At 39.3% G+C, this 144,179-nt stretch overlaps 2 protein-coding genes across 2 annotated transcripts; both read right to left on the bottom strand.

Annotated features, from left to right (window-relative positions):
• Positions 1 to 11,843: 11,843 nt before the first annotated feature.
• Positions 11,844 to 37,659, bottom strand: Ebpl (EBP like). The gene is made up of 4 exons (XM_063232807.1): positions 37,474 to 37,659; positions 18,630 to 18,699; positions 14,268 to 14,406; positions 11,844 to 12,489 (listed from the first exon to the last, which is right to left on the bottom strand). Exons 1-4 carry the CDS (start codon positions 37,642 to 37,644, stop codon positions 12,249 to 12,251), a joined length of 621 nt encoding a protein of 206 aa, XP_063088877.1. The 5' UTR covers positions 37,645 to 37,659; the 3' UTR covers positions 11,844 to 12,248.
• A 5,701-nt stretch (positions 37,660 to 43,360) lies between these two features.
• Kpna3 (karyopherin subunit alpha 3) lies at positions 43,361 to 111,177 on the bottom strand. Its single transcript, XM_063232808.1, has 17 exons — positions 110,627 to 111,177; positions 72,476 to 72,520; positions 64,387 to 64,476; positions 64,148 to 64,177; positions 64,008 to 64,060; positions 63,360 to 63,455; positions 60,070 to 60,155; positions 57,714 to 57,800; positions 57,185 to 57,354; positions 55,667 to 55,711; positions 51,525 to 51,656; positions 50,485 to 50,613; positions 48,037 to 48,141; positions 47,873 to 47,944; positions 47,560 to 47,722; positions 46,379 to 46,473; positions 43,361 to 45,918 (listed from the first exon to the last, which is right to left on the bottom strand). Exons 1-17 carry the CDS (start codon positions 110,693 to 110,695, stop codon positions 45,820 to 45,822), a joined length of 1,566 nt encoding a protein of 521 aa, XP_063088878.1. The 5' UTR covers positions 110,696 to 111,177; the 3' UTR covers positions 43,361 to 45,819.
• Between the last annotated feature and the right edge of the window lie 33,002 nt (positions 111,178 to 144,179).

Genomic DNA, 144,179 nt, shown 5'->3' on the forward strand with positions numbered 1-144,179 from the left:
CCTGTGGTGTTAGACAGGCTGCTCACCTTTCATTGCCAGATTCTTCTGCAGTAGAAGGAAGATAATAATCCTGGGCCACAGGGATTGTGGGATTAATGTGAGGGTTCAATAATAAACTAAACAGAAAAGTGCTTTAAAGCAGGATAGATTTGCATTCAGGCCACTAACAACTCAGCCCTTTTCCTAAATGCCTGACAACTTGGCACCCCACCGTATTCACCTTCTCTAGGTTCTTTAAAAAACTGCTTGAGAACAGGAGAAAGCAGGTATGAGAAGCTGAGTGGGCAGCTGTGCACCGAGCTGCAGAGCCCAAGTCAGGTCAGGGACGGCCAGTATGTGAGGACTTGGAACTGAGAGCTGGAGGTCCGGTGCCCTCAAATCTCACCCCCTGCCCCGACACTAAAAATACCCTGGCCACCTGCTGCCCAGGGAGGTAATAAATCTCTGGCCTTCCAGGACCTCGGCCAAGCCGGTCTAACATGGTAGCAAGCACAGACCTGTTGGGTTAAATTCTCTTCTCACCCAGGTGGCTCTGCACAGCCTGCCTATTCCTGGGTGCTGCAGGGGCCAGGAGACAGTGCCTGCGAAAGTGGCCCTACATTGCAGATTCTGAGGCCAACTGGGTGCTCGAGTGGTGTGATCAGAGATGGTGTCCGTGACTCCAGAAAAGGATAGCGGCTCTCAAGGCTAAACAGGCAGCTGCCTTCAGATCAGCAGCCCAGGCGCAGTCCTCCTACCTCAGTGCCACTAGATGTCACTGTTACAAGGAGTATGAACGTCTGTGGTCCAATGTACTGTTTCTAGTTCTTACTAATTAGATCACACAAGCTGGGCATGTGTGATCCCAGCACTTGAGTAGCCAAGGCAGGTGGATCACTGTGAGTTCAGGGCCAACCTGGGCTACAAAATGAGTTCAAGGCCAGCTTGAACTGCATAGCAAAACTCTGTCTCAAAAAGACAAGTTAATAATAATAGATAAATCAATTAGATCACTCTTCTGCAACCAAAATCAGACTCCCAAAATATATCGTAAAAAATGCCAACAATCTGTGTATCTTCACATCTAACACAATTACCTTGAGTCACAAATGAGAAGCAGGAGCAGTGGGCGAGCCAGGGAGAGAGAACCAGGCGGCCAGCACCTCCTGAGATCCACGCCATCTTGGAATTTAGGCGCTGGGCAACAAAGCAACCCCCTTGCCTCCCTGGTAGGCAACTGTGAGCCTACCGGGGTGTGGACTGAGAATCAAAGATCCCATCCCCGCCCCCCGTTAGCAAATGGGAGCCAGAGTTCTGAGCATCACTTGGAGGATGACTACACGCAATACGGCAAATATGGGGGATTTCCTTCTACCGTCTCTTTAAGGGCAAATATTTTTATTACTGTTTTGCTTTGCTCTGAGTAGTTATATTGCTCTATTGAATACTCTGTTCTGATAGGTTTTATGATGTTCTGTATTTGGTATGATTGTGCAATACCTGATTGAAAGAACAACTATTGTGAAGATGATGCGATATACTATGTACCTGTTACTGTTATCCGGTACCCTGCTGTGAAGTTCTGTACCAATTTCATTGCATTGTCTCAATTGGCTTTATTTTGTTTTGTTTTGTTGTATTTCACTACCTTCAAAATAATAAAAAAAATTATTATAGATGATTAAAAAATGAGAAGCAAAGGCAGAATTTTTAACTTACTTTTTGTTAAAACACATAAATACTCGTTTGTAGGGAGCATGAGGCAGCATTATATAGTGTTGCTCACCTCTGGGAAAATGGGGATCCCTGAGAATGTCCTTGAAAAACTGCCAGTGGCTGCTGTCATTCAGTCACTTGGTCCAACCAGTGAAAAATACAAACAGGATCCTACACACATGCAAAACCAAACAATGACATTGAGTGGATAGTCTGAATGGTCAAAAATGTACTTAGTTTAATTTTTAAAGCATAAACCCCCCATAAAATTAAATAATTTTCAGTTTATAGGCCTCTGGCAACATGTCTAATGGCACAGAAGGAGCATTTGTAAGCAGTCAGGACCTACCTCATTGAAAATCCAGGCAGCTTTGGGCAGGTGATGTAACACAGGTGCCTCAGTTTCCCTGTCTATAAGCTGGACTTTATAAGTCCCTTCTAAGCAACCTCAGGGCCTAGGGTTCCAAAGTGTGGCCATAACAGGCTCCCATGAAGCTGGGAAGGTAAATGTACAAAAATTTAATGGAATATAAACTTTTAATGAAATTTAATCAGACCACTTAAGTGACACAGAGAGATTCTTTCTTTCTTTCTTTCTTTCTTTCTTTCTTTCTTTCTTTCTTTCTTTCTTTCAGAGGAACTGAGGACTAAACTCAGAGTCTGGGTCTTCAGACTGAGCCATACCCCCAGCAATTTTTTTGGCAACAAATTGCTTAGGTTGAACTTGAACTTTGAATCTTCGAACCTCAGCCTCCTGAAGAGTTGAGATCACAGGTGTGCATCGCCATGCCCAGCTTCAGACAAGGACTTTGAGAGTTCAACCCCTCCCTCCCTGACTCCCAGGCAACAGAGAGACGGCTTCTGGGAGAGGGAGCATTAGATCCCTACAGCATCAGACACTACGTTGGACATAATGATGTAGCAAGATGGGCAGGCTCGGTCTTCTCTTTAAGAGTTTGTAGGTGTCAACCAAATCTTTCTCCTTCTCTTTCTTTACTTTCTTTCATTTTAAAGGCAGTATCTCTGTCTTCTAGGCTGGCCTTGAATTGACTATGTAGCATAGCCTGGCCTCGAATTTGTCGTGATTCTTTTGCCTCAGCCTCCCAAGTGCTGGAATTAGAGGCATGTACCGCTATGCCTGGTAACCAAATATTTAAAATATCAACTTGATCTATATCAACGTAAGCTTCTAAGGAAACTGGTTTCAAAAAGAAATGATAACTGCTAACAACTGAGCTCTGTTAAGTGTATGAATCCTCAAGGATAAAGGCATTTTCTGGAATACTACTCATAGTTGGTTTTAAGGGGCATATAGAGCCACAAATGATAAGGTGGGACAGGGGACAAGCCAGAAAGGAATGCCGGGAGGAAGGGGAGAGGATCAAAGTCTTCATCATGAGCCTCCTCCAAATGTTAATGCATGTGCAGGAAACTGTTCAGAAAGTGGAAACTAAGTTCCCAATAGTGATTCTTTATGGTGATGTAGGGGCTAATCTTATTAAAATTTTTTTATTCATTTATTATTTATTACTTTTCCACCTCTCTGTCTCTGTCTCTGTCTCTGTCTCTGTCTCTGTCTCTGTCTCTGTCTCTCTCTCTCTCTCTCTCGCTCTCGCGCGCTCTCTCTCTCTCTCCTGAGACAGGATCTCATCTCTCTATGCTGCTGAGTTGCCCTCAGAATTTGTGGGCTTGAATGTTACTCACCAGTGTCCTGAGTAGCTGGGACTTTAGGCGTGCACCAGCTTTCTTTCTTTCTCTTTACTGATTGAAGTTTTCCATTTTCAGCAATGAATGTGTATCAATCACATAGTAACTTTTTTGTGTGTGTGCTGGAGATCTAACCTGCGGGTTCAAGCATGCTAGGCAAGAACTCCACCACTGGGCAACACACAGCTTCTGTAATAAAACTTTTTTTGAGAAAGAGAGAGAGTCTCTCTCTCTGTATGCTATGTAGTTCAGTTGTGATTGCCTCAGACTCACAGTGATCCTCCTGCCTTAGCCTCCAGTGCTAGGATTACAGGCATGTGCCACCTCAGCTAAATTTTCAAAATATAGATGTGTTCAGAAAGGGTAATGTATCAAGCCAGCCAATATTGGCTGTTAAGCCCTTAGGGTTAATCTGTTAGGATGTGGTTTGTCTCCTACAGCGAAGTGCTGGGAGGGGTTGCTATTAGGTCTAGGGTCTGCAGGGATGTATGTCCCTCTGCTCGAGGCCATGGAAATGGAACAAGGTATAAGTCTCCTTGGGGAAGTGAGTGGAGGTTGCCTCACATGTCTGCCGAAGCCTGCCAGGTACTATATATACTGTACCTTGAGTCCATTTAGTTAAAATTAAGGATCAAAATGTAACTTTTTTTCAAAGTTTTGCCCAAGGAGAGCCAGCAGATCTGCCTCTGCCTGCTGGGTGCCGCCACTAGGTGGCCCTTTCCACGGGTGAACAGTGGGGGCAGAGAGCCAGCAGTCCTGCCAGGTGCCACCACTGGAAAGCCCTTTCCTATTGGCTCCCAGTGTGGCCAGAGAGAGTCAGCCCTTTCCTGTGGTGTCCAGCACAGGCAGAGAGAACCGCAGACCCACCTCCAACTGCAGGGCCAGCCGGAGCAGGGACACACAGCCAGGTAAGCCCTGTGTACCTGTAGGCCATCATTGGAGCCCTTGGCTCCTTTGGGCAGCCTAATAGTGGAATCAGAAAATATACCCCTGTGTGTCTGCCACCATCACAGGAGTTTAGTGTGGACACAAAGGCTGAGAGAAGAAGCCTTCCATGCACCCCTGATCGTCAGGGAAGCCCCAGTGTAGCTGCAGGTCTGGAGAAGCCCGCTCCATGCCCTGCTACCTCCTTGTAAAACTGGGGTTAGAGGAACACAGGTGCCTGTGCCATCCTCCCCCACCACGGAGGGGCAGCCAATGTGGGAAGTGCCTGGAACTAAACAACCAGATTGTTGGGAGGAGCCCAGGAGAATGTCAAGAGGAAGGAGAAAAGGCAAACTCAGACCTCTGGCCCACACAGAACAAGTCTGGGAGATACAGTCGTGGAAGAAAACGGAAGTCACACACCTGACATCTCTGAGAGGACAGCAGCTGAAACAAGGAAACAACTTCATGAGACTGTAAAAGCAGGCAAATCAGAAATAATGCCTCAGGTAAAAGAAGAGATCACAAACATACTGAAAGAATTACTCAGCAGGTCTAAAGAAGACACAGACAAAAAAACGGGAAAATAATGGAAACCTTGAATCAATATAGAAAGGAATTACAATGCATGAAACAGATTCAAAGAGAGATCCAGGAAATTAGAAATTCAGTGGAAACCTGGCAAAACTACTTGAAACAGACTGAAGATAAACTTTCAAACCTTGAAGATAGGATTACAGCTAATGATCACGAAAGGAAAGATCTCTTAAAAACCAACATGGAATCATGAAGTAACAACTCAATGGCTGCAAGATGATGCAAAAAAGCATAATTCAAGAGTGATAGGTGTTGGAAGCAGAGGTCAACACAAATGAAATTAAAAGGCTATTTACAAAAGTAATAGAAGAAAACTTCCCAAACATGGGAAATGGATCTGGCATGCAGGTAAGTAAGGCATATAGCACTCCAACTAGCCATAACCGAAGTAAATATACACCCAGACATATAATAAAGATCCCAGAAATTCAGCAGAGGTACAGAATGTTAAAGGCTGTTAGAGAAAAAAGACAGATCACCTATAAAGGAAAACCAATCAGAATCACAACAGACTTCTCAACACAAACCATCAAGTCAAGAGTTTTGAGTCATGTTTCAAATCCTGAAAGAAAACAACTTCCAACCCAGGTGGATGTACCCTGAAAAACTCTTTCATAATTGACTGAAAAATAAGGTAGTTCCATGATAAAGAACAACTGAAGGAATTCATGACTACTAAGCCAACCCTATAGAGAGTGCTAAAGAATACTCTAGAGAGAGATAGAGATGACCGTGGTTCTAGGAACAGCAGCACAGGAGGATCACCAAACAGGACAGGCAATGGAATGAAGGAGAAAAGTGGAGAGCCAGCAGCAGGAGGACAGCAGCACAGGGACAAACCAGTGTGTGTGGCTGTAACCATCAATGCAGATGGCCTCAGTCAGCAATAAAATGAAACACAGGGAGAGTGGATCAAGAAACAAGATCCACCAATATACTATGTACAAGAAACACATTTAACTGGAAAGCAAATTCATGGGCTGAAAATCAAAAGAGAAAAAACAATTGTTCCATGTGATGGGAGACCAGAAAAAAGTTAGGGTAACTTGCTCATCAACCACAGAATGGATAAGAAAGATACCGTATTTTCATGCAGTGGAAAGTTACCCACTATCAAGTATAGTATAGTGTGTAAAGTAACATATATAAAGCTATAAAGTATAAAGCTATAAAGTAAGATAATCTCAAGGCTCTTGTAGGGAAATGGACCCAACTGGAGATCATGTTCATGGCTGAAACAGTTCAAACTCATACACATGAACCCTGACATTAAGAAACAGAAGGAGTTAGTGGGATCCAAAAGCAAAGATGGCTATTGTAAGAGCAAGGGGAGGGAACACCTACAAGGAAAAGGTGGTAACTACTGGTAATTCCCTTTTGTCTCCTCTTGAACTTTTGTATTGCTTTCACACTTCTGTTATGTCTGCCTTTGTTCTGCCTTGTTGTCAGATTTTACTCTGTCAGATGGTAGGGGCAGCTATTTTGAATATAATGGGTAATAATGGTTTCCTATTATATTGCTTTGAAGTCATAGTGCTTTCATTCGTTTAATTGGTTTTTTTGTTTTGTTTAATTTTATCATGTGTGATGGTATGAACAGCTATTTTGAAGAAAATGAGACGCTGTGTTAGCCATTGCTGATTTCCTATCATCTTGCCTTGAAGTCGTATTGTGCTTTTGTTCTTCTGTCTTGATTGGTTCTATCCTGTTGTGTTTTATTTGATTTTATCATGTGTGATGGTATGGACAACTTTTTTGAGAAAAATGAGATATTATAGTAGCCATTGTTCATTTCCTGTTATCTGGTTTTGAAATCCTGTAATGCTTTCATTCTTTTGAATGGTTTCATACTATTTTGTTATGTTTGATGTTATTGTGTGTGAAGTCATGGTCAACTATTTCGAAGAAAACAAGAGACAACATGGTAGCCACTGTTGATGTTTTGTCTTATTGTGAAGTGCTATGTTGCTTGCATTGTTCTGTTCTGATTTGCTTTGTTCTGTTTTTATTCTTTTAAATAAAAAAATTTAAAAACCCAATGTTTTGCCCAATTATTCTCTTTACATAGTCTTTTTTCTTTTTTTAAACAGGGCCTCATTCTGTAGTTCAGGCTGGCCTTGCACTCACTATGAGCCCAGGCTGGCTTTGATCTTGTGGTGATTCCTGCCTCAGCTTCCCGAGTGCTGGGATTGCAAGTGTGCACAACCATACGCAGGTTTCTTTGTATACCTTTTTCTCTGTGATGTCTCTGGAGTCAAACTGCCTTCATAACAGACAAAAATGAGAGCATGTGGATTTTAATCACATTTTTCAAAATAAAGAAAAACAAAAGATTCCTCTCCAAATCGTTAAGGCTTCTTTGACAAAGCTTTCTTTTAAAGTTTTCACATTGCGACTTATAGTCTTCTCTTCGGGTCCCTGTATTAGTAAGCAGGAGTGGTAGAGCGGATTCAATGAAATACAAGGAAATGTCATGATTTAGACTCTCTTTAGGTGGGTAATGGTGACATCTGCCTCAGTACTACCTGGAAAGGAAGAATTTGTGAGGGAAATGTACAGTCTCAGTACCACTGGGGCCGGGTGGACGGCTGGCAGGACTCACCGCCCAGGCTGCAGCCATCATACCCACTGCCCGGCTGTCCGGTGGGGGAGTGAAGGGAGGAACACGCTTCCAAGAGAAATTTATTCTTTAAAATAAACTGAAGCGTGTGCTTGCTTCGTCGGCACATATACTAAAATAAACTGAAACTATCGATCACATCCAAGTGGTTGGAAACACACTGAACGGAGAGCCGTGGTTCAGTGACTCTTCAAGCTCCCTCAAAAGAAGACACCAAGGTTTTGAAAGACAAAATCACTAACTAAATTATGACACATCAACTGTAAAATGCATCCAAATTTTTTAAATGTTAAAATGTGTGGAGAAAGATCCGTCTTAGAATCAATGACATATGGCGTTATCTCTCTCTGCTTGTTCCCACTTCCCTGTGATGGGGACATCGGCTTCTACTTACGGTGACCTATTAGGTGCCTCAGCTGTCATTTGGGACACCTGCCCTCCTCCTAATTGGGGAAGCATTAGATCTGCCCAACTTGGCAGGAGAGTGGATCTGGACTCCAAGTTCCTGTCAGTCTGTAGTCCCCTTCCTCGCTCACTCAGTACTCAGCAAAAGCCCAGCTGAGAGAAATCCTGTTTGCAGGGCTGCCTGCGGGGTCTGTGGCCCACGTGCTCTGCTCTGCTCTGCTCTGTTGCCCCCTGTGAGGACAAGGTCAGCAGACAGCAAAGGAGAGGAAACGGGCGATCACTCGGTCAGGCGCTCCCACTGTTTCCCCGTCAGCCCACACCAGGACATTCTGAGAAACAGTCCGGGCTGTACTGAATCTGTTGTCCAGGGCACAGCTCTTCATGAGGGCCCACAGCAGACAATTGTGGGGTCTAAATACCAGAAAGCTTTTTAAAATAAACTCTTCAAATTGAAGTGCAATATATACCTTTATATATAGAGAGACAATTTGTAAAAGTACATGTTATGGCTTGCGTCTAGATGTCCCCCCACAGCTATGGGCCGTGGGTGGTGCTTTATTACGGTGCTGCTGGATCTAGCATGTGATCCTGGGATTAAGGGGGTCCACTGGTGGAAATAGCATAGTTCTGGGCGTAGCTAATGGGAAGGCCACCCTGTGCATGGGTGGCACCACCAGAAGGGTTGCAGCCCGGATGGATTAAAGGCCAAGGGAGGCTTGCAACCTGCTTGTTGCTGCTGCTGTTCACTCTGCCGTCTCCTGCCTGCCATGCCCCGTGTCTCCTCTGCGAGGCCCTTCTGCACGCCACCCTGTCTTGAAGCCAGCTGACTACGAACTGAAACTTCCACAGACTGTGACATAACTTTGAGTGCTGAATATTCTGTCTTAGCCACAAAAACGTAGGTAAGATGGTACAACGGAATGGATTTTCACAATTATAATCAGCACCCAAACGAGAAACAGAACACTACTGGCACCTCAACACCTCCTTCATGACTTTCTCCCATCACTAACTCCACCCCTTCTACAAAGGTAACCTCTATCCTAGTATCTGACATCATCTATTAGTCCTACAGGTTGAGTATCCTTAACCTAAAAGTCCAAAATCTGTTAGGCGCAGGCGCTCAACATACCATACCCCACCCGGGACTAAGGACCACGCCAGCTTCCGCAATGCGCTACGTCCCTCTTTAAATTAGCCAACCCGTGCGCACCCCGCGCTCTACTCCGTACTCTGTGGCAACTCCTGATTGGCCACAGCTGGATATAGTAGCCAGAGCCTGCATCCCATTCCCGCCCTGCTTCCTTGTGGCAGCCTGTGATTGGTCACAGCCAAATATATAAACCAGAGCCCGCGTAAATAAACTAGCAGTTAACTGTCGTCCACAAAAGCGTTTCCTGTCTTCTGTTTCGTTGGAGCTGCGCCGGTCAAAAATCTGAGAAGATTTTCGTGTATTTTGGATTAGGATGGCTCACCCAGAAGTCTATGCAAACAACCCCAAACCTGAAAACCTCTGATATCTGATGTCTGAGATGATTACCAAACAGTCTGGATTAGAGATTTTCAACCTGTATCTGTTTTTAAATTTATATAAATTGAATCACAGAATATGCATTTTTTGGTCTGGCCTCTTTTACCTATGATGTCTGTGAAATTCATCCATGTTGTTATGATAGCAAGTTAATTTTTTTTGCTGGTTTGCAATCCAGGATGTGCACACACTGGTGTGTGTGTGTGTGTGTCTGTGTGTGTCTGTCTGTGTGTCTCTGTGTGTGTGTCTGTGTGTGTGTCTGTGTGTGTCTGTGTGTGTGTCTGTGTGTCTGTCTGTGTGTGTGTCTGTGTGTCTGTGTGTGTGTCTGTGTGTGTCTGTGTGTGCGTGTGTGTGCGTGTGTGTGTCTGTGTGTGTCTGTGTGTCTGTGTGTGTGTCTGTGTGTGTCTGTGTGTGTGTGTGTGTCTGTGTGTCTGTCTGTGTGTGTCTGTGTGTGCGTGTGTGTGTCTGTGTGTGTGTCTGTCTGTGTGTGTGTCTGTGTGTGTGTGTGTCTGTGTGTCTGTCTGTGTGTGTCTGTGTGTGTGTCTGTGTGTGCGTGTGTGTGTCTGTGTGTGTGTCTGTGTGTGTGTGTCTGTGTGTGTGTGTCTGTGTGTGTCTGTGTGTGCGTGTGTGTGTCTGTGTGTGTGTCTGTGTCTGTGTGTGTGTGTCTGTGTGTGTGTGTCTGTGTCTGTCTGTGTGTGTCTGTGTCTGTCTGTGTGTGTGTCTGTGTGTGTGTCTGTGTGTGTCTGTGTGTGTGTCTGTGTGTGTGTCTGTGTGTGTGTCTGTGTCTGTGTGTGTGTCTGTGTGTGTGTGTGTGTGTGTGTGTGTGTGTGTGTGTGTGTGTGTGTTGTGCGCATTCATTCAAGTTGTTCCCAGTTTTGGGTTACTGTAAGCAAGGCTGCCATTTTAGCACACGATTGTTGGAGTCACAAGGTACAGATCAGATACTTGGTTAAGCTTCTAGGGTGACATCTGGTGACCACAGACCCTGTATTCTGGCCGCTCCACTCCCTTCTTAGTAGCCAGGAAGTTGAACGTAATACACAAACTCACATTTTCATGACCTTACATTTGAGCACAGGACAGAGGGGAGAGAGCTGGCCTCCGTGTTCTAAATTGCTCGAGTCCACTGACAAGTGAAACCAATCTGGCATCCAGGTTCAGGGCCCAAGGTTTCTGCAGGTGTGTAGCTTTTTGTTCATGTGACAAATACCTGAGATAAGCAATCTAAAAGGAGGACAGGCTTATTTTCATTTATTTCAGGGGTTTCAGTCCGTGAAACCTGTTACTTTGGGCCTGTGGTAGCACAGCACATCGTGGCAGGAGGGTGTGGTGAGCAAAGCTGTTCATAGAAGCCAGGAAACAAAAGAGAGGAGGAGCCGGGGTCCCAATAGTCCAGGGGTGCAAAGCTATGGCACACTTCCCAGAGCAGGCTGTTGTATCACTGAAAGCTCTAAAAGGTTTGCCATCACTGCAACGCCCCTTGAAGGGCACATCGCGGGTGACCTAACTTCTGCCCCCACCTCTTAAAGGCGCCATTACTTTCCAATAGTGTTGCAGGCTGGTGACTAAGCTTGGGATACATGGCCTTTGGGGGACATGCAGATCCAAGCTACAGCGGCCGGTAGAGGAGGTGGGATGTAGACCAAGCTTTCTGAGCTACATCATCCACTACTACCCGCCAAATGACTGTTCTCAGGCCAGACTCTTTTCTGGGTGAAGGATACTGTTGTGAGTTTAAGATCTAGTAAGAAAGGCAGGTGTTAAAGGAGTATATATATGATTTTTCTTTCTGGTACCAGGAATTGAACTCAGGACCTCATGCTTGAAGTCAGGCGCTGTGCCACTGAGATATATCCCTGGCCCCTAAACAAGTTAATATGAATACCTGCTCCCCACCCCGGAGGGAACTACTGTAATAATCTCCTGGGATTCGAGTTTTCTGAAACACAATATGGTTGTGTTTCTCTCCAGGTCCCGAAGGTAAGTGCCAAAACTATTGCTAAAATACTGACATTTTGCATGTTAACTTTATGCTCCTCTCATTACTTTTTACTCTCATTTTCCTGCATGCCATTCTTGATTTTTTTATCATAACATAGATTTCTGTAAGGTATCTCAAATCTTTCATCTTGAAAAAGGACAGACAACCACTCATCTGTCTGTGGGGCCCCCGCACTTACCCAGCCTACTCATAAGTTTCTACTATTATGGTTCTGTTGGGTTCACAAATATGGAAAAGTACCAATGTAAAACAGAAGGATCATTTCATTTTGGTTTTACAAAGGTGACCAAAAGAGACTACTGAAAGATTACAGGAGGAAGCAACTGTTCTTTGGAATAAAAAAATTAACGCTCTCAACAATGTTCTATTATAATTGGCTTTATTAATGTGGAACAATTAATGCCAGCTGCAAAAATGTACAATTAAGTGTGACATTATTGCAACTTAAAAGTTGAAATTAATTCTCTCCCCCTTTTTTTATAGTTGTGAGAATGGAACCCAAAGCCTTGCAGATGCTAATCAAGATCCCTGCCACTGAGTTACACACCCAGACCCTCTTTTCCTTATACTGCCATTTAATTAAGAAGAAGGAGGAGGAAGAGGAGGAGGAGCAGAAGGAGACGGAGAAGGAGAAGGAGAAGAAGAAACTTGCCACCTTACAAGCAATTTGAAATAGGTTGCTCAGAATAATACACAAAGTACAGATTGAACTGTTTGGTCCCTCCTGGCTCTTAAAGCAAGACAGTAGTGTTTATGATTTTGAAAATTTACCAAGACTTTTTCCCTACATAGGTTCCTTTGTGATGCATCTTCTTGAGCTCCAGCCATGACTGCCACAGCAGCAGTCCTGGAATTAGAACCCACACACCATTAAAAAATACCAGGTAGACCCAGAAGTACATCCAGCTGTTGGTGTTGAGGTTAGGGCTTCCGACAAGCCACTCTGGGCAGAAGGTCATCCAGCAACCATACAGCTCACACACGCACAGGCTGATTTGGATGAAATGCCTGTTGGAGAGAAAGAGCAAAGAATGAAAGGGCCAGCTCGGCACAGTTCAGCACGCTGAATCAGGACGTCTTTTCTAAGAGCAGCCTTCCCTACGGTCTTCACCACAAGGCAGTCTTACAAAAACCTCTCTGAAGTGGAACCTCAGGTTTTGTGTAATGCAAGGTAACCTAATTAATGAGAACTCATTCTTTCCTTGGAGAAGCAATATTCCCCTTTCTAGCATATTCTCTGCATTAAATAAGGACTCTGGGGGTATCCTCAGTTATTGTGAGGAAGATTTAGTGGGGTCACACGGAGCCCAGGGAGGGGAAGACCTGGGTATGTACCTCTCCATGAGCCCCAGTATAATATACAAGGACAGCTCTTCCTCAAACAGCGTTGCAAACACTTAATGAGGTAAAGGGCCAAACACTGAGCCTGCCCACAGTGAATATTCCATGATGCAAATATAAATACTTGAGATCACAGGTACAGGTAGCAAATCTGCGGTCTGGACATAGAGCCAAAACTGTGAAGCCACCAAGCATAAGTTTAATTTCTACTATTTGAAAACTGAGTGGGCAAAAAAGTGGATTAAATGGCCGTGAAGGCCCCTTTCAATATGAGATTTTACGATGAAGCTTTACATAAAGCTTCTTCAATGTAAGAAAGTAGAAAATGGAATGCAGCTATGCTTCCAGATGTTGTTTTAGTGAAGCATGCCCGGGATTGCCACACCGAGCCACCCTGTCCCGCAGAAGGACAACGGGAAGACAAATTTAGAGCCTTGGATCTGACTCAGCACATGCTTAGTTTTTCAGCTTCCTCCTCTCCAGCCTTTGCCTTCTTATGCCCTCCACAATCTGCTTCTGAAACGGTCTCTCATTTATCATGCACAAGTATTTTAGAAGTATGTAACAGAAGCTATTCTTATGTCAAGTGGGATAGCTTTTTCCTAAAGAGATTTTGGGAAAGAAGATGGAAATATTATGCTTTTTTTTCCTCTGAAATATGGCTGTTTGTTTAGGTCAAAACAATGTCCCCTAAAAGTCTCGTGGGTTCTGAGGCGGGCTTTTGAATTGGATCATGGGGCATTAATCCACCGGTGAGTTCACACCTGAACATGCTGGTAGGCGGTGGAGCCAGCCCGGTGGAAGTGGGTCACCAGCGACATGATTTGGAAGGGTGTATTTTGTTTTGTAGTTCGGGCTGGTCCTGAATGTACTACATAGTCTTGGCTGGCCTTGAACTTGCTTCGATCCTCCTGCCTCAGCCTCCTAAGTGCTGGGATTACAGGACCTTGCAGCACCATGCCCAGCCTGGAAGGAAGGGGGTGCTCTTGTCCTCCGTTCCCCTCTTTTTCACTCTGTGCTTCCTGGCTACCATGCGTTGGAGCACCTTTCCTGCATCACCCTTTTCCACCCTGCCATTCCTGCCCTGGAGACTACTGAACATGCAGGGCCAAATTCTCTGAAACCATGAGCCAAATAAACCTCTTCTCTTTAAAGTTTTGGGTACCAGGTGTGTTGTCCCTGAGAAATGAAAGGGACTAATACAGTGGCCAATCATCTTGCCTGTAGAAATGACAGTGGTGTTACAGAATCTTATTTCTCATATTTTTAAATTTCAAGTGATACAAAATTATCCTAGTGACATCATGACCCTTATCTAATATTAAACATTTTTCATTTCTATTCTCCACAAATAAGGGAGGTCATAACTTTCTCTAAACGTCAGTTAGCCTTTGGGACAGCTAATGTTCCTCCTCTTTTCAGCCTGACAGAAGAAAAGCACTTACCGATAGTATTTCTCCTTGACTATGGCATAAATGAGGAGCAATGCCAGAAGCCCATCCAGGACGACAGTCAAAAGTTCCACAGACACAATGGTTGGGTCAAGATAAAGCCACCTTGTATCAGCTTTGCCGTATTCTTTCCCTGAGGACAAAATATCTCTTACTCAAAAAATACTCTTACTTAACCAGCAAACAGGTTTTTTGAGTTAATGAAATAACTTTTTCCTCTAACGAAGGTGAACTTTGTCTCACTACGCTGCATTTTTCACAATGCCTTTGTAGAAGGCAGGGGACGCCCTCGGGCTAACATGCATTTGCCCCCAACATAAGCAGGAATAACAATAGCATGCTGTCTTTATAAAACAATACACAGTTCCTCAGTGCTTGCACATATGCACTCTCTCTACCCCTCACCTTTCCTTGTAAGCTGCACAATTCTAAATTCAACACAGTGAGATTTCACACACACACAAATCTCTAGTAACAATCCTGATAGATATATTATAAATGCTTAGAAGGTGGCTTGGTTTAAAATTTCAATTTAAAGGATAATTTAGATGTGAGTAGCTGTCATTAAGGACATGTTTATTTAAAAATAATTTGTTACTGTAAATGAAGAGAAACTAAGCCCTGATGTAGAATGACTCTGACGTAGATGAGGGGGTGTTGTAGCTTGCCCTGCGGAGGCAGCGTTTGCCTGCAGTGGCCTTAATTGTGCCCTAAGAATTTTTCCAGACCTGAGATCAGAATGTGTCTTCTAGATCGCACCATTAGTCAGCACGTCTTCTCACTGGGTGGCCAATGCTGGATCTAAGACCTCCAATGATGAGAGTGGGAAGTGGATGGCCTCAGCTCCCCTCTGCCTTCGAAGACTGCTCTCACATTACCATGAAAAGGCAAAAATGAGCCCCTTGTATCTTACTGATCTGAGCATTGAAAAACTCTGAGCATTGAAAGCCTCATAATGGCCAGAGGATTGATCCCTCAGGAGCACGAAAAAGTTTCTCATGAAAGGCTGTCCTGACAGAAAGGACAATAAACAAGGCTCGCTATTTAATGAGATAACACACCAGGCACAGGCTGCAGGGAGGTCTTGCCGGAGGCCACCAGAGCCATCAGCCTGTCCTTAGCTGACTGTCTACCATGCTCCGAAGTGACTGCACTAACAGGAAAACAACAGAATACTGAAACATTTCCTCCATAAACCTAAACCTTCACACAACCGGTAAACTGTGCCAGCTAGAGCACCCAAATCATTACTTATATCAAATGTCAGTGTTTTAGGAAACAGAATAATTGGAGTTTAGATGTTAAGAAAAAAACCTTTCCATTCTTTTTTTTTTTTTTTAAATATTGGGGACTGAACTCGGGGTACTCTACCACTAAGCTGCATCCCCGTTTTTTTATTCCTTTTAATTTTGAGACAGAATCTTGCTATGTTGCCCAAGGCTGGCCTGGAGCTGGCTATCCTTGCCTCAGCCTCCAGGGTAGCCAGGGTGACATGAATGTGTGCCACCACGTCCGGCTCATTCATTCATTCTTTAATTCAACAAATCTTTTTGAGCATGTGGGAGGCTCTCCGCCAGGCCTGGAGAATGCAGTAGCAAGCATGTCATGAGGCCAGCTGGGTAGCTCACTGTAGGGAGGCGAGATCTGTACTAAACGGAGAACATGGGGACACGGAGGAGGAGGCTCTCAAGCCCGAAGAGGGAGATGGAGGGAGGTTCTCTGGAGGGGTGTCTTGGGTAAGGGAGGGGAGGGATCCCACGAGGATCACAGAGATGGCTGCACATGTAACAGCTGTCACTGGACAGGTGAAAGACATGGTGGTTGATCAGTCACACACACAGGCTGAGGAGGGGGCACCGTGCTGCACAGGGCCATGCAGGGGTGCAGCAGGGCCAAGGTGGGCTGCCAGGAACAGGAGGAGGGGCTGCACCCTGGGTGCTGTGAGAGGCTGTGCTGGCCTGTTTGAATAAGCGCACAGGTTGGCAGGGACCTGGAGGCCACTCAGTGAGGACAAGTAGGCACTGAAGAATCAGGAGGGGACTCCTAGCTTGGTGATGGCAACCCTTTCAGAGCTTTCAATGATACAAACAGCCCACTGTGGCACATGTGCCAGAGGTTTGCCATCACTCCTCTGTATTTTCCAGACGTCAAGGCACACAGGAGACTGAAGCTTGACGTCAGGTCTTATATCACAAATCAGGACTCTGGTTAGAGAGCAATCTGGGTGTCCCGAGAAGGTGCTTGTGCAAAGGTCTGGCACTGACAGAATAGTGCATCTGGGGCTACAGCTATGCTGCCAGGGCTGAAAACAGCATGTGGCACGGCGAGAAAGGCAGGAAGAGTGAAGGCCCTGCCCTGCACAGTGCTGCCTGCGAAGCCTCTGACATCTCCTCTGCTGCTGAACTCTGACCCCCTCCCTGGCTAGTTACACAATTTGTTTACAGCTAAAGGACAAATAAGAGCATTAGAAAGTGTGATGGTGTGAGTGTTTCCATTTATATTAGGATTGGTAACTGGGGATAAGCTGAGGTTTAGTAGGAAAACATAAAACTGATGGCCGGAGGTTTCCACCACTAACCCACTGCTGTGAGGGTCACCCTGCTTACAGCCCGGCTGCAGCCGGGAGCCAGGGACAGCACACAGGGCCACGGCTAGGCTGTCCTGGCCCACACTCTCTGATCAGAACCTATTTGAGGAATTTGGTAATTTTGTCCATTTTGGGGTCTGGGAAGTACTTACTTACTTTTTCTATTGGGGTTTTGCTTTTATGTTAAAAAAAAAAAAAAAAAGGCATCTTCATTAAAGGAGTTTTCACTTCTCTTAGGTGAAGATGATCCAAAAAGAACATATTAGACATCAACATTCACAGAATTGGGCTAAATCTGGGCTATTCATTTTCTTTAATGCTAGGCAAGGCAGCCAGGGTGAAAGGTAGCAGCTTCTTCTGTGACAGTGGCCCAGAGGGACACTCATCAGGGAGGGATGCTCACTCAGGCTGGGTCCTTCAGGCTCTGGGATTCAGCAGCCATTCGCTGGCAACGTTTAACCTAAACACTGACTAGCACAGGTGCACTGAGCTTAGCCCAGGAACTGAAGCAGCAGTTCTTCTCCCAAGAAGACTCAGAGTCCCCAAATGTTTTCAGAAGCACAGCTGTAGTTTGTACACATTTTGAAGTTACACACCGAGCACATTCCTTCAGGGCCACCTATCTCTACAACCTAAGGCACACAGTATTCCCCAGTGCATGGCCTATACCCAATGATACCAGAACTCCTTGGGCTGAAACTTGATTTAGATTCTTATATGACTAAGGCCCCTCCGACCACCCAAAAACAATTAGGAAAATAGTTCTGAGCTATCAACACTCCAAAGTAACCTCTAAGAGAAAGAGCGACAAGCACAGTCACCATAGGTCCCTGGCCCCACGGGCAACTTCTGCGTGCACAAACAAGGTATCGGTGCAGGTGTTTTTGTGCAGCTTCCTGTCTTCTTGCTTGAAGCTGTAACTTTTTATCTACTTAACATCACATTCTGCCTATCCTTCTGCATGGCTGCATATGTGTCTTGAATGAATTCTTTCATCCAGGGCTCAAAGAACTGAGGACCAAGAAGTGAGAAGCTGGCTCTCACTGTGTCAAGACCCAGCTTCCTGGTGACATACGCATGGGCCCGGGGTGTAATCCCCACTACCATGGGGTCGGTGGCAGTGGTGTGGTGATGTAGAATTACATCCCAGAATCTGAATGCAGTTATCCCGAGCAAGGCAGCTTTACAAAAACAGCAAAGATGCTGCTTGCCAGGTGGCTCATTTCTTGTCAGTATTGACACTGGCATGGTGGGAAGTCGATATTAACTGATTGGCTGATTTTTCTCAGGCAGGAAGAAGCAGGGAAAGTAGGTAATAACCACAGGGCAGGAGGAGTTTGGGGATTTACAAGAATATAAATATTGATGTACAACAAAAAGAAAGTTGATACTAAAAGTATGAAAAAAAATCCACCCAATTTAAATGCCACAAACTCTTTGAACTGCACTCACATAAATGATTTTAATACACAGTTTTACTGAGGTGTAATTCTGGGCTTTAAGACACCCACAGGTCTGAACCACCACAGTTGAATTTAGATCACTGCATTACCCCGCTCCAAAGAAACTCTGACCCATTCAAGGTTCCTCCCCTCACCCCCAGCCGTAGGCAATAACTAATCTTTTATCTGTGCCCATCGAATTATTTGATTCTGGACATTTCTTAGACATAGAATCATACAGTATATGATACAGGTATTCATTTAATTGACAGTCACATTTAGAATTAATCTCCAACATTTGAAATACAAATGTTTTAAATTACTTACATAAAGATGCAATCAAGCCATCAGAATTGGCAACGTTTCCTACTAAGGACAAGTAGACAAAAGGGCCTTCCTAGAGAGAAGAGAATAAAGACATGCTCTAGTTTAGAGTCACAACCTCAGGATGGTACCAGGGACCGCCCTGTAGACACAGCACCTGATACAGGAGCATCAGCCAGGTCCCACATGCTGGGCAGCGGCCAGGGAGTCAACACCAACACAGACCTGCAGGCGCAATGTCGGAGTCTGGCAACCTGGAACTCAGCAAGGGCTATGTCCCAGGCTAAGTTACAGTGAATGTCATTTTTCAGTGATTGGCATCATAAAGTCAGAACCATCTTCACACATGGAAAAAAAAGTGAAACTCTCACATTAGTGAACAGCTTAACTGTTTCAGTAAATAGAACAAGATCTAGATAATTCCAGAGACCTTAGATCTTTCGAAGAATCTCATAGCAGTTCATTTTGTTTATCTCAGGACAGAAAATAAACCAAAAAATCCCTCTAAAACCTAAATTCTCTATGTAACAAAAATGGCAAATTTCTATACCACAGTTGAGGGGTTCCCTGCACCCACATAAGGGTGAGTTTATGAAAATTTCAAGTGCATGCGTACTGGTTTTCTCTTGATGTTAGATAATGAAGTACTTGTTACACTTTGTAATTCCCCATCACAGAAGTGCTTCTTTGACTAACTTTTTTTTTCTTTGTCTTTTTGAGATAGAGTTTCACTGTGCAATTCAGGCTGGCCTTAAACTCACTTTGTAGCCTACGCTGGCCTCCAACTCACAGCAATCCTGCCTCAGCCACCCGAGTGCTGGCACTGCAGGCGTGAGCCACCACACTCAGCTCTGCCTAATTTTTATAAAGCAGAAAAACTCAAATTTCCTGGGGCATCTGCTCCTTTGAATAAATTTGCTTGCTAGTCAATACAATAGTTTTTTCTCATTTCTTTTCACCAAAGCGACTGCTTACCTGGCCGTGAAACTCTCTCAGCTTCCCAGAGCCGGCACTTTAACCAGCTCTGGTGATTATTCCTAACGCAAAATATGCTGTTATTTCTTGAGGCTGCTCAACCTGAAAAGCCATTATTTAATTGACATACAGTACTTCTCTCCTTCCCAGTCCTTCCGGGTTTTGACAAGTATGCCATTCTCCTATCAGTCACCCAGATGTGTAACTTACTAATAAACTGAAACCCTGGCTTGCTCATTCCGCAGTGTGGCGCGGTATCCAGATTTCCAGCTGCGTGAGGAGAGCATGGGAGCCCCAGCTCTCACCTGCTGTCCACCTCGCAGGCACAGACACTGGGGAGACGGACTGTGCTCCCACGCTTGTTCTGTAAACATGCTTGTTTTCTCCAAATGGATCCTAAAGAGCACTTACAATGCCGTGATTACCTAAGTATTATTCACTGCAGTGTCACCTTCTTTCTCTACAAATCAGTATCTTGACTCCTGTATCACTTAAGGAAAATGTGAGACATGGAATATCCTTTCTTTATGTCTCAAAGTCATGCTATAGTATAATCTGCTTCACATCTGAGCCATGACTTACCTATAAAATATTTTGCTTATTCTACAGCTTTTAATTGCCTTTTTTTCTGATTGAAAGAAATATGATTTTTCCCCCACCTCATAATTATCATCTAGCTTCCAACCATTCTAATTTCTGTGTGGTTTTTTTTTTGAGCAATTCAGGCTTCTCCTGCCTCAGCCTCCTGCGTGCTTCCCAGCACGACAGGCATACACCACCATGCCCAGCTCGAACAGCTTGAAGCTTGTTTATTCAGTGTTGACACATTTTTTTTTTCTGGTCCTGGAGACTGAAACCAGGGACTTTACAGCAAGCCACTTCCTTTGCTTCTTTTTTGAGACATGGTCTCTAAGTGACTAACTTGGGCTGGGCTTGAATTTGTGACGCTCCCACATCGGCCTCCCGGAGTGCTGACCAGTGCACCACCATGCTCAGCCTTTTTTCCTGACACTCTTTAAAAGTCACCTAAGTGATAAATGTGCCTTATTCAAGTATATGATAAAAATTACATCCTTTGAAGGAGACTTGTATAAAAATACTGGTACTTATGAAATCAATTCTCCCCAGTCCACTTACTTCACAACAGTTAATTTTTAAATGTTTTAGTGAGAAACCCCATCACTGCCTTGTTATGACTTGGGAACTTTCTAGACAGAGGAAAGGCGATGGGGCAGGACCGAATTCGAGTCTCTCTGGCCTCACATTGTCCATCTATAGGATGAAAGACTTTCTAAAATTAGATTGTAGAACTCATCCAAAAACTAGATGCACCTTCCCCAGTACCTCTCTAATTGAACTCATGAACAAAATATTCTGCCACTAGAGTGAAGACCTTTCCTCAGGAGCAACTCTGGATAGGAGCAAGAAGTGGACCTGGAAACTAACTACAGGCAGGGATCTGAGTGTCAGACCAATCTGTTCCCTTTCGGCGGAGTGCAGTGGCAGACTCAGGAGACCGAGGCAGGAGGACTGTAAGTTTAAGGCAGCCTAAGTCACTCAGCAAGAACTTGTCTCAAAATGAAAAATACAAAGGGCTGGAACACAGCTCAGTGGAAGTGCTCACCCGGGTTTGAGCACCAACTCTGAAAAAGATTTCTTTTGTGAAATTTGTTCCATTTTGACCCACCTCTTAAACTTCTACTCATTTGTAAAATTTCAGTTTAAATGCCCCTTCTTCCAAAAATTCTTCTCTTAATGTCCTAGTGAGGATTAATTTCTCACTCTCCTCTAACTTTCGTTACTAAATTTATGTTCCCATCAGCTTGTTATGGATTATCTGCTTCCATTGAATCATCTACCTTTGGGGCTGGAATAGTCATCTCCATCTTAGAATCCTCAGGAACCTAGGAAGATGTTTTGTGTTTAGTGTTTGCTAACCTTTAATTAACAAAAACTTTGCATAATGAATTACTTAAAATGAAGACTGCCCTGTAGAGGCTTTTAGAATGTACTGTATAGTTCTTACTATATTAATATCCTGTTTTAGTTACTTGTTTCTTGTTGCTGAGATAAAATACACAAAATCTAGAGTTAAAGGAGGGAAAAGGTTTATTGACCTAGCCAGACCTGTCTCTAAATTAAAATATTATAGACCAGGCGTGGTGGTGCACACATATAATCTCAGCACTCAGGAGGCTGAGGCAGAAGGACTGCTGCAAGTTCAAGGCCAGCCTGGGCTACAAAGTGAGTTTAAGGTCAGACTGAACCGTGTAGTGAAACTCTGCCTGAAAAAACCCCCCAAAATAAATAAATAAATTATAAAGAACCAAGAATGTAGAGCAGTACCACAAAGAATGGGGACAGAGAGATAAAAAAATAAGATAGCTTTAAAAAGAAGCAGAGGCTGGGGATTTAGCTCAGCGGCACAGGTGCCTGCTTGGCAAATGCAAGATCGTGAGTTCGATCCCTGGCACTCCCCCCACCCCCGAAGAAACAGAGCAGAGATTTCACCAAAGAGAATATAGCGATGGTGAATAAACACATGAAAAAAATGTTTGACACTAGGAAAATACAAATAAAGACCATATCTCCACACAGCTATCAGAATGGCTCATATAAAAAACGGCTACCCCAAATGCTAGTGAGGATGTGATCATGCAGTCCAGCAACTTCATACTTGGGTATTGACGCCAAAGATATTAAGCCTTAGGCTTACACAAAAATATGGACACAGCTGTTCAAAGCAGCTTTATTTGTGCAAGCTAAAACCTGAATGTCCTTCTGCGGTGAATGGTTACACAAAGTACATTCAAATCATTGGCTACTCACAATAAGAGGAAACCAATGAGTGATACTCTCAGTGATTTAGATAGCTCTCCAGGAAACGATGCTGAGTAAAAAGATTAATATATTATGATTCCACTGAATGTAACTCTTTTTGTTGTTTTGTGGTGCTGGGAATCAAAGCCGGGCCTTCTGTGTAGCAGGCAGACACTTTACCACTGAGCCACATCCCTACTTACTATAACATTTTTTGAAAAGATAGATTTGATTTGATTTTGGGTTTTTTGAGATAGGGTCTAGGCTGGCCTTGAATTTGTGGCCTCAGTCTCCTGGGTGCTGGATTTATTGGTGTGTACCACCCTCCCTGGCTCAAAATGACACATTTTAGAGAAAATATTAATGGTTGCTAGGAGTTAGGGGCTCTCTCTCTCTCTCTCTCTGTGTATAGTTTAAAAAGAAACACTAGGATTCTCGTGGTGTTGGAACTGCTCTGTGTCCTGACTAATGCAATGGATACATAGGCCTATCCAACTGATAAAATCATACACAATTTAACACGCACACGTGTGTTTGTGTGAGTACAAGTCTGAATCAGGTGGCTGTATTAATGTCCATAACCTGGTTGGGACATTATACTATTTTGCAAAATGATACAGGTGGGGAACCTAGGAAAAGTGCCCACAGCAGCTGCTACCAATTTATGCTCTCACCAGCCGTGTCCCACAGTTCCAGCTTCTCTGCATCCTTCCCCAGTGCTTCTGTTTTCTTTATTGTTATTGTTTTCAATAGTCAGCCTACTAGATTGAAAGTGTTATCTTATGATTTTAATCTGCAGCTCCCTAATAGGATATTGAGAATCTTTTCATGTGTTTATTGACTCTCTGTGTGTCTTTGGTGAAATGCCTATTCAAATTCTTTGTCCATCTTTGAGTTGTTCATTTGTCTAGCCAAGAATGTAAAGGCTTTAAAATGGAGCTACGAGTCCATTTTCCCTTGCTCCGTGGGAGGCTGGGTACTATACACAGGAGAGCTTTACTGAGCTCACAGCTCCAGAAGGGCATCTGCTTGGCTCTGGTGAGGGCCTTCTGGCAACACTACAACATGGCAGATGGCAGGAGCCTGTGGGAGAGGGAGAGATCACACAGCCAAATGGGAAGCAAGCAGGATTCAGGAGCCAGGCTTGCTCTCCCAGGAACTAAATCACTCCTCAAGATCAGCATTCAGTGACTTCCTAGGTGGCATCCCTGACCCAATTACCGTGCAGTAGACTACACTTTGTTAAGGTTCTACCAGCTTTGAGGGCCATATCCTACCATATCCAAACCACAGTAGTACCTGACTAGACTGTCTCATGGGCAAGATTAACCAATAATTCTGCCGAAGTCAAAGGTCTGGGCAAAGCAGGGCAAAGAACACCACGACAAGAATCTGAGAACAGATCCGTCAACCTATCACGGGAGCAAGGGGTCTATTCTGCAGTGAGTCTCAAGTGCCTGCCCCCTTGTTGCTCAGTAACCTTCGCTTGGGTCAGTAAGCCCCCAGCGACTCCTCACACTTTAAGGCCAACTACAGACCCGAACAGAGTCCTTTCACGCACTCTCTAGACTGCAGGACAAAGTTTCCTCTGTCTACCTGCCTCACTACAAAGCTCCTTGAGTGCGGGCCTGTGTGTTGATTACATGCAACGAACACCAAACACACAAATAGCGTACAGTGAGCTTCCAGACAAGGCTGTGCTGATTCTCCTGACCTCGCACAGCTATCCTTGGACCAGGAGGGATTAGCTGAGTCATCTAATTTTCTTTGCTCCCAAATTTTTCTTAGCCATAGCAGGGAGGAAATGGGTCCTTACATAAGAACATTTGGAGAAAATGTTCTTAAGTAATAGGGAAAAGAGAACCATCACAGACATGGGGCAATGTGGCACTGTTTAAGTGGCAGGTCATATTTTTCCTGGCTGGTACAGTGGCCTTTCACAGGGACACAGCTCTTATGTGTCCTATAAAAAGGAAGCCAAACAGATCCACAAATATTTGGCTTTTCTCTGGGTCAAGTAAGTAACTAATCATAAGATATAGTTTTATGACTTATTCATAAGATACAGTCAAGACCCAGCTGTCTGGACTAAAGCCACTGGTCAGCGAGGAAAGGCAGGAGGTGAAGAGCACCCATGGCGGGCTGCTGCCGTACCAGGGTTTGAAAGAGACTCCAGACATGGTAAAGATTGAACACTACAAAACCAAGCACAATTGGCCCACTGTATCCGTGCGTTCCCTACCCCTGGATTAACCATAGCTGAAAATTCTAGTTAGGCCAGTGAAGGTTGCATCTGACTTGCTTTCCTTGTTATGACTTCCTAAACAGTACAGTATAACATCTATTGTGTTGGGTAGTGTACCTCACCCAGAGGTGATTTAAGCATACAAGAGAATGTATGTATTTTATATGCAGTTACTATGCCATTTTATAACATAGGAATTTAAGCATTCGTGGATTTTGGTTTCAGGTAGTCCTGAACTAATTCCCTTTGTATATTAGGAGTGAATTATAAAAGATTGCTGTTTTATATTTCCAGCTACAGTACTTCTGTTTCTCTTAGTGTTATGTTTATGTCTAGATGTCACCCCAAAGCATCATGTGCTCATAGGTAGGGCTTTTGAGAGGTGTCTGGAGTTTGGGTGTGTGATACTGAAAACAGTCTGATGAGTGGTTTAGTACTGTATCTTATGATTAAAGACTTTTACATCTAATAACTTTCCACTATTGAGTCTTCCAGTTAACACAAACTTCCTAGTCCAGAATCTAGAAATAACATTAATACAAAAAAAGCACTTTATAGCTTATTTACTATAAAGTATGAATTCATGGAAGGAAGGTATGGGTGATAGGTTCATTGAAAAGATGATCCATCAGCGTGTGACTAGTTAACAACCAATCAACTTGTAGTCTGGATGGCACAAAAAGGGAAAGAGGGAAGTCAGCTGCTTCCTGCCCGCCGTGCTATGAATTATTTCTCTTCTGCCAGGCTCCTCTGCCAGACTTCCCTGCATGGCAGCCAGCAGACTATGAATTAAACCTTTACAAACTGTGAGCCAAAAGCTTTTCTCCTTTAACTTGTGGGTGCCATGTACTTTGTCCAAGCAACAAGAAATAACTAGGACGTGGAGTTGCAGTTCTATAATCGATAAAATAGCAGAGTAAAGCTCTCAGTAGCTGCCTAGGCAGTCAGTGAATGCCTCAATGAGTGAATAACAAGCAGAGTTAGACGTGCATTTTTGTCTTCTGCTAGTTTCTCCCTCATCTGAAGCCTTCAGTCTGGCACTTAGAAGACTTATAGTTGCTTGACTGAAGGGTGGGTGAGCACCTTGTGCAGTGGCCAAGGAGAGTATCTATCAGCAGAGGGTCAGGTGTGACAGGAAGGGCCAACGGGAAGGTCGTGGGGTCCAGCACTCTCAGTGCCAATGACCACGGGAAGGGAAGCCCACAGTGATCCCAGGTGTACCTGACCAACTGCACACGCTGCTGCCGCATGGAGTCCCGGCTGCCACTGTGACACCAATCAGAGAGGCAGGTGTTTATCCTGAAGAAGCACAGGCGGACTTTTTAGAGAGACTTACTCTTGATTCCTAAGGATAAAGTGCCACGAGGTCTAGACTGGCTTTCCAATATTTCAGCAATAACAAAAGAAAAAGGAAGGACAGAGGGAGAAAAAAAGGAGAAAAGGGAACGAGAGAGGAAATACGCCACTGAGGAAGCCAGGGCACAAAATCTAAAAATGATGTCTCTGTTCCCTGTACCAGGCTCTACATTTAGGAATATTTGAAATTGTTCAACAATTAAAAATATATGTATATATACATATGTAGAGAGAGAGACAGAAAGAGAGAGAGGGGAAGATAGAGTCAGAGAAAGACAGAGACAGAGACAGAGATACAGAGAGCGAGCAACTTGTCCTAATTAGGTTTCCACTGCCAGTGAGAGCCCAGGGAGAGGCGCCCGATCCTTCTGGACTCTAGACCTGTCCTGCAGTCCCAGAGGCCCTGTGCCTTCATGCGGCAACAGGTAAGCCAGAGGCTCAGATCACTGAGGTGTGAAGGAAGTTCCACACTGTCCAAGCTTTGTTCCTTCCAGAACCTTTCCCGACACTAAGCACTAACCCACATATCTGTCTGTACCCGTCAGATCGAGTGGGGAGCAGAGGCTCTTGCAGCACGCAGCAGGCAGAGTGCACTCAAGAGCTTGCATGCCTTTCACTATCCGTCTTCCCTGCAGATGTAACTTCCTATCAAAGTGGTGCTTCTGTGGTCCTTCTCAGAACTGTGAGCCCGTTACCCAGGCCTAGCGAACCACAGGGAAAACTAGCTTACCTGCAGGCTCTTGGGCCAGGGGACGACGGCTGAGTGAAACTGCCTTCTAGCATCGAGCGCACTCATGAGTGTGCACACACACACCCACACCCACACCCACACCCACCCCTAGCATGGTGGGATTCATCTTGGTGGTGGGGGAGAATGACATCCTGGAATTGCTAGGCGCCAACAGGAACTGTCATATTTGGGTTTAGCAGCACACTGAGGGTTAACATAGACATCTGGATAAAAGTAAGGAGAGCCAAAGACTTGTTTTGAGACAGGGTCTTGCTATGTATTTCAGGCTGCAGCCCAGATCTGAATTCAAGGCAGTTCTCCTTCTGCAGCCTCCGAGTACTGGGATTACAGGCATGTTCCATCACACCTGCTAACGGCCATGTTTTAGATGAAAGGAAACAGTACTTCCTTCTCTGTTTAAAGGACCTGAGCCCTTTTGGCAAAGGACTAGCAAAACGCTAGCCCGGATGCCCTCCTGGCTCTGGGAGACATGCAGAAAGCGCTCTCTTGCCTCCATGGGCGCTGCAGGGGGCTGCAAGGATTGTTCTTTACTCCTCTGATGTTTCTGCCGGTGGTACAGCTTTAATATTCTAACTTAAAAAATTATGAAAGTGATACCTGCTGAACGTGTTTTCTAAACTGTAAAAAGGTGCAAAGTAAAAGGTAAATCAAGGTCTCTCTCCCTTTTGACCTCCAGTCTCATTCCCTAGAAACAAAGCCTGTTAAGTTCCATGGCACCTTTAAGAAATTTTTCATGTTTATGTTACATAGTTATATTTTAAATATTTCCTTCCTTCTAGTTCTTCCTAATAGCTTTTTTCTACTATTAACCCAGAGGGTGATAAGGAATATTCCATGTTTACTTATTTTAAAAAGTTTAAAGCTCTATATATCAAGATATTTGGCTTAAAAAATTTGGTTTAAAAAATATAGGAAACCTTTTCCTGGACACTTAACACACATTTGAACTATAATTATTTAATTGAATTACTAACAAAAATCAGCTTGAAAACTAAAATATAGCAAATAAATCTACAATAGCAAAGGCCAGTCTAAAGTTTCTCTTATGATATTCCAGATAGTAATTTTTTTAAATTTAAGTTTACTAGTACGATTTAGGCAAACAGAATGACCACATCATTATAGAGAATTTGTGTCTGTATGTGGCATATCTTCATTCTCCTGTATGCTTTTTTCCAACGCTCTTCCCCTCCCATTCACAAAGCTCAGTTTTCATTTTTCCCTTCCTTCCTTTCCTCTCCCTCCTCCTATTCCTTTCCCTTTTGAACAGATTCTTCCTATTTCACGATATCTACTGCACTTTACATTCCTATTTATATATTTAGTTTCTCATACCAGAGAGAGAATGTGATATTGACATGTGTGTTTAATTTATTTCACCTATGATTATGGTCTCAAAGTCCAACCATTCAGATATAAATCAGACCTGAAATTTTGATATATTTAATAGCTTTCAAGATGGTTATGAGTCAAAAGTTCAGAGAAAACAAACACTGGAGCTGTGTAAGCTGCTGTAATCTCTAATTAAATGACCGATTTACAAAGAATGCTCAATTCATTCATTTCTATCCTCAAACAAAAAATTTAGCAGAAAGATGTTTTTATAGAAATTTTAAAAAGAACACAAAATGAGGTCAAGTTTGTTTTTGTGAAGTTCTTCCTTTTCTCAGTGTGTTTGAATGAAGACTCAGAGAAACAGTGCAGCATTCATTATTGAAACTGGGATAATACAGTCGAGAGAAAACAGAACCAGTGCATAAACCCTGTCAACATTTATTAGCATTTTCAAAGCTGACTCACAAAATCTCAGCCTAATCACACTGGATTGTTCCATGTCAGGGCAACAGCACACATCAGTGCTTCTGGAGGGATTGGCTGCTGCAGACTCACCACAGCAAGGATACAGGGATGCAGATACGTCCTCCACGTAGACCCCAACCGCCTAAAGAAATGGTAATTTCCATTTGATGTCCCAGCAGACAGCTGTCACTGAGCATTCAAAACTATCCTCGCTCTTTCTGTGTCTTAAACAGAGAAGTTCTATCCTTCCTACAACACAGAGGCTTAGTGCTGGATTTAGGACTTAGAAAGCATCTCCCTGTTAGGAATATACTCATCTCTGCTGAGACAGTTGTTCTCAGATTAAGGATTAGATGGCTGGGGAGGAGGGTGTCGGTCATGCCTGCAAATCCCAGCTCTTCAGGAGACTGAAGCACAATGATGGTAAGTTTTGAGGCCAGCAGCTTGGATAACTTATTGAGAAACTGTATCAAATCAAATAAAAAAAGCTAGGGATGTAGCTCAGGGGTAAAGCGTTTTCCCAGCAGGTGTAAAGCCTGGGTTAAATCCCCAGCACTACACACACAGGCACACACATAAACAACACACCCAGGCGAGTGCAGGCAGACACAAAAGATGAGACAGGACACCTGCCAGGGTTCATCTTAATTACTGGGCATACACATATCACTTTGGTACAAAAGAGTAGGAGGAAAATTAACAGATCACCTAAGTATGGAATCTGCTGAAGAGGAGTCACTAAGAGACAAAGAAAGACAGAACTTGAGGGAGATGGGAGGGAAGAGAACATGAAAAGAACTGAGATGTGTTACGTACATGTACTGACTCCCCACGGTGAATGTAGTCATTGGGTACTACAAACATATACTAATGAAAATTTAAAAAAAAATTTTTTTTTAAAAAAGGAACTGCATTCACTGAACTTTGGTAAGTGCCAGCATCCTGTATCCTTGGGGTTCAAACGTGACCCATGAACCACAACCTACGATTGTCTAGGGTGATTCATGCAAGTTCAAGTTCGAGAAGCATCACACTAAATTACAAAGGTTTATTTGGTCCTCGTTTTAACCCTTCGTGGTTTACAGATAAGAAAACCTCTGTTCCTCATTGTGGAAAGGATTTGCCATGGGGAAGGGGTACAGCCGAAGACTTCCCAGCTAGCAAACAGCAGAGCTGGTGCTCAAGGTCTTATGTATTGCACCCCAAAGACCATACTGTGCCCCCACCACGTTGTCCCAGAGTTTCTGGAAGGATGGTGAGGCCCCCTCTGGGACAGTGTGTTATAACCGGCACTGCACTGAAAAGGGAACCTACAGAAAGTGGGAAGGTGATGACAAGGACAGAAACCACGTCATGAGAAGCGGTATTGAGAAAAACGGTGCCGTGTGGACGGAGACTTCATTTCCCAGAGGGCAGAGATAAGCCCAATGAGTTGAAATTATTCAAAGATGAATTTCAACTCCACATCAGGGAGCTCTCTTATAATCAGAGCTTTCCACCTTGGGCAAGTGACACTGGATTAAAGGGTAGATGACCCCTTGTCTGCCTGGTATCAGAAGGAAGATCCCAGAACCCAGTGGAGAGGGCTACCTGTTACCTGAGATCCCTTTCTAGACCACACATGACTTCTGTGGCATAGACTGGGCCTGACAGATCACAACCTACGTTTAATGGCCACACCCTTAGCAGCTAGTGACTGGACCACAGACAAGGAGGGAAGCATTAACTCAAGCACACCTAATTCCTCGAGAAGGCACTGGCCTACAAAGAGGCTACTCTCTACAGACAAGCGGACCAGTGACATCTAAGCCCTGCAGCACACTGATTGAAAAACAGCGAGTGAATTGGGATTGATCCTAAGAACTAATAGGTATTAGAAGTCATAAGAGGCCAAGAACTAATCAATATTATAAATAACTCAAGAAACAGGAAGTGTGATGTGTATTTTCTAGGGCTTAATACTGCAACAGAGTGCCACAAACTGAGAGGCTCAGCCAACATAACACATTGCCTCACAGTTGTGGTGCTCAAACGCCTGAAATCAAGGTGTCGGAAGAACTTCTCAGGGCTGTGAGGCAGAATCTGTCCCGCCCCTCTCCGCTGGCTTCTGACGGGTACAGGATCCTCAGCTTTTGGATGCACTGGCCCAGTTTCTGCCTTCACGTTTACAAGGGTCTCTCCTTGTGCCTTGGTCTCTCTTGTTGTTGGGACAAAATACTCAACACCCAAAGTTAAGGGGGATAGGTTAGCTCACAGTTTGCAGAGGTTTCAGTCTGTAATCAGCTGGCTCCAAGGCAGGGTGGCAGGGCAGAGGGGCAATAGTTCATCGCAGTGGGAGACAGCAAAAGGCAACCAAAGCAAGAAGGGGAGGAGCAAGCCTCTTTTCCAACCTTGGTGTTGTATGCAGGCTGCCCACCTAGGGTGAGTTACAGCACTCATACCCTGAATCCTGGCACTAGACAATGAATCAATTATAAACTGGAGATTTGCCAACTCTGGAAAGCCACCCTCACACAAACCATAACACCCTGTGTGTTAGGGGTAGAGTGGAATGTGTGCCCCAAATTGTCTTTTTCTAGAAGGACATCATTTGTACTGGATGAAGACCTCATCTTAATAATCACCTCTATAAGGACTCTATCTCCAAGTAAGGTCACATTCTGGGATATTGGAGGAATTAGAACTCTGACTTATCGTTTTAGAGGGGACAAAACTCAGCACATTAACATGTGAAATGTGTAGATGTGACAGGATACAGCAAAATAAAGAGCGAAAAAGCCAGCTGCTAGCAGCAGAAAGAGATGCAGATATGTGAGAGGAACAGAGTCGTTCTAACAGAAAGCTGCCTTGGATTTAGCACCAAACTCCAGCTCCAGACTTTGTGAGGCTCAGCTGCACCTCAGCCTCTTTTCAGGATTCCACAGGCTGCTGTTCCCAGCTACCGTGACAGTTCTACAATAAACCCATACGACACTGGATCTAGCTCTACTAAATGAACTCAGGGGTTTCTGCAGCCAAACAGCCAAATGTGAGCAGGAACGACATGGACCACTGTTAAGTATCTTACAGATAAAACCAGCAGCCTGCACCACCTTTTCCTTCCACTCCAAAAATAATAAACAATGAGGTCATACTGGATAATGACTTAAAATATGTGTACCATGCGGGCAAAATCTCAAGTAATACACAGATTCTGCAATCTTTTCCTCAACATGGTTGTGATGTGGGACTACCATTTGGAATAGACAGAAACCAGTCACCCATGGAGGAGTGACAAGCCCCACTCATCCGGCTTGCTTTGTACATCTGCTGATGGAGCTGATGGTCATAAATGATCTTGAGGCTTTCAGGATGGAATCAAGCTAAGGAGCACAAGACAGAAGAGATAAAAATGGGAAAATAACAGTCCTTGTTCCCAAGCCTTAAAGGAGAGTTATGCCTCCCCTATCCATCTCAAAATCCCCTTGTAACACAGTTTGATAGAGGCTTTGCTGAGTTATGGGAATATTGGAGACAGTGAATACACCCTGCTTTGGGCATCAGACATGGGGCTGTTTGAGCTATGCTTTGGGGAGCAAGCACAGCTCCAGAATGCACATAAAGTCCTCCTCCCACTTTTTAAACTTGGGATAAGCCTGTTGTATTGGAGCAGGCTTGTAATTCCAGTACCTAAGGAGGTTGAGGCACAAGGATTGCAAGTTTGAGCCAACCCCAGGCAACTTAGTGACTTAGGCAGAACTTGTCTCAGAATAAAAAGGATTGGGGATATAGCTCAATATGAAGGTCTTGAGTTCAAGTCCCAGTATGGGAAACCTAAAACAAAAACAAAAAATTGGGATATACAAGCACACTTATTTGCCTAATTCCCTTAGTTCACATATAAGTAGAGTTCTCTTTCGGTCTCTTCAGATTGCTGGTTCTTCACTTTTGGTGGCAGAAAGAGAGATGAGCTTAACTTTTCAGAATGGGATTTTTCTGGAAGACAGGAGATGAGAAAAAAGGGAAGGTAAAGCCGGTAGAGACAGAGGACAGGGTAACAGGAAAGATTTAGTCGTACAAAGTGAAAGAAGAGGTGCGGGTCAGAGGACCAGCTCAACAGGGAGCGGAGCGTCTTCAGACCCTGGGAACCAAGAGAGGCAGAGTAGACTGAGAAGCACCCTCAGCCTGTGAGCAGGCCGTGCCACTAGAGGGCGGGCCTGTGGGTGGGGCCCCTGCTGAGGCTGCCCAAAGTGCTGGGAATGCCACAGCTCTTCCCACCACGGGACCGAAGCCAGGGCTGGCACAATGAAGTTTCTGCAAGAAGTTCTCTGGGACTTTGACCATAACCAGCAGGCTGAGTCTAAGTTGCAGAGTTCTGGCCATAAATGTTACTCATTTTTACATCGAACACTGAAATGTGTAACTTGCAGGCATTTTGTGTAATATGAACTTTGGTATTTTGGAACTTTGATATCTTAGATGTGAACAATTTTTTGATGTTGTTTTTTGAAACAGGGTCTTGCTGTGGGGTTCAGGCTGATATTGAACTCACTTTGTAGCCAGGCTGGCCTTGAACTCATGGCAATCCTCCTGCCTTAGCTTCAGAGTGCTGGGATTACAAGTATGAACAATTTGAGGCTTGAAAATATAAATTGTATGGGACTGGGGATTTAGCTCAGCGGCATAGGTGCCTGCCTTGCAAGCGCAGGGTTGTGAGTTCGATCCCCAGTACCGATAAAAAAACAAAACAAAACAAAACAAAACAAAAAACCATATATATATATATATATATATATATATATATATATATAGTTAAAATGGTAAAATTATTCTCCCATTCATTCAATATCAATAAATATATGAACAGCTCCTACACACCCAGCACATGCCACAAAAACAGAAGATTAGAAATTTTGTTTAGTATTAGGAAGAAAAAATTAAATGGAGACTGAGATATTTCCCCTAGAATATTATTCCCATTTCAAAGAAAATAAAATTATTTTGCAGCATTGAAAGTTTTCGAAGTACCTACACTTCTTCCATATACAAAATATTTTACATCAAGTACAATGAAAACATTCAATATAATGGTAAGAAGGAATAAGAATCCAGATCAGAGATCAGTATGATGATTTGGATAAAAACCACCTTTCCTTGTTATTATAGAACTTTAATGTGGTTCTCAGTTTTCAGATAGCCAGAATTAAAGAGAAACACAGTGATACCTTGTTCATGAACTGAATTCTTCCCACAGAAAATCAAATCAAATTTCCCCATAATGTCAACATTAAACCTAATCATTGAATTAGACTCGGTTCTTGTCCAGCTCAGTCTGGGATCAGAAATGTGGAAAGCACTAAAGTCTGTGAACTGAGAACTGTTGTATTTACCTTGTTGTTGTCAGAGAGAAATGAGTCAATTTCCTAGCATAAACTTCTAGCATTTATCTGCATACGGGTTTCACACTGATAGGGACATTAGGAACGACTTTCTTCACATGAAAGAGGACAAAATTCTGCTATCCCACAAGCTCTAAGAGGATGATGGCCATCCACTACCCACGCCCAGGACACTACCTGGCACCCAAGCAGGCATTCAGGTGTTTGTGGAACTGAGGAACAGCCAATGAGAACAGGATTTCATTCTGAGCCTGGGCTGCAGACTTCCCTCCCTACTGTTAAGTGACAGTGTCAACAGCCTGACGTTTGGTGTGCAGACGTGCCAGCGCTGCCTACCTAGACTGTTAAGGAAAATGGACAGAAGGTCCCCACGAACGCTTTCAATCCGACGGCATTTCTAAGCTGACCCAGCTGCGATTCCCCAGGTCTGGCAGACAACACGAGGACTTTATAGAAAGGATGTCTTGAGGGAACCCACAAAGATGGCAATGCCAGAAAAGGCAAGGGAAAACAAGCACAGGAGGAGACTGAGTGAAAAGGCCACTCAGACCTCGTGATGGAGCAAATGGTAGAGGGAAGGGACTGACCTTGCGGTCATGGGAGGTGAACAGACAGTGATACGAACTGGAGAAGGCAAAGTCCAAAATACACGGGTTAATCTGGAGTTAAGCAGTCAGGGGGCCTGAGGGTTTCCGAGGCTAAAGCTACCCATAGGTTAAGGCAGAACGGGGAGGGAATGAAGCCTCAGTCTTCTATAAACCTAACAAACAAGCCTAGGCAGAACTCTGGGGCAACGGAAGTGTGGGAGTGACTTAGCAGAGATCAAGTTGTCAGAAGATTCCGACTATCTCTCAGAGGCACACTCCAACCTGACAGCCAGGGCTACGTGTCTCCTCTGCACTGTGTGACGTGGAAAGAAGGGATGGTGCGTTAATCAGCTTTCTATAGCTGACACAAAATACCCGAGAAACTCAACTTAAAGGAAAAATGGTTCACTGTAGCTCAAAGATTTTCATAGTTGGCAGGCTCCCCTGCTTTTTGCCCTGAGGGCAGGCAAAAATATCACAGCAGTGCTGGGCACGGGGGCACACGCTTGTGATCCCAGCACTCAAGGCTGAGGCAGGAGGATCACTGTGAGTTCAAGGCCAGCCTGGACCACACAGGAGACCCCGTCTCAAAAACAAACAAACAAACAAACAAACAAACAAAGCATGGCATGAGGGCACAGCAGGGGAAAGCTACACATTTCTTTACAGCCAGGAAGTAGAGAGAAGAGAAGGATCCTGAGAGAAAAGGGCAGGAACAAGGTACAGTCCCAAGGCTCATGCTCCCATGATCCCCTCTTCAGCCCCCACCTCCTGTTTCCAGCATCTCCTCATAATGCCCTCAAATTATGATCTCACCAGCGGGTTAATCTACTGATAAACTTGGAGCCCTCGTGATTCAGCCACTTCCCCAAAGCCTATCAGCAATCAAGCCTTCAACACAGCAAGCCTATATTGTGTTGTGGCAGGGGGAGGGGATATTTTCTGTATTACAACCATAACAAACGACAGCAATCTGAATGAGGAACCCAGCTAGGCCCATCTGTGGATTTTTTTTAGTCTCTCTATGCATCATTTCTTTCTTCCTCCTTTATTTATTTTATCAGTACCGGGGATCGAACTCACGACCCTGAGCTTGCAAAGTAGGTGCTTATCCTGCTGAGCTAAATCCCCAGCCCCTCTTCCTCCTTTATTAAATAGGGTTTTCATCATCTATAAGATGAGGGAGGTCGGCGAACTTCCTTATGGCCAGCTCCAAGACAGAAAGCCAAGGGAAGATTATACTTTTAGTTTCTAGGATCCACAAGAGAGAAGTGAAATTCTAGTTTCTCTGTTGCCCATGGAGAGACTTGCTTTTTGAGGCCTAAACATTGCCGAGGCCCCAACATCACTGTCTGTCACCTTTATTGCTCTGAAGCTGCTCCAAAGCTGCTGTTTCAGGAAGGATAAAAGCCAATATTTTCACTGGTTTTTCAAGTCTTGGGAAATAAGAACTGTGGGAGTTATGAACTGCCACCTGTGGGCAAAACCCAACAATATATATCCTAAAATCATACCACGCTACTTCTTTGCAATGGCTCTTGTTTACATATCTTGTCTCATGCTCATGCATGTCTAGAATGCGATGCTTAGACTGCAGAGGAGGGAAAAGCCAATGCCTGACTTGCTTTGAGAAAGGGTGAGCCAAATTCACCCTTTCTCCCAACCAAAGAGAATACACCCATGCCTTTTTCTTGTAGGTCTTAGCGGTTTAATTTGAGTCTAAAGTACACCTTAGACTTGAAGAGCTAAGGTACGGTGTATTCACACAGTGCAAAACTTTGCACCATGGACAGATATATGACTCAAGGAGGGGCCATGTCGGGGGCATTTCACGGGTACAGGACAGCAATTCCACACATACTTCAAAGTGCCACAATCAGGATACCTATTATGATCTGCACTTAAAAAGCAGACTTAAACTAGGTGGTGGAATATGAGTATATATTTTAGTATTTTCACACCTTTTTTGTGTGTTTGAAATACATTACAATAATAAATTTTTCTTGAAATGGACCTAGCAATTTGTACCACTCCTGTTCTTTGGGAAAGCTTGTATTCAAGTGACAGTTTAAAAATTAATTTTATACACATTAAACTGAAGAAAATATTCATGATTTCCTATCTCCATGTATTGATTATTAGGAAGAAAGGAATTTCATCAGTCCAGCAGCACCTTCTATGGGAATGTATTTAACTGGTTAATATACAGAAATCGAGACGATTATCAATTTTGTTTTTTTTTTTTTCTTTCTCAATATGTACTTTGGATTTTGGCTACACCAAAATGTTTGGCTTGCCAAGATTTAAGCTAACTGAAATTGAAAAAAAGAAAGAAAGAAAGAAAAAAGATGGGGGTGGTTAGCTTAATTTTCAAAAAAAGCTTTAAAAAGTGTTTGGGGTAAATTTCAATAGAATTCCCTTAAATGTACTGGCTAGTCATGAAGTATGGTGGCTTTTTAAGGACATGTTTCCTAAAGCGTGGAGTGATAGTGCAAGCTTTGGAATCAAGAGGCTAAACTAATGCAGAATCATGACAACTATGTGGCACGGAAAGCTACCTAACCTCGCAGGGGCTGCTTTTACCTCTGTAAAACGGGGACAATAATATCTAGCTTACGAGATGTGGTGAAGATCAGAAATTTTAAATACAACGCTGTGCCTAGCTCACAGTAAGTGCTAAACAAATGGTGGTGACTTATTTAAAGCACTGAGTCTCTTACTTGTCTTGATGCAGGTCCAGATTTTGTTATCATTTTTTTAAGTTCAACATTGTGCAAGTTACAAAAACAAGAAAGCCCAGGTTCCGGCCTCGCAGCAGCTCACAGTAACCCCGTAGCGGGTCCGCGCGCCTGCACCGGCCGGCGGCGCCCCCCCACGGCCGCGCCCCCTGCCCCGGGAAGGGCGGCCTCCCGCCCGCCGCGCGCCCCGCACTCACCAGCGCCCCGTGCACCAGGGCGTCGCAGCACAGCCAGGCGAGCGCCGCGCGGTCCGTCGCGCCCCGCCCGCGGCCCAGGCGCAGGCCCAGCGCGCAGCCGGCCGCCAGCAGCGCGGAGCACAGCAGCAGCGGGCGGCCCGCGGCGGGCGGCGGCTCCCCGGCGGCGGCCATGCGTGCGCGGCCCCGGGCGGGCGCGAGCCGGAGGGCGGGCCGAGGGGCGGAGTCCTCCGCCTGGCGGGCTGCGGAGGCGGGAGCTCGCGGTCTGCCTGCGGGGCCCGCTCCGGCTCACAGATGCCGCGCCAAGCCGTCCGGTCCGAGCCCGCGGGGATCCACGGCGCACATTTTAATGCGGTTTCAAGTTCAGTAACTTTGTGCCACAAAGTGCAGTCCAGATGGTGGAAAGTTTGCTAACAGAGTGGGTAAAATTTTGGGACAAAAGTAGACCTTGCAAATCTCGCTGGAAAGGTTCAAGGCAAAGGTGTATCATGCTTTTTAAAACCCTGTGGCTGATTGATCATATTTCCGTGCTTAAAAATCCAAGCCTGTAGCTGTGGAGCACACCTGTAATCGCAGCATTCTGGGAGGCTGAGGCTATATATATATATATATATATATATAAAAAATTTAATTTGATTTTTTTTCTTTTTGAGGTCTAAAGGTCTGGAGATGCTGCTCAGTGGAAAGCCCTCAGTTCAGTTCCTTACACCGGGGAGGGAAAAAAAAATCCACAGAAACAGTAAAGGCTTGTGGTTTGTGGTAGAGGAGCAAGCAGTTGTACTGGCCTGTTGCTAAGTACTTTTATCTATGTTGTTTTAATTTCGAGGTCAGTGAAATAAGGCAGTCACAAGACAGTATTATATGATTCCATTTATATGCGGCATCTAAAGTAAATTGACACACTGATGGGTAGCAGAGGTTTGGGGGAGGAGAAGGGTTGTTTAATGGACAATTTCAACTTTGCAAGATGCAAAAGTTCTGGAGATCTGAATATAGTCAATGTGAATGTACTTAAATATACAATATTAAATAATGTGAGTATATTTAATATACTGAACTATGACTTAAAATGGTTAAGGTGATAAAATTTTGTTATGTTTATTTTACCACAACTTTAAAAAGTTATTGGAGACACAAGTTCAAAACCCTTTCCCCACCAGGTGTAGTGGTGCATTGTAATCCCAGCACCTGGGAGGCTGTGGCAGGACTCTGCCATGAGTTCGAGGCCCTGGGCTACATAGTGAGTTCAAAGCCAGCCTGGATTACACAGCAAGTCCTTGTCTCAAAAACAAACAAACGCAAAAACAAAGTAAAACCCTTTCCCCTAGTCAGTTCCTATAAATATTTTTAAAAATTTTATTTAAAAGGAAAAAGAAAATATTTTATGTAGCAGACACCATCAGATGAAATATTTTTGTTTTACCTCTAGTCTCTTACCAATAGAAAGCTTCCCAAATCCAGGGGTTGTGACTAGCTTGTAACCCTTTCATCTATGAGAGCTGCTACTAATTGTAGCAGGTTAAGTGTCTAACCGACAGAAGGCATACGGCTAATCCTGCTGCAGATGCTGTGCAGCGTAGACCAGTGATCACTCTTCTTTGTGTAATTACTGTATTTCTCAATTTCATTTCCCAACCAATTTTCTCACATTCTCACCCTGCCCTCAGAGCAAAGCAGAAACCAAAATAAATGATTTGATTCATTGTCTTCATGTTCCGTCCTTTCTACTCATTTTTGTCTTCACCTGAGTTGATCAGTGATCTCTGGATCACTAAATGCAAAGTAAAGCTCATGTCCAAACTTTGGGTGACCGCTTAGCAGTATGGGCACTGAAACATCAGCTGAGAAAGCACAGAGGTCTTTCTTTCTGTATCCCTGACCCATCACTTCAGTTTCTGCTGAAGGCTTGTCCACCACAAGCCCAATAAACGTTGGAACTCTGCAACTCACCCCAAACTTGGTGAGTCTCATCTTCACCCCCTACTTTAACAGCCATCCAAATAGGCAGAGACTCTCTCTGGACCCGTCCCTAGCTCAGGACTCCCCTTCCAACTCCAGACATTCCCAAGTGCCCTGCGCCATTTGGATTCACCACACAAGCCCGTGCTCATCACCCATCCACTTGGTGTCAAGTCTCTTCCCATCTCGTGTTGCTTCCATCGACTCAGGAGATGTAATCCAGAAACCTAGAACCCTCCTGACACTTCCGTGCCCTGCTGCCAACAGCTCAGCACCATCAACTCGTGTTAGTGGCTAAACATCTCTCATCAACGCACTTCACGGACCAAGTGCTTCGGTGGCAGACACCAACAGTACACTCACGATGTGACCAGTGACCTCTCGCTAAGCCCAAAGGGCATTTCCTGTCCTTTCTTTCCTTACTGATGATCCTTACTTAAAAAGTATTCTGTCACTACTCATTTAGCAATTCTGCCTTACTCTTAGAATGCAGAAATCCTCTGCATGACTCATCAGGCTGTGGGCTCTCCTTTCTGGGTCCCTCCCTGCCCCTCTCGACCCTCCCATTACAAAGTTGACTTGCTTTTGCTCCTTGCAGTGCCTGCCACGGTGCTTCCCACATGGCCTTTGAACACTCTTTACCACCGCCAGAAAGCTTTCCCAGTCAGTCTATCCAAGTAAACTGTGGCTTTTTCTTATTTGGGCAATTTTAGCTTCTCTGCCTGTGAATAAGACCTTCACTTGAGCTGCTGGGACTCAGTCTGCATTTGTGTGATGCTCCTAACAGGGCTGACACTTAAGGGTTCCCCATCAGCCTGATGACCACTTTCCTCATCAAGTTAACTCCTTCTATTGTGTGTCACTGTACACTGTTTTCTTACTATTTACCATAAACTTTCACTCTTCCTACAACCTTTAAGAGTATTCTGTGCCCTCACAGTATCTGGCATGGGATAGGGAGTTCAATAAATATGTATTTGCATGTTTCTAAAGGCTCAAAGTGTTTATTCATAAACGTCTGAAAAGACCGAAGATACTGAAAAGGTCTGTACAGCTAACGGCCAGGAATGGTGGAGCAGGCCTGTGATACCAGCTGAGAGGACGACCACAGGTTCAAGTCCATTCCCGGGAATTTAGCAAGTGAGATCCTATCTCAAAAAAACAAAACAAAACAAGCCTTGGATTCAATCCTCACTACCAAAAACAAACAAAAAATGAGTAAGCCGGGGCTGTTGCTTTATCACAAATTAATCATGAAGCTGATAAAGTAACTCAAAGCTTTCCACATTAGGATTCAATGTCCAGATAACTACCCAGGAACTATTTGCACCACTCTTTTCTTGCTGGGAGATGTGGAGTGCATGTGCTGACAGAACTAGATTTTGTAATGAAGAGGCAATACACTGGGCATTGCTCTGGCTGAAGGAGGGAGCCTGTAACTGACCAGTTTTTTTTCTATCTGGACATACAAAAAATCTTGTCCCAATCAAAAGGATTAATTTATGATGGACATTTAAACAGTGATTTTTATTCAGGATTAAAACACAACATTAAAACTAAAGCTAGTGAATAAAGCAGAACAAGCTTCCTTGAGATATTTCATTTGCCTAAGTTTTTCTAATCTCTAGTTAATAAAATGGCTTGCCTCAAAAATCTGACTTTATTTTTAAAATATTATATAAAATGTATACCTTCCTTTATACCACTTAGGTTGTTACCATAAAAATGACCATCTAGTAAAATTGCTGGCCATGAACATGTTTCATGCTTATTTTATGGCTTAATATATTTCTTAGCGTAAGACCCAATATATCTTTGGTAAAATTTGAGGAAAAGAGTACTCAAAGAGTGGGTGGCAATTTGTTAGCGTGGGGAAGGGGCCAATGTGGAAGAAATCTCCTGCTGGGAACACTTCCTGCAGGTATGGCTCAGCAACAGCTCCCCTGCCCTTTCCCCACTTTTTCTTCTTTGTGGGGTGCAGGGGATGCATTCCAGGACCTTGCCCACACTAGCAAGTGCTCTACCACTGAGCTGTGCCCTCCAACCCAATTCTCCTTATCAATTAGTAACAGACGTATAAATTTCTTATGGTAGCCAGACTCTCACAAGGCTTGAAGAAGTGATAGTTCAATGCTAGAATTTCCTAGTACAGTCCCGGCTTTCCTGTTAGCACTTAAGGATCTTCAAGCAAGTATTTGAAAACATTGCTACAGGTTAGTACTGAAAAGATTTGGGCAATGGATACATGTAACTGTTTCATACCTTGTTTTTAGCCACAGTATACATTTAATAGAGTGATTAGCTACTCCCCATTCCTATTTGTAGCCACTGAACTGCAACAGACACAGTTTCCACTGATGAACTGTGATTTTTCCTTAGAATAAAGAAAAGGTACATTTTTGTTTCCTCTTTATGTTATGACTCTGAGGTAAGTCTGTCAGTATGTAACAACCAAGTCATGACTTAGGCTACCTTATTTGAGCAGTCTTCTACAGGACTGGATTTACACTAACCTGGTTCATAACCAAGTTTCAGCTCCCAGAGGACATCTGAAAAGTTTAAAGGCGTTGTTCATTGTGTTCATGAGGGGAGGAGCGCGGGGTGCTTGCTAGTCACAGGGATGTTGCTTAAATATTCCACAATGCACAGGATAAACACCACCCAAGAATTATCCAGACTAAAATGTCCATACTGAGTTTGAGAAGCCTAGCATGAGTCAAAGTTAGTTGAGATAAGCAAATACATTGTAGGAATAAATTTCATCCCCACATTTACACCAAGTACTTTCTCTTGACATACGGGTATGAGAGGAAGGGAGGCAAAAAGGGGAACAGGGTGAGGGAGATCTTTTTAAGCTTCAGACAAATAAGTGGTAGGTATATACCATCTTTGGATCATGTAATTTAAGATTCAGCTTAATGTACAGAATTTATATTAATTCTATTCATTCCACAAAGAGATTTAAATTCCCCAGAGTTCAATAAGGTTAAAAAACTTCATTTATGAATGCTAGTTGTCTAATTTACCTACAATGATAAAGTAACTCCCTGAAAAAGGATGTCCCTTCTGAAGGAAATGATAGAAAGATTATATAAATACTATCACATTTATTTACTTATGTACTGATTTCTTTCAAAAATAATTTGAAGTGGCACTATACAAAAATATTTCTATACTTAAAAGTTTGGCTTTTTAAAAATTAATCCAAGATTTCATTTAAAGCCACAACTTCTATCTAACAGGTTAAAACTTTCAGGTTTACTTCAATTACTATTTTCTGTTACAAGTTACATGGTTTTAAGGGTTACATGGATCTTTTAAGTTTGCTTTGTTTCATGAAAACCATAATCATAACATCTTAAATAAATGGCCTTTTTCTAAGTTACAGTATTTAAATCTGTGATACATAAGGGGAGAGGCCTTGTGATGACACAGGGAGAGAATGGAATGATGCAGATGCAAACCGAGTAACACCAAAGATTGCTGGCCATCTCCAGAAGCTAGGAGGTGGTAACAACGATCTTTTCCAGCCCCAGTGAGCATGGTCCAGTTGTTCAAGATACCAGCCAGCACTGTATGGTTAGAAATCACTTAGTTTCTTTTCTTTTCTTTTTTGGTCTTTTTCCTTTTTATCGGTACCAGGGATCAAACTCACAACTGCCTGCTTGAAGGCAGGCACTTATGCCACTGAGCTAAATCCCCAGCCCCAATCACTTGGTTTTTAATGCTTTGTTATGCCAATATTTATCACAAAATGCTCTCTGGTAGTTACTGGTCATTGCTGTTTGTTAGAGCTAGAAAGGGATATCAAAACACAAGAGAATTCATGATTTTTGTGGTTGGTATGTGGAAAATAATTCCAAATCTAAAGCAATGCACAGAAAACAAAGCTAAACAACTATTTTCAGAAAAAAGTGGCTGTTTTACCATATTTGATAGCAGCTTTTTTTTATTGGTTACAAAACCTAAGCCCATATACAAAATTAGGAACACGTTTAGATGCCTCTTTTGAAAGAAGGTTTTAGTCTTTTTCAAATGAGTTTAAAAAAAATAAAAACAATGCAGTTTTTAAACACTGTTTTTAAAAACTTAAAAGTGCAGCAATATACTTTAGTTTCAATTACCTATGAAATGGTGCAATCCCAATTAAAAACTGGTAAGGTCACAACAGATTGAATCAAGCAAATGCATACATACGTCTGCACTACTTGATGCTAATGTTCACTTAAATGTTAGTTTGCACTTAAAACACAAGAGGAAATAGGAATCATCACAGTTGAGGCCCAATTTTAATCTGGACGTGTGCAAAAGTTTTAAAAGGTAACTGTCAGTTATGTATGGAGAGCCTGGAAGAAATTAAACTGAAAGGGGGACAATTTACAATTTCAAGAAGATCTGGACTTGAAGGGTTTCACCGAAGTTTGTGACCTTAATTTGCTTTGTTATTCTTTTAGTGAACACCACACAGTTGCAAAAATCTAGACAGTAGTGCCTGAACAGGATGCAGTTACCATATGAAGCTTTAACACAAATTTGGATAAAGAAAAAAAGGCACAATGAACTTCAACTCAATTTTATGTGCACAAGAGTTGAAAAATCTGAGCCACCTTAAAGAGAAATTGATTCTAAAATTTATAAAACCTATAAATAATCAGAGGCCAAACCACTATATTAAAACAGATTCTCTAGCAAGTAAAAATCTTGCAGTTTAAACATACGCTTGTATCCACTTTGGATACAAGACAAAACTCACTCTTTAAAGTGGCTCCACCTTGGCAGATACATATATTTGTAAATGATGCACACCTGCTATGTGTTGTTTATCAGTGAAAACACCCCAGCTGATTTGTAAAGCTTTGATGGAATCTGTCTCATCTTCATCACAGTAAATACACCCCCATCAGATAACTAAATTAGTTTAGATTTTCTATCCCTTCACATCAATACATTGGGAAATTATACCCAGTAAACAAGAGCAACAAAACTATTTCTGCAACAGCACAAATTATTTAGTTTAAAAAATTTTAAAACCATATTTGTTCATTAATACCTGGGTCAGATATTTTGCCAAAAGCATTGACTTTCATAGTAATGCCAGATTTTGTAGAATTACTTAAAAGATTACTGCAAATTAAGCTTATAAATTACCACAGATTATTCTTCTATACAGATCCCTGTTTGAATTTTTTAATATGTGCCAATGCTTTTAGAGTAGGATCTAAAGTAACTTCCCCAATACTCAATGAAGTCTTATAACACTAATTGCTGGTTTGTTGCCAACCACATTATCAAAAGCACTGGTTACTAGTAAAAAATGTTTTAAGACTAAATTACAGTAAACATGAAAGCTCCACAGTTTAAACCCATTATAAATCAACCATATCCAATTATCAAATTAAAACAAAAAATATTAACTCCTGAAAGCTGAAAGCAAGACTTTTTTTCTTTTAACATCACCAATGAGTCTTTTAGATCTTTGCAGTTTTTGTTTGCTTTTAAATTTCTTTTTGCTTTTTAGTTTTTGTGTCTCTTTTGTAGTCAGGGACTCTTGCTTTCAACTGAAACAGAAGTTCAAGTCTGTAACAGGTTGCAGCTCAGGTAAAATACCATGCACAGCATTTGATTAATTCAAAACAGCAGGAACACACAGGCTGAAGTGAGTGGTCAAATAGGGCTTGCTGTTCTTAAAAATTAGGTATAACGGCGAAAGCATCACCATCCGTATCTAAAGTTCTTCCTCCAACCCTGGCTTCTGAGGCAGATAATAAACACATCAATTACTGGTATATGAAGTACAGGTTTTTTTGTTTTTTGTTTTTTTTAAAACTTATCTGTTTAATCAATAACCAAGTTTCTGTTTTTAAGTTACTTTGTGTCAGTTCCACCAATGAAAATCATTTGGCTTGTACTTTAAAATCTAGTCTTCCAAATAAAGAATATGAAAATATGTTTGTGGAGGATAATGATGGAGGCTCAGATCATACTGCACCTCTTTAGTCTTCCATGTGAAGATGCAACATACCAAAGTGTCTTGATCCACAGCGCACCATTTTCCAAAGGAATATCAGTGGGCAGCTGACATGCCACCACTATCCTAACCTAGAGACTGCAGTTGTCAGCATGTGGCACCAGGGAATGGAAAACAGGGTAGTTGAGACTGTTATGGAGAATTCTAAAACAGTTTAGGAAATCATGCATATGCATTTACAGTCCATGTGAGAGTGACTTTTGGCAACTGCAAAGTGACTGAGACATGGCTTGCTTAGAAGCATCAAAACGAAGAGGCATGTATGTTTTGGAGCCTTTTGTTGCTGTTGTTTTCTTATCATTTGGGAGCCATCTGGTGGTGCTTCATGTTGAACGTGAGCAAGATGCTGCACTCAATTAACCTTAAAAATTAAATTCTTTTGTTTGAAGGTTGGCTGTTGGGTCAAAATTGTAAGTACCACCTTGTGTTGCTTCAGGAATGAGGCTAGGATCTTCATCAATCTATTAAAAAAGAAAGGAAAAGCTCTTATGTGGAATTCTGTAATTATGGTATAAGCTAAATTAATTTTCTTATTCTTAGAATTCTGTATGAACAATCACTTGAAAATACTTAGGTAAATCAGTAATAATTTTATTAAGAAATTTAGTAAGTTAAAATTAAACACACATTTAAAAACATTCCTTTAAGTTCCTGTACCTACAGATTTATTTAACCTATCTAAACATACATTATTTCTATAATTACTGTTAATTCCCAGTTAACAGATTACAAACACAAGAACTGTTTTTATAATTTAAAACCATACCTTGTAATTAAGTCTTGGACAAAGTATTTTAGAAAAATGACTGATGGAGTAGCTAATAGAAATATAATATAAACTTTAAGAAATATTAATGATAAAAGAATTAGTAAATTTATGTTTTAATTTGTATGCACACACCATATTTAAAATATACTTACATCTTCACCAGAGAAATACTGATCTATGATTTCAAATGCTAATTTATATATGTCTTCATTTTCATGTTGCTGCAAAACTTCAATTTTCTCCAAACCTGATAAAAAATTAAAATAATAATCATCAAAAGTATGTCCACTTTTTAAAAAAGGTTTAAGCTCACAGTTTGTAGAGGTTTCAGTTCATAGTGGGCTGGGTAAAAACTGGGCACCTTCCAATTGTGGGAAAATCTTAGGAATTTCAGAACAGCTCCCCACTCCCCGCCTATTAAGTCAGCATTCTACTAATTTCTTTTTCCTTAAAACTTTCAAAGTATGCTGATCTCTGAAGCCAGCAGACTAAAACACACCTCAGTACTCCATTAGACAGATTTTAAAAACTGTGGCAGAGAGATAGCAAGGGATTTATTTCAGGCTACATGGCAACTTAGTAGCAGTACTACATCTGTGATCTCCCCAGACTGATTTAATATACTCAGACAAACTCATATAGTGGTTTAAAAAAAAAATCTTTCTCTTTGTTTTGTTATTATTTTATATATAACAATGAAAATAAGTTTTTAGAAAATAGTTGATATAAACAGAAGATGAAGTTTTAAATTTGAAAAACTTTCAAAGAAGTAAAATAGAATTCTTAGGTCCATAATCATAATAAACCAGAGGAATTAATTTTTCAGAGCAATAATCAGAGAATGCCTTCATCTGTATTTCCAACCTATTCACTCCAAGCAACAGCTACTTGAAGTTACAAATTGACTCTTATGGTGAAACAACTGCATGCGTTCCACCATGATGACATTTCCATGAGGTTGAAAAAATGGGGTCACCCTGTCTGGGACTTTCAGCTTCTAAAATTGTTAGCTAAATAAATCTCTTTCTTTTAAGAACTTAGACTCAGGCATTTTGTTGTAGCACTGGAAAATGAACCCAATACATATCAGTGTTTCCTAAAACATAATGCCAATCTCCAGGGAAGGTGACTATGACCACCAGTTTGTATATACTGGGAAATAACAGTCCTGGAGAATCCCTCTGGAACGCTAGTACAGCAAATAAACAACAGCATATACTTTAATCACTCAATAACACTCTGTAACCTAGTGATTTTCTAATAAACTAAATTCAAAGGAATCAGTATTTTAGAGCTGCAGCGCTCCAATTACTTGTCTTCAATCCATTCTTACCTCCACATTCTTCTATTATTTCAGCTATTGTGCTTGCTTCATCACCAGCCATTATCAGAATGTTTTTTAAACCATCTAGAACCACCTGAACCACTTGGGAATCTTTAACTGACAGTAAATTACAAAATGGTGGTATTACATTCTGTTGGACGAGATATTCAACCTAGACAAAGAAGAAATACTTTATTTCTGTGACTATCTTTTACCCACAAAGAATACAGTAACAATGAAAAACAATTAGTGGTTCCTAAACATAAGAAGCTAGCATGCTTTCCAAAAACAACAGTGACTATTGCTTTTTTTCCAGACTTACCTGATCTTTTCTGCCACTTATTGTTAAATTACTAATTGCCCAAGCAGCTTCTTTTTGTGTTCCAAAGTCCCCCTGAAGGTTAAAAGGCATAAAATACATTCTTTATTAAGAGTTTCTTAGTTATAACAGATTAGAATAAATGATGAGTATATAACATGACTGACCTTAGCGAGCTGATGAATAATCATAGGGATTAATCCAGCATCTATCACAGCCTGAACTTGTTGCTGATTGCCTGCTGTTATGTTGGAAAGGAACCATACTGCTTCCTATAATTGGACATAACACATGGCACGGTTTTATTTGATTACATTTAAAACTGATTAAGTTGTCTAAGATGGCCCATTTAAATAAATTATGCAGTAACTTCCATCCCTAATATTGTGTGCCATAAATATTTACCCATTCACACAAGCCAACTGTAAAGTACATACTATTCTAGGCTAGTGATGGTGAACCTTTTAGAGTTTGCAAGGATATAAACAGTTTGCTGTGGCATGCATGCCATAGGTTTGCCACCACTGTTGCAGGCAATGGTGATATGACAGTGAATAAAACAGACCAAAATTTCCATTCATATAGCTTACATTTCTGCCCATTAGTTGTCTCTAAAAGGCAGAAGTATAGGACTGAGTTTTGGAGTATATTATTAAAACTACTATGGTAATAAGGATAAACTGTTTTATTCCAAAAACAGCTATCCATAAAACATAATCATCAAACATTCTAATAAAATTAAGCATCTAACTAGTTTAGGATGGGCCCATATAACAAATGCTGAATTAATATAACATTAAAGGATTTACAAAGCACAAACAGGTTTTTTATTATTATTGTCAAATGTATATCTTCTTTGTCCTGCACAACTGAAAGAATGAACTGTAAATTTATTCTACTATCCAACTGTGGTAAGATGTTAACAACAGGTGAATTTGTGTTTAAAGCATGTAAGTATGTCCTTTCTTCTCTTCCCTTTTTTTGGTAAAGGGAACTGAAACCAGACCTTCACACTGAATTCTATCTCCCTATTTTTTTAATTTTGAGACAGGATCCCATTAGGTTGCTAAGCTGCTCTGGGTAGGCTTGCACTTGCAATCCTCCTGCCTTAGTTTCCTGGACTGGTGGAATTACAGGTATACACCACCACTCATGGCTACTTTTCTTGTAAATTTTGTAGGTTTGAATGTGTAAAATGCTAAGGGGAAAAAAATCAAGTTAGTAAATTCTACCTGCAGGATCTTGTAATGGTGTAAGTAACATAAATTCTTAAAGTGAAAAATTTTTCAAGCAACTATCTGCTTGTTGACCCCGAGTATTTAACTGTATGAACCTTTTTCTTCCGGTGATGCCTTCTCTGGAGGCTCGTACGTCTTTACATGTTTATCTGTCTGGCCTTTTTATTTCTCAGTTTTTTCCAATTATAGAATATAATACTCAGTCATAAAAATCATCAATATTATTAAAATTTCTTTAGTAAAAATAACTGGTCCAGAGCCTGAGTGTCTCTGGCTTCTCTGCATTCATTGGAACAGATTTATTCATAAAAATCAATTTTTGATAATACACTTCTCTGTAAGAATCCAAATCAAATTATACTCAAGCCATTATATAAACATTACAACACAGAAAAAAATGATCAATTCTGATAGGTTTGAGGAAGGAGCATTTTAAGGTAGATAAAACTGCATTAGAAGTATAAATTAAAAACATAATGAGATGCTACGTCACACCTACTAGAATGTCTATAATTTTTTTTAAAAATAGAAAACAAATGCTGGTAAAATATGGAGAAAATGGAAATCTAATATACTGCTGATAGAAATCTAAAATGGTACAACCATCTTGGAAACTATTTTGGTGGTTCCTCAAAAAGCTACCACAGGATTACCATGCCTCAGAAATTTCTAGCTATCTATTCAAAGAAATGAAAGCCAAGATTCATACAGCTATTTATCTGGCTTTATACATAATAATAACCAAAGACTAAAAATAATCCAAGTGTCAATCATTGAGTGGATAAACAAAATGTGAAACACACATCCGACACAATATTCGGCCATAAGGAATGAACTTCTGATGAATATTACTAAATAGACAAACCTTGAAAGCTTGTTATGTGAAATATACCAGCTTTAAAAAGATTTAAGTACTTAATTACAGACTACACAACTATTAATAAATTTGTTTTAAGCCTGAAACCTTACAAAGAGGAACTTTTTATAATTCTGGAACTTTGGTACTTCATCTTAGAGTCTACTCTATTTCTGTGCCATATTAAATGATTTGTCTGACTAAAGAGATACTAGCTACTTGAGTGGAAAGCTTGAATGTCCTTCACTAGTGGCTACTAACTTAATAAGTGTTGATACTGTTCAATTCATAAAAATGTATTTCATCTAAAAATGTATTTTAAAATCCTATGATGAGACTAGCATTACAGGAAGCAAAAAAAAGTTAAAACAAAAAACTATAGATTACCTTAAGACAATTCTCATCTTAATTGCAATGTTTTTGAAGAAAAAAATGTTTGAATATTATATACCAATAAAATAAAAAAAATCAGATATTCAAGAGAAAGAAATGTAATGGGTAGGATATTACACATTCCTTACCTTATTGATCTTCTCTTTCGGGTGTGATAAAAGGTTTGGGAAGTGTGACAGGACATCACAATTGAGAACAACCTGGGTCTGCTCATCAGTGCCAGTCACTATGTTGCCAACTGCTCTGAGTGCTGCAGTCTGGGTTAGGGATTAAAAACAGTATTTTAGAAGTTACTCGATTGTCACAAAATTGATTCTCTGTTTTTCATAATCCTGAGAAAATGTAAAAAATGTAAGGAGCAAGTGATTAATATTTATTTCATCCTTATGCAAAGCAATAACCATAATGAATGATTCTGAAACAAGTAATAGTCTATAAAAAAATGAAAATTGGTGGAAAATCTGCCCAGAAAACTGTTTTAAAAAAAGATTTTTTTAAAAAAGAAAAGTGAAATGAAAAAAATCTAAGGTCCCAGTTTAAAAACAACTATTCATCCCCATTACCAATGAGCACATATTCCCATCTAAAAAGTAACTTTCCCAGAAGTGGGGTTAACAGACCTAACAGTCACCTACCCCTAATCATAGTTGGACAGAGACAGGATGTATAGTTAGGAAGCTGTTACAAATTACTGGGAAACAGAAAAATCTTAAACTAAATCAGTGGCTCTAGACAGACAAGAACAGATCTGAAAGCTAAATGAAAAGAACTGAAAACACTTGGTAAAAAGAATGTAAAATGAAAGGAATCAAAGAATCTAATCTAGAACAGGCTGTCCATTGAAAGGTGATACTGCAAGCAAGTTTTATGGAAGATGATGATCATTTTATTTCTATCTAGTTGAAGTGACAGCAGAATACTTGAAGGAGTTCTTAGAAGGTATGTTTAAGGAGTCAAAAACAATCAGTTATATGGTTCTGAAACTGATTAGTAAATAATCTAGGCATGAGAAACATTTGGAAATCCACAAAATCACACTCAGGAGACTGACCAGAGCAAGCCTGAGGATCAGTGCTAATTGACTTAATTGAAGCCTGGCTATACTGTATAAAAACACCAGTTATAGCAAACAATCTATGTAGGTAAGAAACAATTAAAAGCTACTTACTTGAACTTTCACTTCCTGGTGGCTCAGAAGGGGTACTAGAAATGGCACAACCCCTGAATCAATAACCATCTGTATCTGCTCATTCCCTCCATCTGTCAAGTATGACAGAGCCCAAACAGTGTCTACAAGAATCTACAGAAAGTGAAAAAAGAGTAACTCACTGGTGTACTTATTTAAATGCTTCAAATACATATGTCAGGAGTGATAACACAAAAAGGAACTATATTTTATGTGTTAACTTAGCACTAAAGATATCGATTTACATGCTGACCCCAGTAAGTGGCAGTTATCTTACCTTTCTCACTTATCAGACTAGCAAAAATTTTAGATGTAACACTCTTAGGAAAGAGTTATGTATGTAGAATGTCACTTTTGTATGCTGCTTGTTACTAGGAAGGTGAAGTGGCACGACTCCTAAATCAGGGAATTTGGTAGTATAGCATTCACTCTCTAACAATCCTGCTTTTACGAATTTACCATGAAAATAACACAGCAATGCACAAGCATGTATATACAAAACGAGAATCCTGCAATGTGGAACTCCACTTTGCCCTGTGATATTTTAGACTACTAAATGAAAACTTTTTTTTCATTAAATAGCCCCTTTTATTGACACAGAGTCTCTTCTTAAATAATATACAGAGTTTCAATAATGATATATTCAAAGCTTCTAGACTGAGGTCATTAATGATGCTGGTGGGCTCTCCATGACAGTGTCTCAGATTGGTTGAAGATGTTAAGGTACAGCAGGTCTTGGACCTCTACAATAGCAAGTGCATACTCCTGCCTCTTTAATTCTGTTTCTAATATATTGGGTCTTTATGAAAAATGTTCCTAAAGATCTTTTTTAAAATTTAAATTCACAGCACAAGACTACTGGGGCCATCCTAGTTTCTTCTGTTTTAACAATCTTCTTGAAAACTTATACCATTTGAGCCACAGGAAAATCTCTTGCAGTAAGGACTGCTCAGCTAAAGGACTTGCCTGAACTACAAAGCAATAGCCTGCCTCAAAACAACAAAGACAGGACTCGCCCTTGACCAACTCCTGTGAGGCAGGCTGAGCCTGACACTTGCTTTGTGGACCAGACACTATGGGTTGCACGAGATAATTTACGCCAACAATTCAGTTTATATAGAAAACACTTCTTTTTGACTCCTGCTCTGTGGGCCATACTGTACTTGTCTAACTCTCCTGCGTAACTAAGGTCAGTCACGTGGATTGTCCATGCCATGTGGTTGATGCTCAACAAAAGCCCAGGATGCAAGCCTCAGGAGCTGCTCTGGCTGGCAGTGCTTCTTACTGCTGTTGCGCATCACTGCTGAGAGAATCCAGTGCTGTCTGTACGACTTCACTGGAAGAGAATAACTGGAAGCTTGTATCTGGTTTTTCCTGAAACCCACTCATTCTGCCTTTTGTCTTTGTTGACTTTAGTTTGTAGCTTTTTGCTGGGATAAACTGTAAGTATAACAGCTTTCCTGATTTTTGTGAGTCCTTCCAATGAATCATCACACCTACAGGTGGACTTGGGGATTCATAACAGACTTATCACCAATAATCAAGTCTTATCAAACATGTAATCTGCCACAGTTGGTTAATTTCATTTGTAACAGCAGCAAAATAAACTTAATTTATATCAGATTTTGGATGACACAGAAAATTGTGTCATCACAGGCAATGAATGAATAACATCAAAAGGGCAAGAGTACCAGATGCTCCATCCTTATCAAATCTAGCAAATTTACCATTTAAGCATTTTTCAAGTCTCTCTTGGCCTTCCTATTGCTAATTCCTCAGCTCTATCACTGGTCTTTTCTTGTCCCTACCACAAAATTACTACTTATTCGCCTTACCAACTCTAATCTCTCCTAAAACCTGTTTTATCCTTAACTAGTGTAACTTGCCAAAATACAAATGTGAGCATTTATTTTTTAGTGCTATATGACTTAGAAAAAAGACATATAATGCAAAGTAGTACCCAAGAAACTGTATGATCTAGAACCTGATAAATTTCTGCCTTACATCTTCCCCCTATGTTTCATAGTCTATGTTTCCATCAGTCTACGTTTATAAACTCCTTTGCTCATTCTTCCTGGCTCCCTCTGTTCAACTGAAAGCAATTCCTTAGAGTTCTATTTTCAGTCCTTTCTGAAGTACAGAATTATCTTTCTCAATGTTGTATTTTAATCAATCCCTTAGATTCTGATAAACTCTACATCTGTACTGTCTTTTGCTTCCTGGTAATATTGTCACAGAGGAGTAACAAGTTCCATGTTATATTATATCTCAAAATACTCTTGTTTTTTTTCCTTTTTTGGTCTTTCTGAGACAGGGTTTCACTATACATTTCAGGTTGGCCTTGAACTCCCAGCAATCCTCCAGGTCAGTATCCCAAATGTTGGGATGACAGGCGTGTGCCACCACACCCAGGCTAACACTCCTCTTTGTGGGGACGGGGTGTGGGTTGGAACTAGGAATCCAACTCAGGACCTTGCGCTTGCCCGGCAGGCATTATGTTGCTGAGCTCTATCTAGCTCTTAACACTCCTCTCTTAACTACTCTGCTACAAATAACTACACCTGTGTGCTGTTCTACAAAAACTATTCTATGATCCTACATTCATAAGACAAAATCACTGTTCATTAAGTTTATTGGTACATTTTAGGTATACATAATAACTGCATTCATCACAGGGAATTTGTGGCTGTACATGATACAGCTTGACTCTTCTTTTCCCTTACTCCCCTACCCTTCCTTTAACCCCACTTTCCCCCATAAAACCAAAATTCTTCAACACAGGATTCGAAGTTCTGTAAACTAATTCTGTATCAAATGTACTGAGTTATTATCTACATGTCATATTCTCTATAATCTCTGTGGTCCTTACCATCTTTCATTGAGTTCCTGAAATCATTTTCTCAACTTAAAATTCTACTTGTGCCAGCTGCATGACTTTAGACAAGTCATTTGACTCCCTCAGTACTTAAATACATGTTAATAAGAATGGTAACAGAGAAATGACAGCACCAATTCCATAGGATTTTTGTTAAGAATTAGGAGTTAACACATGCAAAGTGCTTAAAGCACAGCCGGCACAGTTTAAACTCAATAAACACTATGTATATTATCTTAGACATCTCTGTCAACAGCTCCTTAAATGCTCATCTCAAATGTGACTTCCTCAGTGAAATTTTCTGGTTTACTAGGAAAAATCATCTCTGCTTTCATACTCTAGAATTTTGGTCATTCCTCTGCTATGCTTTACATCATGTGGCATGCTCATGTAACCATGGTCTGAAAGAGCACAGGCCTTGTTTCAGTTCACAGCTATGGATCTTATTTACGGTATACTTACTGCTTTATAAACTGGTACCACTTTATAAATATTAGCTTTTTAAAAACACTCTAATCTGGGAGTGGGGCCAGGGACTTAGCTCAGCAGCAGAGCACCTGCCTGGCAAATGTGAGGTCCTGAGTTCGATTCCTGGTGGAAGGAAGGAAGGAAAGAAACTGGGCATGGTGGCACAAACCTGTAATCCTAGCACCCAGGAGGCTGAGGCAGGAGGATCACAATACATCTGAGGCCAGTCCAGGCCACACAGTGAGTTCAAGACGAGAGTGCACTACATGGCAAGACCCTACCTCAAAAAACAAAACACTGTAGCTGGTTCCCCTCTGTCTGTGAGGGATACATTCTGAGACTCTGAGAAGATGACTGCAACTGAGGACAGTACTAAACCTGCATATACTGTGTTTTATTTTTCCCTATACGTATTTACCTGCATAGTTTAACTCACATTTAGGTACAAGAAGAGATCAATTAACTAATGATGAAACAGAACAGTAACAATAAAAAAATAAAAATTATTTTCTGACCACAGGTAAATTAAACTGTACAAAGTAAAAATGTGGGTAAGAGGGAACTACGCCCTACACAAATTTAACTACATATGTGATAGTATCTCTAAAGTTAGCATTTTTGCTGATTTAAGTTATTATCTTATTTAACCTTAACTCCATTTCCAAAAACTATTCATATGCTGTGGAAGCTTGACAAGTTGATAAAATAACAGTCTGACAACTTAAAAGCCATTCGGTTCAATAAAGAGCAAATTACACACGTCAACTTCCACTATACTTACATTTATGTCTGTATGGTATATGAGGATACATAAAGCTGGCAAAATCTGAGGAAAGAAGATAAGCAATGAATGACACACGAGTTGACTGACATTATCTTTGTAAAAAATACTGACACAAAGTGATAAATATGTTTGTAGGACAAGGAAAACAATGTTAAATCTGTTTCAATGTCTACTAGGAAAATGAAAATACGATAAATTCAATCTGAAAAACTCCAAGCATATTTTCAAATGTCCAATTAAAACATCCAAATAAATCTGACAGAGATTAATGTACCTTAAAGAAAAAAAAGTTATTTAAAAAAAAAAAAAGAAAAAAAGTTAACTATAAGACATAAAACATTAAGTGAAAAAGAATGGCAATTTAAATATATAACTGTAACTCTATAAGAAAAGTTGCTCTTAAAACTGTTATCACTGTCTCACTTACCTCATTAAAGTAAAAAAAACTTTATTTAATAAACTACTCGGGCAAATACTAAAGTTTTGAACTCAGCTTTACTTAAGAAAATTACAAAATACAATGGTTGGTTTGCTGAATTCAGGCCTTACAAAACTCTTTTTTAAAATGTGGAAGAGATTTAAAATCACTCTGAGGGTATCATGCTAAGTACCCTCGTATAACAAAAGGTAGTAGATGCTGGCTAAAGATGTGGATTACTATCAATAACTCTCTACACAGTCAAGTGAATAAAGGCTTTTAAAGACTGAAACCCCGTGCCATGTTGGGGATTGAACGCAAGGCATCTCACATGCCGGGCAAGAAGTATCACTGAGCTGTATTCCCAAACCTCGTAATAGTTTTATAAACTCAAAATACTCAGCTCCGTTTACATATTAGCTGTAAATCGAAAAACTTCACTTTATTAGTAGATTTAACATGAAGTATATTACACTTTTAAGAACACTAATTTTGTCAGAAATTAACTGGACTTAATGCAGTTAAGAATAATGCAAATATTCTTAACGCAAGAATATTTGTATTTACATATACTATTTGTAGCAACCTCACCCTTTAGTACTACACCAACAATGAAATGAGGTAAAAAAACTTTTGAAATTTTTTCCATCTTCTTATATTTATTTATTTTTTCTTTTTTATAATCAGGCTGTAGTTCTCACTCTGTAGTTCAGGCTGGCCTTCACTATGTGGCTCAGGCCAGCCTTAAACCTGCAGCATCCCTCTTCCCTCAGCCTCCTGAGTGCAGGATTACAAGCATACACCACCACACCTGGCCTGTATTTCTTTTCCTGTGTTGTATTTCCTATTTTAATTTCTAATTAAGTTTTCTTCTTGTAATAGTCAGTTAAAAAAATAAACATTAAGATGAACGTAATTTGTTCACAAATTACCAAGACACTCAACTTTTATTTCACAGGCATGTATACACAGTACATTATTTAAAGAGTCATACCTGCAATGAAATCAGCATACGCATTATTTCACTCCCTGTGAATGAACACCTAAAGCACAAACATAGGGAAATGTAGCACCCGGCCGTGCGATTCTCCATTTACCTCCTGAACTGTCTCCATAGGCGGCGGGGGGTCCTTATTCCTGCAGAGATTTACAATGACCCATGTGACGTTCCGAAGGAAGGTGATGGGGATGGAGGGGTTGATGAAGGACAGAAGAGGTTTGACAACTCCCAGTGATATGACATAATCTCTACACTGAGGACCATCACCTACAGAAATGAAAATTTTATTTAAAAAAAAAATTACATTCAGGATGAGAAAGTCTGAAATGTATGCAATGGCTCATGTTGGGACACTGATGCTCTATGTTTCCTCAACACTACTCAAAGACATCCAGTGCTGTTTCTCCGGCTTTTAATTTGAGGAACACAGATTTAACCTGTCACTCCTGATACAAATGCTACATCCTTTCACACTCATGAGATACCACTGTAAGTTAGTATTTATGAGAATACACTCAACCTGCATTAAATTCAGAGGAAACATAGTATGCAATGGCTATGCCAATGTAGAAAAAAGTATTAATTAAGATTCTTAATTGGTCTTTCTAAATCTAACAGCAACTTACCTATAATGTTTCCCAAAGCCCATACTGCTTGTTCACAAACATTTTGATGTGGTGAATGGAGAAGTCTCAAAAAAAGAGGTACTGCATCTGTAATAAAGAAAACATAATATTTATACAAGCAAAATGCTAGAGTTCATAGCTTTCAACCTACATAAGTTGATTACAGAGTCTGGTACACTGCTGCTGCCTCCATCATAGTTCACTAGATAAATAAATATCGCAAGAGTATCTTTACCTTAAAAATTATTATAAGTATTTGCCCCTAATAGTATGAGAATCCGAAAGATTATTATATCATTACTTACAAAAATAAAAAAAAGCAAAAAGGCAGCAAGAAATCTGTCTTATAATTCACACACACACACACACACACACACACACACACACACACACACACACACAGAGTTTCCACTCCCAATCTGTAACCTTACAAGTGTAATTGTTTGGGCTGGGAAAATAGCTTAGCACACAGTACTTGCTTAGCATGTGTGAGGCTGTTGGGTCAATCTTGTAAAAAAAATATCTCATGTCAAGCCTATTTTATATCTTTAAAAATATATGTATTTGTATATATAAAATATATAAAAACATATAAGTTTTTTGGGTGGTACTGGGGATTGAATCCAGAGCATCTGCATTGAACTCAGCCCTTTTAAAACTCTATTTTGAAAGTCTTGCTAAACTGCCCGTGCTGACCTGAACTTGCAATCCTCTTGCCTCAGCTTCCTAAACTCTGGAATTAATAGTGTATAATCCTTATTCTTTATATGACTTTATACTCATTTCCAAGATAAGCTAAATTCCTTCTTAAATTTCAAATCTGAGTTATCCTTAGGGTATTGCTGGTATAACTGTGTACTATTTATATTATTTACTTGACATTATTAAAATCCATACTTTAAACAAACAGAGCTCATCTGTTCAAGTGTACGACACAGTAGTTCTTAGGGTTTATACAGTCCCGGCAATCACTGCCACAATCCAATTTTACATTGCTAACATCCCTCTAAAACTTCAAACCCACAGCAATCACTCATTTGCTCTTCTGCTACCTACTCTCCCAGCTCTCAGCAACCATTAATGATTTCTGTCTTTTTGGTTTTACCTATTTTACATATTTCAGACAAATGAAATCATACCACATTACGGGAAAAACATGTAGTATCCCCTAAACTCATGTATTGAGGGCTTGATCTCCAATGAAGCAATGTTCAAAAGTGGGGCAAAGAGAGACAATTAGGTCATGAATGCACCAACCTCATGAATGGATGAACCCACCAATGAGTTCCTAGTTCATGTGGTATTAGAAGGTGGGCACCCATTGGAGCAATTAGGTCAGCAGGGGCATGCCTTTGAAGAGTGTCTCTCTTCTCTGGCTCTTTCTCGTCTGTGTTTCCTGGATGCTCTGAGGTGAGCAACTTTCTTCTACCACATCCTCCAGTCATGAGGTTGCTGCTTTGTAGCCAGTTAACCACAGACTGAAACTTTTGAAACTGCAAGTCAAAATAAATCTTCACTCTCTGAAGTTGTGCATATCAGGTATTTGTCCCAGCAATGGAAACAGACCAATACACACTGAATGTAGTTTTTCTGTTAGGTTTCTTTCATTTAGTATACTGTTTTTCATCAATGGTATACAATGATGTAGTAGGCATTGGTGCTTCGTTTTTGACCTCTGAATAGTATTCCATTGAACATACATTTTGTTTATCCATTCATGAGTTAATGGATCTTTGGGGTTATTCATAAATAGTGCTGCTGTGAACAGGTATATGTAATTCTTTGTGTGGACATACTTCATCTCTCTTGGTTTCTCCTAGGAAAAGTGCTAGGTCACCTGGTGACTATGTTTAACCTAAAAATTGTTTTCCAAAGTAGCAATACCACTTTACATTCCCACCAGCAACATGTGGAAGTTTCAACTGAACCATTTTTAATTTAACTAATTTCATATCATTTCTGTAAAACAGAAGACCAGCATCTTTTATCAGAAACAGAAAACAGTAAAGAAATAATAAAAACAAAGGATTTAACTAAATTTTACCTAATTTCTATTAAAGCTGTATTCTAAAATCTGTTCCCATTCTGTTACAACTAAAATCAAACTAGAATTTTATTACAGGGCTATGTCAGTTCCTGTTACCACATCAAATAATTGTAAGTCCTTATTAAGGTAAACGTAATTTAAACTGTCCAATGATAGATTAATGATAGTTATGGAAAAGATATCAATCATCATAGTAACATAAAATTTACCAGTTTAAAAGTTTTATAAGATAAAATTCAATGTGTAACAAAGCACTTCCTTGCCATCATTTTTTAACAATTCACAAAGTAAGGAATTTAACTGGCTTACTAGACTGTACAACAGCTTGAGTCTGTGCAGAAGTTCCTGATGCTATATTGGTTAGTGCCCAAGCAGCTTCAAACTGTAATGAAGGACTGTAAAAAACAAAAATAATAATAATAAATTATATTAAAATTTTTTATTGGTAGTGCTGAGACAGGGTCTTGCTTTGCAGTTTAGCATGACCTTAAAGTCACTATGTAGCCCAGATTGGCATTGAAAATACAGCTATCTTCTTGCCTCAGCCCCCAAAGCGCTGGGATTACAGGCTTGTGAATCATGCCCAGCTAAATTCTTACTTAGATATATTAACTACCTCCAAATTTTATAAACCTCACATCTATATGACCACTTTTTACTGTCTTGAATTTTACCTCATTATAGCCAACTGCTTGCTACATTTCTCTCCTTGCACATTTCACTGCCTTCTAAAGTATATCACCATAAACCTCTTTATGTCCACTGGTAGCTGAAACATTTAGCCAGTCTACATCCCTTGTCTCTCCCAGACAAAACACCCAATCAGAATCATGACAATTTAACCTCCTGAATATTTCTTACACTTTCAGAATCATCCTTAATACCGTTGTACTAGCTGAGGCCTGTGTCATCACTTGAATGAAACACCAGGCTGATCTCAAATGGATGCCATCAGACTCCACTACACCATCCATCTATATTACATACTAAGGTTATTGTAAAGCTGCATAATAAGTTTTCAAACATGGATTTTAAAAGGCAGGGATGTAGCAGCACAGGCCTGTAACATTTTGGGAGACTGAGGCAGAATGATCACAAGTTCCAGACTTGTCTGAGTAACTTAGTGACTAAGCAAAATCCTGCCTCAAAATAAAAAGGGCTGGACTCAATCTGTGTGTGTATACTCACACTAGGCCCTGGGTTCAATCTGTGTGTGTATAGGTGGGGAGAGAGAGCATGACAGCCTTAAGTATTTTTTTTTTAAAAAGTATCACAAGTAGAATGATTTTAATGTACACTGTTAAGAAGGAATAGATCAATAGATCTACAGTTGGGAAGACTTACAAAAATATAGGCTCTGTGTGTCTGTGTGCGTGTTCTGGGACTGAGAGTAGGCAATAGGAATGTGCCTCAAATCTTAGGCTCTGTAAGTCATAATTTATTAAGGACAAATTTCTAAGCAAAGGGGAAATAATGAGAATGATCAGAATGAAGTTTTAAAAAGTTAAAACTTGACATAGGAGAGACCTAAAGGAAATTATAGTTATATATGTTGTTAAGAAAAACAGATGAAAGAATACAAATACCAAATAAGGCAGGCACATGGCTAGCAAAAGGGGCAAATGGACAATCAAAGCAAAGAGGATAGAATGAATGGTATATGCTGCTACAGATTGGAGAGAGTTATTAAGTTGGTTAAATATTCTATCAAAATACTGGAAACAGGGGCCACAAACAAGAAAATGGAAAAATATGAAAAATAAAATTAAAAAGCTAGGGAAAGTCCTTTCAGATGTCATGTCAAGACAATATAAAAAATATAAATGAACATTTATTGTGAACTTTAAATTGTACAGATTTTTCCCATTACTCACAACCACCCAATTTTACAGGTAAGGTATCTGCAGCTCAAAAACCACACGTTTTGGTCAACAGCAACACTTGGATTTTTGTTGTAGTTGTTTTGTTTCTTTGAGACAAGCTCTTGCTATGTAGTTAAGACTGGTTGTGAACTATATAACCCAAACTGGCCTTGAACTCATAATGATCCTTTTGCCTCAGCCTCCCAAGTACAGAGATTATAGGCATGTGCCACCACCTAATGTGACCCCTGGATTTAAACCAGGATCTAACATCTGTGGTCTTTTACACTTTAATACAACTTTCCATGAGAAATTCGTAACATTCTATTTAACGACTGGCAATTTTCTATTCTTTCTTTGGGTAGCAGTTATACTAGTCTGTGTTTTATAATTATTCATTAAGCTATACATATTTTATGTCATACATAAATGAGTCTATGTAAAAGCCTAAAAACAAATGAAAAAATTTTTACGAGGGAGAAAAAAAGGAAAGGGGACCAACAATAGGGATCTAAAGGTAGAGATAGAATTTATTTTTAAATAGCTGAAATAAAACTTAACTTTTACTGAAAAACACCTTGTTATGAAAAACTCAGTGGTATTGAAAAGCATTAAGGGTGTATGGGCAGGCAATGGGAGGGATGTGACTACAATGGAAACAAAGTATTTTCAAATACTAACAACTCCAGTGGTAGAAGTTATACAGTACAGTTTTTATGTAGTCTAGTAAAAATTCCTTGGATGACATTTAGCAAAACATACAAATTTCAGTGAAATGCTCTAAAATGAAAAACCAGCATTTATCTTAAAGCATTTTTGAGTTCAAGTTTACACAGTAGTACATCAGTTCACAAATTTAATTCTTTCCCTGATTCTGGTCACAAACCAAACTGGAAAAACCGAATCAAATTCAGCGTTTTGGTTGACCACCTTATGGGGAAATTTGATTTGGTTCTTGTCCAGTTTGGTTTGTGACCAGAATCGCAGCAAGAACTTTTGTTAACCAAGGTACCACTGTGGTTTCCTCAGTTAATTCAAATTGATGAAGTTTGAGACATATCCCTGAGATGTCTCTAAAAACAAATGGAAATGAAGCAGTACTGTAAAAGATACCAAGTGGCAATCTCCCCTTCTCATAAATGCAGTCTGCCTGCTTACTCTTAATGTATCTCAAACAAAAAGAAGATGTTAGACAACTAGTCATGGTCAGATTCTAGTAAAGACTTCACAGAGTACCAATGATCAGCTGGAATAGCCCCAGGGTATGAAAGAATCACTTACTTGTGGAACCCACTTATACTGATTAGCCATGAGGTTAATCTATATTGGGACTCACAAGTGAAGGATGACTCAAATACTATATGGGTTGTTTCAAAATATTACTTTAAAAAAATCCTTAATAAATAGAGACTTAGTATTTGAGATAAACTAAATATTTCCTGTAAAATATACAGACTTCAGAAATTAAAGAGTAGCACTTTAAGTCTATTGAATATGATCATAAAGTCAGAAAATTACACAAAAGGGGCTGGGAATTTAGCTCAGCAGAATAAGCACCTGTTTGGCAAGCTCGAGGTCATGAGCTCAATCCCCAATACCAAGAAAAAAAGAAAATTACACAAAAGTACATGACAATTATAAAAGTAAACTAAAAATCAAATTGAATTCTTGGTTAAAAAAAACCATAAATTTTAACTGAAAAAAAAAAAGTGAATAGGGAATTAAATCCATACTTACTTATCATCCCTTTCTAAACATTTGACTAGAATAGGTAAAATCCCAGATTTTATTAGATCATCAATTGGTGGGTTTCTGTCGCTGGATAGCAGTTTTCTGTAAAATGAAGAAATAAGAAATTAACTGTTACATATTTTCAAACTGTAAGTAGAAATAATAATGTACTCCTAGACCATGGTGTCAAACCTAGATGGGCATGCATGCCGCAGTGGGACTGCAGAGAGCCCTTTCTGTTGTCATGTGAGCCATGAGCCAACTTGCTCCAATAGTTGAGCATCGGATAACAGTTGTTTTCTTCTAAACTAAAAACTTCAATATTCAGATATAACTGCAGTGTTAGCATTTTGTGTAATAAATTTGTGTAATAAATAAGTGGGTCTGCAGTTGCAGTCTCTAAGGTTCGCCATAACAGTCCTGTACTATCAGCTAAGACACTTAAAATATAACATAATGATGGGCCTGGTGTGGTGGTGCAAACCTGTAATACCAGCACTTTCGAGGCTGAGGAAGAAGAATCCCTGCAAGTTCCAGGTCAAAGTCAGCCTAAACTACATAGCAAGACCTTATCTTGAAAAACAAAAACAAAATAAAACAAAAAAAAGCAAATAAACAAAACGTAATTCTTCTTCTGGACAAACTAGTATTTACCTTGCTGCCTGGACAGCACTCAACTGGACCACTGGATTATCACTTGTGGCATTCTGCAACACCAAATATAAATTTCAGAAATTAAAACAAAAACAAAAACCTTTCAAAATGTTTCAAATTGAGATGAATTAATAACATACCTGCAATATAGCTTCTAGTGTTACATTTTGCTTTAAAAAAAAGAAGATAGTTTAGTACAGTTTATTAGCAAAACCATTCATTAATTCTGTATGTTAAAGTTGACATGTCTTAATTATCATTATACAATATACAATATACAAATATCATTATACAATATACAACTTATATTAAAAATGAAGCTTTCATGGTTACTATCAAAATTATTTTAAAAATACTTTATAAAAATAAAGTCACTTACTGCTTTAAAATCTGCATCAACATCAGAATCTTCTAAACTTTCTTCTTGTGGAACATTTCTCTTTTTCAGTAAGTGTTCATCTCTTTTGTTCTGAAAGGCAACCAATAAGTGCTTAAAAATCTGTAGAGGCTGTTGTTAGTGAGGAATCTATTAAAATTATTTCATTCTTATTCAGCAATGGTCAAACAAACACTGAATAGAGAAACATAGTATTAGTTAAATGTATATACACTGCAAACCAACCTAGTGGTCAAATTCTGGCTTTGGTAAATGGTTAACAGTGTAGCTTTTTCACACATAAACACTTCACTAAGCATCAACGTTTTCAAATCTTTAGGTAGAGCTTAAAATTTAGAGATGCAGCATTATTATTAGCATATAGCAAATACATTTCAACTAGTATGCTATCTTAATCTACTTATGGCTAATAGTTGTCTGAAGCAATTTATTAAGAAGCCAAATTAACTGGAAAAGTTCAAGGGTTATATATTACACATATTACATTGTGTACAGGTGTACTTGCTGGGGGTATGGGAATTCATTACATAAATGTCACTTGGTTGCCATCGTCTCAGACTTAACACATTCACCACATTCACCCAGTAATGCAATTGGTTTACTTTATGGTTGGGAGGTTTGTCTTTTTTTTTTCCTTTTTATCGGTACTGGGGATCGAACTCAGGACTGCCTGCTTGCAAGGTAGGCACTTATGCCGCTGAGCTAAATCCCCAGCCCCATGGTTCTTTTTGTCTTTTTTTTTTTTTTTTTTTGGGTGGTTGGGAGGCTTGAACCACAGATGGTACATGAACAACTGTTTTACTGGGTAGTTTGTGCCACTGCTGGTACAAATGGATCTAACTACTTTTTTTTTTTTGTACTGGGGATTGAACTCATGACCTTGCGTTTGCCAGGAAGTCCCTGGCTCCAAATCTAATCACTCTTGTTGATCTTTTTACTGAACACTTAATAAAAAGCCACTTGATGGTACAATCATGCATTTACCACTAGTGGCTCAAGTGGAGGGAAGGTATAACTTGTTTTCTGGCTTTTTTTTTTTTTTTTTCTTTTTCATTTTTATCGGTACTAGGGATCGAACTCACGACCGCCTGCTTGCAAGGCAGGTGCTTATGCCGCTGTGCTAAATCCCCAGCCCCTTGTTTTCTGGCTTTTATAAATAAGAATTCTCTGCTAGTAAATCAATTTTAACAATTTTTTTTGTACCGGGAATTGAACTCAGGACCTTGCACTTGCCAGGCAGGCACTTAAGCAGCACTTAAGTTTAACATTTTATAGGATTCTAATTATTTGCAATAGCAACTTGTGCTGTTTCTTGTATTATATAATTCTAGACAAGTCATAAATTTTCTCTAAGTTTTTAGTTTTGGTTGCTATAAAATAGAAATTACATCAAAAGATTAAATGATTTGATAGCCTTTTAAAATTAAAATTTCAAAATACATAATTCTAATATTTTACAAACATATACGATTATGGGCAGGGTAATGGGAACTGAATCCAGGGAGCACTGAGCTGCATATTGAACCCTTTAAAAATTTTTTTAAACAGGGTCTTACTAGCTAGTTGTTCAGGCAGGCTTTAAATTTGAAATCCCCTGCTTCAACCTTTCAAGTAGCTGAAATTATAAATGCCCATCATCACATAGCTTTTGTTCAAAGTCACATTTGTTAAAGTATTTGAATATAACAAGTGTTTGAATATAACACTATTAAAGAGGAATTAATATTCCTGACAAAATTCAGGTCAAACAGAAAATTTAAACTAGAAATATATATCTAAGTCTCACTGGCTTGTATGTACAATACCAATTTTGGTGCTATGTATAACCATGAATATTTAAACAAATGCCTGTATATGATTTTCATTAGTTTACTAACTTCTACTTGTATCACAGAATACTTCTTTAGTACCTACTCAAATAGCCAATTCTAAATTATTTTTAAATTAGAAGCATTTCACAAATATTCAAATTCATGCATTGATATTTTACATAGTAGCTTCCCACATAATACTTTTTAAAGTATCAAAAACCTGGCAGATGGCATTCTTTTTTTTTAAATATAAAACTTTATTTTTGTTTTTTTCAAATCCATTTTATTCCAGCAAGGAAGGAAGGAAGGAAGGAAGGAAGGAAGGAAGGAAGGAAGGAAGGAAGAAAAAGAGAGGAAGGGAGGGAGTGGAGGGAGAAGCAACTACAACAATTTTTCAGCCTTTTAGCTTCTTTTTTGCCCCTGGTACCAAGAATCGAACTCAGGACTTTGCACCTGCCAGACAGGTGCTGCATTACTGAGCTATTTCCCCTTTTAGTTCAATCAGGGGGAAACAACGGTACACAGATTGCGCACTGTCAGCCCCAAATCTTTCACCCAGAGCAAAACACAGCAGATGGCATTCTTGACCAAGTGATAAAACATCACCAGCAGTTAAGACAAATCAGCATTGTATGCTACCTGGTGTTCTGCACTTAGAAAACTAACATCACTTTGGTGATATTCCTGACCTAAATAAACAAACTGGGAAATTTCAGACAAACTCAAACTTGCCACTCTACAAAAAAAAGCAAGCCTGTACTCTTCAAAAATGTAGTTGTGAACGAAAGAGGAACCATTCCAGTTTGAAGGAAACTGAATAAACATGACATGCAATGCAGTGTCTGAGCTTGGGCTTGATGTTTGATTTACAAAAGATACAGTTGGGAATGATATGTAAAACCAGAGTTGTATCAATTACAGATGAGATAATAGAACATTACCTATATTAATTTGATAGGTGCACCATGGTTATGTGGGAAAGCATGTCTGTGTTCTCTTTTTGCAAAATATGAACTCATGTATTAAGGGTACTGGGACACCATACTTGCAAATTAACCAATTCAAGGTGTACACACATACACATGCACTCACAAAAATCAAAGAAAAAATAAGGCAGATATGGAAAAAATCAGTTATTTAAGTCAGTTTCATTAGATGCATAACCACAATTTAATAAAACGAAACACTTATTCATGGCTGAAAAGATAAATAATCTTAGACTACTAAGTTTGAGGCCACTGTGAATAATGCTGCAATAAACATGGAAGTGCAGATAATCTCTGAATACTGATTTAATTTCCTTTTTTGTTTCTCAGTTATGAGCTTTTTTGATCATAACTATATTTTAAATTTTCTAAGGAACCTCCACACCTTTTTCCATAATAGCCATGCTAATTTACATTCTTAGCAATCATATATAAGAGTTTCCTTTTCTACATATCCCTGCCAACACTTGTTATCTTTTTAACATAGTAATTCTAACAGGCCCGAGTTTCAATTTCCCCCAGGTATTAGTGAAGCTGAAAATGTTTTCAGGTACCTGTTAGCCATTTCTGCATTTTTCTTATTGTTTAAAAGAACTATTTATTTGGGACCTTTACCTTTTTTGTTTTTTCATCAGGTTGTCCTCCTGATTTATGTTATTTCTTTTCATATTTTGGATATGAACCCCTTGTCAGATGTATGGTTTGCAAATATTTTCTCCTCTTCCATGAGATATACCTTCAACTCTATTGCTTATTTCTTTTGCTGTGCAGCTTTTTAGCTTCTTTTTTCCCCCTGGTACCAGGAATCGAACTCAGGACTTTGCACCTGCCAGACAGGTGCTGCATTACTGAGCTATTTCCCCAGCCCCTGTGCAGCCTTTTAGTTCAATATGCCATTTGTTTACTTTTGCTCTCCTGCTTATGTTTTTGGGCCATATACAGAAAATAAATGCCCATATCTGTTATAAAAAAATTTCCCTGAAGTCTGCTTTTAGAAGTTTTATAAGTTCAGGTCTTATGTTTAAATTTTTAACCCACTTAAATTGATTTTTGTATACGGTGTGTGTAACTTCATTCATGAGCACATGGATATCTAGTTTTCCCAACCCTGTTTTTTGAAGAGATCACCCGTTCCCCATTGTGTGTTCTTGATACTTTTGCTGAAAATCCAGTGAACCATAAATGTTTGGATTTATTTCTGGGCTCTCTCTTCTGTTCTTGTGGTCAGTTTCTGTATCACTACCACTATTTTGATTGCTATACATTAAAGATTTTCAAACCTTATAGTGTGATGTTTCTGGCTTTATTCTTTTTGCTTATGATCAGCTTGGTTATTCAGAGTCTTCCATGGCTTCATATGAATTTTACAATAGTTTTTTCCATTTCTGTGAAAAACTTCAAAGGAATGTGATAGGCATTGCACTGACTCTGTAAATCACTTTGGGTACTATAGACATTTTCACAGTACTAATTCTCCTAATTTATAAGCATGAGATATATTCTTTGGTCTCAGAAAAGGAAGCAGAGCTTTGTTTTCTATTTGGTACAAGTTGCCTAACTTGTTACAGATCAGGACTTCTGAATAGCACTGCCTTGTGTCTAACGTTTTTCTTAAAACTTCAATAAGTGATTTAAATATAAGTACAAAATTTAAGAATTAATTCAATTTAAGTTTTGAATACTAGCATTTAACGATTCCCAGCTACATGTCTAGAATTAGAAACATACAATAAAAAATGAAATATTCAAAGCAACTTCCCATAGGGTGAAGCGAGTTACCAGAAGGCGGATACTGTGTACTACGTAATGGCTTATGTCTAGATGTCCCCAAGGTCTCATGTGGTCACAGGTGGGGCTTTTTAGAGGTGGCTGAATCTAGATTGTGTGATGCTGGGATTCAAGAATGTGTGATTACTAAATCATTCCACCAATTAGTTTAACATTTATACTCAGAACTGAGTATGGACAATGGGCAGGACTTCCCTGAGGATGAGAGGTATCCACCCTAAGCGTGTGTAACCTGGATATACTACACTACAAGGTACAGAAAGAAGGCTGCTTTACTGCCTTTTTGTTTTCTGCCTGCCATGAACTGCTTCTCCTCTGCAGTGCCCCTCTGTCATGCCATCCTTACCTTGGAGTCTGCATACTGTGAGTGAAATAAATCTTTTTTCTCTTAACCTGTGGGGGTTGGGTACTCTGTCTCAGCAATAAGAAAAGTAACTAAGACACACTTGTTCAATGTCTCAAATGGGTAGAGCTCATCAATGAAACACTGGGTACTAAGCTCTGTTGTATTTTCAAGAGTCTCAATGTTAGTATCACTGTGATTTTCTCTTCAATGTAGCTACAGAAGCAAAGACAGATACTGAACAAATAATAGGGGAATCTTCTCTTAAAAGGCTCTCCACATTTCTGTAGAATCATCAGAATCAACTAAGCTTTGCCTGAAGTCTAGGCTTTTGTTTAAAAAAGAATTTACCGCTGGGCATGGTGGCACACCTCTGTGATCCCAGCACCTGGGAGGCTAAGATACCAGAATGGCCATGAGTTTGAAGCAAGCTTAGGCTATACAGTGAGTTCAAAGCAAGCCTAAACTACACAGTGAGACCCTGGTTAAAATATATATATATATAAAAATAAAAATCAAGAATTTATTTTGTATTGCTTACCCAAGGATTTATTTTTTTCTCTGTGCTGGTGATTGAATCCAGGTAGTGCTAGACTGTACGTGCCTCTAGTCTTCTCCACTTTAAGACAGTGTCTAGCTAAACTGTTCAGGTTGGCAATGAACTTGCCATCCTCCTGCCTCATGGCCCACAGCACTGTGGTTTGGATCACACATGTGTGCTACAGCACTCACTACAGGGAATTCTTAAGTCTGGAAATGAGGAATTACTTGAGATCAATTTCATTTTCAGTCCTACAGGGATTTTCACAAACTTAACCATGGCAATCAGAACATCAACATTATCCATAAAATGGAAGGAGTAGGGGTTGGTTCTAAGGCTTCAAGGTAGCCAAGGTGAATATTTAAGATGTGCTTCAACAAATAATAATTTTTATTTCTATAAGTTACAGAAGGGGGAGCAAAAAAGCAAATATAAATACAAACAAATGGCTTACATTTATATGTCTAGTAGAAAGACTAAAATAGCTTTAAAAATACTTTTGAATACATCAGAAATATTACAAACATTTGAAAGTTGTGTTTAGACATGAAAGGGGAAAATAAAGACTTATATCTGAGGGCAAATGGTGTACCATTAAGAAATGACAATAAACAAGTAATTGCTTAATTCTAATTTTACTACTATTGCTTCTATTAGGGAGAAGGATCTTCACTTGATCAACAACCACAGAAACAGACACAAAAAGGATGCATCGTTCTATTTTCCTAATACACAAAGCCATCTATGACATTAGGGATCAGGGTAATTGTTGCTTCTCAGAGTAGGCAGGGCCTTGGAAGGGGCTCTCTGATAAGAGTATTTTCTTTCTTATCTTAGAAACTGATGGAGCTAATGTGTCCATTCATAAAAATTTTTCATCCAGTTGTATATTCAAGATGGGTAGACTTTTTTGTACATACATGTGTTACATATTAATAAAACATTAAAAAGAAGCTAAGTTCAAAGTGCTAAAACTGGCAAAAAGTTAAACTGTATTTTATGAAGCTTAGGTTTAGTTTATTTCTGAGGTCCAAATAACCTAAGAATACGAAAGAATTTTTGCAAATGTGATTGTCAAAAAGCTCTACGTCCACAAAGGAATTAGGCATTAACATGACACTGGAGTTGACAAGTATTTTTCAAATTTAGTAAAAAAATGAGTGGGGAAAGGGCACAGAAGAATGGATTTTAAGAACTACACACTATAAGCAGCATGACACAGTGGACAAAAACTCAAAACTTGATTATGTAAGCATTTAGAAAAATAAGATAACTCCAATTAATCTTTAAAGTTTCAGATTATATGTAACTTCTGGGAGGCAGTGTCGCAGCGCCTGCCTGGCAAATGTGAGGCCTTGAGTTCGAGTTCCAGTACCCACAAAAACAAGTAACAACAACAACAACAAAACCAATACATGTAACTTCAGACAAAGTCATCTTTGAATTTCCAATTTGACAAAAATTTACCCTGCTAACTTTTATAGCTACCTTTCTCCAGCATTATTCACAGGTTGTAAAGATGTATTTGGTTATATAATTTTTAGATGTACTATCCAACTGCATGTGGCAGATGCTCAAATAAAGATGCTTATATAAATAACCAAATAAAGAAATTTCTGATGAAGATTTACAAGGAGCTTCTAACAAACAGAACCGGTACTCAAAGTTTAGAGATTTGAAGAGCAATCTAGCCAGTATTCAAACCAAAGTGCATATTAAATAAAAGGTCTATTGAATTCTGGTGACATGAAAGAGTATGTATTTTCAAAATCAAGCCATTCCCTCTCTTTAAAACTGAAAAGCTTACAACAGTAATTTAATATAGGAAGGAATTTGAGAGTGAATTAGATCAGGGAAAAAAGTCTAAACACTGAGGCTCGAAATAAATTTCAAATCTATCAGAAAGTACATACACAGAGGGAATTCATTATGTGTATTTTATTGATTGGCAGATGAAATATTTGCTTCAAATAAAATGGGTTCACATGGAAATCTGATGGTAACTCCAAAGTCCTTCAAAAAATAATGGAAGAAAATAATTTTAACATATTCACAGGGGGCTGTAATTTGTATGTCTTGTTGGGTGGCTCTGAACCACCAGTGAAACATGCAAGGAAGTCTTAACAGCAGTAACCTTCCACTGGTAAGATTTACTTTTTTAAAAGTATCTTTAACAATTTATGTAACTTCTACATGGGAAAGAGAAAAAAAAATCTTATATAGCACACATCCCACCAAATGTGTTGTTAAGGAAAAAGCATCTAACTTCATCTGATGTGAAAATTTCAATACTTCTCACAGTGCCTCTTATAATAAAAGGAAGCTATTATTATGTATCATTACAAGCTAATGATGTGTTTTTAGGCTGTATAGTTTTAGGGAGGAACATTAATCTCTCATAGTATTTTCATAATTCAAGTTATATAGAATTTTAACATCAGAAAGCACTATTAGTTAGTTTTCTTTAAATTTGTATCACTCAGGACTGGGGATTTAGTTCAGGGGCTCAAGAACTTGCCTGGTAAGCACAAGGTTAAATTTGATCCCTGGTAGAAAAAAAAGAAAGAAAAGAAAAGAAAAAGCGAATTTGTGTCATCCTTACCTTTCGTAGTTCAACTGTCACTTCATTTCTGTGTCTTCGCATTGTCTAAGAAAAATAAAGAATACATAAGCATTAATGTATTGGTAATGCTGGTATATAATTTAGAGCCTAAGCATTTGAGACTTAAAGTTTTTTAGAAATACCTTAAGGCTTTGGACAGTCATTTCAGATTTTAAATGCTGTTATAATTAGGCAAAAATTCAAAACTCTTGTTTTACTGGATAGCCTCTGCCTATTTTTGCTTTGCTAAAGACAGAAAGTGAGGCTTGGCCACTGAGGACTCATTCTCTGTCTTACAGACACCCAGTTTTCTTTGAAGTATCCTTCCCACTGTACACAGTTTTCATGCAACCTAAAGTTCTTGCTTTGTGCTGACATTTGGCCTACCCCAAGTGTGTCTGTGAGGATCCTCTCAGAAGAAGACTCGCATTTCAGCTAGTGGGCTAAGATGCTAAGATCTGCTATCAATGTGGTGGGTATCAGCAAAGCAGCTGGGAGATCACACAGGAAAAAAGGCAAACGAAGGATGAGCTCTCGCTTTCTTCTAGTGCTGGGACGTCTCTCTTCCCCTGCCCATGGAAATCATTATTTCAGGTTGGCTCTTGGAACTTGCACCATTACCCTCCCCTATTTTTCCCTCTCTTGTTTTTTGCTTCAAAATAAACCGTATTACTGGCTTTCCTGGTTCTCCAGCATGCAAACAGCTTATCATGGGACTTTGTAGCCTCCAGAATCAAGTGAGACAATTTCCCGAATAAATTCCCTCTCAGACCTTTCTCTATATGTCTGGATCTACTACCAATTTTCTCTCTTGAGAACCCTAAAACAGACCTTACATAGATACCAGTCCAAACAAACTTAAAATATGTGTGTGTGTGTGTGTGTGTGTGTGTGTGTGTGTGTGCGCGCGTGTGTATGTGTGGGACAACTAGAAAACAATAATTAGACAATCAAGTAGGCTTCAAGGTATTATTGGTAGGGTTGTGGTGTAGTATGGTGTGTGTGAGGAATATGATAATGGTGTTGTGCTTTTTTAAAGAGTCCTTGCATTTTATTTAATTAATTTATTTATTTAGTCTTTTTTTGAGATGGGGGGTCTCACTATGCAGTTCAGGCTGGCCTTGAGCTCACTTTGTAGCCCAGGCTAGTCTCGAACTCGCAACGATCTGCCTTCCTCAGCCATCCGAGTGCTGGGATTACAGGGTGAGCCACCACACCCAGCTCTATCATTCATTTATTTTTGTTAAGAGTAGAAATTATTGGAGAAAGGACTGGGCAACAGGAATGAGGAACAGGAATAGCTCCTAAGAGACAGAAAAGGTCTCAAGTGGGCTGTATTTTAAATAGCATATACCTTTTTAATTAAAAACAAAAAACACCAAAAACAGCACATGTCACTTCTGGAAGACCCCTTTTCTTTGAGAAGTCATCTGTTCCCTTACAGCTGAATTCTGGCTATAACAAAAAACACATTCCTAATGTACTCCTAAACTCATTAAAATAGTAAGAGGGCAGAGGAGTCAGTAAAGTCAAACCTAAGGAGAAAGAAGTAAAAAGTAAGTAAGTGCAAAGTATAAGGTAGCTGCCTGTTTGATACCAGAATATTAAGCCCCATCCTGGATACAAGGCTGGAGAGCTAAACCTTAAGATTTCTCAGATGAGCAGAACTTCAAAAGAGCCAAAATGCCCATTTCTCAAGAGAAGCAATTTACATATTTACTACAGAAAATCAGTTCCATTGGGCCCTTGGGGTTAAGTAAAAGTTAGCAAATACACAAGAAAACAAATTATCATAAACAGATTCATAAATATAAGAATGAAAAGTAACAACAGGAAAAGTATCAGTTCACTCCTTTTGGAGTTAGAATACTAGAATTAAGTAGAAAATGTAAAACAACCATAATAACTATTTAAAGCATAGAAAAATGAAATTTTAAAATTAGCCTAAATAAATTATCAGAAATGATCAGTAGCTTTGAAAAGTAAGAATCAAATACAACTTTGAAATATGAAAAATTGTTGAAACACAAAATCATGAAAAGATGAAACAACATATTTAATAAGAAATTTCGTGAACTCTTAGATCAGAAAAAATTACAAAATAAGAGACACAATGATAATACAGAAAAGAAATAAACATAGAGGATATAATGAGTTACAAATAATATTTATGATCCAAAAAGATAAAGAGATTGAACAGAAGCCACCTTTGAAGAGACAACAGCTAAGAATTTTCCAGAACTAATTACAAACAATGATGAGCCAGGGATTCAAGAAAACCAAGAGGGAAAGTTAAAATAAATGCATACCTGGAATACTATAGTGAAACTACAGAGCACCACATGGAAAAAAGAGAAACTCAGACACATTACCTTTAAAAAGCATCAGACTATCAGGTTTATAGTAGCACAATTCATAATATAACAGCTAAATCTTGGAAGTAGCCTATTAGGCATTTATACACAATGGAATATTATTCTGCCATAAAAAATGTGAGAAAATGGATACAGCTTGAGACCATGTTAAGTGAAATAAATCCAACACAAGCTTAAATATTTCGTGGTAAAAAAATTTTTTTTCATGGTTCCTCTTATAAAAAGCAAAATGAAAAGACAATAGGAGGTAGGGAGGCAGATCTTTCCCAAACGGGAAGGGAAGAGACAGAGGGAGAGAAGAGGAAGGGGAAAGAATAGGGATGAAATAAGGAATTGTGATGTGTTATGTACACGCATCAACTCCACACAAGGAAGGTAAACATCGTGTACTACAAATGTGAACTAATAAAGAAGTAACTGAAAAAATACAATTTAAAGTCTAAAAGAAGCAATAGACTAATAACTTTAAAAATTCTCTATTAATTTTACTTGCTTATAAATGGGCCTTATAAGTTGTTATTTCATTGGTCTACAATTTCACTAGCAAATTGTAAAGCACAGTTTAAATATTTTTAAAATAACATACCTTTACAGCTTTCTACTTTATTTTGTCCTGAGAACAATTTCAGAATCTTTTTAATAAAATAAATTCAAGTGGTTTAATTTTATTGCAATTGTATAATTGACACTTTACTTAAAATTTCAATATTTAAGAATCCAATGAGAAAAAATGTTCAACATCTTAGTCATTTGAGAGATGCAAATTAAAACACCATCTTAACCCAGAAAGAATGGCTATTATCAAGAAATCAACCAGTAACAAATGCTGGCGAGGCTGTGGAGTGAAGGAACGCGTTTCCATTTTTGGTGGGAGTGTATACTGATGCAACCACTGTGAAATCAGTGTGGAGATTCCCCCAAAAACTAGGACTAGAGGTTTCATTTAACTCAACTACTCTCCTTCTCAAAAGAATTAAAAGCATCACACCACAACAATATATGCACACCCGTGTTTACAGTGGCACAGTTGGTAATAGTTAAATCTAAAAACCCAAATGCCCATAAACTAATGAATGGATAAAGAAGATGTGGGTTTTTAATACAATGGAATACTATTCAGCCATAAAGAAACATTTCTAGGTAAACAGATGTACCTTGAGGCCATACTCTTCAGTGACATACACCGCACACACATGCGTAAATACTGGATTGTTTTTTGGGTATAAGAAACTGAAATTGCAAATAAGAACCAAAATGTGTAATACACATTGTAAAACAGGAAAATGATACTAAAATAGCGAAGGGAACAAGTCAGGGGGAGGGGAGAAAGAAGAGAAAAGTAAAAAGAAATGAGAAAAGAAGGGTAAAATGAAACAATGTTTCTGCAAAGAGGGAGAAGAGGAGGGCTGAAAGGAGGAGCCCGAATGGTGGACAAAACAACAGTTACGTACAGGTACAGGTTCTCTGCGTGAATGTGGTCATTGCACAGTTACGTACAGGTACAGGTTCTCTGCGTGAATGTGGTCACTGCATATACGTAAAATGTATCAAGAAAATCTGATTGGGGAAAAAATCTCATGAAAGTCACTTTAGAGAAATACTAAAACAAAAAAAGAAAAAGAAAACAACAACAACAACAACAAAATAGAGCATAATATTAGCATATAATTTCGGAAGTTCTGGGGCCATTAGAAGGTTCTGTTAACTTCAGGCTAAGAATTTCTATAACGAAAATAAATCAATAATTTCAAAATGTACACGAGTGGGATGGGAGGATGATAAAAGTATTTAAAATTGGACTGCAGTGACAGTTACAAATTTACTAAAATCAAACTGTATACTAACAATCAGTGAATTGTACAGAACATAAACTTTATCAGTAAGAATACAAAAGAACAATCTCTTCCAATAGAAACATTTATTCTATGTTTCTTTGGGACCCTGAATATTTTCCTGAGCATGCTAACTGAAGCAAGTATATAAATTTTATTTAAGGAAAACAAAGTAGGAGACAAAAAATTTCTGGATTTGTTTGACTCCTTATATTTAAGAGACACAAGATTGCCCTCTTAAGTAGTAACATAACTAGAAAACAAGATGTGACTCAAAAATACGGTGAATGTTCATTTTTTAATTATCTCAGTAAAAGACAGTGCCATCAATCCCTCTTGCTTTGAACATACTTATCCCACCTTTCTTGCAGTTCTGGAGGTCCTTTTTTTTGAGTCTTTGGTTATACTGTCATGGCTTTTTGTCCTGAATTAATTCAAAAACCTTTACTTTTTATGGTCTTTTTAATTTTTGAGAAGAGTCAGGAATTGCACAGTGCTAGATCTGGTAAATTGGATAGATCAGGACACACTATGTTTTTTTTTTTCACAATTCTGCTTTCCAGAACCACTACCAAAGGGCCAAAAAGATGGAATACATGTATTTAAAGTGAAAGAATTTTGAGGTGGATTAATAGCAGTTAATGTTTTTAAATAATTATTTATTTATTTATTTATTTATTAAGTAAATAAATATTTATTTAAACATCCACCATATAGTTGTGGTCATCCCTTGTAGCTCTGGAATAAAAAGACTACAGGACACTGGGCCCACAAGTTTGCCAATTGAGCATTCATGACAAAGTTGAATTGAGAAAAGCAATGACAGGAATAACACAGTGAAGTATTTTTAATATGCTCAAAATACTACTAGCTTCAAATTCACAATCCCAATAAAGGAATGATAGAATTTAAATTTCACTGCCTCATAACTGTCAGTAAATTAACAGATTTAAGCAATGATCTTTGGTGGTTACTCATATCATAAAAGGAAATAATCTGACACTATGTACTTCATAGTAGAAGTATATAGTACCCAAGAAAATCAAAACCAAGCCAATGCAGAATGAGGGAAAAAAATTCTACATCATACAGCTGGTAAGGGACTTGTAACAAAAATATATAATGCACCCTTTACAACCATTAAAAAAACAAGTAATGCCATTAAAACAAAGACAAAAGACCTAAACAAGATAGTTTCCCAAAGATACATAAATGACCAGTAAAAGAATTAGAAAAATGCATATTGAAACCGTGAGATTTTTACTAAGATGGCTCAAACTAAGAAAGGACAAGGACTGGACTGGGCCCAGGGGTAGAGCCCATTTGGGCAAAGTCCTAGGTTCCACCCCTCAGCACTACTAAGTAGGTAAGACAAACAGACACACACACACACACACACACACACACACACACACGAAAAGGACAGTTTGAGAAATGAAAAGGGAAACTATAAAGTAAAAGAGATTTAAGAGATATCAATTAATTATAATAAGCAGATCTTAAGTTATTACTGTTAATCATATTTAGCTGTAAAAAAAAACCCCTTTTAATGGATATTCAGTAAACAGATTAAAGTGGAAAATAAATTTACCAGTAAGAACTCTCAAACAAAAACAGAGAAACTTAATATGACAGAGCTGGTATTATGACCACTGAGAAAATGATCATTTGGTAAATGATTCTGGGCCAATTACTTTCCAATGATAAAAAAGAAACAAAGAAACAAACTAACTAGATTCCTACTGTATCATCAGACAGAAAAATTAATTCCAGATGGATCAAGGACTTGTAGACCACACTGAAATTTAAAAGGAAAGTATCTTTATAATCCTTGGATAGAGAAAATTTTCTTAAGCAGGACACAAACAGTGCTAAACACAAATGAATAGCTCTATTAAAGTTAACGACTTCAATTCCTTAAAATACTTCCTGCAAGGTGATTCCAGCATTCTGGGAGGCTGAGGCTGGAGCATTCCAAGTTTGATTAGGGGCAACTTAACAAGACCCTGTTTCAGAATTTTAATAAGGACGTGTTATAGCTCACTCAGGGCGAAAGCCCAATAGGGCTTATGAGTATAACTGCTTAAGTAAAACTGACTAAATTAGGATCAAATGGGGAAGCAAAAGGCTGAGTTAGTAGCTCCTTCGGTCTTCCTCAAGGTGACTGATACCTGTTTAGAACATCAATCAACCTCTGATGTTTATCCTTAGGAAGTATGTGGGTGCATTTGTTTTTATCTTTTGTCTCGAGATCTGTAATCTTATTAGTTGACCACAGTTATGCCACCTCATGCCCACCTTGCAATTTCCCACTTTTCCCCACTTTGGACACACCTCTCATCTTGCGGTTTTGCTCTATAAAACCCCAGGAAAAGGCAGAGTCTTTGGAAACCCACTCAGGACCCCTTCTGTCTCTCTTAGAAGCTTTCATTCTCTCAATAAATATATTCTGCTCTGAAAAATAAAAAGCCTTGAGTTCAGTTCTCAGTGCTGAAGTTGGGGAGGGAGGTTTCCATAGAAAAAAGACAAGCCAAACTGAAAGGACACTTGAATAGTGAATAATGAATACCTAAAATATATACTCCTACCCATCTATAAGAAAAAAGACAATAGGAAAAAATATGGAGAGTTGGGAGGGAGGTATTTTATAGATTAAAAAAGTCAATATAAAACTATGGCCAATGGTTCTCTTTAACCAGAAAATACTAAGAATACAAAAATATGCCATTTCACATTTACTGGACAACCAAAAAACTAGTAGAATATTATCAAGTGTTCATGAAGATGTGGAGCAACTAGTAAACTTTCAGTCAGTACAATTATTCTTGTAAAACAATTTGGCAAAATCTGGTAAATTTGAAAAATATCCCAAAAGACACATCACTCCATGATGCAAACCCCATAGAAATTCTTGCATATATGTTCAGAGACATATACATGTAGTTTCTTGGTACTACTTACTTATAATTACAAAAACAATAATAAAAGCAGCCCAAGTGTTCATTAAATGATTAAGTAAACCACAGGCTGTAGCAATTATTTCTCAGAAATGAGGATAAATGAACTATAAGCTAAATAAATGAATCCAGAAATATATTAGGTAAATAAAGCTAGTTAAAAAAAAACTTTTCTTTCACATTCATAATTTATATGAATTTGAGACAGTGGATTACTTCTGGAAGGAAACTGAGAGGAGGGTCAAAATTACAGGTAGTTTTTCAGGAGGTTGATAATTTCTAGTTTTTAAATTGTATGCTGGATTTGTGACTATTACTGCTTCCAAACTTGTTATCCATGTTATCTATTTTGTGTGTGAAACTACTTTTAAAAATGTTTAAAGGAAAAACACAAAACAAAATACTTCTTGATGCACTACCATCATTTCTGAGGGGCACTAGAAACTGAACTCAGGACCTGCACTTGCCAGGCAGGCACTGTGCCACTAAGCTATGCCCCCGCATCCAGCCATTACATTTTGTGTTAATAATTGTTGTAGTCCACTGACATTTTGGCTTCAATTTCCTTTGTGCCACTAGCATCAATATACCAAACTGAACCCACACAGAGAACTAATAATAAAATAATTCTCCATCAGAATTCAATTCACAGAGTGTAAGCTAAAAAACACCAACAATCTCAACACCTCTTCAGTATCTATTTCATACTCTCATTTATCTTCCCATACAATATCACATTTTGCTTTGAGTTAGAGGTTCTCTCTACTTTTTCCTAAGTCCATTCTAGTTCTTGTCACCATCTCTCTGGTAATTCACGAAGACTCTGTCAAGTGTTCCCAATCCAAATCGTAACATCATGATCAGTGTCATTAGTAACTCTTCAAACAGGCCAGATCAGGAAGTTGGCCAGGCACAGTCTGATGTTCTCTTTTTTTCCCCAAGTTTCAGTTTCACCAAGACTAATTCTGTGGCAATCCTTTCATCACTATAACAGCTACTGAAGCAGCATTCCAACTAGGATAAATTCTGGATGTTTTCCATTGCTTTCAAAAACTGTAAAGTGCTCGACATTTTACATGAAATGGGAAAGGTTTTCTACTAAACGCTGTTGTACCTTGTTTTCTAATTTGGGGAGTCCCTATCCCTAGCAGCAAAAATCTTGAGAACATCCCTGGATTCTATTTAAGATATTAACTGGCAATTTGACAACTGGTGTAGGCCCACAACCATTACTGAATCCCTCAACCCCTTGACTTTCTCCGACCGTTCAAGCCATTCTTGTTTTTTTGCTTCACTCATATATATGTTTAAATGTTCACTCTAAAAGTGGGGCTGCTAGAACAAATGCTGTGGGACTGTGGGAGTGTAGAACCACTATGGAAATCAGTGTGGAGTTCCTCAAAACACCAGGATTAGAGGTCCCATTAGACCCAGCTATTCCCCTTCTGGGTATTTTCCCAGAATTAAAAGCATCATATTAATGATATATGCACACCCATGTTTATGGCAGAACAATTTGTAATAGCTAAATCTTGGAAACAACTCGAATGCCCATCAACCAAGCAATGGACAAAAAAGATGTGTATTTTTATATAATGGAGTTCTGCTCAGCCACAAAGAAGGATAAACTTGAGGCTTTTATAGGTAAATGGATGCAACTTGAGACCATACTCATAAGTGAAATAAATGAGACTCACAAATGTAGACATCATGTTGTCTCCCTAGTGTAAGAAACTGAAAGAGTAAATAGCCAAAATATACAATAGGTATCATAAAAGAGGAAGAAGCTGCTCAAAAAGAAAGAGTAACTGGGATGAAGGAAAGAAAAAAAGAAGAAAGAGAAAAAAATACATATATATACACACACAAAATAGCTAAAATAATTCCAATTATACTACTCACTTCAATTCACTGGAGAAACTGGTTTGTGCTTGTTTGATTAATTTTTCGTGCCTGTGTCTTGTAATTTGAGCAACTACTTTGAGACAGTATGCAATACATTAACCATTGTTAATCTCCTATTATTTTGAAATTCTATCATTTTTAGTTTTTTCTCAAGATAAAAATAAAATAAAATAAAAGTGGGGCTGCTAAGTGCTTCAACAGAAAAAGAAACAAACTGCCTAATTTCCATTATAGGTATTACAAATTCTAGGTCATTAAGCTCAATTAAATTCTCAATGTTTGTTCTTTGGAAATATTTCCAAGCTTCTGTGCACTGAAAGCTATAGTTCTCAATCTCTTTTTTTCCATATCTCCCTTCTTTTCATATTGGGCCACCTACTTACCGAGAAAAATCAACAGAGTAGCAACTACTTCAGCTTCCTATCAGTAACATTCAAATTTCCTCCCCAATCCTACTCCCAGTAACTTGCATTCTCAAATATCCTTTCATCCTATCAAAATGACAGTGCACGAGGTGACTGCTATCTGTGCTGACTCTTAATATCTTTATTAACAGTCTCCTATCATTTTTCATCTTTTATTTTCCATTATCATGAACACATACCATAGTGGTTCTTTAAAGAAAGAAAGAAAACTCTTCCTCAACTTACATTCCCTTCTGATTACTGTCCTCCTTAGCCAATATTCTTTAAAAAGCAATGGCTCCAATGTTTTGGTTTTATTCTTTACTGTTTTGTTCAATTTTATTATAACTGACAAAAAAGGCAATTCTTAAAAGATAGCAAGAGGCAGTATGGTAACCATTGTTGATCATCTAGTATTTTGTTTTTACATTATTATGTCCATCCTTTTGATTTGACTGATTCTGTTCTGTTATGGCACATTTGGTTTTACTCTCTTCAAAAAAAAGTAATAAGAACTGTGGGAGTAATAAAACCAAAAATGTGTAGTTGTCATTGTACAAAAGAAAAGAAAGTGCTCTAAAGAATATAACTGCATATATATATTTAAGTGTATAAGATAGATAACCATATTACTGAGTTTTGTTGGATCATTGAACAAAACTGTTTCCAGTCTCACTGTTTGAAAGTCCACTTTATATGCTTTAATTTTGAAACTTGAACAACTATTTCTAAGATAACAATATGTAATCTATTAACTAGTGATTTCCTACTGTTTATGTTTTCTGAAATTCTGTATAACTTGTACCCTTTTTCTATTTTTTTTTTCTTTTTCTCCTTAAATTAAAAAAAAAAAAAAAAAAAAAAAAAGTAGTCTTGTGACAGCTTCCTGTTGCACTGGACCAGTGCAGCAGGTTCTGAGCCAGCCTGTGCCGGCCTCATCAATCCCTGCCATGCTTGGCAGACTCTGGAGTTCTGAGGGATCGGGCACCATCTGTTCCAGGGGCTGGGCAGCCTGGGGTGAGTGTCCCCACACCATCCCCCGAGCCCAGCTAGCTTGGGACCCTCACTCGCCCCGACAGGGAATTCCGCAGCTTCTGGTTGCACTGGACCACAACTACCGGGCATGAGCAGGCCTGCAACAGCCTCACCGCTCCCTGCCGTTCTTGGTGGACTCAAGAGTTCTGAGCCAGCAGGCACCATTCGTTCCAGAGGCTGGGCGGCCTGGGGTGAGTGTCCCCGCACCATCCTCCAAGCCTAGCTAGTTTGGGATCCTCGTTCACCCCAAACAGTAAACTTCACAGCTTCCTGTTGCACTGGACCAGCTAGGCGGGTCTTGAGGCGGCCTGCCACCCCCAGTGAGCCTCTCTCAATCAGGGAAACTGGGCGGCCAGAGAGCACCCAGTTATATAAAACAAGTATTAACAGAAATGAAAAACCAAATTAGCAGTAACACAATTATAACAGGAGACCTTAACACACCATTGACACCAAGGGACAGATCAACCAGACAGAAAATCAGCAAAGAAATAACAGAACTGAATCACACCTGTAAACAAATGGACTTGATAGACATATACAGAGTGTTCCATCCAACAATATCAGAATACACATTCTTCTCAGCAGTAGATGGGTCATTCTCTAAAATAGACCATATATTAGCTCACAGAACATATTTAAATAAATGCAAAAGAGTTGAAATTATCCTATGCATGTTATTGGATCATAGCGCCATGTAACTACAAATTACTGATAAAAGATACTGCAAAAATCCCACAAACACCTAGCAATTGAATAAGATACTCTTGAGTAATCAGCAGGTCACAGGGGAAATTAAGAAGAAATTAAACAATACCTACATGCAAATGAAAATACAGATACAACTTACCGGAATCTGTGGGATGCAATGAAAGCTGTCTTCAGAGGAAAATTTATTACACTGAGTTCCCACATCAGGAAAACAGATTGAATACAAATAAATAACCTGATGCTACACCTCAAACATCTAGAAAAAGAAGAGCAACTCAAGCCAAAAGCCAGAAAAAAGGGAGGAAATTATAAAAATCAAGGCAGAAGTCAATGCAATAGAGACTAAGAAAACAATCCAAAGAATCAATGAATCAAAGAGTTGGTTCTTTGAAAGAATAAAATTGATAAGCCCCTAGCCAACCTTATTCAAAAAAAGGAAGAAAAGGCTCAAATTCATGCAATAAGGAATGAAAAAGGCGAAATCACTACAGACTCTGTAGAAATACAGAAGATCAACATCTATTTCGAAAACCTCTACTCTCAAAGGTTTGATAACACAGAAGAAATAGACAGATTCCCAGAAGCATATGAAGTACCAAAGCTGGATCAAGAAGATGTAAAACTGCTGAATAACCCAATTTCTATTAATGAAATTGAAAATGTAATTAAGTCCTTACCTACAAAGAAGAGCCGAGGCCCAGACAGATTCACTGCAGAATTTTACAAGAAGTACAAAGAAGACTAAACGCCAACACTCCTCAAATTCTTCAATGAAATTGAAAGGGAAGCATTCCTTTCTAAGTGATTCCTGGAAGCAAATATTACTCTAGTACCAAAACCTGAGAAAGACCTAACTAAAAAAGAGAACTACAGACCAACCTCCCTAATAAACACAGATGCAAAAATCCTCAATAAAATATTAAGTAGGATGCAGCAAGTCATCAAGATTATACACCATCACCAAGTGGGATTCATCCCAGGCATGCAGGGATGATTCAACATACATAAATCAATAAATGTAATCCACCATATCAATAAAGTAACAATTATATGATCATTTCTATAGATGTAGAAAAAGCTTTTGATAAGGTCCAACATTCATTTATAAGAACCTTACAAAAATTTGAACAGATGGTCTTTACCTTGAAATAATAAAGGCCATCTATGACAAACCAACAGCCAGCATCATACTAAATGGCCAAAAATTGAAAGCCTTTACTTTAAAATCAGGCACAAGACAAGGATGTCCCTTATCATCGCTCCTATTTAACATAGTACTGGAAACACTAGCCAGACCAATTAGACGAGAGAGAGAAATAAAAAGGGACAAAGATAGGAAAAGAAGAAGTTAAATTATCATTATTTGCAGATGACATGATACGCTACATAGAAGACCCCCAAAACTCCATTGAAAGACTCTTAGATATAATAAATTCAGCAATGTAGCTGGATACAAAAATCAATATTCAAAAATCAATAGCATTCCTAACAACAAGATCACAGAGGGAGAAATAAGAGAAGCCACACTCTTCACACTAGCAACCAAAAAAAAAAAATGAAATATTAGGAATTACTCTCACGAAAGAACTGAAAGACCTATATAGAGAAAATTATAATACACTGAAAAAAGAAATTGAAGATGATCTCAGAAAATGGAACAACATCCTGTTATGGTTTGATAACTAGTGGTCAACTTAACGCCAGCTGGATTACATCAGCATGCATTGAGAGAAGATGCTCCACCTGAGAAGGGTTGCCAGGATAAATAGGTAGAGAAGAAGAGAGGTGTGGAGGAGGGATTGAGGTGTTATGGAGGCATTGTTGGTTCTCCTACGAGTTGCTGTCCGAGCTGTTGGTTCTGGAGAAGCTTTGGTCTTCACATCGAGCATTGCTTCCTGGCTCCGGAGGGGAAGACGTGTGCTGCCTGGTCTCCAGGATGAATTCGTCACACTGCTTCCTGGCACGTACCCGACTGTGCTTGTCGCCGGAGGAGCTCGGGGCCTCCATGTCGCTGAGGACAGCTGTGGTTCCTTTCAGGACAGCCTCGCTCTTTGTTGTGAGTGTGACTTATCAGCTCCAGTGTAGAACCCTCATCCCACTAGCACAGCTCCTTCATCCTGCTGGCATAGACTTTCTGGCTTCCACCGCTGACCCTTGGGTCTTCCCAGCACGAATCCGTAAAAGAGACTGGCGTGAGTCCTTGTGGGCCCTGGACTTCCAGTTGGACTCGTGGAGGCGTTGTCCTGAGCTCTGGGTTTTTATCTGGACTCATGTGGGACATTGCCGTGGGGTTTAGGCTCTTGACTTAAATAATCTATGTCATTGGTGTTGTGGATAGATTTCCTGCATTTTCCTGTGTTAACTTTCAGTGACCATTATAAAAATATTATAAACTCCATATCCTGACCTGAATTGTTCTCTGTGTACAACCCCTGACTACAACACATCCCTTGCTCATGGATAGGAAGCATAAATATTGTGAAAATGGCCATTCTCCCTAAACTGTTATACAGATACAATGCAATCCCAATAAAAATATAAAAATACCATCAACATACCTCATAGATCTAGAGAAATCACTCAGAAAATTCATGTGGAACGAGAAGAGACCTAGATTAGCAAAGACAGTTCTAAGCAACAAAGGCAAGGCAGAAGGCATCACAATCCCTGACTTGAAGTTATACTACACAGCAACAGTAGTAAAATCAACATGGTACTGGAATCAAAACAGATCTGAAGATCAATGGAATAGATTAGAAGATACAACCACAACTACAAACATACTCAACCACCTTATCTTTGATAAAGGAGCCAAACATGTTCACTGGAAGACCGATAGTCTCTTTAATAAGTGGTGTTGGAAAAACTGGCTCCCCATATGCCAAAAACTAAAACTAGACCCATGCCTATCACCATGTACTAAAATAAAATCTAAATGGATCAAAGACCTGAATACTAGAACGCAAACACCAAATCTATTGGAAGACAAGTTGGGTAAAAACCTTGAAGACACAGGAGTAGGTAGAGAATTCCTAAACAGGAATCAAACTGCACAGGAAATATTTCCCAGAATCAATAACTGGATCACCTCTTATTAAAAAGTTTCTGCATGTCAAAAGAAATATCCAGTATAGTGAAAAGAAAACCCACAAACTGGGAAAAAATCTTAGTGAACTGTCCCTCAGACAAAGGACTTCTGTCCAAAACATATAAAAGAATTTTAAAAAAAACCAGACCCGCGAAATTCAAAGACCCAATCCAAAAATGGGCATCTGAGATGAATATACATTTCTCAGATGAAGAAATACAAATGGCAAATAAATACATGAAAAAATGTTCATCATCATTAGTCATTAGAGAAATGCAAATTAAAACCACACTGAGATTCCATCTCACTCCTGAAAGAATGGCCAGGATCAAGAAAACTACCAACAACAAATGCTGGAGAGGCTGTGGGGAACAAGGAACTCTCCTGCACTGTTGGTGGGAGTGTAGACTGGTGCAACCATTGTGGAGGTCAGTCTGGAGATTTCTCAAAAAGCTGGGATTGGAAGTCCCATTTGTTCCAGCTATTCCACTTCTAGACATATTCCCAGAAGAACTGAAAGCATCATACCACAGTGATATATGTGCACCCATGTTTATAGCAGCATAATTTGTAATAGCCAGATCTTGGAAACAACCTAAATGTCCATCAACTGAGGAATGGATAAAAAACTTGTAGTATTTTGTACAATGGAGTACTACTCAGCTATAAATAAGGATCACATTGAGATATTTATAAATAAATGGGCACAGCTTGAGACCATACTCATAAATGAAATAAATCAAATTCACATGTATGAATACCGAATAGTTTCTCTAGTATAAGAAATGATAATACATAAACATATGTGGTAATTATGATTCCCCATTATATTGCTTTGAAGCCTTATAATGTTTTCATTCATTAATTGGAATTGTTTTATTCTGGTTGTTTGATTTTATTGTCTGTGATGTTACGAACAGCTATTTTGGCGAAAACAAGACATCATAATAGCTAGTGCTATTTAATATCATCTTGTTTTCAAGTCCCATCAAGCTGTTGTTCTTCTGTCTCCATCGGTTTTATCATATTGTATCCTATTGGATTTTATTATATGTGATAGTATAAACAAAATTTTTATAGGTAAAGAAACAATATAGAAATCATTGTTCATTTTCTGTTAGTTGGTTCTAAATACCCTGTAATACTTTCATTCTCTTGAATGGTTTCACACTGTCTTGATATGTTTGATGCTATAGTTATGAAATTAAACTCAAATATTTCAAAGAGACACTACGATAACTACTATTATGTCGGGTTATCTTGTGGTAAAACACTATGTTGCTTAAATTGTTCTGTTCTGACCTGTATTGTTATGTTGTTATGTCCTCTTTTATCTCAATCTCCTTTTTAAAAAATTTATTTATTTTTTTAATTAAGGGAAAAATAAATTTTAAAAAGCAGGATATATTATAGTAACTTTTTTGATTTCCTATTAACTTGATTTGAACTCCTGTATTGCTCTCACCATCTTGTTTTGACTGATTTTACTCTATTCTATTTTGTTTTATAGTATCAAGTTTGAGGGTATAGGCAACTACTTTGAAGGCAGTAAGATTCACTATGATGCCCATTCTGGTCTGACTATTATCTTCTTTTGAAGTCCTGTAGTATCTCCAATGTTTAGGTTTTATTGGTTTTGTTCTGTACTGCTTTGTTCAACTTTATTATACCTGATTATATGGGCAATTCTTTTTAAGGTAGCAAGAAGCATTATGGTAACCATTGTTGATAACCTTGTATCCTGTTTTGACATCATGTACTATGTCCATCCTTTGTTTTTGTTTTTGTTTTATTTTGTTTTGTCTTTTTCGTTTTTATCGGTACCAGGGATCGAACTCACAACTGCCTGCTTGCAAGGCAGGCGCTTATGCCACTGAGCTAAATCCCCAACCCCCATCCTTTGTTTTGACTGACTGTTTTGTTTTGTCACATTTGGTTTTATTCTCTTCAAAAAAAAAAAAAAACAAAGTAGTAAGAACTGTGGAAGTAATAAAACCAAAAATGTGTAATTGTTATAGTAAATAAGAGAGGCACAGAATGTGCTCTAAAGGATACAACTGCATGTATGTTTAAGTGTGCAAGATAGATAACCATATTACTAAGTTTTTGTTGGATCACTGAACAGAACTGTTTGCAGTCTCACTGTTTGAATGTCCACTTTGTATGCTTTAATGTTGTAACTTGAACAACTATTTCTAAGATAACAATATGTAATCTATTAACTAGTGATTTCTTACTATTTGTTTTTTTGAAATTCTGTATTACTTGTACACTTTTTCTGTTTTGTTTTTTTTTCTCTTTAAATAAAATTGCAAAAAAAAAAAAAAGTGGTCTTGTTTTGATTTGCATTCTTTGTTGGTTTCAGACAGTCTCACTATGTAGTCCAGACTGGCCTTGGAACTCACTGCAATCCTCGAGCCTCAGCCATGCTGGGATTACACAGGCATGTGCCAGCACGTCTGGCAACTTCCATTCATTTAGCGCATCTCATCTGAAAATTCTCCTGATGCTGCTCTTACCAAGATCAACAACTTTCTACTCATGGAACACAATCTCTACATAGGCCATATCTCTGAAGAACTCTGTTCAAACCACCTGTACATTCCCATCTCTCTGCCATATATATTTTTATATATACTTTCTACTATACATAGTATATATATATATAAATAGTATAGTAGAAAGTATATATTTTTTATGTCAATTACCTACTAATACCTGCACTATTTAGGTGTTTCCTGATGAATTCTGAAATGTGCAGTGATATACAATTTTCTAGTCAGATTATAATCAAAATATATGCATTATCAGGAAACTAGTTTATTTTTAAATATATGGAAGTACTTATATTTTCCGGGGGTTGAAATGGTACTGTATATTACTTTTGCCAACCTGTATATATTCTTGGATACAATTAATCAATATATCAAAATATCAGAAGCACTTTTTTTGTTAGAATTGCTATGAGACATAACTCGCCACACAATTCACCTATTTTTTTTTATTTTTACATTTTTTAAAAAATCTTTTTTATTGGTATCGGGGATCGAACTCATGACCGCCTGCTGGCAAGGCAGGTGCTTATGCCACTGAGCTAAATCCCCAGCCCCACAATTCACCTATTTAAAGTACACAAAGTCAGGTATGGAGGCTCACATGTGTAATCACAGTATATGTACATGGGAGGCTAAGGTAAGAGGATCGCTGTGAGTTCAAGGCCAGCCTGGGCTACAAAGGGAGGTCAAGGCCCACCTGAACTACATAGTAAAACCTTGTCTCAAACACATACTCATACATACATACCCAAAAAGTGTACCATTCGATGGTTTTTAGTATGTCCACTGAGTTGTGTGGCTACCATAACCCATTTTAAAACGTTTTCATCATTATTACATAAAGAGATTTTGTATCCTTTCCAGTCACTCTCCATTCTACCCAACTCTCACCTCAGTCGCAGGCAGCAAATAATTTACTTTCTGTCTCTACAGATTTACCAGTGCCCACAAAAAACTCTGGTTATCAAATTTAAATCAATTTCAAATGTGCTTCCTTTAGTCAGCATCTTTAAATAAACTACTGTGTTTTTAAGTAAACAGATTTTTGCTTATTATGCAAGTGCAACAACCTTGGGGATTTAAGCAGCTTAAAATTTTAAGCTCAGATCTCTGTCCTGAGCTAAACTGCCTGCTAGAACACTCACCAGAAATCTGAACAAGTACCTTGTAATGTTCAAAATTGAGCTCATCATTTTTCTCACTGATCTGCTTAATCTACTATTTTTATAACAAAAAAGTTCTCTCTCAGAATTAAGTACTCATTGAAAATTAAGTGAGATAAACATGAATAAATGCACCTTGTACTATCTGCTTTATGAAGCAGGCACTCATTAATGTTTGTTTCCCTTTTCTGTTTACAGGTTGTAATCAGAATTTCCAACCTTAAATCTCCTATCCACTGAATGTTTAACCTCAATGATTTATTTTTCATTTGTTAAACAAATTAGTCTGGTCTATTTTGGTATGTACTCTTTCTTATGTCTTTTATCCCTTCTTAATGCTTTACTCACATTAAAATCCTTATTTCAGTCTCTGATATCACTACTACTGAGCATCTCAGACTTACTGGTATTTTTGCTGTCTGCACACCACTTGTAGTAGACATACATATTTTCTTCTGTTTTATGAGCCTGAAACACTTTCCAGTTCTTGAGAGTGAGACTGTTCAAATTTGAAACATTTTGCCTCTTTACAATAGTAATTACATCAAAAAAGCAAATGACCTAGAATCTACCAAAAAATGCAACATGCTGAATATATTACCCCATTCTTACATATGCACATAATACTCTGAATAGTCATATGCCAGATAATATCAACAATGGACTGACTACACACACATATGATGCTGGTTCCCAAGGTTATAATGGAGTTCAAAAATCCTATGGCCCAGTATAACTGTAGCCATGGAGACAGCAATGTCACAATGCAATGCACACTCAAGAGGCTGGTAGTGATGCTAAAGTAAACAATCTTGCCCTGGCAGTAAAATACAGAAAACTATATAGAGAACTGTAATAATGTAATAAACTGCTACTGGTTTATTATGCTATACTTTTTATCACTTGTTTTATATTCCACCTACAAAAAAGTTTACGGTAAAAGAATATGCAATGTACACCAGCAGCAGACTCACATATCATCTGTTACTGTGCCCTCCTGACTGTATTATGATTGACTACACTAAATTTGTGTGAGTAGACTCTGTAACATTCACAGAATGACAAACTACTTAATAACATATTTCTTAAGAAGTGTCCTTGTGGTTAGGCAACATATGACTATTCAAAATACATATTAAGTTATATTAAATTTAATCATAAATTTTCTATTTGGTATTATCTCTAGAAGACAAGCATTATTTTCATCTAAAAACGAGAAATTAAGAATGAATAGAAAACTCCAGCCTTCCTTTTCTACCCAGTTCCACGGGACCTGTTAGTTAGTCTTAAAAAATGTATCACGGAGTAGAAAAATTTAATAGTAAACTTTATATTTTAAAAAACCTGAAACATCTATCAACTACTCCAGTCAGTATGTGGTACTTTGTGTTTTTCTAGGAATTTTCCAATTTCATCTGGATTATCCAATTTGCTTGCTTACAATTGTTCATGGCATTCCCTTAGTAATTGTTCCATTTTTGTAAGGTTGGTAACACTGTCCTTTTTCACTTCTTAGTATAGTAAATTAAGTCTTCTCTGATCATTAGTCTACTGAAATTTGTCAATTTAATTTTCACTGATTTTTTTCTCTATTGCTTTCTATTCACTATTTCATTTACTTCCTTTCTAATCTTTATTTCCTTTCTCCTGCTTGCTCTTAATTTTTGTCTCTCTTCCCAATTTTTTAAAAATGGACAGTTACAATTTGCAAGCTCTTTTTTTTTTTTTTTGCAGACTTTCTCTTTAATTTAGGCTTTACAGCTGTAAATTTGCCTGAACATTGCCTTAGATGCTCCCAATAAATGTTGGTATTTGTTATTTATATTCATCTCAAACTGTTTTCTGGTATCTACTTCTATTTAGTTTACTCACTGACTTATTACAAGTATGCTGGTTAGTTTCCACATTATTTATAAGACTGCAAAATTTACTTGTTACTGATTTCTAATTTTATTTTACTGTCTGCAGGAAACACACTGTGACTTTCATGTTTTTAACTTTATATGGCATAACAGAATATTCTATTTCCTGCAGAAGTGTTCCATGTTGACTTAAAAAGATGTATGTTAGCTAATTGTAGTAGTACATGCCTTAATCTCAGCACTCTTGGCGGCTAAGGCAGGAAGATTTTGAGCCCAACCCCAGCTTGAGCAACAGAGGAAGATGTCATAAAACAAAACAAAACAAAAGGACTGGGGATGTCGCTTAGTGTGAAGGCCCTAGGTTCAATTCCCAGAACTTCCCTACCCTACACACACAAATGAAAACAGTATGTTTTATAGTCATCTGTTACACAGTCAAATCCTGAAAGAAGTAACAAAGAGGATTATATACGCTTATTAGCTAAAGCAAAAAGGCAATGTAGTAATGCCATAAGGATAAATATACGGATAAATAAGACTGAACAAGGTTCAGAAACTGAACCACACACAAATGATTAAACTAATTTTCAAAAAAAACTGCCAAGGTAATTCAGTAGATGCCAGATGAAAACCAAGCTGTATCTTATAGTACATACAAGTAATAACTGAAAAAGAATCATAGACCTAAATGTGAAAGGTGAACAGAACAAATTCTAGAAGAAAATATACCAAAAAAATGTTTGCGTAACAGTAACAGGGATACTTAATATTGCTTAGAGCATAGAAAATACAAACCATAAAAGCAAAATCGATAAAATGTACTTGGAAAGGGAGACAGTTTTTGCTCTTTGGATACTACTAAGAAAATGAAAAGGTAGATGGAGAAAAAATATTCACAATATATGTATATGACAAAGAACTTGCATTTACGTTATATATACATATGTGGGGGGGTCTTTTTTTGAAACAGACTCTCTCTGTGCAGTTCAGGCTGGCCTTGAGTTAAACGATCCTCCTGCCTCAGCCTCCTGAGTGCTGGGATTACAGGCATACACCACCACACCTGCCTAGATTATATATATATTTAAACTTTTATGATTTTATAGTTAAGAAGAGGCAATCTAACTTTTTTTTTTTTGTCTTTTTTGTTTTTATCGGTACCAGGGATCGAACTTACGACTGCCTGCTTGCAAGGCAGGCGCTTATGCCGCTGAGCTAAATCCCCAGTCCCAAGGAAATCTAACTTTTGAGGAAAATGTTTCATAAAAAGAAACAACTGGCACAAAATTATCATGTTTTAAAAATGTCAGAAATTATTATTATTAAAAGAATGCAAAATATAGAGCTGGATGATAGCCCATGCCTGTAATTTAAGCACTCAGGAGGCTGAGGCAAAAGGATTGTCATGAGTTTGAGACTACCCAGCCAGTGATACAGTGAATTTGGGAGTAGCCTGAATGAACTACATAGCAAATAGCAACTCAAAAAAACAAGAAAATAAATTAATTATTTAATTTTTAAAAAAAGACTGCCAATACCAACTACTGGTGAGGATGTAGAACAACTAGAGTTGACATGGTAGCAAAATAGTGCAACCAACCACTCTGGGAAAGAAATGCAAAGTGTCTTATAAAATTAAATACACACCAAATGACCTAGCCATTCTACTCAGTATTTGTCCTATAGAAAAACAATCCACACAAAGATCAGTAAACGCACAGTCACAGTAGTTTTACTCATAACGGACAAACTGTTAGCAACTCAAATGTTCAATAATAAAAGGTACATCAAAAACTGTAGTATATTCACAAGGAAGTATGCGTGGAGACTAAAAAAGAATGAACCGCCAGTACACAAAGTTATGTAATGTTACATTAAGGAGAAGAAAAAAAACAGACACAAAGGGATATGTATTATAACATTTTTATAAAATTCTGGAAAAGGCAAACTAATCTATAATGTTGAAAGGAGATTCTTATCTGCCTGTGGCTGGAAAGAAGAGAAAGTTACGGCAAAGGGACTTGCAGAATATTTTGGAGAGAAAAAATTATTCAACATCTTGATTTTTAACGGTGGCTAAAAGGATTAATCATTTGTCAAATTCAAGTTGCACACTTATGTGTTAATAGCTCTATAAAAATGTTCATTTTTCTATTAAAAAGTATTCAATAATTAAAAACCTTCCTAAATTACTTTGCCTCAAAGATAAATTCTATGATATATAATTATCAGTATCAAATTTTTGTTCTATTAATACATATTATACAACACTTCAAGCTGTGTTATCATTGTGGCAGTTGATAAACCCTGTAATTTAAAAATTTTTTAAACGGCCAATAAGTAACCTTTAAGAGTATTATAAATGTATACATGACACCTATTGTACTGTTGTACTTGTGGACTTCATGTTCTAAGGATAATCAGGAACAAATGGTGACTTTATCCTCATACTGTTAATAAAAGCCAAACTAACATTAAAAATCTAGTAGGGAGAAGAACTGAAGAGGAACAGAAAGCTGCTGAATCTTTCCTGAAGATCCCTAAAACAACTCTAGGTACCAGATATTTCCTACAATGTGAAAATAAAACAAAGGGAACCATTCTCTGAAGGTCTACAGCACCCATATTATTCATTTCTTAGAATCATCTTAGTCCCTTTTCCCGGATATAAGTCAGCCAAGACTCCACGTCTTCTCTTAAGTACAATCAGTGGAAGGAAAAAAAAAAAAAAGATAATTTTTAAGCCATGTGAGTGCAGTCCCAAGACTACTGTTATATCTTGAATTTAATATAGTACTTGGCAACAATTTAATTATGAATTAAATTAAAACAGTGTTTCCTATGCTTTTTCAAGTCCTGGCCTAGACAGAAAATATTTACCATGCAACATAGAGTTAAAGGGATAAGGCTGCATAGACTCCACCACCCAAGTCTCCACTTGGCCTCTCTCAAGAAGGCACACCTGACTGGAAAGTGATAAGTCTCTCACACAGTTCATCCATGTGGCTGTGCACTGTTCCCAGCAAATGAACATACAAGAAAAATCCATTTATCTGTGATATTCCAAACTATATATCTTAGTCTACTGAGCAACTTCAAGTCCCAGTTCATGCCATCTCCATTATGAAGCCTTCCCTAATTCTGCAGGCTATAATTCACATTTGTGCTTCTACTTCCTAAACCATCTTCATTTGCATTAAAATATCACATTCCATCTTACAGTTAATGATACTTGTATTATTTACATCATTAGATTAAATGCCCCTTGAATGCAAGGATCTTGTTTCATTTATTTCTTTCTGCTCCACAGTACTCGAAAAAAATAGTTTACACAATACATGTTTGTCCAATCTGAACTTGGGGTGACTCATTTTAAGGACAATGCTGTTTGCATTATACTATATTCGCACTCTATACCTCATGTACTTTTCTCTCCTGTATTTCAAAATTGGATTGATTTAGCTCTAAATATCTCAACTCTTTTTCCAGTGTTTCAAAAGCTTCAAAAGAATACAGAAAATTAGATCTACATCCACAGGATTTAGAAAACAAAAGCAAATGTCCAATTACAGAACTTTAGCATACAAGAACCAATTCCTTTATTATGAGCAAAAATAATAACCCTAGGACTCAACACAGAACCAAAGACCACACTGTTGTTACTAGTCCCCTACAGTAAGTATAAATTGCTCAAGGGAGTGAGGAAATATTTTAAATTATCTCCACTTCTGCTTAAGGATTTCAACCAGTGATAATTTATTCTCATATTCAGGAATAAATTTACATTTCTAGCATAAAATAGGAATTATAAGATTATAAAATTCCTACATAAGATTTGTGAATATATCTGAATGCTAAGATTTTCACATTTAGAATCATTTATTTTCTCCTCCTTTCTTCTAAAAAATTTCAACTTTTATATAATAGTAAGGAGAACAGGAATATAGTAAGTAAATACTTAACTACTAATGGATTATTATACTAATAAATGTTATATAAGTATCACTCCCAAAATATGTCAAGAAGGACAGGCAGTGCAGTGTACACCAGTAGTCTCAGCTACTTGTGGTCTCTTGTTGGAGGCTAAGGCATGTCATCACCATGAGTTTGAGGCCAACTCCATTATACAATGAGTCCAAGAGCCTGAACTACATAGGAAGATTGTTTCAAAAAACAAACAAAATAAAAAACTGTTCAGTGAAGGGCTGGAAATTTAGTTAAGTGGCACAGTGGCTGCCTGGCAAGCCTGAGGTCCTGAGTTCAACTCCCAGAAGCCCCCTGCCAAAACACCTATTCAATGAAATATACTGTAGTCTTTTTCCTGTGTTTTTCTGACTTTTCTTTAAAATACTAGGTGCCTAAACTAAAATTGAAATGGATCAAAGAGCTAAATATTAAAACAGAAACGCTAAGTATGCTGGAAAACAATAGGTGAAACTTTTAAAGACACTGTTGTAAGCAAAAACTTCATGAAAAAACCCCATCGTAAGGAATCAACTATTAGGATCTCTATTAAAAAGAAATTAAAAAGCTTGCACAGCAAAAGAAACCACCAGAGTGAAGAGATAACCCACAGTGTACGAAAAAAAAATTTTGTCAACTGTTCCTCAAAGGATTACTATCCAGAATATATCAAGAACTCAAAAAATATAACCCCAAATTTAAAGACCCAATCCAAAAATGGGCATCTAAAATGAAGAAACTTTTCAAATGAAGTAGAAACAAACAAAAAGAAACAGCAAATAAATACAGGAAAAAATGTTCAACATCACTGTCTTTTGAGAGATGCAAATTAAAACACTAAGATTGCATCTCATTTGAAAGAATAGCTATTATCAATAAATCAACCAATAACAAATGCTGGTGAGGCTGTTGGGGGAAAATGAACCCTTCTCCACTGTTGGTGGGAGTGTAGACTGGTACAATCACTGTGGAAATCAGTGTGGAGATTCCTCAAAAACTAGGATAGAGGTCTAATTTGATTCAACTACTCCCCCTCTCAAAAGAATTAAAAGCATCATACCACAGCAATATATGCACGCACACCTATGTTTACAGTGGCACAGTTTGTAATAGCTAAATCTTGGAAACAACCCAAATGCCCATCAACCAATACGTGGATAAAGAAGATACAGTTTTTTAACAATGCAGTACATAAAGAGGAATAAACTTTCTTTTTTTTTTTTTTTTTTTTTTTTTTTTTGTCTTTTTCGTTTTTATCGGTACCAGGGATCGAACTCACGACTGCCTGCTTGCAAGGCAGGCGCTTATGCCGCTGAGCTAAATCCCCAGCCCCAAGAGGGATAAACTTTCTAAGTAAATGGATACACCTTGAGACCATACTCAAGTCAAATACACTGGACACACGTGTATAAATACTGCACTGTTTATCTGGTGTGAGAAACTGAAATTGTAAATAATGACCAAAATGTATAATAGACATTGTGAAACACAAAGACAGTGTTTAAATGAGAAAGGGAACGGGGGAGAGGAAGAGGAAGGAAGGGAAAAGGAAAAAAGAAAAAATGTAAACAATGCTTTTTGTAAATAAGGAACAGAAAAAGAGCTGAAGGCAGGATAGGAGGATGAGAAAAAAATAATCACATTATATGATGTACAGATACAAATCCCTATGATGAATGTGATCAACTATGTACATCTAAAATGTACCAATAAACAACTAATTAAAAAATACTAGATGCCACAGTTAACTAAAACTGTTTCCCAAACTTGAAAACGATTTTTCTAACACAGCCATACTTCTTGGTTTACGTAATTCCTTTCTTGAAGATTTAAATGCTGAGATGAACAACAGTATTTATTTTATAGACAATTCTTTTTAAGGAAACAAGAGACAACGTTGATAACCATTGTTGATAACCTTGTACTCTGTTTTACATCATGTGCTATGTCTATCCTTGGTTTTGACTGACAGCTTTGTTTTGCCATATTTGACTTTATTCTCTCCCCCCCAAAAAAGTAATAAGAACTAAGGAGTAATAAAACCCAAAATGTGTAAATTTTGTTGTAAAAAAGAGAAGGAAAAAAAGTGCTCTAAAAGATACAACAACAAGTGTGTTTAGGGGTGTTAAATAGCTGACAATATTAATGTTTTTGGTTGGATCACTGAATACAACTATTTGCAGTCTCACTGTTTGAATGTCCACTTTGTATGCTTTGATACTGTGACTTGAGCAACTATCTCTAAGATGATAATATGCAATCTATTAACTGGTGATTTCTTACTGGTTTTTTTTTGGTTTTTTTTTTTTGTAGTTCTGTATTACTTGTACCCTTACACTGCTTTGTTTTGTGTTGTTTTTTCTCTTTTTCCTTTTAAATAAAATTTTAAAAAAAAGAAAAAAGAAAAAAAAAACAGTATTTATCTTAATATCCTCTGTAAATATGACAAAAATACCCAAGAGTTGGCTCTCTACTACTTTTGCGATTCTGAGACCTCAACTGCAAGAGTATACACTGTCTCAATAGAGGAGGGATCAGGAGCACAAATTCACAGCTGTCTCATTTTGTTCCATGCTTATTTAATAAGAAAACCTTGTTTAAGTTTTTGCAGATAACTGAAATATATCAGGATACTAAGGAGACACAAAGTAACGTTTTCTGGTAATGTACAGTATTCATTAGTCAATTCCATTGAAAAATCACTACCTGCAATGAAGATGTCTTTATTTCCATAAAATCCACTCATTCTGTAATAATTATTATCATCTCTGAAAGTTAAAAACTAATCACAAAATACCATCAAAGAAATAAGAATGTTCTATTGTTAAGGAGAAAAATATGTTAAAAATATCAGTTTCCTATATCACATCCCAACTACAAATAACTGACCAACAATGTTCTTTTAGGTCTAAAAGTTATGTGGTAAGTACTTGAGGAAAGACACTTTGAAGGCAGGGTAGGGGAATATGTGGGAAGCCCTGTAATTGGCTGCCACTTTATATCTGCAGGCCATACCACTTTAACCCCCTCTAGGAGTCAAGTTTGGTAGTTAATGAGCACCTTGCCTACCTAGGTTGCTTGATCTATTCAGGAATTATGTTAATCAGCCCGCCTTATGAGCCCTGGCCCATTTGAATTGACCTATAACCCTCAGTCCTGCCACCGTTGCTAAGTAACCTGCTAATGTCTCAGAACCCAAATCCCCCCTCTTCAATACCCTATATATTTGTTACTCCTTCCGTGAATAAACGAGACTTGATTGGAATTCTTCATCTTGTCTCCACTCTTTGTGTCTCTTGTTCCTTTTCATCCCCACTCCCCCTCTAGGGTCTCCGTGGACTTAACCGGAGGCCAGGACAGGAATAGGAAAATATTGAGAAATGTAAACAGGACCTGCCTAGGAATGAGGGCCTCTTTCCAAAAAATCACTTTTAGTCAATTTTGTTGGAAACAGAGCCTTTCCAATAACTTTCATTTGAAAAATATAGCCTTGATAGAACACTGCACTGGATATTCAAGTGGAGAAAGGAGAAACAACCTTGTGTGTTTTGTTTCAAAAGGAAAAACAAAACCACGGACTACCACATGTCCTATCTTTTAGGTATATACAGTATGTTAAAATACTAAGATCACACTTTACAATAATCCAGACATTAAGTACATACAGATCAAATGAAAAACTGTCCATAAACTATAATACTATAAAATGATATATAGGTGCTCAAAATGGATTCTACTTTTATGCATCGTTTGAGGTTTTCTAAAAGAAGTATTTCTGATTTTTCTGAAATCAGCAAACTTGGCTACCAATTAGAGGAATGAGTACCATTATTTCTTTATGCCCTAAGTTTTCACATTTGTGGAAGGGAAAAGAGTTGGAATCATTAAATTCCCATTTTCCTGCTAGTTGATTTTTGTTGTGCTGCTTGTTTTTAAAATTCAACTGAGTATGACTTCTACACTTTTAATTTATTTTAACAATCCTAACTATAATCTGGAATACTCGTTCACAGCTATATTTGATGCAATTAACTAAAAAGTATTCACGCTACCAAAGTAACAATACAGCACAAATAGTCCTCTGCTTACCAGAGGATTACATCCCAATAAACCCACTGTACTGAAAATAGTTTGAGTCAAACACAATCAAACCTAGCTCATGAACATCCGGAGCTAACCAACACACAACAATGGAGCAGTGATGGTGAACCCTTTAGAGCTCTCAATATAACAAACAAGTGCCCTGGGTTCCCAGCACTGCACTAGGAAATAGGCTATACACCCTCATGATCACATGGGAGAACAGGAGCTACAGCTTGATTGGGCTATGACTGTGCTTCATATCTCTGGCTCGAGGAAATCTAGATTAAAAGTTTGTGGCATATATTACTTTTGCACTACAATAAAGTCAGAAAATTGCAAATTAAAAAATTTTTCGTGAAGGATCATCTGTACTTAACCTCAGCTGGACTCCATTTCTAGAGAGGTTCTATTTTGCATTCCTCCAAGTACCTTTCCTTTAAGAACTGCCTCTCTTAGCCTCTTCATTCTCTGGAGAAAACTTTGTCAAAGAAAAGAGACCACCAACCACAATCTAACCTGCCACCTGACTTTTTAGATAAACTTTATTGGAATACAGCCATACCCATTTGCTTGCCAATCATCTATGGCTTGGGTTGGGCTAAAGGGAGATAGCTCCAACACAGAAGAGAGGCTACTGGCACAAGCTTAAAGTACTCAGGCGTTTAAGAAATAGAGTGCTTCACAGAAAAACATTGCCAGCCTTTGTTCTACATGGTCAAAACACCAAGTAAATACTTGTAACTTTTCCTGCTTTTTAACCACAATGCCATGCAACTCATCGATGAAATCCCTGAGGGTTTTGTTATTTCCAAACTCTCTTCTCACCTTAATAATCATTTCCTATGGTATAACTGAATCCACAGTTCTAAGTGCATAAAATTCTCTGCTATTTAAAATTTTCTACAGGACAGATTTTTCACAATTTTGCCCTATCTAACCTATCCAACTTTCTAATCACCCCACCAATAAGAAATACTCAGTTGTTAACTTTGGTTCACCAAAACATACCTTGCTGTCTCTTAGGGCCATCCAAGATTTACTACCAAGGAAACACATTTTTCTGCTCTCGGCTTAAGGACTATCATCTCTATGAAGCACAAACTCCCTGACTCACTCAGGCCAACGTCGGTGATTCTTTCTTTATGTGTCCACTGCACTTGGTACCCACTTTCTTTGGTTTTATATCATCTCCACACTAGTCTACACATTCCTTGAGCAGGAAACCTTAAGGCAGAGCAGGAGCTTGGTTATTAGGGGACTTAGTTGTAGAGTCAGAAATCTGAAATTAAATGCCAGTTCTGTTCCTTCTTAGCTATATGTTCTTACACAAACTACTTAACTCATTTTCATTTGTGTAACAGAAATAGAGTGAAGATTATTTAACACAACTGTTATTACCAGAGTGCCTTGCACATAGTGTATAACAATTACTGGTTATCATTATTTTCATCCTCACAACTGAGAATTTGAATAGCTCCTGAATCAAATAACTGAAGCAAGCTATTTCTGCACACATTATTTCTAGCTGCATACTGGTTATTTCCATCTGAACATTTGGATTTCAGAACTTATTATCTTTACACCCAAACTATTTAAATCAGAGTGACCAACTTTTAAGCTTGCTTGGGCCTTTCCTGATTTGAACAGTGAAATTCTCAGTTCCAGGCAAACCAAAACTGCTGATCACCTCAGAATTAGGTTGCAAACAACAGAAACTGACTTTAGTTAACTGGGGAGGGGGGAATGGGTACAAGCAGGAGAATTTATTGAAACAGACCACTGTGCTCCATATCTGTATAGAGCAAATCTCAGAGATAAGGAAAAAGCTGAAAAATCAGGCCTATGAAAACATATAGATGAAACCAACTCCTACAGATCTAGGTGTCAGGAATTAATGGATGGTTTCTTCTACAGTACTTCGGCAGAGATGAAGCAACTAGGTCCCAGCATTCTCTCATTCAAGGCTTAAAAAAGTGCCAGAGAGGGGCTGGGGATTTTAGCTCAGCGGCATAAGCACCTGCCTTGCAAGCAGGCAGTTGTGAGTTCGATCCCTGGTACCGATAAAAAGGAAAAAAGACAAAAAAAAAAAAAAAAGTGCCAAGAGACAGAATTTGATTAGACTAATTTGTGTTAGCCTGACTAGGGTAAGGCCCTCTAATTAACAAAATGAAGCAGAAGCACCTAGATTAAAAATTTACCAAGAGATATCCAGAAACAGAAAAAGAAGCTACCAAAAGCCAAATCAGAATGCTGTTTCCAAAAGAGGGAATGTTTAACCCCGCCACTGGAGTTTGAGGCCAGTCTTGACTACCTAATGAGTTCAAGGCCATCCTGAACCACGCCACAAGACTTGCTCTCAAAACACAAACAACAACAACCACAACAAAGAGGGAATGGATGCAAAAAAAAAAAAAAAAGAGGGAATGGATGTAACAGCACCACATCAGCTATTGTATGCACAAGCCAGATCTTTAAGACTCACAGAAGCCATTGGTGTTAACTTTCCTTCTGACTTGGCAAACTTATCTTTCAAGACCTAGCTCAAGTATGACCAGCTGTGTGACATTACTCAATTTCCCCCAGATATCAGTCACTGTCTTTCTCTATATTTGACAGTACTTTGCTAATTATTTACCTGTATTAGAGAATTTATCACACTTAACTCTAAGCATACACTTAAATGCCAGTTAACTTTCAACTACTGAACTTTCCTATACAAGAAAAAAAAAAAGTCAGCATTTATGATCTTGTACACTTTTTCATGCATTTATTTATTTCTTAGATATCAGAAATCGAACTCATGGCCTCACACTTGCCAGGCATGCACTGTGCCACTGATCCATCACATAAATAACACTAAATTTGTTTTCTACTGAGTAGGATACCTGAATCATCAAATAAAAACTAGAGAAGATGGGGATATTAGGTAAACATACTGACAATGTCAAACAGAGGATAGGGGGATTGAAAAAAAGCAAGGAAAAGAAAAACTCCATATATCTATCTATATATCCATATATATATATATATATATATATATATATATATATATCCACATATATATATAGAGAGAGATGGAGGGAAAATGGAGAAGGAGAGAGAGGGAAAAGGACAGGGAGAAAAAGAGCAAAATTCACTACATAAAACTTTTATTTTTGGATGTTTTGAGACAGGGTCTTGCTGTGTAGTTCAGACTGGCTCACTATGCAACCTAGGCTAACCTTCAACTCACAGTGATCATCCTGCCTCAGCCTCTCAAGTGCTGGAATCACAGACATACATATTCATGACTGGTCACTGCATAAAAATTAAAATCAAAATTTCATCCAATCTAAGAACTCGAAGCCATCACTTACAAAAAGGAAAATTCAACATGCATAAGTACAATGGAGATTCTCAAAATCACAGATATAACTAAATTATATTCTATTGAAGAGGGCAGAGAAATGTGGACATTTTTGGAAACACTGGCACTTCAAAAGAAATAAAAATATGGTGTGAAGGAAATAAATTCTATAACTCAGAAAACCTAACCATTCAGAATAATTAATTCTAAGTAAATATAGTTATAATTTATTTTACCATGTTGTAACTGTTGATGCAGGCTAGGCTATAATAAAATTTTTCTTAATAGCAAAACCACAGAAAGAGGACAGCCATAGCTATAGTCTTTTACTATTCTTTTAAGTCCAAGATAAAGAAATTGAGACTTGGAAGATGAGAATATAGCCAAACCTTATCCTAACAAAATAAAAAGTTAATTTAGGAGTGGTGTCAGTCACAAAAGATCACAGACTGTGAAGTTAGATTTTCTAGAAATATATTCTGTTAACTCCTTTACAGGAGACAGAAAAAGTGGTGCTAGTTTTTTTCCTTCACGTGTCATCCAGTATGTCACATTTCACCTAAATAAAATTTCAGCAAATGCACTAGCTTTCATATTCATGACTTTAAACTACTCTTTATCATTTGAATCCTAAGTTCAATATTATTATCACATTACAGATATATTCTAAATATACAGCATCTATTTTTTTAATTAAAAACGCTTCACCTGATGCTAATTAAGCCATTAAATGTAATTTCTCCTATGGATAGTGAGAAATAGGAACAAATTAAGCAACACCATGAGGAAACAGGAACTTTATAACTAGGATATTCTACCAGGCTAAACCATAAATAAAGTTACCAATTCTTGACTGTTTTGAACTTCAAAACCAGAAATTTCATATAATGCAACTTAATGAAGAAAATGGCCTGATCTTGCCAACAAATTAATAGCATTTTTTTAAGCGGTGGAAAAACAACAGCCAAAAGGAGGAAGTAACTCAAATATTTACCAATGGAAGAATGGATAAAATGTGATATATATGTACAATGGAATGCTACTTAATCTTAAGAGAACAAAATTTTAATACATGATACACCACAGATGAACCCTGAAAACATTTTTATGGTACATAAAAATAAGCCAGTCTCAAAAGGCTTGTGCCTTAATCCCTGATTTACTTCATATGTACTTTAATCCCTCAATATTTCACTTATCATAATAAAATGTTTTCGAACTTAACTTGAGAAACAGTAAGAAAGGACTCTGGAAAATGAATAGCTTCAGCTCAAAAACACATTTTGGGAAAATAATTGTCCACTGGTATTTAGCATGCATGCATTTATTCAAGGAATATTTTAGTGTTTGCTTTAGTCTCTGTACTGGACAGTAGACAATGAAGATGTAGGGTTTATGCTTTCAAAAAGCTCACAATCTAAACTAGGCATGGTGGTACACACCTGTAATCCCAACACATGGGAAGCTGAGGCAGGGCTGCTAGAAGTGCAAAGCTAGCTTGATTTACATAGTAAATTCAAGGCCAGCCTAAACTACATAGCAAAACCAAAATCAAAAACAAAAACAAAACAGCTCACAATCTACCAGACACAAAAAAATTACTAAAATACATTACCATACCTACAAACTCTGAGTTCTTTCAGGAGCAAAGAAAGCTACCCAATCTTTATATATTTAAAAGGAATGAGAATTAGCCAGGTGACAGGAGGCAGGAAAAGATAAAGCAGGATAGTCCTGAGATTATAACTAGCCTTGCCAAGAGGGGAGGGTGGTATTCCAGATTATGTATAAGCATGTAAGAAGTTCAGGGTTGTTAGAGCTTAAAGGGGTGGGGGAATGGGGAAGGAAGATTAAAACAGGAGAAATAAGCATAGGGTGCTCTGAAAAATTTCATAAACTAGAGGAAAACCAGTACTTTGGAGGAAATTATTAAACTGCCAGGTAATAAGGGCTAAATAGACTAGAAGCAAAGGAATAGAGAAACAGAGCCAAATCCAAAGAGCACAGAGATTCAAGCTACATGACTGACATATGACTAATGTGGAAGATGAGGAAGGAGTCCAAGAAAGCTCTCAAGTTTCGAATTCAGGTCACAGGGCAATGATGCCATAAACAGAGAAAAGAAGGGGAAAAACAAAAACAAAACGAAAAGCCCAAAGCCAGAGTATGGCTTTAAACACACTGAACTTAAGAAGCTAGTGAGAAGTTCGTGTAAAAACTTTTCAGCAGATGAATAAAACAGATATAACGGTGCACCCCAAATGACAGTTTAAACCAAGTGAGCTATTGATGTAAACAAGAAAGTCTACAAAGACTCACAGACAGAATCCCAACACATGCCTACACTCAACAGGTCAAAGAAAAGTTGGCAAAGCCAGCTAAAACATAGTAATCCAAGAGTTAGAAGATCCAGGAAAGAATATATGTGAATTCAAGAAAACTACAATGTGTCTGCTATATGACAGATTCCTGAAAAACTTCATGTGCAAAATTGCACTTACAAATTAAGAAAAGTGAAATGCACTAGGATGGTTAGAATAATAAGCACCATTAAGACATTATCAGAGCTGGTGGTGGTAGCAGCACATGCTTGTAATCCCAGAATTTAGGAGAGTGAGGCAGAAGTATTAGCTCCAAATTCAAGAATTCAAGGCAGCCTGAACTACATAGCAAGATCCTCTCTCAAAAACAAACAAACAAACAAAGAGACAAACAAAAAAACAGGAAAAAAATCCCAACACTCTAGGAAGCTGAGGAGAAAGGATCACAAATTCATGCCCAACCTGAGCAACTTAGACCCATCTAAAAATAAAAAAATGGCTGAGGATACAGCTTAATGTAAAGAACCTAGTACCTGGGAAAATAAACAAAACAATATTATCAGGGCGGGCATGGGGGCACACTGCTATAATCCTAGCATTTGGGATGCTGAACAGGAGAATCATTTTCAAGTTTGAGACCAGAGTGGGCTGTAAAGCAAGCCCAAGGCCAGCCTGAACTGCATAGTGAGACTCTGTCTCAAAAAGACAAAAAAACCAAAAAACAAACAAAAAAAAACCCACTTTTTTTTTAATCAGCAAGGTTTTAAAGTATTCAAATAGGAATCCCTATAATAAAGATTTCAATAATATGATCGCAGTTTACTAACTTTCATACGTGTTTTATACATAAGTCTAGAGACCACCTTCTCCACTACCACCAGTAGAGGACAACAAAGAGAGCACGAATTTGAAATGCTCAGATAATGTTAGTTGATAATGCTAGGCTCTATCATGCTACATGTGGCTAGTTACTTAAAAGCTGTAGGTCTTATTTCCTCATTAATACATGGGGATAATAATAGTACATACTTCATAGGACTACGTGAAGATTAATCCATATAAAGTACTTAGAACTAGTCCACTGCAAACATTTTAATGTTAAGATTTTTAAACCATTGGTTAGTGATTAAAATGCCACATCCTTAAGGGATACAGGAGCAAGAAAAAGAAAAGCTAACTTGGATGGCAATTACCCCAGTGTTTATTTCAAAAGTATACATTAAACAGAATATTTATGTTTTGCACACTTTTCTGGAAGTATATTGTTGTTTGTTTTGTTTTGTTTTTCTTTAAAATGAAGAAGCTTAAGAATCAATGCCTTAAACGAAAAGGCCTGGTACAGAAACATACATTCCAGAACAAGCAAAGGTAATTAAAGTTTCCTCTTCACTCTGTACTTCCTAGATTTAGCTGCCAATCCAGTCCTGTCCCAATTACAAATGACAATCAGTGGTTAACCATGCACCTTCCTCCATCTAAACCTCAGGATAACTTTTATCCCATTCCACCAGCTTTACACAAAAAAAGATGAGGAACAAAAGGAAGTGGGAGTAGGAGAATCATCAAGTCCCCTTCCCTAGTTGTGGTTAATTCCAGGCTGAACCTTTCAAAAAATTTCTCCTTGCAGACCAGATAATCATACTATTCCTCAGACTAATTCTAGATGTACTGCACTAATCACGTTACACCTCCTCTTTGCTTTGAAATAAATTCCTTAGACTCTTTCTATGAAGTTAAATGCTCCAAGCAACTCTGCCGTAAGACATATTCTGACCTACACAACCTTTCAATCTCTAACCTAATAACTCTTCTTTTTCATCTGAATAATCTTTATCCACTAATTTTTCATGTGCTCCTTTTAAGTTTGGTGCATACTTCCTGTAAGAGTCTCCCATCTTCAAAGATATCTTAGATATCCACTAATAAGTCATTCTTGAGTGAATGATTATGAAATGATTTTTCTTCAACTCTGTTCACAATCCTCTTGCATAACTCTACCCTACTTTCTTTAGAAAATATAAAAATGCATCTCACTAACAATTGCAATTACTTAGTCAAACAGCTAAATCACAATACAGTTTCCATTGGGCCAGACTAAATTAGATATAGTATCTAGTCTTCATTATGTCTAGATCTATAATAACATCTATTGATCAAGATGACTCAATAACTCTTTAATTACATCTTGAGAAATCCTGCCCACCCCCCTATCTCACCAGCCTTACTACATAGTCTCCACTCCTCATTCAGTGCTCCCTCAAACCTGAAATGCCCCTTCCTTCCTATACCCCTTCTTTTGCCCTTCCTAGCTTATTGTTCACTCTTTAGGGTCAGCACTTCCATTCATTCATAATGGCCACTTAGCATCTTCTCATACATGTTCAAAATACTATACTGTAACACTTATTGATGTTCTTACTGCATTGTAATTATCACACCCACGCACTGGATTGTAAACTCCTTGAAGTACAGTTAATCTTTTTCCTTTTTGTCTCCTTAAACTAACACTATTTGATACCAAATTGACAGTTAGTGAGTGAATGCTCATACCAACCACATGACTTGTGCAGACTACAAAAACATGATGGGTTTCTGCATCTAAAGTTTTCTCATCTAAAGCAGGGATAAAGCTACATATACCACACAAAGATGTTTAAGATGCATGAGATATTATAAAACCCTCAGTATAGCCTAATGTTTGCTGCATAAAACTATCAGTTCAATATCTGCTATTTCATGTCTTAGTTACCCTCCTATATCCTGGGAAAAGTAATGCTGTGACCAATATCAGGCTGAATGGCTTAGCAATCACACATCCAGAAGTCATTGGTTATCTTCTGATCATCATAAGTATTTGCTGTGTACCTATTACATGCAAGAAAAAAGCGCTTAGTAGGTATCACTAAGCCCTCAGAACACATTAATGTAAGTACTTAACATAAAGCTGCACCCATATCCCAAGAAAAGGAATGGCATTGATTTGTCTATGCAAGCAATACTTGTATTTTTAAAACTGTGTAGCTTTTGCTTTATAGTAAGTATAGGCTTCAAGAAAAATTGCCGGTGTAAAAAGTTCAAATTAATTCATCACCAAGTAGACTAATAACAAGAGGCAGTTCCAAAATTCTTTGCTCCTCTTTCACTTTTGGTTACAGCTATTTCTCAGGAAGGAAATTTAAGCATGATCAAGATAGAGACAAATGACCTTTATGTGCCTTCACAGGAATTCCACAGATATTCTTCTTGGTTTTCCCAATTAGTATTTCATTTTGTATGTTTCTCTATAAAACAGAACGCTAAACAGTGTATTTACCTCATTGTCCCCTCTTCTTAAGACTAGATAAAATAAATACTAGTCACTTAGCAAAAATTACAGAACTGCAAACCATGTCAGTACTATTAGAAAAGGAAAGCTGTGGTCTCAAAACTATTTTCTCCCTGTCAAATTCAGAGGTCAGAGTCCCAGTGAAGTTTGTGCATTATACAGTACTTCACTGCTTTTAGTAGCCGCAGAGAGACCTCTAGCGCTGCCTCAATAAGCCGAGTTTGCACATAGTACCTGCTAGTGTCACCTTAATGAGACAATGGCAACATGCTAAATACAAGAAACAGAGTGACCGCAATAAATGTTTACAGTTTTGCAACCACATGGAAAATCTACCAGTTTGGTGCAAGGAGTATATTATAAACCTTTGTATCCAATTTATTTCAGTAAAGCGTGTCAAAGAAATCAGGATCCTATGCACACTTCCCCTCCAAGACAGGCTAAGAAGTCCTAAGAGAGGAGGTAGACACAATCTCTTTTTCAAAGCCTCAACACAATAGATGGTAAACTATTGTCCACCTCTAGCTCGCTCCAAATGCCAGCTGGAATAGGAGTACGGACTAGAACAGTTCAACACGACTGGTCCAAAGGACAGCACTGAAATATCAGAAAACGATCTTGGCGCATCCTGCCCTCCCCCATCCAGCGTCCTCAAACTAGTCAGTTACCCGGCTGGTCCCCACCCCCCTCTGCGGGCCGCCACTGCCCGCCTGGGCCCGGCTCGCAGAAGGTAGGCGCAGGGACCGGCAGAGTCCAGGCTCCATGTGCGGCAGCGCGGGAGGCACGGAATGGCCTGCGCCGGGCTGGAGCTCGCACAGACAAGGGTCGTGAGCTGCGGTCGGCCCTCGGCGGCGCAGTGGGCGGCCCCGGGCGGCAGCATCCCGGTGCGCCCGCCCGCGCGGCCCGCGCGGCCCGCGGACCCCGCCTCAGCTCCACATCCCTTCCTCGCCGACACCAGGCCGCGCCCGCGTGACGGGGCCAAAAGCCCCGGCATTTCCCGGTCCCCGTGGCGGCAGCTTTACAGGGGCGACTGCAGTTCGGCTCGCGTCCCGCTGCCCACTCCACCCAGCCCGGGCCAGAGCGACTGCAGGCGGCGGCCAACTCCGACTGACCGCACGCTGGCGAGAACCAGCCCGGCGCTGGCCCCCCGCCCCTCCCCGCCGCCGCGGGGCCCGCGCGGGCAGGCGGGCGAGCCGGGCAGGCCCGGACCGCGGTGGCATACTCACTTCCACATCGCGGCCCTTGTTCTTGAAGCTCTTGATGCGGTGGTTCTCCAAGCCAGGGTTCTCAGCCATGGCTGCGCGCGGCTCCGGCGGCGGCTACTCCTGCGGCTGCGGCGGCTGCTGCGAGACTCAGCGCGGGAGGGGGAGGAGGGCAGGGAGAGGGGAGGGCGGGGGGAGAGCGCACGTTCCGTGACGCCTCCGAGCGCGAGGTGGCAGCAGCGCCGGGGCAGGCGCGGGCTGACTGACGCCCGGGCCGGGCCCTGCCGGCCAGGCGGGGCGGCCGCGCTGAGGAGCTGCGCGCGCCCAGAGGGGCAAGCGGCCCGGATGCTCGCTTGACCGGCTCTTAGGATGACCCTGGTCTCTACCCCTCAGTAGGGCCTCCCGTTGGGGCTGCAAGTCGGGTGCCAGAAATGGAGCGGGACTCAGCAGCTTTTATCGCCCCCCAGACTCCTGGCGGTCTACAACTACATTTCCTAGCATGCCAGGATCCGGCCAAGGAGTTCCCCACGCCCAGAGAGAACAAGGAGCATGCCGGGATCGCTGTGCGTGCGGCTTTCGGCGCGGCGCGCTCCTACAACTGGGCGGGAAGCCCCGCCCCAAGGCTGCCTCTGGGCGGGGACGGGGGTGGAGCTTCCCAGGAGGCCGCACCTTGCGCCTATCCGGAGGGAGGGGCGGGGCTCCTGGGAGGTGCACCTCGCTCTGCGCAGCTTAGAAAATTAGAGACCCGCCTCGCGTGCTTAGCTTCTCGGCTTCTTCCAGGGCTCCTCAAATAGCAGCCACCCTCGAGCGCTTGTCCTTGCTCTCCTTCGGTTTTATAAATAGCAGTTTTCCACTCCACATGTACTTGTGTATGTGTGTGATACCCATGTTTATGTGTTATTACCTGTTGTCCTGGTTCTAAATTAAATTCAGTGAGAACAGAGATTTGGGTGGGTTTACTGATCAGTTTCTCGCGTCTAAACTGTCTCGTATGCCATAGGAACTCAATAAATATGTAGCACTCTGGTGTCACCTGGTTTCTTCATTATCCTCTCAAGCCGTGTTTTACAACCTTCACACTGGCTGTGCCTGTGTTTTTGGTGCTCTGAACACTTTGTGTTTCACTATCACAACTAATCTTAGCTTTACGATAGCCTTCAGGCCCTCATCCCCACACTGTCCAGTGTAACCTCTCCCTAAAAGGAGACCCTAAAGGATCATCAAAGGAATGACCAAAATTTTAAATGAATTTCGGAGGACCAAGCACTTCAGAAAATCAACCCTTGGCTGGATATAGCAGTGCCCACATGTCTGCACTTAGAAAGCTGAGGCAGGAGGATTGCCGTGAGTTCGACTACATAGTGAGTCCAAGGCCAGCCTGAACTACATAGCAAAGCCCCGCCTCAAACAAAAAAAGAAAAAAATGCAGCCCTAAGAGTGCATCATTTGATCCTAATCTAACCACTTAATGCAGGGGGGAATAATCACCTGTGACTAAGAATCAGTACATTGACTCAGCTTGGTTCTTAAATCAAGGCACAAGCCTGGGTCCAGTGGGCACATCCCTTATTCTTCTACTGTAAATTTGTACTTCAGTGTTATAGTGGCCAGCTATGTCTTAGTACCTTTCCTTGAGGGATAGAGGAAACAGTCTATGTGTTCACCCATTTTGTATGATGAACAAGAAGTATGTATATGTGCAAAAGCATCAAAATAGGATTTGGACCCACTTTTAGCCTTCAGCTGATTTTGCCTATGTTTACTCGAGCATCACAGAGGGTCCACTAGACCCACACCACTCTAGGGTTTGTTTTTTAAAAACTTTTGATTTTTCTGGCAGAAGGTGCCCAATTCAGTATGAAAAACCAGACTTGCAAGTTTGAAAGGAGGTCAAAAGTGATTCATTTTCATGCATGGATGATGAAGATGATTCATTATGGCATGAGAATTTGATCATTTATTTTATTGATATTTTATGTTCCCACTAACTACACATTGTATAATGTAAGAGCCTCCTGACAAAACAGCAAGATCACTGAGATATCAAGTATGTCCTACAAAAAAGCCAGGAAAGCAAAAGACATATGCTGTCAGTGTGAGCAATACATGTATATGGAATGTGCTGCTGTCATGTGTCATGTGTGCAGACTGCCATAGGTGTGACTGTTAAATAAAGATTTTTTTTCTATAGCGTGCTATTGGTATTTTCATTGTAGTTTTTATGGGAATTTATTTCTGTTGTTTCTTTTTTAGACTACACCAAAAACCAGTTGATGTTGAAAATTTTGATGCTTTTTAAATAAACAATAAATATTTAAAACTCAATACTTTATTTTTGTGATATTTTTCCTGTTAGGTACTCATTGTTTAACATAATAAAAGTCATAAATTGAAACTAGTAGTTCATCAATAGAAATATTCTAAAGAATAAACCTGGGTCTGATAGACTATGTGATACATCCATGTTTATGCACTTTGAGGGACAAAATTAGTCTTATGCTCCAAAGGCTACAGAGAAAGAAGCCAGATGTGGTTACACAAACCTATAATCCTAGAACTTGGGAGGCTGAGACAGGAGGATTGCTGGGAGTTGGAGGCAAGCCTGGTCTACACAGTGAGTTCAGGGCTGGCCTGACCTGTATCCAATAAATAAATAAATAAATAAGGAGAGATTTACAATTTAGCAGATATTGGCTTTTCAGGTTGCTTTAGCCCCTTCTATCTCCCCTCTTTAAGGCTTGTCTTTCAAAATCAGTTTTTTGGCATGTTGTATAAAGACCGTCAATTTTGGCATTGGCACTAGAATCTATTTGTAAACAAGACAGCCTGGTTTCTGCCTCCACACTCCCTTAAGTTTACCAGAGAAGATAGACAATAAAAGAAGCAATCTTCCAAGAATATGATAGGGGTTAAGAAAAGAGAAAGATTCTGGAGGCCGTAATAGGACGGCCTTTCTCACTTACTGACTCCTAACTCTGCTAATGTTTGAGAGTCTATAGGCAAAGTTACACAAGCAATTCTACACGTCTCATGTAAAAGTTATAAAGCAAGCTTACAAACTGAAACAAAATATATCCTAACCTCTAATGCTGACAAATGCACCTCATAATCACTTGGAAATCCAGGTTTGAATTTAAATTTCCTGATTTCGTGGAGTTCTGCTTGAGAACATAGCAGCACAACAAGCCCCAGCTGCCAGCCTGCAGCCCACTGCTCCTTGTTTGGATCCTTCTCCTCAGGCCCTGACTCCATTCCAGTGGAACAGACTTTTAAGAACATGTGTGCACACTCCTGCCCACCATTCAATCCTGCCCACTCAACCCCCAAACTCTTAACTACAACCGCCGACCCGCCTCACCAGTTTCCCCTTGGCCATTGCTCAGGTGTAAGGGTGTGCAAATCAGTGGTATGCCTTGATCTCCGGAGGATAGGCTCAGGGTAGAAGGTTGGGAGAACCCTGAGAACAGGGTTGGTCATTTGAGAATTGCATTTTCATAGGCAGAAACTGATCTAGAGCCACTAGTTCCAAAGGCTTGATCCCCTTGCACCATGGAGCAAAAGAAAGCTGGACAGAGACTGTCAGAAGGGCGAGGTCTAGAGCAGCACGCCTACTTGCCTGGGCCTGAGTCATTTTCCCTCTTTGCCGGTATCCCTGGTAGCCTCTGCATCCACACATGTGGTATCCAAGCCCCAGTGTCTCAGGAACTCTTCATCAGGTGTATACTACCTGTAGTCCCCAGCAGGCCTTAGAGTCCCTCCTCTCTGAGAAATAACCACCTCGAAGGCCTCAAATTTGGTTCCTCTCGTTGTAGTAACTATCTCTCTGTAATCATCACTCTTGTCTTGGAACTTCTCCAGATAACTCTTCTTGAACATGGATTTACTTTCCAAGCACATTTTGAATGTCACCACATTTTAAGAATTGTACTCACTGGGCCCAGATATGAAGGGGCAAGAAGTTGGCCTGATAGTTTAGGGAAGCAGCACAGAGACAGCCTGGGTGGTGCCTTCTTCTGACTCAGTAGGCCCTTCTCAAGGTACAACAGATCCAAACAGCAGCTTGTGATTTTCCTCCCAAGTCTCTTCTAACTCTGTGCTCTGTGAATGGCATCTCCATTCTTCTGGAGACACTATCCACAGCCAAGATCCATCCTCATTTTACAAGCTTTTGCCAGGCACCATGTTAATACTTCACTCAGTGTTTCTGGAACTAGTCTTTCTTCTGCGCCACCCACAAGACTGCCTTTCCATCTCCTAACTGGTCCTCTTATCTTCTTCATTCTCCACAACAATCTGCCTCATTTCCCCATGCTTTCCTGATGTTATCTCTGAGCTCTATCAGGAGATTCCCTCCCTCTGCATTTTCTGTCATTCCATTTCTAAATTCTTCAAGCTGGTAGTTAAGATCGTATGTGATATAGCCACAGTGCAGTTCATTTCTAGTCCTGGCTCTCCAGCACGTAGCTCACACTTTAGCTAACATATTCTACTTATCCTTTCCCAGTTGTGTCTTAATTTTTCCAGTTTTCCTATATTTGCTCTTCAATTTAACTATCTTTGCCTATCAAAACTAATCTCTATTTAAATACTTAACCTAAGTGGTCACATTTTCCATGAAGCTTTCCCAGCATGGTACAGTGGAGGGAATTTTAGATTCCAGTGGTTGATTTTCTACCAGAGTAAGGCCTGGAAAATTGCTTATCTTCCTTAAATCCTGTTCTCAGCTACAAATGAGGGTCTGAGTCATTGAAGTCTTTTGAAAATCAAATTCTGAATTGCATATGCAAGTGCTTTTTAAAAATTGCTGTATTGGTATTAGTTGTTTCTATTGTTATAACAAAATGACTGAGACTTGGTAATATACCAGAAAAAGAGGTTTATTTAGCTTACATGTCAGGCTGCTCTCTCAGTACAGCCTCTGATCGTGGTCCCTTGACTGGGTCATCTGATGTCATAGCAGAAGCACACGTGAGAGGGAGAGATCCTATGTTAAGACAGGAAGCCAGACACCAGGAAGTCACCCACCTCTCCTTTATAACAACCTACTCTCATGGGAACTAACTGGGTTGCCATAAGAATTGGGCTAATCCTTTCTGAGGACATTTTTAAAGATGCTACCACCTGACTGTACTGCCACACTTAGGACCAACCTCCCAACATGTGCATTCATGGAGGAAAGGCAATCCATACCCAACGTAACTCAACTGTTGCTGTGATTTTGTGGTCCACTAAAACTCATATGTTGAACTCCCTCATCCATGTGCCCACTCCAAGATACCCAGCAGATGCCACAGGTAGTACTGAGCCCTGTGTCATTTCACTTAAAAAGAAACACTGTACAGTCTCTCTTTGGCATATCTAAATCACCAGCATCACTACTTTTGCATTTTGGGGTCATTACTAAGGAAATAAGTATGTGTTACTTGGACAGAAGTAGTGCCAGCCTCAACAGTCAGCCTCATGACCAGGAGACACCTGAAGACAGAAGTCAAAAGTTGTTAATCAGTTTGATTGCAAACATATTCCTTTCTCTCTGCTGTTTTAGGAGCAGGTGATGCCCCACACTTCAAAATACTTAGAGAACTAAAATAGCCCGAGTTATCAACTTACTTCCAGGTACATTTTTTCCTTCCTTTTTAAAATTTCTTTGTCCCTTATAATCAACATTGCCAATATATTAATAATCCTAAAGCAAACTGGACAACAAATTTTACAAAAAAGTTTTTTTTACCTAAATCTTATGAATGTTTTAATTTTGATGTATATCGCCTTTTAAATTCTGCAGTTTAAACGAGTTTAATTTAGATACAATGGGGTATTTTTTCCTCTAGTTGCTTTTTCCCATTTTCTGTTTGCTTTCCAAATGTGCTATGCACAAGATCACAGTAGCTTGAGTATTTATAGTTCAGACAGCATGACGTCCTACAGCTGTGCTATCCAAGAGAGTAACCAGTCGCCATACATGCCTATTTAAACCTAAATTCACTAACAGTCAGCAACACTGGTTTCATCTCAGGTGCTCACCACTTTATGGCAATAATACTGGCTAGCAGAGGTACAGAGCATTATCACAGAAAGTTCTACGGCTGCCCTAGAAGGAACCAGGGCTTAGCAATAGGCAGACCTTCATCTTTTTTTAATTTCCACCTTCATTTTTTGTTAGATTTGTGACCACAGAAACTTTCCTTAATTTTCAAAGCTTTAAACTATAAAATAGAAATACAAATACCTATGCCTGTAACATGTTCAGTTTAATATCCAACAGATTTTAATTGCTTAATAAAACTATTATTATTAAGGCTTAGGGGTCAACACTTCCAGCCTTAGATATTCAGAGTGCTTGGAGATGAACACTATCTTCATATCTTGAGTACTAAATAAACCTTGCTGTCCACAAAAAAGGTTAAATTTAAAACATAGAATACATACATATTTTTGTTCATTTACAACAGCAAGCTTCTATTGGCACAAAACAACTTGAATTACCCTGGAGAAATCTTAGGTTCAGGTTAAAATTTATAAACTGACCCAGAAGATTTTAATTTCCAAATCAGTATTGACATTTAATACAGTAGCATGTTGGCCAAACGTCTGTTTTTGTACAAGAGATCTGTCAGCTATTTAAGTTTAACTTTCAGAGCAATAAAGTAAAATTCATGCCCAACTCCACTTTAGCTTGGAAATAAAACCTGTGTAAGTTACATATCCTCGCACTTTCCAAAGTGTCTCAACTCATCTAAGCAGCGAGCTCACTACCACCCCCTCTTCATATCAACCTGCAGCCTTGTGTAACAGCACCCAAAGCAGAGAGATAGAGCTGCGGTCATGTGCTCACAGGGCTTAATCCCTGCAGCCCGCAGAGAGGGGCATATCACAGTTAGGAATGCGAGCAGCCAGAGCCAAGAATCACAGCCAGACTCATTCAACAATCGTTTCATCAACCGCAGCCATACAAAATGACCCAAACCAAAATGAGCAAGGGAAGCTATGGGTAACTTCCAACTCATCACAACTTGAAGTTCAAATAATTGCTGGTGCTATACTTACTTAGACAGTCCAGTTTTTCCAATCTTCTCCAAGAAATAACAAAACTCAAAAGTAGATACAAGATCATGCAATGAGATGATAGAGGACAATCCTCTAATCCTTACTATTCAATGCTAGATTACAAAATATACTAACTAAAGAAGTCTTTAGTTTGTCCCCTTCCTAGATCTGTAGTTGAGATTTATATCCTTTTCTTTTACACAAAGAAGTACAAATGAAAGAAGTTATCAGTCTTAGAAATTACAGCCCATTGAGTGGTGGGAACATGCCAGGACTTGTGAAAACACACGGTGGAATGAGGTTAGAGTACTTTCTGATGCAGAATATCAGCAAATACAGATCTAGTTACTCTGTCATTGCCAAGTGAGAAATCTTAACCAAGTCAATCTCTGCCATCTAGAAAAAATCAGAAAAATGTCTTTATTAGTAAGCATTTTTTCTGTAGAAATGAGAATAATAATTAGCTGACATTAATTACTTCAAATGCTCCAAGCATTGTGTTAAGTAAGTCACATGTATGCACCACAACCATACATGGTAGACTATGTCTCCCATTTTGTATATGTACAAATTGAGGCACTGAGGTTAAACAGATCACACAGCACATAAATGTTAATAATAGCAAGAACTAAAATCTAAACTTGGGTAATCTGTCTTTATTTTACTCGCTTGCCTTTGCAGATAAGATACACTTACTTGAACATTCTCTATTCCTTTCTACACAAAAACCTATGACCATATCCCAAGTCTAACATATTATAATATTATATTGTAAAATCAATTAAAACCAGGATCCCAAATGTCTGATTTACTGTCATCAAACCTACTTCTCTTTGGTTTTCAAAATTCCCAGTAGGGAGAGTATGTCAGCTGTCAATAATTCTGAAAAAGAGGCAAATCTCACTGACATGATTTTGGCTCTAAATAAAATCACACAGAAGTTGAAACCGTGCACGAATTTTCTTTTTCTCTCTTTCAGTTATATAAATGAATAAATTTCATTTTTAAAACCCATTTGCATTTCACCAAAAAGAGCCATAAGCTACATGCCTTCTTCCCCGGCCACTTCCATCACACTCAGCCACCGTGAATGCTGTCTCAGGATCGGTCTGTAACTTCAACCAGGCCATTCCAAGTGCATCTCAGGCTTGTGTAGGCATTGCTAGAGTATCTACTTGGCTTGACGTGGGAAGACACAAAGCTAAAACTCTTTCTTAAGCTATTGGAATCCACCGCACAGAGGTGAGTAACAACCAACCGAGGGGAAGTGACAGCTGAGAGAGAGAGAGAGAGAGAGAGACCTCATGGTTACAAAAAGGCTCCCATAGCTCTGAAAACTGTAGCATACATAACTGCATTTAAAGGTAGGAAGAGGAGCACTTCTCCTCACTTCTGTAGCAAAAAGAAAAAGCATTCCCGCAAGCATCTCAAAAGATTTACATATGAATTCATTCACTGAATTTGAGCTACATGCTTACATCTGTTATGTTTTGTGCCTAGATGTCTCCTAAAAGCCTCGTGTGGTATAAGTGGGGCTTTTTCATGCGTGTCTGGATGTAGAATGTGTGATGATGGAACTGATTCATGGTGCAATGCTCAGGGACACTAGGATTAAAGAGTGAGTGCTATCAGCTCTAAGTAGCTTGGATACGATATAAGGGATAGAAATGGCTGTAGTCCTCCTTTGCTTGTTTTGCTACTTTCTGCCCACCAAGAACTGTCTCTTCTCTGTTAGGCCACCATACCTTAGAGCAGCTCATTATGGACTGAAACCTCTACAAACAGTGAGCGAAACAAACCTTCCCTCCCTTAACTTTGAGCATTGGGTATTTTGTCTCAGCAGCAAAAGTAACTAAGACAATATCCATGTGATAAAATCTAATGCCAGCATTTTTAATCTCTGGAGTTGGAAAGTGGCTTCTGGCAGCAAGGTTGGAAAGCAAAGGGAGAATTGCTGCTAGGAAAGGTACCGTCAGTCTCAGTCACCTGCAGCAGCTTGGAATTCTTCTTCAACGCTCTGCAAAGTAAAATGATTGTTAACAAGCTGGGCTCTATTCCTTATACTACTCAGGCTTTGTGGAGTCCATCTTGATCCCAGTCCTCTTGGGATTATTAAAGCAAAGAACACCAAAACTCTGCTCTAACAGGAGTTTCAGGTATAATTGTACTACTTTCTCCACATAAATAACAATTCTGCAGCCCAAGAATTATTTCTTTTTGCAAATATGGAAACTGAGCAACAGATTTGAGTAACTCTCAGCACCAAATATTCACCAAATTGTAGATCTGTGTTTGAATGGAGGGCTGCCTGGCTTGGCTTTGTAGCAACCAAAAACCATCACAAGTTTCTAAGGAAAATCACCGTTTCTGTCTCTGGCTATCTGGAAAAGAAAAAAATAGACCAGCACTTACTAGGCTGAGGACACAGACACATTTTTAAGTGTCTGAATGAATGAATACAAGCTGCTGAGCCCTGCATGCTCGGCCCTATAAGTGGGGTCTGGAGACATCTTATTCACAGCAGACATCTGAGAGGACCTGGCCCTGCCCCAAGCAAGAGGGCTTAGGGCCAAGGATGTAGAGAAGCAGATATTTTTGCTACAGCATGGTGAGTGCTATCATGGACATGTAAACAGAGGCTAAGGGCAGAGGGGTAGGGAGCGTGCATGTCTGAGGTCACCCCTGTGTTACAGCACATCACAGTCGCTGATGTTCAAAACAAAGACCCTGAGTCACCATGGAAGAGTTAAATCTAATGTAGTCAACCCATTAAACAAGACAAGGTATGGGGACTGAAAAGAGCTTCTTTAAAAATGATTTACAGGAAAACATTCTGACAATTGTACATAAGGGTTCTGTTTTTTGTTTCTATGCTTGGTTTATGGAATACTGCACATAGCTTTATGTACATTACTTCACATAACATAGTGAGTAATTAGCATACACCATCTCCATTAAAGCCTTTAATAATCACATGTAGTAGAATTGTATTCTCCCACTTAATTTTTTTTTTTATGTTTAAATTTTCCTCCACAAGCTGAGTGTGGTGACTCACATTTGTAATCCCAGCACTTGGGAGGCTGTTAGGAAGATTGCCATGAGTGTGAAGCCAGCCTAGACTACACAGTGAGTTCAAGGCCAGCCTGAACTCAAAGTAAGATCCTGTCTCAAAAACAATTTTTTTTCTTCCACATATAACTATTTCAGGAATAGACACTAAGGACCAGATAGGTTAAGCAACTTGTCCAACGTTTCTTAGCTGCTAACTGACAAAGCTAGAATCAGATCTTCCTTGCTGCAAGGATTGAGAATTTCACTCTCAAGAAATATATTATTTCCTAGTAAATAAATAGGTGCTCTGTACTCACAAGCCAAAAATCAACAAAAGTGTTAATAAGGATTGAATAATCCATCAGTAGAAAGGAAAATTTCCCCAAGAATGAGAGTGTCCAAAACTCTGTCCTCATATGTATTTCTGTAGTAAAGTTTTTAGTAATGAATCTAGTTTTAAGGAGAGGATGATCTATTTGAACTACAGAAATAGAAAGGGCTGAACAACACTGATTCAGACCTCTGGCACTCAGCTGCCCAGTCTCTGGCTGCTCCTGGGAAGTGCCGATTCTCAGGCCCTTTCCAGATCTACAGGATCCAAATCCTGCTTGGGTGATTTTTATGCACAGAAAGTTTGAGGAGCTTGCTGCCCAGGGTAGACGCTCTTTCTGACATCCTTTCTCCCATCATGGAGAATGAAGGTTTTACAGATCTCTAAAAATTAAACACAAAACTAAATCATGCTGTAGATTGCTGCAAAAACCTAACTTTATGCCAAAGCATAAAGTTTGAAGTTTGCTATGCTTTTAACTGGGCTTGTTTTAACCAGTTCATTTGATAACTTTTTTTGGATAGATTTTAGAGGGACTTGTGTTCATTCAAGAAGAGGAGGAAACTAATGGGGAGAAAGAAGTCAGTAGGAAGGAAAAGGAGAGTGTTTTCTCCAAGGACCCAGCCTGGTCATGTGACATTGTTCACCCGGAATCAGTTCCTGCAGAGGTCAGGTGTGAGGCTGATCAACGCACCTGCAAGCTGGGTGGCCCTCCCACCTGGAACCCACTATTCTACAAGCGAATCAATGGCTGTGCTGAGGGCAAAGAAACATCAGCTGTTGAATACTCTCATTTTATATTAACAGGGCAGCACTGGCCTATGCAGGTCCTTCAATACTTTTGGAATATCCTTTCTTTCCCAGAGGAAGGAGAAGAGGGCACAGCCAAACTTCTCTAGAGAGCTCTTTTCCTGAAGACAGCTCATTGGATTTTTGGGGGGGTGAAAATTAAGTTAGACTAAAAGGGGATGGAAGAGAATAATAACTGCATTAATTCATTAGACTATACCTATGCAAAACAAAAAACAAAAGAAAGAAAAGAAAAAGAAAAAACCATACCATTGGAAGATTTTTGCCCAAATCCTCTGTCTTTTTTAAGTACATCTCTTTCTGTGAAAGGAAAGCAGAAATGTCAAAGTTAGAAGACAATCGTAAAGGAGAAATGTGGGCTGTTTTTCATCTTTCTTAAGGGTAATTGTGGACTTAATACTAGTAGAGTTAAAATAGAGGGTAAAAAAAGCACCGGTTAATGAGGGCCTACTTCAGTTCAAGGAATTTTATTTTACTGGAGGTTCCTTCAACACAAATGACTAGAACCAGGAATGTAAACTAGAAACATGAACAAGTATATGATCACTGGCATATTCAGAGTAGGAAAATTAAAATGTTATGATTAAGCAACAATTTCTGGAGATTTTGTCAAAACATTTTTTCTTAATTTCTCAGAGAACAGGAGTGCTTTCTTCAGCATGAGTTAACATTTACTGAAGCTGAATTTGGAATTCCTGTCCTAATTATTTTGGTGTGGAATAAATGGAAGTCACTGAAGGGCGTTAACCTTTGCGCAGGCCACTGGAGTAGTCTAAGGAGCTGGCACAGAAACCCCCGTGAGCCAGAACCTGAGCGGGATGGGAAAGGATGGTAGACATTTCTTAGGACAGTAGTTTGTTTTTCCTTTTCTTTTTCAAAGAAAATGACTTTTATTGGTACATTTTAGGAACACAAAATGAGCACATTTGTCATGGGAATTTGCACCTGTACCTGATGTCACTTCATTTCCCCCACTCCCTGCACTCCCTTAAACCCCTCATCCTCGCCTTATTTACAAAAGCATTTTCTTCTTTTTTCTCTTTATTTAATGTTTCCTTTCCTTCTTTCCTTTTTCCTTCTGTCCCATTCCTTGTTCCCCTTCCCATTTGAACATTTTCTGCCAGTTTCACAATACTATTACATATTTTGATCCTTATTTACACTTTCAGTTTCTCACACCAGAGAAACAATGTGATATTTACACACGGGTGTCCAATTTAGTTCACTTAAGAGTATGGTCTCAAGAAAAACCAAGAAATGTGAATAAGGATCTAGATGTATACATTTACCTAGAAATGTCTTAAGTTTACCCTCCTTTATGACTGCATAGTAGTACATTGAATTAAAAATTCCATATCTTCTTTATCCGTTCATTAGTTGGTGGGCATTTGGGTTGTTTCTAAGATTTAGCTATTACAAACTGTGCCACTGTAACTGTGCCACTGTGCCACGCACTGTGTGCGTGTACTGCAGTGGTATGATGCTTTTGAGAAGATACCAAGGAGGGGAATAATTGGGTTCAAAGGGACCTCTAGTCCTAGATTTTTGAGTAATCTCCACACTGATTTCCACAGTGATGGAACCAGTCTACACTCCCACCAACAGTGGAGAAGGGTTCCTTTTTCCCCACAACCTTGCCAGCATTTGGTTGATTTCTTGATAATAGCTATTCTTTCTGATGTGAGATGTTATCTTGACCGGCACAGCCCCAACGAAACAGGAGACAGGAGACGCTTTTGTGGACGACAGTTAACTGCTAGTTTATTTACTCGGGCTCTGGTTTATATATTTGGCCGTGACCAATCACAGGCTGCCACAAGGAAGCAGGGCGGGAATGGGATGCAGGCTCTGGCTACTATATCCAGCTGTGGCCAATCAGGAGTTGCCACAGAGTACGGAGTAGAGCACGGGGTGCGCACGGGTTGGCTAATTTAAAGAGGGACGTAGCGCATTGCGGAAGCTGGCGTGGTCCTTAGTCCCGGCTGGGGTATGGTATGTTGAGCGCCTGCGCCCAACATTATCTTAACATTGTTTTAATTTGCATTTATCAAATGACCAAAGAAAAGATTTATTTTGACGATCAAGATTATCTATCACAGAAATATATGTTAATACTCATGCATGTGTAGAATCTGTAAACAGTTTATGAGAAATGATCTTATGACACATGATGAAATGAACAGATACTTTCAAGAAAAAGAGACACTAAAATACCCAGTGCTGATCCTGGAGTGTCATAATGTGAAACTCAGCAATAGTATTATTCTTTGTTCAGAGTGATATTAGCCTGCTTGGGTTTGTTCAGTCTCAAAATAATTGAAGATATGGATAACTGCATGTATGTTTAAGTGTGTAGGATTGATAATCATATTTCTAAGTTTTTGTTGGGTAGTTGAACAGAACTGGTTGCAGTCTCACTGTTTGAATACCCACTTTATATGCTCCACTTTAGTATCTTGAATAACTAGTTGTAAGAAGACAATCTGAAATCATCAACTAGTGGTTTCTTACTGTTTATTTTTTCTTTGAAATTATGTATCATTTCTACCCATTTTCTGTTTTGTTTAGTCTTTCTTTAAATTAAATTTTTAAAAAAGGCACTACAGTACCCAGTGCTGATCACAGAGTGTGATGATGTGAAATCCAGCAATACTATTATTCTTTGTTCAGAATGATTTTAACCTGCTTTAGTTTGTTTAAACATAAATGAAGATACATAACTGTATGTATGTTTAAGTGTATAGGATTGACAACTGTGTTACTAAGTTTTTGTTGGACAATTGAACAGAACTGTTTTTAGTCTCGCTGTTTGAATTCCCACTTTACATGTTCCTTTCTTGTACCTTGAACCACTATTTGTAAAACGACAATATGTAAACATCAACTAGTGATTTCTTACTGTTTATTTTTTCTTTGAAATTATGTATTATTTCTACCCGTTTTCTGATTTGTTTAGTCTTTCTTTAAATAAAATTTTTAAAAAAAGATCAAGGAGTCTTCCTGCAAAGAGTTATAAAATACTAGTGAAGGGATTTTCAGGAAGATGGTGGAGCACTAAATAGCAATAAATCAAGCTGTCTAAGATTTAGAATCCAGACATTGGAATTTAACAACCTAGGGAAGACCAGAAGGAGGGCGGTGGACCCCTGGCACCCACAAAGGATCTGAAAGGAAAATTGGAGCCCACAGAGAAAGAGAAGACAGACCTCAATGCAGAAAAAGGAGGTGGCAAACTGTACTTTCCTCCCTGACTCCCAGTTCATCACATGAGAGAGGAGGCTGGAATCTACAAAGTGAGGGGAGGTGACTCCAGAGGTCTCCAGCAAGAGAGGCAGCAGGGTGATGGAGCAGTGGGTGCTGTGAGCCACATGGCTGGTGAGTGTGCCTGGAGAGGGTGCTTGGCTAGGTGCCACTGTAGGGAGGGGCCAGCTGAACCCAGATCTGGAGCAGCCGTGGGCTGGCGTCATCTCAGGGCTCCAGTGGCTAGATAAGGGATACCTAAGACATGTGCAGAGTCAGAGAGTTGAGGTCAGGCTGCAAGAGACACTCAGAATGCTGTAGGCTAAAAAACTCAGGCCCCAACCCCACCACCAGAGACCAGGACTGATCCGAACTTCTGTGGAGTAGAAAGCACCAAAACCAGTACCCTGCCCTATTCCTACTGCAGCCGAGCTGGGATCATCCAGCAGTGATGTCGGTAGGCTCTGTTTGCTTCATTTGTTTACCAGTGGTAGCAGACACACAACCTGAATTTGACGCTATCACAAAACTGTAAATCCCAGGAGATAACCGCAGACTGGAAGTCAGTCAGATCTCTTTTTCCTTTGCTTTTGGTTTTTCCCCTTCTTTCTTGAATATTTGATTTTGTTTTTTTCACAAGTGTGAACACTGATTTTTACCTTTTGTTTTATTTTGTTCTTGTTTTTTTTGGGGGGGGGTTCTTTTTGAATCGGGGTCTCGCTATGCAGTCCAGGTTGTCCTGGAGCTCACTTTGTAGCCCAGGCTGGTCTTGAACTTGCAACAGTCCTCCTGCCTCAGCCTCCCGAGTGCTGGGATTACAGGCATGAGCCACCACACCCGGCTTGTTCTTGCTTTTGTTTTCTCCTCCTTTCTTTCCCGCGGTCTTCTTCACCAGTTTCCCCAAAGTTTGCAGTCTTTTTTGTCCTCCAGCTTTGCTTCTAATCTCTTTCTCTTCTTCTACTTTTCTATTTTTTCTCACATCTTTTTAAAGTTTTCTCCCCTGAAGGTAAAATCACTCTACTAAGGGGATATTTATTGTACATAATTTTTAATTTGTTTTAGGCTTTAGTATATAACTATAGTATAACTATAAATCTTCTACCAATGGTTAACGGTGGAAAACTAACAGTTGTCACATTTTGTTATTTTCTAGACTGCTTAGTAATGCTAGTGTAATTACTCACTGTACTACTCATTCTAAGGTGACAGAGTTATGATCAGTTGTTCCTCCTTGTACGTTAATGTTGAGATTGTCTGGGGAGATCATGAACAATTACCACAGTCAAACACCAAAGAATTGGGTGCTAGGACAAACAGGCAACAATGTCTCATCCCTAATAAATTGAAGAGGTAGGATCTCGGCACAGACTAAAAAGCCAAAAGCTACTTACACCTAGAAAGCATCTCTAAAGGGTAGTCATTTTCTTTATTTCTTTTTTATTTAAAGAAAAAAAACAGATAAAAAGGGTAGAAACAATGCAGAATTTCAGAAAAATAAACAGTAAGAAATCACCAGTTGATAAGTTCCATACCGTCATCTTAGAAATAGTTGTGAGTTACAAAATTAAAGCATACAAAGTGATATTCAAACAATGACACTGCAAACAGTTCTGCTCAACAATCCAACAAGAACTTAGTAATATGGTTATCAGTCCTACACACTCGTTTTTTATCTTAAAGAGGGTAAGATTAAACATAACAAAACAGAGCAAAACAGTTTATAAGGACTCAATTTAAAGAAACAGATTTCAAAGCAAGTCCACTGGAGCTCTTCACTGTCTGTCTTACTGTCTCTAGTTTTCTTCCAAATAGTTGTCTCCATCTTCACACATATTGAACATATACTGGACATTATAGAGCTAATCAGATCATTACAGGATGATGAAGGCTTTTTAGGTCTTCAAGCCCTGACTTTGGGGAAATCAATAATGTCTACCATAATGCTTCTCAGTCTCTTCATAGTAGCTGTCTTTATCTTTATGTATGCTGAAATTGAACAGAAGAGACTAGACTAATATCACTCTGAACAGTGAATGATATTATTGCTAGATTTCATATCATAATGCTACAGAATTAGCACTGGGTTTCTTAAGTGTCTCTTTTTCTTCAGAGCATCCGTTCATTACATCATGTATTATATACTCTGTTCCCATAAATAGTTTAGAAATTCTTCTATATGTATATCTATATGTATATCTATCCTATATGTATATCTATCCTTTCTGTATTATAGGGAAAATCAGATCAAAAGAAGACAACAAAATAAATTCCTAGAAAAACATGAAATGAAAAAGACATATAGGACCATGATATTAGGTGATCTACAGTAGTTACTATGCTTTCTCTTGTTATTTTCAATAGAATTGTCCACATAATCATGCATAATATAATAGAATATAACATTATATAGCTATTTTATTAAAAACACAACTTTGAAGATATTGTAGGACTTGAAAGCAGTTAATAATCAAAACCAGAATGGATATCTTTTACATCTTGTCATCTTCAGAGTAGTTGTTTCCACTCCCAGACTTAATACTATCAAGGATATCATATTCGAATGAAATCAGTCAAGGCTAAACCGCAGTCTAACAAACCAGCTTTAAATAAGATCAATCAATGTAAGTAATACAGGGTTCCAGTGTAAGTTAATAGGAAATTAAGGATAGTTACCGTGGTCTAATCTGCTATTTTTGGGTAAGCTGTGTCCTCAAATCTAATATGAGTAGACAGACCAGAACAAAATACAATCAAACTAAACAGAGTGATAAGACTACTGTGGCTTTTAAATCCTGATACACCTTTGACAATGTCCTCTGCCTTCCTTTTTTAGGCAATTTCTCCCTTTTCCCCTTCTCAAGATACTTTGTATATTTTGGGTCCCACTAGCTCCTTTAGTTTTTAGATTAGGGGTCAACCCATTATCTATCTGAGTGTTGCTGAACTTTTTACCCCTGAGCTTGATCTTGAGCTGTACTCCTTTAATTACTAAAGCCACAAGGTTGTCCTTCCTTCCCGCTGTGTAGTTCTACACTGCCCAAAAGTGTCATGACTTTCCAATCTATCTGGGGCTACTGGACGAGTTGTCCCTATTTCTTTCTGGTTTCCTGTCGCACATAGCATTGTTTTCTCATCTTTGACACTCAGTTTATTAACCCTCTTTCAGGTTGAGTGTATTTCCTATTCAGAGCATCTCGATGGATCCTGCCTCCTAATCTACTGTGCCTATGTTTCTTTTTTAAAATGTATCAGGGCTATCTGTATTAAAGATTATAGCTTACCGTCTCTGCCTCATCTCTGCTGTTCTATTCTTCTGTCATGATTTGTCCACTTTACTCCTTCCTTCCACTGTCTGCCCCATTCATTGAGGCCTCTCTGTCACTGTTGCTGGAATCCTGGTATTTTTTTCTGTCTCTCTGGAATGTCCTTCAGTAGGACTGAAGGGTTTTCAGTAGGTTTGTAGGGTTGGATTGGTGGCCTTGAACTCCTACAGTTCCTCCTTGTCTTGGAAATATCTTGTTTCTCCATTAATTTTGAGAGTACTTTTTCTGGGTATATCAGTCTTGGCTGGATGTTATTTTCTTTCAGGGCTTGGACTATTTCCCCCCAGGCTCTTCTCAATTTGAGCATTTGTTTTGATAAGTCTGTTGTTATTTTGATAATTTTTCCATTGTAGGTAATCTGCTTCTTCCCCTGGCTGCTTTTAATATTCTGTTCTTATGGTGGATTTCTGGAATCTTGATTATTATATGTCTAGGTGTAGGTCTGTTTTGGTTGTAGGTGACTGGAGTTCTGTCTCATTTATCTGGGTATCATTTCTTTTCCCTATGCTTGGGAAGTTTTCCTTAATTGTATCTGTGAATATTCTTTGTAGTTCATTTGTGGTTACTCCTGCTTCTTTGCTCACATTTTTATTCTTAAGTTATGAATCCTCTTGTCATCTTCTAGCCTTTGTATTGTTTCTTCCTGGTTCCTTGTTATTTTTAAGAGATCTTTTCTTTCATGATCACACACCATAAATCTCTCTTCAAGTTTTGAAAGGCTAACTTCAGTTTCTGTCAAGGCATTTTGCCAGCTTTCAATGGAGTTTTTGGTTTCCTGGTAATCTCTTTGGATCTGTTTCATGTTTTCTAGATTTTGTTTATGTTCTTCATGAAAGGTTTCTCTTCCTTTTCTGAGTTCCTCCATTCTTCCTCCTGTGTTCTCTTGGGAGGGGCTTATCATTTCTTTAATTAATCTTTTTATATCTTGCCTCACTTGGATCAGAAATATAGTTCTAAATTCATCTATGAGGTCATGAAGGTATTTCTTTATGTCCACTGATGCTATATCTAATATTGCATGATTACCGCACTGTTTCTTGTCTGTATTTATCTCTCCTGGGCTTATTTTTCCAGGGTCAGTGGCTGGAGGTTTTTTTTATTTCTATCTCTTATCATGTTTCTGATTTCTTTCAGACAGGTGTGTCCGGGGTGGTCTCTGGTCCTCTCCATATTGCTTAGGGTCTTTCCGAAGCTTGCTGACTGGGGTTTTGATGCTGCCCTCCCCAAACTGATGTTACCTGAGGTATCTTAAACTCCCTCCCAGGGGCTTGGGATGGTGTGAGGAAAGTCACCCCAGGCCGCCCAGCCCAGAGTTCAGGGCACAGGCAGGCAGGCCCAATTTCCCGAGGCTGGTCGATCATGGCAGGAAACCAGAAAGTTCTGGTTCTGTATTTTTGATTATTGTCTGAAGAGGCGTTTTCAGAAACAGCTTCTCTGGGCTCCATTTGTGGCAGCGGCTCCAGGGGCTCCAGTCATGTGGGCCTGGCGGTGGCGAAGACACACTTGCCCACCTGGGTGCTCTGGTGGCGGGGGCCTGCTCAGCGCTGATGCCTCAGGCTCAGGTCTTCATGTGAGCAAAGGTGGCAACGCATCCCAGCAGTCCAGTCCCATGCCCACGGGGCCGTAATGTGCCCTCTTCCTTGTGCCCTCCTGGACGTGGCCCAGTTCTGGGGAGGCGGCGGTGGTGGCGGTGGCCTCAGCCAGTGGGCGCTGAGTCCTTTCACTCCCCCAGCCTCTGTCGGGCCGCTGGCAACAGAGCCAGAGGCGGTGGTGCGGGGATGGCCTGTCTCACCCGCGGCCAGGCGCTCAGGGCTGCACGGTGGCGCAGGCAGCCAGGAGTTTATGTTTAATTCACTTTTCTCACCTTAGTTTCTTCTTGGGATGAGAGAATTCCTCTCCCTCTGTTCAGGGCTCCCCATGTTGTATGTTCTAAGTTGACTATCTCATGGAGCCAGTGTAGCCGGCTGTTGTCTAGCAGCCATCTTAGCTCCGCTTCCAAGGTAGTCATTTTCTTAAGACATCTCAATACTGGTAAAAAATCTACCTGTCATAAGCAATTTACAAGCATATATGTGGAAAACATTAAAAAACTAGAAAATGAGAAAACATGGTAAAAAGTTATAACCCCACACCTATAGTTTACCCAAGGTAAATCCAGGGGCAAATGCCCACTGCTCAATAGTGGGAAGAAATAAAAAACCATCCAGCTCAACTTTCTGAAGGGGTAGCAGCAGAAGTAACAAAGCAGATGAATGAGGTTCTAGAAAAAAACAAATCAGAAATAATTACATAGATCACTAAAGAGGTCATGAACATAATGAAGGGCATGGTTAGAGAATCTAGAGCAGATACAAATTTTTTTTTTAAAAAATGGAGCTTAAGAAAATGAAAAAAACCATGAATGCCCAATATAAGAAAGAACTGGATTCCATAAAACAGATTCAAACAGATATCCAGGAGATTAAAAATTTTATTGAAATTATATGCAGCAGAATCAAACAATATGAATCAGATCTAGAAGACAAGGTTGTGGTTAGTGACCACCAAATGAAACTTGTTAAAAATAGCAAAACACCATGAAAAGTCTATCAGACTTTTCTGATAGTCTATCAGACTTTTACCAACATCTATCAGATGATGCACAGAATAACAGCAGTGAAAAAAATTTAAAACATAGCACAAAAGACATAAAATACCTGTTCACAAAAGTAATAGTAGAAAACTTCCCAAGCAGGGAAAAAGAATTTGACATACAGGTAAGTGAGGCATGTAGAATATCAGTTAGCCACGATCAGAAAAAAAAATCTATATTGAGGTATGTAATAGTCAAGATCCCAGAAATTCAGCACAAGAGCTGAATAGTAAAAGCTGTTAGAGAAAAGAAATAAATCACCTATAAAGGAAAACACATCAGAATCATAACAAATTTCTCAACACAAATCCTTAAGTTCAGGTAAGCTTGCAGTAAATAATTTCAAGCCCCTAAACAAAAATCTCTAACTTAGATTGAACCCCACAACATTGTCTTTCAAAATGAATGAGTGGCCAGGCTTGGTGCCACATGCCTGTAACCCCAGGACTTGGGAGACTAAGGCAGGAGGTTGCTATGAGTTTTAGGCTACCTTGAACTACACAGTAAGAGCCTGTATCAAAACACAAAAACAAAATGAATAGATAAGATGCTTCCATGATAAAGAACACTTGAAATTCATGACCTCCAAACTAGCACTCCAGAAAATTCTGAAAGATATTTAAGAATATGATAACAATTCCATGAACCTCAATACAGTGAATACACGCGGCAAGGCAAACAATTCACAGAGGAAGAAGAATATAAATCAACAAGAAGAAAATAACATGACAGTGGTAAGTCAACACATATCAGTTATAACCATCAATGTAAATGGTTTCAATTCACCAATCAAAAGAAAGAGATTGGAAGAGTGGGTCAAGAAACAAGATCCAACAATATGCTACAGACAAGAAATACATTTAGCTCAAAAAGAAATTCATAGACTGAAAGTTAATGGGTGGAAAACAATACTCCATGGGACAGGAACCCAGAAAAAAATCAGAGGTAGCTATTCTATTTGCAAACAAAGTTGATTTCAAGCCAAGACTGATCAGAAGAGACAAAGAAGGTATTACATTACTTGTTAAGGGAACAATCGAAGAGGAAGATATAAAAATCATAAATACATATACACCAAATACTGGCACACCCAGCTATATAAAACAAACATTAATGGATATGAAAAATCAGATAATGCAGCAATAGTGGGTAGTGTCAATACTACACTGTCACAAACAGAAAAATCAACTAGACAGAAAAGCAACAGGAACTATCAGAGCTGAACTGAACTTCTGAACAAATGGATTTAGTAGATATATACAGATTGTGTATATAGTAGATACATATACACTCTTCTCAATTGCACAAGGGACTTAAAGGAAGAAAGATTTAATTTACTCATGGTTTAGTTCTTGATCATCTGGCTCCAAGGCAGAGACATCATGGGAGAAGGTCATGGTGAAGCAAAGCTATTTAATCTATGGCAGCCAGAAAACAGAACAGGATAATTTCAGAGAGGAAAGGGGAGAGATCATAGACAGCATTTAAAGCCTTAGCTCCATGACCCACCCAGACACACCTAGGAAGGTGTTTTAGTAAAAATTAACATATCAGGATTAACAGTCACAGAAATTGTATCATTGTTTCACTAGAGAAACAGACATAACACAAGATGTACAAATGTATAAGAAATTACAAGATAGGTGAAAGAGTTTGGGCCCAGACAGGACACTGTAGCGGGTAAAGCCTCAGGCGGAACCAAGGAGCTCCATCTTCCCCACACCTAGGAACTTACCTGTGACTGTATCTTCCCCGCCCCTAGGAATTTGTCCCTGGCGCCAAACGAGTGCCAATGAGATACCTGTGCATCCCTAATGCCCATTCAGGCTGCACCCCAAACCTAAGCTACATGTATGCCTCCACTGCACGTGTTCCATGGAGAGATCACCGACCCCAGGGTGGAATGGCGCGCCCCAGGGGATTGGGGGTGTCTCTCCCCGCATTCTCAAAATAAAGGTCATTTATATTTCATACTTCTTATCTTTCCAGCCGCCGACGTCCCCCACAGTTCTATCAATAGGTTTACATGGTCTGTAGCAAAGTTGGATGCGGAAACATGCACAATGGAGGCTGAAGGGTCCAGCCCAGGTCTGGAGCTCACTGCAGTGTTCTCTGCAAGTCTGTATCAGGAGGCCATTGGGTCTGCGATGGAAGGCTGAAGAATCTAGCCAGAAAGCTAAAGGGTCTACAACTGAAGGCTGAAGAGTCCCAAACAGAAGGCAAAGAGTCTGCACCAGAAGCAGGAGATAACGTCCCAGCTGAAGGGGAAGACAGGAGCTCTTCCAAAGAACCGGCAACCAGTCCATCCTTATTTCTCTTTTATTCTATGCAGGCTCCCACCCTGGGTGGGGGTACTTCACAACCACACCATCTATGTGCCCTCTTGCACAGCCTGAGGATATTTACGAAGTAAGGACCTGGCCCCTGCTGAATCACTTAGTCAAACTTCTACACTTCTCAAATTGATAGAATGAATAACATCCTAAGCAGTAAGGGCTTGTCCTCCACACCCACAGATCTAGAGCTATTGTGTTACTTAAACTTCTAGACTTCCAAAATGACACAATGTATCAACCATTACAGCAACCTAACAACCCAATAGGATTTAAGTCTTTATTAGTCACTGACCTTAGCAGAGACTAAAGACAGTGTCCTGGGGAAATAATCCTGATTAGAATTAAAAAGGTCAAACACAGAGAAGACACAAGGAGATAAATTTCCAAAAATACTGTCTGGAACTTCACAGTGCACGATCTGTCCATCTGTACTCAGTAGCCCTCCCCGGGAGAGGCGAGGCAGTGCAGAAGAGCCAGGAGGGCTGACGGAGGGAAGGAGAGGCCGGCACAGAAGTGCTGGACACTTGTACCACGAGTTCATCCTCTGACCGGGTGCTGGTCCTGCTCACTGCGGAAAATTCTACCCCCACTAACAACTGACCGTATCCCAAGATAATTCCTACCCTTTTAACTCTTTTGTGCATGAAAAGAAATGGTATTTTGACCGAAAGCATTCTGGAAGGGACTACGCTTAGTTATTGGTTACTAAAGGAAAAGAGATGCTAGAGGGTGACCTATTTCTTACTCCTGCAGTTAAAGATAAGAACTATGATTTCCACTTCTCCTGGGAAACATTCTTTCTGACTGCTATATACATGATTGGCAGGCCTTGGTTCACTTGGTGGCTGTCTTACCTTTATGGTATGTAACATTTCAAGAGAAAAACACGTAAACGGGCCCTCATCAAACTTCACGATTATCAACAGGTGGAAATTCCCTTTTATTTATTTTCTCTCAATCTTTGTCCCTTCTTCATTTCCTAGTACCTCACTAGATTATTTGAAAAAAATTCTAGAGATTGTATTACTTCCTTCATACACATTTCGGTATATATCTCCAAAACTTAAAGACTGTGTTTAAAAAGTAATTAACCTGAAAGAAAATGTCTTGATATTAACAAATATTCAATCAGCGTTCAGATTTTCCCAGTTTTCTCACAATGTTTTTTGCAGTTTGTTTACATTAATATCCAAACATGAATCACTTAGAGCAGCTGGCTAATTTGTTTCCTGGGTCTCTTTTAATTTACAAGCTCCTTTGCCCTCTTTTCTTTTTCTGTATAATTTATTTGTTGGAGAAACCAGGTCATTTGTCATGTTGAGTTTCCCACACTCTGAATTTTGCTGATGGCACCTCTGCGGTACATTTGGCATGTTTCCTTAAGGTGTGTATTTCTTGAAGTGTCCAGTTAGGTGTAGAGCCTCGATCAATTCAGGCTTGATATTTTGATAATATAGATAGTGCTGTGACCTTCTGATTGCATCACATCAGGAACTCATGGAGTTTGTCTAGTCTTATTAAGATTAATTAGTGGGTTCAGGTATTGCCTGCTTGATCCATCCATTATCAGGTCCCTGTCAGCCTTTGATGGTCATCAGTCAGATATATTTTTGCTGATTGCAGAATTGTGGTATCCTAATTTCCCTGTCATCTATTATCTGGAATGTTTTTAAAAGACTTTTCCTTCAATAACAATTTAACTATCATGAAATATTCAGAAAAGACAAATGCTTGATTCTTTCCCTTTTTAAACCAGTTTTCAGAGCAATGAGTTGGTTTCCTAGCAACCTGTAAAGGTGACCTATGAGAGGTTTTTTTCCCCTAGTATAATTATAAACTTGTGGATTTTAACATATTTGATATATTTCAATCCATTACAGATGCTCATATTATTCTATCTTTGAACAGTGGGAGTCTCTTTCCATTAACTCCCAACTTAAGGCTTTTAGACATAAAAGTCATCTTTGGAAGCCTTATTGCTTTCTCATAGGACAAAAATGCCTATTCCTTCCCCAGCTCTTGAATGGGTGGTTATCTGGGGAAGCCTTGGTTCCTTTAGTGACAAATGGAATTCTGAGACCAGACCCTAGTGCTGAGATACCTGTTGCCTCTAAGACAGTCAATGTTTCCAGGCCTTTTCAGTGGTTCAGTCTCCCTTATGTTCTCGTCGCTTTCTCCTTTCCTCTTCCTTTCTTTGCTGTCTTCCATCCTCAGACAATGCTGGCTTCCTTCCTCATGTCCTTCAGGTCTTTATTCAGACGCATATGCCCAGTGAGAACATCCCTGAACCCCTAGCAATGATGACAGTAGAAACCCTCCCCCCGCCCAATATTCTTTGCCCATATTTCCTACCTGACTTTTCTCTGAGGCTTCTAATACTATAACACTGGGACTGTTTACTAGAACTTTGTTTGCCATCTGTTTACCTAACTGAAATGTCATCCAAGCAGGGCAGAAATTTTCAGCTGTTTTGGTCTGAATCATATCCTTGGTACCTTAGAGCAGGTTGGCACAGAGAATAAACTGAGAGGGAATCTAAGTCCAGCTGATCTTTCAATATTAGATTCCTTTGGCAAACATGAATATGCAACAAAAATTTCTACTGAGTGGGGAACTAGAACTGGATTTGGTCACACACATTAGCTTCATGGAGCTAGCACGGGACTGGAGATCGTAGGCTGTATCTTAGTTACTTTTCTTGATGCTGAGACAAAATACCTGACATCCAAAGTTAAAGGAAAGAAGATTTATTTTGGCTCATGGTTTGTAGAGGTTTCAGTCCAAAATCAACTGGCTCAAAGGAAGGGTGGCATGGCAGATGGGCACCGTGAGCAGGCAGCAGGCAACGGCAGATAATCAGCAAACAGCACAACCGCTCAGTAGCCTTCTTTCTGTCCCTTTCTGTTCTATCTGGAACAGAAGCCTACTGAGTCGTGCCCCAACACCAAAGTAGTGCGCCTTAATCCCTGCAACACATGCTTAATGTCAGAACCACACACCCTAGAGTCAGCCGCCTTTGAAAAGCCCCACCTATGACAGGGGGAACGTCTAGACATAAGCCACTTCAGCCTGAGATGGGGGATGTGAGAGAAGTCTAGGAAGGCTGGGAGGCTGTTTGGAGGTTCTAGCGGGGGGTGCAGCTACTTGTGTATGCTTGACCAAGGAAGCAGTCTTCCTCTATTGGGGAGGTTGTCCTCTTCTACCAAGCAGCCAGCTTTGAGAAGGATGCACAAGGAGCTGGAAGGAAGGAAGGAGACACCCCTAGGCAGCCAGATGAGCCAAATCAATCCTGGTGGTCAATGCAACAGCAGATGTCATAGCCAGATCACCTTACGTTCAGCTCTGTGTCTTCTTCTTGCTGTTGTGTCTTCTCTCTCTCTCTCTCTCTCTCTCTCTCTCTCTCTCTCTCTGTGTCTCTCTCTCCTCTCCTCTCCTCCCTCTATTTTCCCTTCCCCTCTCTCCCTTCCTTCTTTCATGAGGGAAGCAGGTTTTGAGGGTCAGATCAAATCTAGTCTGGAAAGGCCAGTAAGACAAGCCAGAACCACCAAGTGGGCAATTAGATAGATGATTTCAACTTTAATCTGTAACTGTGTATCAAAACCAACTCATATGCATACCGTGCTCCCCAAGACAATTTACTTTAAATCAAAGCCAACTGCACACAATAAGATAATGACTCAGGATACGTTTTTTCTGGAGTGTATTTCTAGATTATAGGGGTGGGGACAGACAGCAGCACAACCCTTTCCTGGCTGGGACCTGAATGAGCAGCACTGGGTCTGCGGGTAACATGGAGGCCATTGCAGGCATCAGAACACCAGAGCTCCCCTCCCTCAGGAGTTTCAGTAGCTCCTTTTATTCCTGAGACCACCTCTCCTGGGTCCCTCCTCCTAGAGCCCAGGGGAGGAGGGTATCTCAGTGCTGACGGCAGGTGTAAGGGGTGCTTTAGAGGGAGGGCGAGGTGGTTCCTGTGGGGCCCAGGCTCCTGCATCAGGAATCTGCCTGCGCTGCGGCTTAGCATCCACCTCTCCCCACTGTGCCGTCCCCCTTCCCTTCCAAAGCAGCCTTCACCCCGGGATCTGCCCTCACCTGCACTTGATCCCCAAGGTCCCAGCTATGACTGTCACAGCCTCTGCATGAGAGAACTGAAGGTTAAAGCTTGACTAACGGAAATTTGCAATAAACAATTGCTTCCTTAACAACTGTAAAGACTGAGATAAATCTCTCCTTTAGCCTGCTTCCTTTTTACCAGGAATAAATACTTCAAAACTTTAGGCTCCGAAACTAAGGAGGTAGTGGACCTGCCCCCGGCCTAGAGACGCCCGCAAAAAATGCAAGGAGAGCTTGCTTTTTTCACTAGAGCTAATTCTCTGAGCATCTTTGTAATCAAACAATTGTTTGCTTCTACACTTTCTAATCAGCACTTGTGTCTTTGGGGTTTATCCGTACAGTTAGTAGAAGACAGTAAGGTGTATCAGCTGAGGTCATGGTTTGTGAAGAGTCCTCCGTCTCAGGCCACACTGATGTACAACAGATGTGGAGCCCCCTCTTACATACAGTAGGTGAAAAACAGACTATTTCTTACATTACCGTGTAAAAAGGGAAAAAGAGAGCTTGAATATGCACAAACTCACATTTTACTACATTCCTTTTTATTGTTCTGACATTTTTAAAAGGCACATGAGTCATCTATTCAAAAATCAATTTAAAAAACTAAAGAAAGCGCTTAGTAGAGACTCATCTCCATCTTTTCCCATCCCATGCCTTCCTTGCAGACTCTTCCCTCCTATTTGTACCGTTTTTTCCTTTTTTCTCGTTTCCCTGCCTCTTTCCGTGCTTCCTTCCCCTCTCTAGCTCCCCTTCCCCTTAGAGCCTTCTGATTGATGGATTGTCCCTGGCTTTCTCAGGAGTTTTAGACATGAATCAAACAAAAGGTTTGTTTTGATTTGTGTATATGAAGGCTATTGATTTTTAAGTGTTGACTTTGTATCCAGCTATGTTACTGAATTTGTTTATTAAATCTACCAGTTTTTTTTTTTTTTTTCTTTTTTTCCTGGTACTGGGGATCGAACTCACGACCGCCTGCTTGCAATGCAGGTGTTTATGGCGCTGAGCTAAATCCCCAGCCCCATACTAGTTTTTTTAAAGTGATGGTTTTGGGATCTTCTATGTAGAGTATCACATCACCTGTCAATAATGATAATTTAACTTTATTCTTTCCTATATTTATTACTTTTACTTCTTTCTCTTTAGTTTCTTTGACTAAAGCTTTTAGGACTATGTTGAATAACAGGAGTGAGTGGATATCCTTGTTCTTGATTTTAGAGAGAAAGTTTTCAGATTTTGTCCATTTAGTATGATGTTGGATGTTGGTTTATCATAGAGGAGTTTTATCAGATTGTGATAAAGACCATCTATTCCAATTTTCTGTAGGGTTTTTATTGTGAATGGGTGCTGGATTTTGTCAAAAGTTTTTTATGCTTTTTTTGAGATGATCATATGGTTTTTGTCTTTGGCTCTGTTAATATGGTGTATTGCAGTCATTGATTTGTGCATATTGAATCGTCTCTATATCCCTGAGATGAATCTTACTTGGTCATGGTGTATAATCTTCTTGATGATTTGCTGCATTTTGTTTGCCAGTATCTTATTGCATATATATTTTTGCATCTATATTCATCAGGGAGATTGTACTGTAGCTTTCTTTCTTAGTTGGATCCTTCTCTGGCTTTGTTATCAAGGTATCACTTCTTCCAGGAATGATTTTTGGAATTATCTCTTTCCTTTGGATTTCATTAAAGAGTTTGAGAAGTAGTGGTGTTAGGTCTTTTCTAAATTTCTTGTAGAATTCATCAGGGCCTAGGTTTTTATTTGTTGGTAGATTTTAATTACACCTTTGATTTCATTGATTGATATTGGTTTATTGAGAATTTTTATATCTTCTTGATTCAGCTTTGGTAATTCATACGTACCTAGGAATCTGTCCATTTTTTCATTTTCCATCTTTTTATAATGTAAGTTTTCAAAGTAGGTTTAGAGGATCTTCTGGGTTTCTGCAGGGTCTGTTGTGATTTCACCCTTTTCAATCTTAATTATGTGGATTTCAGTCTTTTCTTTCCTTTTTTTGTTTTGGTAAGGTTGGATAAAGGTTTCTTGATTTTATTTAATCTTTCAAAGAACCAGCTCTATGATTCATTGATTCTGCATATTATTTTTTTAGTCTACAATGAATAATTTCTGCTCTCTCTTTATAATTTTCTCCCTTGTATGAACTTGTGACTTTGCTCTTTTTCTAGAAGTTCCAGGTTCATCACTGAGTTGTTTATATGCACTTGATCTGTTTTCCTGATATGGGTAAAGTGCTATAAATTTCTCTCTTAGGACTACTTTCTTTTTGTTGCATAAGATCCTGTATGTTGTACTGTTGTCATTCAGCTGTAAAAACTGTTCAATTTCTTCTTCAATTTCATCTGTTGTTGTTTGGAAGGATGCTATTTAATTTCCATGTTTTTATGAAGTTCTTGTGGTTTCTTTTGCCGTGGATTTCCAGTTTCACTGCATTGTGGTCTGATAATATGTATGGGATAATTTCAATTCTTTTGCATTTACTTATGGAGACATCTACTAAGTCGATTTGTCAAAAGTTTGGTTTAGTTCTGATATTTCATTGTTGATTTTTTGTCTAGTCGATTTGTCTTTTTGTGACAGTGCCATATTGAGGTCTCCCAATACAACTGTATTAGGGGCTTATTTAATTTTTCATGCCTGTTAGTATTTGTTTTACATAGTTAAGTGCACTGGTATTTATTGCATACACATTTATGATTGTTATCTCTTTCTCTTGGATTGTTTCCTTTGCAAGGGAACCTTGTTTATCTCAGTTAATCAGTCTTGGCTTCAAATTCACTTTGTCTGCAAATAGGATTGCTTTTTTCTGGGTTCTTGATTCATGGAGTATATAGTTTTCTACCCTTTGACTTTCAGTCTATGAATTTCCTTTCAAATTAAATGTGTTTCTTGTATGTAACATATTTTTGGATCTTGCTTCTTGATCCATTCTGCCAGTCTCTTTCTGCTGATTGGTGAATTGAGGCCATTTGAATTAATGGTTATAACTGCTATGTGTTGAATTATCCTTGTCATGTATTTTCCTGTTGTTGGCTACCCCTCTGTTTTTCTCCCTCTCTCTAATTGTTTGCCTTGCTTAGTATGTTTCTTCTTTTGGGGTTCATAGAGTTGTGGTCCTTGTTATTTCTTTCTAGGATGTTCTTCAAAAAATTTTGGAGTGCTGGTTTTGTGGTTATAAATTTCCTAATATGTTCTTTGTCATGGAAATATCTTATTTATCCATCAGTTTAGAAAGGTAGCTTTGCAAGGTACATCAATCTGGTTTGAAGATTGTTTTCATTTAGAACTTGTAATGCTTCACTTCAAACTCTCCTTGACTTGAGAGTTTATACTAAGTTAGCTGTGATTCTGATGAGCTTTACTTTATAGGCAATTTGTTTCTTTTCCCTAACAGCTTTTAAGGTTCTATTCTTGTGTTGAATTTCTGGATTCTTGGCTATGATATGCCTAGCCATAGATTTTTTTTGTGTGGTTATGGCTAATTGGAGCTCTACATGCCTCACTTATTTGTATGTCAAATTCTTTTCCTCTACCAGGGAAGTTTTGTGTCATGACATCTGTAAACAGTTTTTAATATCATTTGTGTTACCTCCTGTTTTATTATTGACTGTAATCAACCTTAGGTTATTCTTCTTTGTCTCATCTAGCAGCTGCTGGTTTGATTTCCCATTGCTACTTCTGAGAAATCTTTCTTTTCATGATTGCTAACTGCAAGCCTGTCTTCTCTATCTGAGATCCTGTTCTCACATTGGCCTAATCTGCTGCAAATAATTTCAATGGGGTTTTTATTTTTCTGGATATCTGCTTGAATCTGCCTTATCCATTTCTGTCCTATGGTGCACATTCATGGCTTCCATAAGTTTCTTAAGCTCATCTTTTTTTTTTTTTTTGTCTGTATCTGCTGTAGCATCACTTAACATGGTTTTTATTTTGGATGCCATTTCTGCAATTATCTGAGAGTTTATTTCTGATCTGATTTTTTTCCAGAGCCTTGTTCAATTGCCTTATTGTTAACACTTCAAAGAGGCCAGGCAGGAGGCTTTCAGATTGCTCATTGCTTCCTGGGTTTGCCTTTGGTGAACTGGATGTCTGGGGTTGTATCTTGTTTAAGTATCTTCTTCATTTTCTTTTCTTTTTTAGCTTAATTCCTGAGATGATGCTTGTAAATCGCCTATAGTGGCAATTGCCTATAGTGCCTTTGTTGCTAGTATTTAGGACCCTTAGGTAATGACCAGACTGAAGTATCTTCCAAGTGTAGCTGGTTTTTGGGTTTTGAGTCTATTCAAAGACTCTACGCCTTCAATTTGTTGGAAATGAGAAGTTGATGCTTGTCTGGCCCAGCCCCTGTTCTTTAGCACTATGCCATAGTATTTTCTATGACCCATAGTCAACATCAGTCATGGAATACCAGAATAAAAAACTGTTTAGAAAAAATATGTCACTTTTGGCTATAGTAGTACCAATAGCATCAAACACAATCTAGAAAATGAAAAACTGAGCTAACCATTAATTTGCCACTTTTAACTATAAATTAGATTTTTGGTAATATATCAAAATCTAAAACAAACCAGAAAATTATACACAATCTACAAATCATTAATATGTAAATTTTGCCCTCAGCAGTTAAAATTTAAAATGGGTTAAGGTGAAAATTTAAAATTGGAAGAAGAGGAAGAGATTTGATATAAGATTGGGAGGACAAAGGAGATCATACTAACTTTGAGAAACTGGTACAGAAGACTGGAGGGAAAGAGAAGAGGAAGAAATAATAAGAATAAAATACAACCAGAGCAACAAAGAGGCTAGAAGCCATGTTCACACTCACATAAAAACAAGATCAAACAATGAAAGAGAAAAAACAAAAACAAAAACCAAACCACCACAGCAACTAAAACAAACAGAGAGAGAGAGAAAGAGAGAGAGAGAGAGAGAGAGAAGGCCCACTTCCAGGGTTGTCTCTGCTTTCACAGACAGACAGCCTGTGAAGACAGGGTCCTGATCTGTGCTGATCTATCCCTGCAAGCTAGCAGTAGCTTTTTGGTGGGATAGTGAATAATCTCAGTGAGCCTGCACTTTTTGACCGGAACCAGACTCATTTGGCTTGTCACCATCATCTGGGCACCTATAGCGGGTCTGGGAACTGCTAGATGGAGCCTGCTACGGTTCTGAATTCTGATCCCAGCCCATCTCCAAGGTAATTCCAGGCCAATTGCTCTCTCCTGCAGGAAACTGGGCCCTCTACGCCCACTGCCAGCCAGTGCAGTCCTTCACATCCAGTGCTCCCCTCCACCACCACGTCCCTCTGCAGAGGCCTCTAGAGTCACCAGCTGTCACTATATGTGTACACAAGTTTGAACCACTTCTCTCATGCAGTGAGTCCCATCTCAGAGAGAAGGCATCACTGGCTACTTGTTCTTTGAAGTGTCTCTCTTCACTCTCTCTTTGGGCTTCAATATGCACAGCAGATTTTTCCTGGGTCCAGGGACCCACTTCCTTGTGTTCCTTACACTGCTATATTCTAGCATCTGGACACTGAATCTTGGAATCTTTCTAGGCTGCTTATGGCTCTGCCATTTGGTCTCCAGAATAGGTACACTTTTAAAGGGATATTGTATTTTCTAGGAGAGTGGAAATGTTGTCAACAGAGAAAACCATGCTGGAAAGAACTTGTGAAATGTTTAAAATTGTCTGCCATTTTAAAAAGTGCACCCCAGGCCCTCCCCCACAGCTGAATGAACCTAGCAGCTGACAGGATGATCAGCTGCACCTTCTGCACTCCCAGAGGACCTCCGCAGCTAAGGTGAGCCTTGCCTCCCCTCCCCCTCACTGAACAACCTCTGCAGCCCACAGGACCACCAGCACACCTCCAGCAACCTGCAGTACCTCAGCTTGTAATCCGAACAATACTTCCAAGGTAACAATATGCAATATATTAACTAGTGCAAATTTCCTACTTGTTTTGAAATTCTCTACTATTTTTATTTTTTGTTTGTTTTTAAAATTAAAAACAAGGAAAGGGGCTGGGGATTTAGCTCAGCGGCATAAGCACCTGCCTTGCAAGCAGGCAGTCATGAGTTTGATCCCAGGTACCGATAAAAATGAAAAAGACCAAAAAAAAAAAAAAAAAAAAAAAAAAACAAGAAAAGAAAATTTCACCTCAGCTGTGACACATTATGAGACATGAGAATATGCTGATTGAAAAAGCCCAAGCCTTTTCAATCCAGGGAACTCAGCTGCCTGCTGGGGTGAGTTCCTGCACACCCTCCTGAGCCCCAGGAGAGTTTAAAATCATTGCTTCCAGTGGTCAAGAACCTGCTCAGATTCCAGTCATACTAGATTAGGCTTGGGGGGTTTTGTGGCCTCACTAGATTACACCCAGCGACCTTCTTCAATCAGGGGAGTTGAGGGTATGTGAAGAGAGTTCCAGAGCATTGGTGCTTTACCTGGGGAGAGATTTGGACCATCATCCATGGTGGTTAGGTGCCCACCCAGCTTCCTGGAACACTGGAGGTGGCACGGGAGGGCCTGTGGGCCTGAATGGACCATGCTCAGCAACCTCCATTTAGTCCCAGGAGCTGAGGGCATAGGAAATGATTTTCAACACACCAATGGGAAGCTTTGAAACATGGAAATGTAGGAAAATGAAAAAAACAAAAGAACAAAATTCAATCTCAAACCT

The sequence above is a fragment of the Cavia porcellus genome, unplaced genomic scaffold (genome assembly GCF_034190915.1).
Source record: "Cavia porcellus strain 051 isolate PalLab524CR breed Dunkin Hartley unplaced genomic scaffold, mCavPor4.1 scaffold_21, whole genome shotgun sequence".
Taxonomy (NCBI): Eukaryota; Metazoa; Chordata; class Mammalia; order Rodentia; family Caviidae; genus Cavia; species Cavia porcellus.

Coding starts and splice junctions, on each gene's coding strand:
- Kpna3 (XM_063232808.1), bottom strand. CDS start 110,695: ATGGCTGAGAACCCTGGCTTGGAGAACCACCGCATCAAGAGCTTCAAG. Junction 72,521..110,626: donor ACAAGGGCCGCGATGTGGAA/GTGAGTATGCCA, acceptor TATTTTTCTTAG/ACAATGCGAAGACACAGAAA. Junction 45,919..46,378: donor AGTATTTCTCTGGTGAAGAT/GTAAGTATATTT, acceptor CTTTTTTAATAG/ATTGATGAAGATCCTAGCCT.
- Ebpl (XM_063232807.1), bottom strand. CDS start 37,644: ATGGCCGCCGCCGGGGAGCCGCCGCCCGCCGCGGGCCGCCCGCTGCTG. Junction 14,407..18,629: donor TGGCTTGATTGCATCTTTAT/GTAAGTAATTTA, acceptor TTTTGTCCTCAG/GGAAAGAATACGGCAAAGCT. Junction 12,490..14,267: donor GTCAAGGAGAAATACTATCG/GTAAGTGCTTTT, acceptor TCTCTCCAACAG/GCATTTCATCCAAATCAGCC.